Source organism: Zootoca vivipara, chromosome 9 (genome assembly GCF_965207765.1).
Source record: "Zootoca vivipara chromosome 9, rZooViv2.hap1.1, whole genome shotgun sequence".
NCBI classification, from domain to species: domain Eukaryota; kingdom Metazoa; phylum Chordata; class Lepidosauria; order Squamata; family Lacertidae; genus Zootoca; species Zootoca vivipara.
The window spans coordinates 7924442-8046337 of NC_142592.1; the positions used below are offsets into that span (position 1 = coordinate 7924442).

At 42.6% G+C, this 121896-nt stretch overlaps 1 protein-coding gene across 3 annotated transcripts; it reads left to right on the forward strand.

The window, feature by feature from the left end:
- Nucleotides 1–8086: 8086 nt before the first annotated feature.
- Nucleotides 8087–119601, forward strand: SLC2A13 (solute carrier family 2 member 13). 3 transcript variants are annotated; one of them, XM_060279394.2, is made up of 11 exons: nt 8098–9001; nt 31470–31629; nt 39820–40028; nt 59520–59628; nt 76436–76599; nt 80362–80482; nt 92523–92648; nt 105517–105638; nt 107090–107242; nt 108212–108365; nt 117053–119601. In XM_060279394.2, the coding sequence occupies exons 1-11, from the start codon at nt 8410–8412 to the stop codon at nt 117192–117194; spliced, it is 2052 nt and encodes a 683-aa protein (XP_060135377.2). In that variant the 5' UTR covers nt 8098–8409; the 3' UTR covers nt 117195–119601. The 3 variants fall into 3 exon arrangements, with proteins under 3 accessions (XP_060135378.2, XP_060135377.2, XP_060135379.2); XM_060279396.2 differs by lacking the exon at nt 117053–119601 and adding an exon at nt 110958–111100; XM_060279395.2 differs by lacking the exon at nt 117053–119601 and having other exon boundaries at nt 8087–9001; nt 108212–109336.
- Nucleotides 119602–121896: the final 2295 nt, after the last annotated feature.

Genomic DNA, 121896 nt, shown 5'->3' on the forward strand with positions numbered 1-121896 from the left:
CACTAACCAGACCTGCCTAGCTTCAGCAAGACAGTGGCATCATGTAACTTGAGACCATATTCAGGTCCAACGCATCCAGCACAACCAAGACCCCATTACAGTTGTATCCATTGATCCGGTGAAGGATGAACGGAGAAGAAAATTAAGTGAGGAATGCCTGCGTTTCTCTTTCTTTTGTGATCTACTTAAGTGACCGCAGCATGCTTGCTTGGCTAAGGCAACCTTGACTTAAATAGCCTTTGCTGACATTGGAATTGCTTCCGCAATGAGTTGTTTGTTAATTGGCTTTTGAAAAATAAAAAAATTCCTTCAGTAGCACCTTAAAGACCAACTAAGTTTATATTTTGGTATGAGCTTTCGTGTGCATGCACACTTCTTCAGATACACTCATGTGTATCTGAAGAAGTGTGCATGCACACGAAAGCTCATACCAAAATATAAACTTAGTTGGTCTTTAAGGTGCTACTGAAGGAATTTTTTTATTTTGCTTCGACTCAGACCAACACGGCCACCTACCTGTGGCTTTTGAAAGTATGTCTGCCTATTAGTCCTCCTCCTAAATAGCAACTAATTGGGGCACTAATTGTGAAGTATAAAATCATTACTGTTAGTTTAGTTTAGCAGAAACTTGAAAGCTTGCATATTTTAAAAGGAATCGTTTTTACCTGTTTAGAAACTTGTGGGATGCTGTTGCAAGAAAGTAGACTTCTCTGAGATAAGCCGTTGCTGTTATCGCATTACAGTGGCGCTCTCACTTGCCCAGTTTAAGTTCCTCCCAAACCCAGTTTAAGTTCCTCCCAAACTCTCCTCCCCATGTAAAATTGGACACAAGAACTGATTAAGAGACAGGTAACAAATCTCATAGTCAATGAGCATCATCTTCCAAGCCATCATCTTGATTTTAGAGATCGCTATCAAATCTAGTGGGTGTGTGTGTGTTTTGCTATAATTGTGCTATCTAACATGTTTCAAAAGTCTACTGGATGGAACCCAAGACCTTTTGACTTTGGGAATCAAGGGGCATTGGGATTTCTCTCTCTCAAGTCTTGGAATTTAAAGACTTTTATTAAGATATTCGCATGCATGGTTCTACATTTATCTTAATCATTGTAAGCTAATCAAATGAATGAAGATAGCCTTGATACATGTGGCTATAAGACTAATCATGGAGGATACAGCTATCAGCGACTACTAGCCATGATGGAGGCAGTGTGGCTCTGAATACCATTTGCTTGGGAATCACAAGGGAAGAATGCTGTCTTGCCCTAGTATTACTTTTGAGCTTCACATAGGTATGTGGTTGTAAAAACAGGATGCTGGACTGGTTGGGCCATTAGCCTGATCCACCAGGTTCTTCTTATGTTCTTAAACATCTACCATGATAGGTTCTGAAGTGTAGGTGGGTTCCCACGAAGCAAGGCACTGTGATAGCAGCAATAACCTTTATTGAGCTAACAGAACTATACAACAGGGGCAAAGCAACTGCTTACTGTATATACATTTCTGAAGGCCTGGGCCACTCCCACTCCCAACGTGATTGGCTATCTAAACTTCCAAGCTGCGAATCGTAACTCAGAGTTTAAGGGCCAATGGCAGTGGCTCCAATCCTGAACTGTTTTGTGATTGGATAAAGGTAAAGGTAAAGGGACCCCTGACCATTAGGTCCAGTCGTGACCAACTCTGGGGTTGCGACGCTCATCTCGCATTATTGGCCGAGGGAGCCGGCGTATAGCTTCCAGGTCATGTGGCCAGCATGACAAAGCCGCTTCTGGCAAACCAGAGCAGCACATGGAAACGCCGTTTACCTTCCCGCTGTAGCGGTTCCTATTTATCTACTTGCATTTTTGACGTGCTTTCGAACTGCTAGGTTGGCAGGAGCTGGGACCAAGCAACGGGAGCTCACCCCGCCACAGGGATTCGAACCGCTGACCTTCTGATCAGCAAGCCCTAGGCTCAGTGGTTTAACCACAGCGCCACCTGGGTCCCTTTTGTGATTGGATATCATGTATCAAATCAGAACACAGGGGCTCAGAATCCTTAGTCCGGACTCAAGCTCACGCAAACACAGACCACTGAATACATAACAGGTTCGGTCATGTATTTGCCATCTGATGCATAAGCCGTCTACTTTTTTATAAGCTCACACAATACTACACAGATAACTTACATAATCAGGAGGCAGGTGAAATGTGTATTTCTACTTAGCTGGGAATATGTCCCTGAGATCAGATCAGATCAGCTTTCTTCTAATGAAAGTGCGGGGTGTTTGAGGACCAGGACATTCGCAGGGAAGCCAAAATGCCTGTTTACAAAGCTATTGTACTACTAACCTTACTGTATGCTTGTGAAACATGGACCACTTATAAATGCCATCTCCAACTCCTTGAAAGATTCTATCAATGGTGTCTCTGAAAATTTTTACACATCATTTGGGAAGACAGGCGAACTAATTACCAGTGTACTGGAAGAAGCAAAGATCACCAGTGTTAAAGCAATGATTCTTCAACATCAACTTCGTTGGACTGGTCATGTTGTGCAGATGCCTGATTATCACCTTCCAAAGCAATTACGGTACTCTATTCCGAACTTTAAAATGGAAAGCGTAATGCTGGTGGTCAACAAAAGAGGTTTAAAGACTGTCTCAAGGGAAATCTAAAAAAATGTAGTATAAACACCAACAATTGGGAAACACTTTCCTGCGAGCGCTCCAATTGGAGAACAGCCTTTACCAAAGGTGTAATGAGCTTTGAAGACACTCAAACTCAGGACTAAAGGGAGAAATGTTCTAAGAGGAAGGCACGCTTGGCAAATCCACACTGTGATCAACTCCCGCCCAGAAACCAATGTCCCCACTGTGGAAGGACGTGTGGATCCAGAATTGGCCTCCACCGTCACTTACGGACTCATTGCTAAAACTGTGTTTATGGAAGACAATCTTACTTGGCTACGAGTGATAAGAAGAAGAAGAAGAAGAAGAAGAAGAAGAAGAAGAAGAAGAAGAAGAAGAAGAAGAAGAAGAAGAAGAAGGCCAGTGAAATCAAGAGGACTTGCTTCTGAATAAACATGCATTGGAATGGGGTGCACCGCACCGCAGAACCTGGGAATACTTGTCCCTTGCAATGTGTTCAGAAAACATTCTGAGCTGAGTGAACTGTCCTGTGTATATAAGAATCAGGGATGTAGTCGGCAAGGATGACTGTTTTGTTATTTAAAAATCCAACAAAACAAAAAGCCTTGTTCTGGCAAGAATAGGACCAGGCCTTATACTACCGGTATATATTTTTCATTTGTTAAGCCTAATGTTTTCAACCACTAGGAGGCATAGTGATCCTATCCGTAAGTAAGCTGTGTCCTGCTTTTATAATACTTTCAGAGAGTTGCGGAAATATAATTAAAAGCCTCAGGATGTAATTGCATCTTCTTCTTTTGTTTACCCCTGCCTCTGTCCCCCCCTCATTCTCTGTTGTTTCCCTTTTGTCTATTGTCATATTCTAAGTCCCTTAAATGCACTAACATTTCTAGAGTACCATCTGCACTACCTGGAGTGTCATAGCTGTGCCACATACAGAGGTGGCGCTTAGATAGATAATATGCATACTTTCTTTGGAATAAGTTCCATTGAGCTTTCTAAGATTTACATTCATACAACTGCGTTGTATTACATCCTGCTCCACGTTTTATTCCATATTATTCCATTACTATATTTTTATTGCAGAATGAAGATTTCAGAAAGTTTTTGGGAAACAAAGAGATCTATTATTTTAAAATTGCACTGACTGGCCTCTTTATTTTCCTAGCATCCTGTTTATTTTCATACTGGGGCATACAGTATATCAAACCTGCTTTCGTAAATCATCCAACTAAAAATGTCCAAAAGTGAGAGAGAATGTGAACCTGGAAGGTTTATTTAACAGAGCTGGATAAAGCAGAAGCAATTTTAAATGAAAAGACACTCAAATGAGGCTTTGCTGGGTTAATCCGTTGTTATAAAAATAAGTAGCATTTTTGCAACCCTCCTTAAAAAATGAGTTAGAAATTGTCCTCTTTCCCACTGAAAAAATCCTGCCCATGGGCAGGATTATTAGCTTCCAAGCTAATTTTTAGCTTCCAAGCTAATGAGTTAAAGAAAAAAAAGTTTGGCTACATGAGAGAAAACCAGCTAGACAGGTTCAAAACCAGTTAAGTGGAACCAATGCCATTTGACTTATATTTTATCCCAGCAATTCTCTATTCAGAAGCAAGTTTTATTGCACCCGCACGCCCTTGGTGTTAAAATGCCAGCCCATATTTTTTCTCATTTAATCTGGATTTACCCTTTCTGCGGGGGGGAAACAAAGTTTGTTTTTTTTATATAAAAAAAACTGTTGCCAACAGCCTGCTTTCTACTTGTGAATGACTTGTTTGCAGTATTAAGCCCCCATCTGGAAGCACCATAGGGATAGGAAAAGGGATAGGAAAGGGAGGAAGCAGAGGCAGGAAAGAAAGAAAGAAAGAAAGAAAGAAAGAAAGAAAGAAAGAAAGAAATTTTCTTACTGGTAAGGGAACATCCATCCACTCAGTGAATTGCATCCACAAGACTTCCATCCCGACCTTTAAAGAGTTTGGGGTTCTAAAATCTGAGGCCTAACCGTGCATCCTCACTTTTAACTTTCAGGACTCTCTTGAATACTTTTTTATGTCAACGAGCATATGCAGTTGTTTAAAACGTCCCTTAAGCATTTTAACCATCGCTTCAAACTGCTTTAAAAATGTTTTATGCTGTTGTGCACTGCCGTGGCTCTTTGTGAAAGTGTGTTATATGAATATTTTTTTATAAACAAAACAAAAATCTACTCAAAAGCAAGGGAATTGAATTCCAAGGGGTGGCGAACCTAGAGCCCTCCAGGTGTTGTTGGATTGCAACTCGGATCAGCCCCAACCAGTGTGGGCAATGTTGGAAATACTGTATCTGAAGGCCCACAAGTCTCCTATCCCTGTTCTACTGCAGTTCCTGTACTCAGGGAGATTTGCCTCAAGCTACTCAAGCGGCAAACGTGAATGGGATTGCCATTTTACAGCCTGATCCTGTTCATATTTACTCAATAGTAATTGCAGTCTTAATTTTGGTGGTTCAAGCTGCTGTCCCTAGTGTAGTTAGGTAATTTCAGACTCTGGGCTTAACAGCCTTCTGGAAGCCCTTCTTTAACATTTAACTTCACTTTGGAGCCACTATTTTACAGGAGGGATTCCAGCACATACCAGAAATTTAGGGTTGCACAGTTAATGGATCAAAGTGCTCTGTTGCATTAGCAAACAAAAGTGGCTTTTTGGGGTTAGCATAGCGAAGGGGAAATACACCGGAAAGTGTGGAATGAAAAGAATTTTTAAACAAAACAAATTACATAACCAATTACAATTTCTCCCCCTTTCCCCCTCCCATTCCTCCCTCTCCCACCCTCTAAGGACTTCCCTCAGCTCCCCTCTTTGATTTGATTGTACATATTGTTTTCCAGGGGCGTAGCCAGGATGAAAATCAGGGGGGGCAAGGGGCGGGGCCAAGGGGCGGGGGCGGGGCCACATCGGAGCAGCCCGAAATCGGGCTGCTCTGACTCCCTCCTCCCCCTCCGCGATAGAAAGGGACGAGGGGGAGCCAGGATCAGCCCGAAATCGGGCTGCTCCGACTCCCTCCTCCCCCTCCACGATCGGAAGGGACGAGGGGGAGCCAGGATCAGCCCGAAATCGGGCTGCTCCGACTCCCTCCTCCCCCTCCACAATCGGAAGGGACGAGGGGGAGCCAGGATCAGCCCGAAATCGGGCTGCTCCGATCCCCTCCTCCCCCTCTGCAATCGCTGGGGCAGGTGGAGGGAAAGCCCCAGAGCCGCGCAAAGCGGTTGCCTGGCTTTCCCTCCGCCCGCCCCACAGCCAGCCGGCTAGAAGGGACGTCTCCCTTCTCCCTTGCTGGCTGTGGGGCGGAGGGAGGGAAAGCCAGCCAAACGCTTTGCGCGGCTCTGGTGCTTTCCCGCCGCCCGCCCCACAGCCAGCCAGGGAGAAGGGAGACGGCACCGGGCGGGCAGTGGGGCAGGCTGGCCAGTGGCCCTGCTTCTAGGGGGGGCAATTGCCCCCTCCTGCCCCCCCTGCCTACGCCCATGTTGTTTTCTGCATGTTATAAAATTGTACATATCTATCATACCCAGGTGGCGCTGTGGTTAAACCACTGAGCCTAGGGCTTGCTGATCAGAAGGTCGGTGGTTCGAATCCCTATGACAGGGCGAGTTCCTGTTGCTTGGTCCCAGCTCCTGCCAACCTAGCAGTTCGAAAGCACGTCAAAATGCAAGTAGATAAATAGGAACCGCTACAGCGGGAAGGTAAACGGCGTTTCCATGTGCTGCTCTGGAAGCTATACGCCGGCTCCCTCAGTCAATAATGCAAGATGAGCGCGCAACCCCAGAGTCGGTCATGACTGGACCTAATGGTCAGGGGTCCCTTTACCTTTATCATACCTTATCTATCATACGTTCTACTAATAAATTGTGGATGTTTATCCAAAACCTGTCAAGGAGTCCAAATCCTTTTGTTGTCTTTTAAAATAATTTGTAAAAAGTTCCCATTCTTCTTTTAAGTCACGGTTGTCCTTTTCACGTAGTTTATGTCAGCTTTGCCAACCTTGCATAGCTCATCAGCATAGCTGCCAAGTTTTCCCTTTTCTCGCAAGGAAGCCTATTCAGCATAAGGGAAAATCCCTTAAAAAAAGGGATAACTTGGCAGCTATGCTCATCAGTTTTTCTTGCCACTCTTCTTTCGTTGGGATTTCCTCAGGCTTCCATCTTTGTGCTAACAAGACTCTTGCCACTGTTGTAGCGTACATGAATAAGTTCTTTATTTTCCTTGGCAGGTCTTGTCCTAAAATCCCTAACAAAAATGATTCTAACCCCCCCTCCCCCCAGCCTTCCTTTTAGGAATTATAGGTGCCGAAATCCCATGGGAACAGAAAAAACTATTTATGTATGCGACCCCGGCTGTGCAGATGTTATTGACCCAAAGATAGAAAGAAGATACAGTACAGTGGTACCTCTACTTACGAATTTAATACGTTCCAAACGCACATTTGTAAGTAGAAAAAAATTGTAAGTCGAATCCCATAGGAATGCATTGGGAGAAAAAAATTGTATCTAAACCACATCCAAGATGGTGGACGGAGCTTCATTCGTAAGTAGAAACATTTGTAAGTAGAGTTATTCGTAAGTAGAGGTACCACTGTACAAGTCTCTACCAAAGAAGAAGTTGATGGATTATGCTGAAATGGCCAAAATGACTGGAAGAATCAGAAATCAGGAAGACCAAAATTTTAACAAGAGAACGGGGAAAATTTATAACTTATCTTAAAAGACCATTGTAAACAGTTAAAAGCGTTAGTAGGATTGGAATAGCACTTGTAGTTTAATGGTGAATTTTGGACACAAAATAATTTTGGATTATTATAAAATATGCAGGAGGAAATGATTGACAATAGGGCCCACAAAGGGGAGGAGATTCGTTGGAATCTTGTTTTTAGGTTGCATGTTGGATATGTGACCTTAAAATTTAAATCTGAAAAACCAAATAAATATTATTATTTTTAAAAAAGAATGCTTCAAAATGTGCTGGCATTTGGGCCCCTCCTGCCGAGCGGGGCTCTTGATTTTTGCCCCCCCCCACTCGAGTCCTGCCGTGGCAGCAGCGGCGTCGGCCTCTGCTCAGAGTTCCAAGGGCGGGATCCCCGTGACGCGTGGGCGTACAAACGCACGCCAACCCTGCCACAGCTTTAAATGCCCCACGCGGACCTCGCCGTGGTTTTCCCCCCTGAAGGATCGAGGGCAAAGCAGGCTGGGCCATTCCCCCCTCAGCGACCACTACGCGCGTGCTCAAAATATGCCTTCCCCGCGCTTGCTCTGTGCGTGCGAGGGGGCGGCGGCGGCGACGAGAAAGGGATATTTATTTATTTTCCTGAGGGAAAGAATGTAAAAAAAAAAAATTAAATAAAAAGAGGAAAAAACGAGAGGCGGGCGGATACACACAAAACACACGCCCCTTCTCCCGCCCTTCGCCCCGCCTCATGGCCGCCTCGCTCGCTTCCTCGCTGGGCCAGTCACTGGCTGAGGTGGCAGCTCGCTCCTGGCCCCTTCCCTCCTCGCTCGAGGCCCCGGTGGGCGTGAGGCGACGACGGTGGGCAGCAAGCGAGCGGGGCTCCTTCGCCTCAGCGCGCGAGGACGACGATGATGAGAGGCGGCTGCAGCGAGGCGTCTCGGCAGCGAGTCCTGCACTGAGCTGCCTCTCGACACACGCCGGCCGGCCGACCGACCGCCATCCCGAGCGGGGCTCCTTCCTCCGGGGGCTTCTTCCCGCGCCCGCCAGCAGAGGCCGCCGAAGAGGGCTGGCGGCGCCGGCTGCCCCATGTCCCGCAAGGCCAATGTGGAATATACCCTGAAGAGCCTCAGCAACCTGATGGGGGAGAAGCGCCGACGGCAGCAGCAGCAGCAGCAGGCGCCCGCCGCCGAGGGCTCGGCTAGCCTCGGCGAGAGGAGCCTCCTGGCCGCCGCCGAGTCGTGCTCCAGCCTCCACAGCCAAGCGTCCGGCGGCGGCGGCGGCGGTGGCAGCGGCAGCGGCGGCTGCTCGGAGCTGGAGCGGGCGGCCCGGCGGCAGTTCCAGCGGGACGAGACGCCCAGCTTCGTGTACGTGGCGTCGGTCTTCTCGGCGCTGGGCGGCTTCCTCTTCGGCTACGACACGGGCGTGGTGTCCGGGGCGCTGCTGCTGCTCAAGAAGGAGCTCCACCTGGACGCCTTCTGGCAGGAGCTGCTGGTCTCCAGCACCGTGGGCGCCGCCGCCCTCTCGGCGCTGCTCGGCGGCGTCCTCAACGGGTGGTGCGGGCGGAGAGCCTGTATCCTGCTGGCCAGCGGCATCTTCACGGCCGGAGCCGCCGTGCTGGCGGCCGCGCAGGACAAGGAGACGCTGCTGGCCGGGCGCGTCGTGGTGGGGCTGGGCATAGGTAAGCGACCCTCCCCTCGGGTCCTCCTGGAAAAACTCTTGTATCATTGCTGTCATCTTTTTTTTCTTTTTCTTTTTTGCATCCTCCGCGCACCCCTTTCCCTCCAGGACTCCTTTTTGCTTTGCCGCAAAGCACCTTGTTTCAGCTCCGCTTTGGGGCATTGCAACAGACCTGCGTGCCTGTTTGTTTCCGTGGAAGTAGACTGAGGCTGCTCCGTGCAGGAATCTTGCATAGGATTGCAGCTTGCCTCTTTTAAGTCTCTCCCCCTCCCCCCAAAAGCTAGCCTCTTTTGCACATATGTTGAGTTTCCCCGGCTATTGTAACCAATGCTTTTCTTAGAGAAAAAGGTGCCAGTACTCGCCATAAAGTGGTTACAGTAAGTGCCACACTTTTAACCAGGGTTTTTCTAGAAAAAAGGTTCCTGTACTGCATACACTTGAGTATTCTTAGGGGAAAAAGCACTGTTGTAACATACAGCAAACTTTTCTTGAGAGTAGTATTGGTGGGGCTAGAGAGAACTCCTCTTCCTCAAAACGCCCCCAATTGTGTGGTGTGTGCAGTGCAGAACAGGTAACTTTATCAAACTGCTTGGGGTTTGCACCCTTGTAACCTCAGCTTTTTCCGCTTAGAGCAATGAGATGGCTCTCCCCAACCCACCTTTCATCTGTCCCCCCCAAATAATAATAATTTCTTTTTATTCATTTTGTAACAACACAACATAACCAAATAAATCTCTTGTGTCATTTTAAAATGACACAAGCCTAGTCTGGATAACTTTAGAAATTAAGACTTCAGCTCTTAATGTCTACTGCCAAGTGAACAGCCTGAGTCTAATGTAAGAAGGAAGTTGTTGACAAGATGTTAGTCATTATTATTTATCATCATTGTAATTGTCTTTTTGAAAGTAAAGCCCTATGTTTATCTGTTCTCAAAGGGAACAGTTTGTGCTGTTAAGTGGCCCTCTCTCATTGTCCTTTTGCAAGTCAGAAATTCATTTTAAAGGTGATCATTGTTGCCACTGCCAGTGGAGTTTTCTTTAGCATAGAATATTTAATGTAGGATAGCTGGCAAAATACAATTATATCATTGCTTGAAAGCGGTGCTGTATATTTTTGAAAGATGTTCAGGAGTGCTAACCTTGGCTCAAAAGATCCTGAGTTAAAATTGAGATGGTGCAACTGATGGTATTGTGGAGAGAAATGTCACATCTTTGAAAAGCCACCATTTATTTGTACAGCTGGGAAAGCAATGTGTAGCATTACTTAAGTAAGCTTAAGTACATACAGTAATGGCAAACAGATAGTCTTTACCTGTTTCATTTTTCCCCTCCTAGCATATTGAAGGGTCCTTGCTGTTTCTTATGATGCCATTGTTCAGTAATGCACAATATTTGAAAGTTGAGCTTTCCCAGAACTTGCTTTATGAATTGAGTAGCGGGACCCGCCCACGCCCCCATACCCCAGTGGAGGACAGTAGGATACCCTTCCCTCTGTTGTCCCTGGGGAGTGTTGGCCCCTCCCCCTGTATCTTCATTCCTTGGCTCCCACCCTTGGAAAAAGAATTGTCTGAGTCATGTATTATAGTCATTGGCCAGTAGATGGCGCTGTGTTGAGTTCCTTAAAATTGGCTTTTACCTGCCTCAGGTGTGACATCTGTCTAAGCAAACTGTATAAGTTCCTTCGTGTATTCGCATGTGATGTTGTGTCAAAATTTCAATGCAATCGGTCAAGCGGTTTCGGTGAAAAGTGGAGACACGCAAACATGGCCGGTTTACATTTTTTTATATATAGATAGATCCTGGAAGATAAACTTACTAAAGTCATTTAACAGAGGATAACACATAAACTACAAACATACAAACTTGCCTCAGAGTAAGTCTCATTGAATCAAGTGGGACATCTATATAGATGTGTGTAAGATTTTGCATTTAATGGCATACATTTTTGTAGAAGGAATACTTTTATGTAGAAATGGCACTTTTATTCAGTCCTTCTGGCAAGGGGTTTAGGGAAGCCTATATGATCTTCACACTCTCTTTTCCCCATAACTCTCTAAGATAGGCTTAGACTGAGAGTGTAACCGTGTGAATATAGTTTTAAACCCAGGCATCAACCCTGTACAGCTTACTATTTGTGTAGAAAAATGCTGAGGAAGAAAGCCTAGTGATAATTGGTGGTCAGATGATCAAATTATTAGCAATGGAACACATACACCTTTTCTACCTCATTTTTGAACATTTCATTTGGAATTTCGTTTAAGTAGAACACACTTATATACGGTAAGTATGTCTGGGTGTCTACTTTAGGTACTCTCAAAGGCAAGATGGCAAGAATATACTGAAAATGCATTAGCCAGAGATTCCTAAACTCTGTCAACTTCGTATTCGTCACAGTACTGTACATATTATCTTCGCATTGGCCTCTTTATTGCTGAAACCTCTTTTCTCTATCTTAAAAGTTTGTGGTTTTGTTGTGTGCTTTTGTTATTCTGCCCATATTTACCTTGTCGTCTCTTGGTACAGTATATCTTTTTTTCTGGCTGTTTGCAGTATGAAAACTTTGTCACTGATTCAGCCAATGCCTTCAGTTACATTTATTCTTAGAGATCATTCAGCACTATGCTGTTCTCTTTGTCATACATATTCTGATTTCAATCTTCCATTTGTCTTCTCTAATGTGTTCTGTTAGAATTGGATCCTGTGGGCAGAACCTGTTTCCATTTTTTTTAACCCTTTGACAATATAAATGAGAACTAAACCTTGTAATGAACAAGTACTGTACCACAAATACATGAGATCACACTTGCCTCTTTTGCCATTACATAATTGTGTACTACACTCCTTTTTAAAAAATAACTTGCTCAGTTGTGATGCATACTTCAAGCTTATTTCTTGTTGGGAGAGAGAACCAGCTAATTGAGAACCATTGTTGCATTGCTTTTCACAGTTTGCATCTGTGAAGCTGTACTGTTGCAAGCTTTTGTTATCAGAAGCATGGGGTGTGCTTTTCAAAAAGAGCAACAACTTTTTGAAAACAGATAGAGGGAGCCTCTGCTCTCAGCCATTCATTGAACAGTTACAGGAGTTTGTAGAATACTCCTTCTGAGAATTTAGTGTAATTGTATTGGCATAAGGCTGATGAATCGTGAGTAATAATTCATAATTATTCATACTGCTCAGCTGTGTCTATTTCTGGGAATTCATAATTTAGTGTGTTTACAATTTGACTCTTTGTTGTGCAAAGCTTTTGGGTACTGTAATTATTGGGACTGAAGTGCAGTTAGAGGACTGTATCTAACCCTCTGGAAAAATGGTAATTTGACAATTAGTCTTAAAAGTAAAAATGAACATTATTGTTTTTCTCTTTATATGTGCACCTACTTTTAAACTGATATAATTTACATAGACTAACTAACCTGTGTGTCAGTCTGTGTTCTGCATGTCTTGTAAAGGAAAAATAATCAAGATGATATCTCTTTTAAAAGGTTTGAGTTATCAGGTTTTGGTGTAAACATTTACGCTTTAGTGGTAGTGAAACACTGGCTTGCTGCCCTTCTTCATTTGTTCGATTCAACCAGATTTGCCCATTGAGTCATGAATAGCATAGATTTAAACAGTATTCCATTTAATTCAGTGGTCCTAGGTCACCAGATGGAACCACTTCAGTGTGAATAATGGATTTCAGCCTTAGTTGCTCAGCAAATGTATCTGATGTGGATTACCTGGTTGTAAAATGGTCTAGAAAAATAGTGAAATAGTTTAATGATGGTGTATGTGTGCTTATAGGTGTAGCCTTTAGCAGGCTTTGTTTTTTTCTGGTGGTAAGATAATTAGAACTGGAAAAAAAACTGCTTTAGGCTGCAGGGTGTCTTAAAAGTGCTTGATGCAGTATAAAATTAAGCAGGAGTGGACCTGGATTGTAGCAGGATGCGAGAGTCACTTGGAAGTCAACTGGGTTATTTGTAGAGAAAGATAATTAGTTCAATTCTTGGGTGGAATGCAACATTTCTGAAAGGCTTAATCAATTATTTTCAGGTTCTGATAAGCTGAACACAACAGCTAGTGGAAAAAACGTAATCATACCAACCAAATGAAAATAACCCAAGACTACTTCAAGTATTAGAGTAATTCCTGTGTCTGTAATTTGTTTTCAATAAAGTGTTCCTGTGACTATTCCTGTAACTAATTTGTTTTGAACTGTTTTTAATACAGAATTTAAAATTGATGTAACCCATCCTGGGACATTATGGTAAAGGGTGGGTAATTAAAAAAATACTGGTAGTAGTAGTAGCAGCAGCAAGACTTAAAGCAGAGATGAGAACCTGTAGCCCTTTAGAGGTTGTTAGACTAAGTTACCATTGGCCATGCAGGTTGGGACTGATGGGACTTGGGAATCCAATATCTGGAGTGCTTCTACGGTAGTACCATATCCCTAAATTTAAAGACCTCTTTTCTGTTCTTGAACAAAATCACAATTAACTTTCTCATTGTCAAATCGACCATCAGAGGGAGCTAAGGGGCTTAAGTAACTTCTTGAGGGCTGTAAAAAACCCCAATAAACATAGCTGAACTGTAAGTGTATGTTCAAATTAGACATAATAGGTTGGAACACTAAAGAGCAATAAGGAAAACTGACTCATCCTTTCTGTCTTCTTGAGCTATGGGGCACTAGTAGAAGTTTTCATTTCGTGTGTATTGTGACTTAATGTTTTGGACAAGGCTTCCAACTTGGTCCTTTGTTCATATTGTCTTTACTGATTTTATATTTTATCTTTCAACATTGTTTATTGTTTTGATATATAAAAACTGAGTTAAATACAGGTACTCTTAAATAGTGGTACCTTATTAAATTGTCACCACTGCTCTCAATATGAACATGGTTGGTGATACTGAATTGATGCCAAATAACTGCTATTCAGCAGGCAAAGATTAGTTGATTAGTATAAAGTGCTAGACATTATAATTCATGTTGACTGTTGTTCAGTAGAGCAGCTTTGCAATTAAGTTCACAAAACTTAATAGCCAGCACACCTGTGTCAGTGATTTTGTGGCATTCTGATGGAAAGGGGAGAAACAAAGAATCCAGCTGCCTTTGCCAATAAAAGGTTTATTGCCTTGTTGTATGGTAAAAGTTCTTATTTGCCAAAACTGAACCTTGAAGTTTGACTGCTAAATGCTTTTTTTAAAAAATGCTTTAAATTTAAAGCACATTTTCTTCCCCTCCCCCTAAGTCATGGGAACTGTAGTTTACCCCTTACAAGGCTACAATTCCTAGCACTCTTAACAAACTGCAGCATGGTCATTTACAATGCCTCTGACATTGACTGAGGGTATTCTCAGGGGTGGAGCTACCTGCCCCGGCACCCTGCGTGGCGAGCACGGGGGGGGCGTCCCTAGCACGGAGAGCATTGGGGGCACGGAGAGCATTGCCCGCGGCAGCATCGTCCCTAGTGCCATGCCACCCGTCAGGGGCACCACCCGCGCAGTGAGCATGGGGGGTGGTAGCATGGCAATATCACCTGCCCTCACGGCTGACACCTGGTGCATACCGCACCCCCCCCCCCCCGCACCCACCTTTCTCTGCCAGTGGGTATCCTCTCCTTCTCCTCTTGAAAAAACGGATTCACTCAGTGAAGCAACTGAGTGAGTTCTGGTATGTGATGGCCATCTCCAGTTAAGAATTCTGTGTGTGATATATAAAAATAATTGTAGCTATGAATGGCCCAAGATGTTACCTTCTTGAAGCATCAAGTTCAAAAGTTATAGTGAATGAGCACACTGTTTCCAATTTGATATCAATCCAAATTCAAGTTGCTTATGCTGATGTGTGAAGCCCATGCCGGACAGAAATCACTGTAAAAGTGACTTGTTTTTCTCATTATCATGTTAGACAGTCATGACTCTGTACAAGGGTATTACATATGGAGGAAGACCACTTGCTTGAAGGTGAAGGTTGCAATCCTGGGCATACGTATTTCAAACTATTGAACAAAGTAGGATTGACTTTGAGGAAATTTGCACAGGCAGGGCTCTAACACAGATCCAGGTATCACGCTGGACAAAATAGAATGAGATGGAAAGTACATACGGTACCTACGCTGGTTGACTAGTCAAATCATAAGTGTTGGTGTTGAGCTTTAAAGCCCTAAACGGCCTTGGTCCTGTATACCTGAAGGAGCATCTCCACCCCCACCATTCAGCCCGGACACTGAGATCCAGCGGCGAGGGCCTTCTGGCGGTTCCCTCATTGCGAGAAGTGAGGTTACAGGGAACCAGACAGAGGGCCTTCTCGGTAGCAGCACCCGCCCTGTGGAACACCCTTCCATCAGATGTCAAGGAAATAAGCAGCTATCCTAATTTTAAAAGACATCTGAAGGCAGCCCTGTTTAGGGAAGCTTTTAATGTTTAATGCTGTATTGTTTTAATATTCAATTGGGAGCCGCCCAGAGTGGCTGGGGAGACTCAACCAGATTGGCGGGGTATAAATAATAAATTATTAGTCATAACTAGACAACGGAAAATAGTGCAGAACTCAAGTAGTTCGAAGGCATAAAAAGGAGTAGAAAGGTGGCATCAGCAGATGTCCTGATACATGGGAGGGTATACCCTGGATTCTAGGATTTGTGAGTTGCTACTCCCTAAGCCTGGGCATGATACAGTACATGATACTACTGTATCTCATTTTTCTATTCAAAACACCACTAATTTTTAACTCTTTGTTTGGCAGATATTTATGAATAATTTTTAAGACCTAAGTTAAGACGAGCATATTTTTTATTCTGTTTCCTTTCAAGTTAGGTTGTTTTGAAACAAGCTTTATTTGTTTTTGTTTTTTAAATCTGATTTTAAAAATCCATTCCATCCACTTAGTGTGGCTAGGAGTGATTACAGTACGAGAGGTCAAACGTAAAGTGCAGCAGCTACCAAATTAATGGGGGCTATGTACTGACAGCCAGTGTCTGCAGTAAATAATGAGAGTGATGCTTATTACTAATGCATGATCAGATTTCTGTTGTTACTTGACAGTCAACCTATGTTGACTGGTGTTCTTCAGTACATCTTCTGTACAGGGACTGCTTTGTAAGACATACAAATGAAGTGTGGGTTTTCTGTTCCTCTTTGGAAGCTGCATAATGAGCATTCCAGTGTTTGAACTGCTTCTGGTTCATTAGGGAAATCAGTAGATGCACATGAATTTAAATTAAGATGTGTAAGTTATTCAAATTACTTGACTGCTGTATAACATGTTGCCCTTAGAAGGTGACAGATATTTTGAAGGTGAAAAACTTGAGCAGAATAATTGGAAATCTACAGAAATTGCAGTCCCTATTTCTGTCTGTGGGATCAATATTTGGAATGTTTAAGCATGAATGTAATGAAAATCCAGAGACTTGTTGCAAGAAGGGTGCTACTGACATAGTAGTAGAACAGTGGAGATATCCAATTTTTTCTGTTCGTAGCATGCTGGAGTTGGAGAACTCTGGACTTGAGATACTCATGTTTTGCAAGTAGAAGCACAGTAGATAGATACGCTAAATTTCCATTTCTGTCCAGCTTAGATGCTTTCTATAGTATATACAATAGAACAACTTTTATTGAAAACTAGCTGGCCCTGCCATGCGTTGCCGTGGCTAATCCCTGTGACTGCCACCACCCTGTGTCGATCCATGACGTATGCTGCCCCCTTCTCCCCCCACCCCGGGTTTTCCCTGTGATTCCCCCCAACCTGTCCCGTCCCATGACGTATCACGCCCCCTCTACCCCCCACCCCCAGGTCATCCCTGTGACTGGCCCCACCGTGTCCCGTCCCGTCCCCTCCCCCCCAACCCCTACCCAGGCAAGTTAGTACCTCCATTCTGCCTAGTCTGTAAAGGCTTTGGCCTAGTATGTAAACAGCAGCTGAGGTGCTGTTGAGAGGGAAGGTTCCATAGGTTCTATATAGGTGTAGTACCAGTGTAGCCGCCACTAGGGGGCGCTGGTTTGAAACCTGGTTCTTTTCCCAGAATGCATTTTCGTCTGAGTGGTGTGTTTTGAAACACAGGGTTTTAGGAGTTTTATGCGGCACAGGTGTGACATTTGTCTTTGAAAACGGTATGGGCTTGCGCTCATATTCGCATGCGGCATTGTGTCAAAATTTGAGCGCAATCGGTCAAGCTGTGGCTGACTCAGGGTCCTCGTTTCCCAGGAAAGGGGGAGGATGTGTCCCTCCCCCTGGGCTATGTTTTTACGCCCCCCGCGTTGTGCCTCATCCCTGTGATTCCTCCCAACCTGGCCCAACCCATGACCCTCCCCCTGTATCTCCATACCTTGGCCCCCACCCTTGGAAAAGGAACTGTCAGTTTCTGGGTTCTATTTCCCAGCAAGCACTTTAGGCTGAGTTGTGCATTCTTGAACACAGGGTTTGGGGGTTTTACCTGGTGCAGGTGTGACATCTGTCTTAGCAAACTTTATAGGAACCTTTGCACATTCGCTTTGGACGTTGTGTCAAAATTTGAGCACAATCGGTCAAGCCGTTCTGGAGAAAAGTGGACACAAACCCACATGCCCTTTTAACAGTTTTACACACACACACACACACACACACACACACACACATAGATATTTGTCTTTTTGTGTATGTGCTTGAGATAAGTAGGGGATAAGTAGAAGGGGAAGATGCAGAGTTGAGGCAATGAGGGTTGTGGTGGCTTCTCTGTCCACTTCTACTAGTCCTTTACATTTGTTTTATGATTCTGTTTGTATTTGGGGAAACCTAATACTTTTGAGATTTAACAGTGCTAAATTCAATGCTAAAACAGTTTCAGATTCTTAATGACTGCAGTAATGTCAGCTTCCAGGGAAGTCAACTTGGAAAGTGCAATTAATTAGCAAATCATTTTGGTAATATGCATTGTTTCTTTGCCTGGAAAACAGCAAGCAGATGTTTGACATGATTCATTGCACTTTGAGTATTGCTTCATGTCGGTGTATTAAATCTCTGAAATTATACACATAATCTACTTTGAGATCTGATTACAGTTCTCATTTTTTAATGACATAGTACAAGAACCCTTCCACTGGGATGCGTTTTGTTGTTCCATGGTTTCTCATTTTGTTGCATGGTGATGTGAAAAAGATAATGCAGCATTCTGTCAAGCAGCGAGCTCTTTGGCAACTGAGTGTGAAGTGACATGTGTCATTGGGAAGCTGCATTATAAGTTTGTTTTAGTTAGCCTTGAAATGGTTGGTTACCCAGACAACCAGCAGCACTTTTTCTATTCCCTTGGGCGGACTGTTGCCCAAATAGATGTAGAGCTGGTGCAGATGTAATGCTGCTGATCTCTTCACCATGGCTAAAAGATCAGGAGCAATTCATGCACTCCCTTCATTTGCTAGTGTTAATTAGGGTGTAGTAATATTCCTGTAGTGAAGGCAACCAGCATTCATTTCCTACTGATCTGATGGTGATTTTAGAGACTTGTTCCTTGCATATTCCTTATTCACATATCCAATGAAACCAGTAGAACAATAAAATTAATGTGCATCCCTGCAGCAGAGTAAAAGCCACTTAAAAAAAAGATGTTAGGTAGCAAGAAGCCACACAGTTGGAAATGCATGTTTTATTATTGCTACCTGCAAAACTGTTCATAACATCTATTAAGCTTCAAGCAGGCCAGTGTGGCGCTGACACAAACCTGAGTATTGGTATGATAGGGTACTCCTCAGGACGGCATTGGTTTTTCAGCATTTCAGTGTCTGCTTATAGACGAATGTGTTTTTGCTGGGTAATTGCTTGGAGTTTATTTACCTCTCCTAACCCAAAATGAAAAATATTTAAGTATTAACTGAGAATGTTAACCACCCATGTCATAGGATAGGACACTTGATGTATGTACTTTTACATGTTGTAGGGGCATAAGCTATATTCAGAAGCTGTGGCTAGTTTAAAAATAGATTAGACTCATAGCTGCCAAGTTTTCCCTTTTCTCGCGAGGAAGCCTATTCAGCATAAGGGGAAATCCCTGTAAAAAAGGGATAACTTGGCAGCTATGATTAGACTTCATGTATTACGATTTTGTCTTTTTCCTTTATTTGCCTTCGGTGTTCATTGCTTTTATGTTCTCTTTAATTATTGGCTTGAGGAGCAGTCATTAGACCAAGGAAGATAAAGTTAATCACTTTATTCTCCCCAATGGAAAGTGTCTGAACACTGGACAAAAATTGACTTGAGTGTGTCTCTGAATTGGAGGTTACCAGGTTTGGTTAATTAAACACTCCTGTGTTTAATTGTGTCTGAACCTGTGGAATAAGGACCTTTTTTAAAGGACTTTTTAAGGTCTGTAAAGCTGGTGTCTAAGTGAACATGCAAACTACCTTCTTAAAGTCCCTCATATTAATAAAGCTTGATAAGTAGCTGTCAGTGGAAAAAGCCTTTTGTTACTGTGACAAACCTCAAACAAACCAGGAAAGAGGGAAGGAGACATCAAGGTTTGTTCTGGCAAGACTATCACCTCCCCATGATAGAGTCTGTCACTCGGCTATGCTACCAACAGTTGCCATGATGGAAGGATCCTAGATGACACCAGTATGTCCATATTATTGTGATTTTTTAAAAAGTAGTTAAATGTGACTTGTAAATGGCCTTTGAAGGACTTGTATCCAGGAAGACAGAATATAATTAATTGTAATAAATACGCTTCTAAAAATGCTATCCTTGTTCGTTTTTGCTTTGTATAGCACTATTCCTAAACAGTTGGTTTAGTAGGTACATGATAAAAATATACCTCCTTCAAAATGTTAACTTTCTAGTGAGTTTAATGCAACATTTTTATCCAACTTTTCCCTCTCCCAATCACTTTCCATTCAATAACAATGATTCACACTCAAGCCTAGGGTGTAGTTCATGAGCACAAAATTGAAAGAAAATTATTAATGAAAGTGTCTTTTGGTCTGCAGAGAAGCAAAAAAAGAAGCTGAAGGCACTTGAAGTTTAATATTGGATAAATTCTCTTGCATCTTCAGTGTCCGATTTCCTCTAAAGTGGCTAAGTCTGTAGTGTTAAAATCTAGCTTTATATGTAGAAGGAGTCCCTTGAAGCTTTTTTCCTTTTGAATTAGCTGCGGAGATTGCATTTTGGGAAATTTCCACGCTAAAATGCAAAGCCTGAGACTGGTTCATATATGAAAGTACAGGAGTTGTCTTCCTCTGCTATTCATGGTGCTGTACTTGCTCTGCTATTCATGCTATTACCTCTGCATTCTCCCTAATTTTACAAATCAGTTTAGCATGAATGAGCCACTGTGGCATCCTGGCAAATAAATACCTTTAACTTTGGTCTCCTAACCACTTTATAACTATGCTGCAAAATTGATATTGAAACACCATGGCATACTATAAGAAAGACAGGCTACAAGAAGGTAGAGTGGAAATTCTACAAATGGTTAACTTAAGTAAAGCACTCTTAAAACCTGTGGATGAATAGGAGAGATTTCAGCATATGCTTAATCCTTCCGTTGAAATAAATCTGAAAGTGCCAAACACTAGTAGGGCACAATTCTGCCAATCACTTATTACTCTGCCACTTGGGTTGTTTTTCAGTAATCTCTCAAATTACATGCATTTGTCTTGCACGATTTCAGCCAAATGTGGTAGAAGGCAGACTGGTTAAAATGGCACAAATCAAATCCCAAGCCTCCCACAGTTTGGTCAAACTCATGTTGGTAGCTTCAAGAACACTGCCCAACCTACAGCATCTCCTACAGCATCATAATTCAAAAGCCTCAATTCTTCAGCGATCAGCCTTCTTTATGGTCCAGCTCTCACTTCCATACACCACTACTGTACTGGGAAAACCATAGTTTTAACTATACAGACCTTTGTCGGCAAGGTGATGTCTCTGCTTTTTAAGATGCTGTCTAGGTTTGTCATTGCTTTTCTCCCAAGAAGCAGGGGTCTTTTAATTTTGTGACTACTGTCACCATCTGCAGTGATCAAGGAGCCCAAGAAAGTAAAATCTCTGACTGCCTCCATTTCTTCCCCTTCTATTTGACAGGAGGTGATGGGACCAGTGGCCATGATCTTGGTTTTTTTGATGTTTAGCTTCAGACCATATTTTGCGCTCTCCTCTTTCACCCTCATTAAAAGGTTCTTTAATTCCTCCTCACTTTCTGCCATCAAGGTTGTGTCATCTGCATATCGGAGGTTGTTGATATTTCTTCCGGCAATCTTAATTCTGGCTTGGGATTCATCTAGTCCAGCCTTTCGCATGATGAATTCTGCATATAAGTTAAATAAGCAGGGAGACAATATACAACCTTGTCGTACTCCTTTCTCAATTTTGAACCAATCAGTTGTTCCATATCCAGTTCTAATTGTAGCTTCTTGTCCCACATTGAGATTTCTCAGGAGACAGATGAGGTGGTCATTTCTTTAAGAACTTGCCATAGTTTGCTGTGGTCGACATAGTCAAATGCTTTTGCGTAGTCAATGAAGCAGAAGTAGATGTTTTTTCTGGAACTCTCTAACTTTTTCCATAATCCAGCGCATGTTTGCAATTTGATCTCTGGTTCCTCTGCCCCTTCGAAATACAGCTTGCACTTCTGGGAGTTCTAGGTCCACATACTGCTTAAGCCTGCCTCGTATAATTTTAAACATAACCTTGCTAGCATGTGAAATGAGCACAATTGTGTGGTAGTTGGAGCATTCTTTGGCACTGCCCTTCTTTGGGATTGGGATGTAGACTGATCTTCTCCAATCCTCTGGCCACTGCTGAGCTTTCCAAACTTGCTGGCATATTGAGTGTAGCACCTTAACAGCAGCATCTTTTAAATTTTTAAATAGTTCAGCTGTAATATCATGACTTCCACTGGCCTTGTTATTAGCAGTGCTTTCTAAGGCCCATTTGACTTCACTCTCCAGGATGTCTGACTCAAGGTCAGCAACCACACTATCTGGGGTGTACGAGACCTCCATATCTTTCTGGTATAATACCTCTGTGTATTTTTGCCACCTCCTCTTGATGTCTTCTGCTTCTGTTAGGTCCTTACCACTTTTGTCCTTTATTATGGTAATCTTTGTATGAAAAGTTCCTTTCATATCATTAATTTTCTTCAACAGATCTCTGGTTTTTCCCATTGTATTGTTTTCCTCTGTTTCTTTGAATTGCTCATTTAAGAAGGCCCTCTTGTCTCTCCTTGCTATTTTTCGGAAATCTGCATTCAATTTCCTGTATCTTTCACTATCTCCCTCACATTTTGCTTGCCTTCTCTCCCCCACTATTTGTAAGGCCTCGTTGGACAGCCACTTTGCTTTCTTGCATTTCCTTTTCATTAGAATGGTTTTTGTTGCTGCCTCCTGTATAATGTTACGAGCCTCCATCCATAGTTCTTCAGGCACTCTGTCCACCAAATCTAAATCCTTAAACCTGTTCCTCACTTCCACGGTGTATTCATAAGGGATTTGATTTAGATTGTATTCTACTGGCCCAGTGGTTTTTCCTACTTTTTTCAGTTTAAGCTGGAATTTTGCTATAAGAAGCTGATGATCTGAGCCACAGTCGGCTCCAGCTCCAGGTCTTGTCTTTGTTGACTGTATAGAACTTCTCCATCTTTGGCTGAAGAGAATATAATCAATCTGATTCGATGCTGCCCATCTGGTGATAACTGGTTCCAGCTCCAGGTGGATCACATTTAGTCAAAACTCTCCACTATGACCTGCCCATCTTGGGTGGCCCTGCACGGCATAACTCATAGCTTCTCTGAGTTGTTCAGGCAGCTTTGCCATGACAAGTGATCCATGAAGGAGCCACTTGTGGTTACCTGGAGCAAAAAGAGCTTTTAAGCTCTCCACTTTGCTTTCTGGGCAATGTCTGCTCAGCGCACCACCTCAGCAAGGCTCGGGGATGCTCTTGTGAGACAATCTCTAGCCTTCCAGAAGTGGCACATCAAGTGGGCCTTTCCCCCCCAAGCAAGTCTGAGAACTTAAAAACCTTTTTTTAATGTGGGTAATCCAAACACGGATCAGCAGTGGTGACAACAGACAATTTTGTCTGCCTGGGCTCAACCATAACCAGCAACCTTTCCATTGATGCTGAGCTGCACAAGTGTACAGTGGTACCTCGGTTTATGAACACAATTGGTTCCGGAAGTCTGTTCATAAACTGAAGCGTTCATAAACTGAAGCGAACTTTCCCATTGAAAGTAATGGAAAGTGGATTAATCTGTTCCAGACAGTCCGCGGAGTACTTAAACTGAAGCGTTCATAAACTGAAGCAAACTTTCCCATTGAAAGTAATGGAAAATGGATTAATCCGTTCCAGACGGGTCCGCGGAGTACTTAAACTGAAGCGTTCATAAACTGAAGCATGGGTGTAATTGGTTCCGGAAGTCTGTTCATAAACTGAAGTGTTCATAAACTGAAGCGAACTTTCCCATTGAAAGTAATGGAAAATGAATTAATCCGTTCCAGATGGGTCCGCGGCGTTCATAAACCGAAAATTCATAAACCGAGGTGTTCATAAACCGAGGTTCCACTGTATTGGCAAGGCAGCTACAGCAATAGCTCGCCTCTCCAAAAGGGTATGGGAGAATGTGATGTTAATGACCAATACCAAGATGAAGGACTACCAGGCTTGCATGTTGAGCACACTGCTTTATGGGAAAGAGTCGTGGGCAACTTACATCCACCAGGAGCGATGCCTCAATGCCTTTCATATGTGGGAAATTTTTGAGCATTGCCTAGCAGAACAAACTGATCTGCTCTCCCAAGTCCACATTCCCAGCATCTTTGCACTCTGATCTCAGTGACGTTTACGCCAGCTTGGTCATGTCCACAGAATGGAAGATTTATTTATTGAATTCATATGGCAGGAACACCAAGGACATCCTCTATGGGGAGATGGCTTCAGGCACTTGGGCTTTTGGCGAACCAACTCTGTGTTACAAAGATGTCTGCGATCTTGACATGAAGGCTGGCAACATTAACCCCGCCATAAGGAAATCCCTTGCAGACAATCACAGTCCTTGTAGGCAGTTCGTGTATCCACAGCAGTGACCAGAGGAGGGATGACCGCTGGGTGGAGCACAGACAGAAGAAACACCATTGTGTATCCTTAGCAGCAAAACCGGATAGCTTCATCTGACCCTGCTGCAACAATACATGTCTCTTCCATATTGGTCTCTACAGCTGTAGCAGGTGCTGTAACTCTCCAACAGTTTGATTTTACCCCTGAAGGACACTCTTCCATTGTCTCCCAAGACAGATAGATGCCAACAACAAGGACAACAAGAGACTGAATATTACCTAAGAGCATATTTTAAATCTTTGAACCATGCTGCTTAATTTTATTTGCTTAGAAACAGGAGTCATATTTCTGTTGGGTGCAATCTTTATGGATTTGCAATTCTTCTGAAATTGGCATTAAATACTAGTGAACAAAGTGGGACTGGGTTCTGAGTAAATGGCCATAAGATTGGGCTGTAACAAGTGTTCAGAATTTTGAAGAAGCAGCAGATGGTAGTAACTGTACAAAATAGTGCTGGCTAAAATAGAATGTGATGGAAAGTAAATATCCTTGTTGAAGTACAGGACCATCCATATGGGCTCAATGGATGATCCTGCCAAGTTACACTTCCTAAATTTCTGCACCGTGATGAGTAGCTAGTCGTGGGTTCATTTGGAACCTCATAATAATAAATACAATATGCAGCTTACTCTATTTATAATGCCCACACCTAAAGTAGCTTTTATCGTGTCTGACAGATGGTCATGATTCAGTTTTATGAGATAAATGTCGACCAACATATTTATATTCAGGTTTGTTTTTTTATTTTAAAAAATACATACTATAAAAGTGGAGTTCAAATTGGTTTTAAAAGCTCTTCAAATTATTCTCCCTGTGATGTTTGGAACATTTGGATTTGTATAATATTCTCAAGAGCTCACAAGGCTTCAGGCAGGTGAAAATATGATGGCACTCACCTTAATGGTCATGTTGTAAAATCCTAAAGTAATGTAGATGTAAGCATTGATTTCCCACTTCCACTATACCATGTTGGCTCAATTTGCCATGAAAAAAGATACATATAAAGGAAAAATTCCAAATGTAATAGTTTAGACTAGTGTTGTTAATATTTTTATTTAAGACTTACAACCCTTATTTTCCTAAAAGTAATGTAAGGGAGCTAGCATCTAAAACAATGCAACATGGGAAAAAATACAAAAGTTTAAGCAGCGAGATAAAACAGAACAGATAAAAGCAGCAGAAGGAAACAAAATGTGTGATTACTACCAGTAGCATAAAACCATCTCAGCCAGCCAAAAACCAGCCAAAATGTCAAAAGGGAGATGATGAAAGGTAATGGGCACATGGCTTGGAAAGCTATTGCACCCAAAGTAAACACTTAGAAGGATTAAATCACTTGTTCCTTATGGTGATATTCAATTATTTTTTATTCAGGGTAGACCCATTGAAATGAATGAACATTACTAAGTTAGGTCCATTAATCTCAATGGGTCTACTCTGACTAAAATTTAGTCACTGCCACCAGGACCTCCGTACACACTGCCCAGGCTAGTGCCATAGGGAGGTCACTTCGGTGTTGCTATCACAGCAGTTAGACTTCACCCCCAGAGGTGAAGTCTATTGTATTTTGAGACAGATGGATACTAACAATGTGATAGGGAAGCAGGCAGGCCACACTCAACTTCTAACAACTGGTGAAAGCAGTTCTTATGCCAGTTTTAATGGTGGCTTTTTTGTGCAGAAGGTACTATAGTATATTTTGTTGAATCTACACACACACACACACCCTGCCACCTCTGCGTTTCTACTGCATCTATTAACACTCCTTCCAGATCCTGAAATTGAACAGTAAAAACTCTTATCTCAAACTGTCATGCAGGTGATGGAAAAATCAGAAGTGTTAATAGACCTTTCTGCCCAGCAGCTAGCAAAAAGCCTGAGGATTTATTCATCCCATGTGACTTAGAACTGAGAGTTTGCTAACCAGCAGGTGAAAGAGATGAGGCAGCACATACTCAAATTAAATATTTGTTTAAAAGGTAGAACTTCATTAGTTACCAGCAAGAGCAAGTTGGAGAACTTGATGCGCTCTGAACAGCTAAAGGTAATCTTTTATAACCAGTGTAGCTGGGAGGGCTGAGCTGAAGTGTAGCCTATTAATTTTGGGGAGAAATTGAGGTTTTCAATGGGTGCACTGTTTCCTGAAAACCCCCTTTAGTGTAGTTCCTTTATATTTTTATATGTTTACAGGGATTGTTTCCTCCTCTGTGTTGTTGCTGTTCCTAGTGCCACTTTCCTCTGGCTTTTGAATGATCCTAGCCACTCAAAAATAGTAAAGGGTAAAGGACCCCTGGGCGGTTAAGTCCAGTCAAAGGCGACTACGGGTTTGCCGCACTCATCTCGCTTTCAGACCAAGAGAGCTGGTGTTTGTCCACAGACAGCTTTCTGGCTCATGTGGCCAGCATGACTAAACCACTTCTGGTGCAATGGGACACCATGACTGAAGCCAGAGTACACAGAAACACTGTTTACCTTCCCACTGCAGCGGTACCTATTTATCTACTTGCACTGGTGTGCTTTCAAACTGCCTTGGTCAGTTGGCAGGAGTGCAATGGGAGCTCACCCCATTGCGGGGATTCAAATTGCCAACCTTTCAATCAGCAAGCCCAAGCGGCTCAATGGTTTAGATCACAGTGCCACCTGCACCCCTTTTTAATACTATTCAAAATAGTATAATAAATGTGGCATTTAATGCTGTGTCACCAGTCAGATTTTGTTAATGGCAAAGTCACAAAACTAAATCTGAGGGGTGATTGGCTGGTCATATCCTAAAATATTTAGCTGCGCAATAACATAACACTGCACTTATATTGTTTACATTTTAAAGATTTGTCTACCATCCTTCCAGTTGCCTAATCTGACTTGAATTTTTCTTGAATTATACCACTAATTTAATTTATGAAACAAGTCGTTTCAAAGTAGATAATCTTGCATGGAGTGTTTTTGACCCTACATCAGTGGCTGTTATATTCATAGCTTCTTCCTTTATACTAATGCTTATGTACTTGCCCAGAGCAACTGCATTTATTTAGCCTAACAAAAGCTTATTGGAAAATGCCAAGGTGTAATTTAAACACCCCCTTTTGGAACACGGGGATAATTAACTATCTTTTGTTAGGAATGTCCTGTATTATCTAAATATAGTTCACATAAATTAATGTGCACTGCTTGATATGACATCAATTGATTCAGTTAATGTGTATAAGAAACAGCACTACTTTGAAGTGTCCTGCCTCTTATCTTCACAGCCACATCTGGAACATGAGTTGGTGGATGTGTTCTTTAACTCATTAAGTGTAAGCCCTGTTCTTGATATGACACATATTTTGTTATTTTCACTATTGGATGCTGTGTGTTGTTTAAGTAATCTTGTTATCTTTATCATGTTGAAATGTTGGGGTTTTGTATATTAGTATATTTGCTATAAGGGACGCAGGTGGCACAGTGGTCTAAAAATAAACCACTGAGCCTAGGGCTTGCCAATCAGAAGGTCGGTGGTTCGAATCCCCACAATGGAGTGAGCTCCTTTTGTTTGGTCCCAGCTCCTGCCCACCTAGCAGTTCGAAAGCACGTCAAAGTGCAAGTAGATAAATAGGTACCGCTCTGGCGGGAAGGTAAACGTTTCCGTGCGCTGCTCTGGTTCGCAAGAAGCGGCTTAGTCATGCTGGCCACATGACCCGGAAGCTGTCTGTGGACAAACGCTTGCTCCCTCGGCCTATAAAGCGAGATGAGCACCACAACCCCAGAGTCGTCTGTGACTAGACCTAACGGTCAGGGGTACCTTTACCTTTATATTTGCTATTGTTTTTTGCGCTATGTCATTATGAAATGTTTTTTTGTGGTGCTTGTTTGAAATGTATTCATGTTTTATTAGTTGTAAGCCACTTGGAGCATGATTTTTGTGTGTGTGGAAAAGTGGCATACAAATAAAATGCATAAATGAATGATTATACAACCAAGTTTTTGTATTTCTCTTGTAAGAAATGGATCATCTTAGGACATACGATATCAGAAGCTTGCTAACATTAGCAAATATTAAAGGTTGCCAACTGATTTACTTCATGTTAATGCCTGTCATTTCTGGTAGATTTCTGAAGCATGTCACAGGTCTCTTCATTCTGAACATGAACCCAAGTTTTCCGTATTGTATTATTTTGTCTAAAAGTTAATAAAAGGCTTTGGGGGTGCAGCCCCATCAAATACTTTATGGAGGGGGACACAGTGGGACCTTGGCCCCTGGGAGTTGGCTCTTAGGAGTATAGCTAAGCAGCCATATTTTCTTGGTTGTTCATTAACGTGTACATCACTTAAAAACTAGTATCCACTACAAATTCTTTCTCTAGAATGAAATATTTTGCCATGCCGCAAACATTTCACAATGAGAATGATAGACTTTGAAAAGCAGTATGTAATGTTAACAAGTTGAATTAGCTGGAGGATCTTAAAGGGGGAAAATAGACATTAAAATGTTCAATGCTGCCACCGTTCCTCCTACCTTGTAATGTGTAATGTAAACATTGTATAATGTGTGAATCACCATCTGCCATCCCTTTGATTTGTGGCTGGCAGGGAGAAGCCAAGTCTTAGAAAGAAGACAGAGAAAAACTATATAGAAAGACAATGCAGATTATGCACATTTTGTAATGTTTAGTTTGGCTCTAACCATAGTTGTGTCCATAAGCATTAACTTGCACCCCTTCATCCCATATCAGTTTAACATGGAGGTGGGGCAGGGTTGGCAGAAGAAAGGTTTCAGCAACTTTGTTGTGTGGAACTGAAAACCATAACCAGCTCTTTTGTATCTTTCAATTTATCCTATCTCGTAATTTCCTGTAATTGGTGGTTTAGGCCATCTGTTTGGCTAGCATAATACCATGTACAATATGCTGCTGGCAGGTATCTGTTGAACGGTGGCCACAAATTGGAGAAGCTGATATGAGTAGCCTGGGCTCATCTATCACAAAGCATTTGAAGATGAAAAGGATTTCGCCTTGGTTGTAACATGTACAAATGGCTGCTGGGAGAGTTTCTGCTGCATGTTTCCAGTTTGTCCCTTGCAGAGTCCTGCAAGCTCAGTACACAGTGTTCTTCAACCATGGCTGCCCAGATGTAGTCCCATCATCTTCGGCTATAGCTTAGGGATGATGAGAGTTGTACACAACAACATCTGGGTACCCAAGGTTGAAGAACATAGCATGGCAGTTCAGCTTATTGAGGCTGCTCAAAAGAAAGCTTTTTTTGTTTGTACATTACTGTCTTTAAAAATCTTAGTATTCTTAGGTTCAAGATATTTGTCCTGCAACAAAATCCGTGCCAAGACAGCCAAACTGAGAACCAAGAGTAGGGAAGGGCATAATTCATATAAAAGACAGCTTGTCCCACAGAGGCTGCCCGGCGCTCAACTCACTTGGAATTACATTATTTTTGCAAGCTCGGTGTAGATAAAGTATGGGCCAGCTGCAATTCAGTGGGTCACTGGACTTCTTAGCATTTTTTAAAAATAATAATAATAATATTTTTTATTAACTCTTAGACTCCATTTCTGCAAAAGTTAGTTCAGGCACAGAGATCTGCTCTATGGTCTTCCCTGTGAAGACAAAGACAAAGTGTATCTGATAAAAAATAAAAAAATTCCTTCCAGCAGCACCTTAGAGACCAGCTAAATTTGTCATTGGTATGAGCTTTCGTGTGCTTGCACACTTCTTCAAATACACTAAAACAGAAGTCACCAGATGCTTATATATAGTGAGAGGGTGGGGAGGGGTATTACTCCCTCCTTGTGGTGGGAGGGGTGATTGACTGACTGATAGCTGTTGACGACTGTTAACAACTGCAATTGGTCTTACAGGAAAAAGCAAGGGGTGAGATGGCTAAAGATAGCTTTACCATGTATAATGAGATAAGAATCCAATGTCTTTATTCAGACCTGGTCTCTCCATGGTTTTAAGCTTGGTAATAAGTTGCAGTTCAGCAACTTCTCTTTCCAGTCTATTTATGGAATTCTTTTGTAATAAGACAGCTACTTTGAGATCTTGTATAGTATGTCCTGGGAGATTGAAGTGTTCTTCTACTGGTTTCTCTGTCTTGTGATTCCTGGTGTCAGATTTATGTCCATTTATCCTTTGGCGTAGGGTTTGGCCTGTTTGTCCAATCTAGAGAGCTGAAGGGCACTGTTGGCATTTGATGGCATACACGATGTTAGAAGATGAGCAATTAAATAATCCTGAGATGGTATGTTGGATGTTGTTGGGGCCAGTAATGGTGTTGTCTGGGTGTATGTGGCAGCAAAGTTATTCTGGCTTTGGTTTCGAAAAGGGGTTGGTTTCTAGCATATGACTTGATGCAGGTGAATTGGCAGAACAAGTAAGTTTTTGATGGATATAAGATTATAATACAGTGGTATCTCAGGTTACGAACACGATCCGTTCCGGGATGCAGTTCGTAACCCGAAATGGTTGTAACCCGAAGCGTCATTTTGCGCATGCGCAAGGCGCAATTTCTGCGATTTCCGCGCTTTGCGCATGTGCAAACCGCGCGCTGCAGTGAAAATACTTCCGGGTTTGCGGAGTTCGTAACCTGAGGTGTTCGTAACCCGAGGTACGACTGTATTCTTAACTCTCTAAGCACTTAGACTAATCTCTAAGTATGAGGTGTGCTTTGAGACATGAGTTGGAAAAAACACAACATAAAAAATACAGCCACAAAAAAACAGCTTACTTTTTTCTTAGGAAGTTGTAGCAATTTGATTAGATGCCTGTTACTGAAATCTATTTTAATAAAGTGCTTTGTGGGCCTGCTGGTAATTTAGTTAATGTCAATGGGAATACACCAGTATAAGGGAGTCATAATGTAGGGTTGATATTGGGCTGAGATATGTTTAGGTGCCAGATGATATATGCCCTGTTCTATTAGGCTTTAATTGCCTTTGATTATTTTTTAATGGTTACAGATATCCCTTAATGGATTGCTTACAACTCATTCCTTTTTTAGTTGGCTATCTTGTTTGCTTCTGTTCTTTTGTATTATGTCATGAAATGCGGGATATAAATCCCTCCAAACATATAAATAGTCATCACTGTGTCCTACAAGTTCAGCTTCTGTTTGCTTATCTATTGACAATCTCTTTTATCTTATTATTTTCAACTTGCAGTGCAATTCTCTATGCTGTATTCACGATCAAATGATTTCTCCTCCATTTGGAACTCTTATCTTTCAGATGCACTGTAAACATGCTATACAGTATTTATATAGCATATACTTTCGTGTGATTACTTATTTGAAAAGTAGAACGTTTCCTCCTGTTTATGATTGAGTGTTATGATTGTAGATAACACATGCCAATGATAAAATAATATTGTAGTTTTTATTTGTAAACAGGTTCCTACTGAATTTTAACTACTTTCTTCCAGGTATTGCTTCTATGACAGTCCCAGTATACATTGCAGAAGTTGCTCCACCTCATCTAAGAGGCAGATTAGTTACTATAAACACACTCTTCATCACAGGAGGACAGTTCTTTGCAAGCGTTATAGATGGAGCCTTCAGTTACCTTCCAAAGGATGGATGGAGGTTAGTGTAATTTTTTTGTTTGTTATTGAAAGTAAAGTTAGAGCTGCACTTCCATTTAGATTCATATGCTCTGTGTGTGAAACGTGTGTGTAGTACACACAAATATTTATTTGTATACACACATGATATAGATACATTTTTGCTGGCAATGTTTTTTGTACTCTTTAGTGCAAAAAATTAATTACGCTTTCTAAATCACAATAAGGAGCAGCAATAATAATAATAATACTAGGTGACAAAGAAACCATCCAAATGTGTTATATTTTACAGATTACATTTTTAATTTAAAACCAATGATTTTAGATGCAAATCTAAATGATTTAAATGTAGACTTTGTTTTTGCACACTTGGAATCTTCCTTTTTGTGGTTTTAAGTTGGTGCCCTCAGAATGTTAATTGGCTTTGAATAATGGCAGCAAATCCATCTGAAATTTACTAATGGATTGAATTAAGGAGATACAGATTTTATCTTTCAACATTGTAATTTGCAGGGTGGCAAGATCTATAGCAAATGCATGCTAGCTTTCTTGGAGACCCATGGCTTCAATTCTATGGCCCTCAGTACCATATTGTCACAGTGGCCGGAGTGGGCTACTTCAGAGTAACGACGCTACGCAGCTCTGCATTTTATTCTTTTATTGGTGCTGCGTATTTACAGTGCTGAAGTCATTGCTATTTACACGGAGTGATGTGGTCAGTCGGTTCCAGAACCTCCGAATGGCTTTTGGCGCGTCTTTCTCCAACACAAAAGCTTTGGCAGACCCATCCTCTTTCCCCTCCTCTTTCTGCGTAATTCCGGAGTTGGGGGGATGGGTCTCCCCCCTTATTCGCCCCTTCCTGTCCCACCTGGGACCCTGGCTCCTCTACCTTGCCTGAGCCTCGGACACGACTTCCTGCTTCCCCATTGGAATCGGAACTCTCTCTGCTTTCCCCTGTGCTCGGGGATGGGCTTGAACTCAGGAGGGGAGGGACTTCGCGATATCCCCTGTCCCTCACATCCACCCCCCTCCCAAGCTCTCCTTCACCCCTCCCCAGGTCCCCCCCAGGTGTCGGTGACGACTGGAAGCCTAAGAACTCAGTGCTTTCCGAGCCCGTTGGTGTGAACACCTCCCCCCAGTCCTGCGAGCCCCCCCCTTCCGCCTGGGAGGACGGGAATCCCAAAAAGTCCGTGGCGTCAGAGCTGGTAGGGGTGAAAATGTTCTGCCAATCTGTTCCTTCCTCTGACTGGGTGGATCTCGGTGACACCCATACCTCATCCTCCGGTTCCTCAAACTCCGCTTCCCAGCGCCATGGTGAACTGCTCTCCCGTGCTTCCTCCCCCTCCCCCTCCCTTTCCATGTGCCAGGGCTTGGGTCTATGGGGAAAGAGGGCGTGAAATTCTTCTACCAGGAATTCCTCCTGTATCTGAGTGGCTGGGACCCATTCATTCTGTGACGGTGGAGCATCCTCCCATGCCATGAGGTACTCCAGGCCCCCCACCCCTCTCCGTGAATCAAGGATGGCCGTGGCCTCATTGAGTTGCTCCCTGCCTTCCCTCTCCCCCCCTCCCTCGGGGGTTTGTTCGCTGCCTCGGAGCCTGCTGCTTTCCCTGTATGGCGACAGCAGCGATCTATGAAACACTGGGTGCACCCTCATGTCCTCTGGCAGTGCCAGCCTGTATGCCACCGGGTTGACCTGTTGCGTGACCGTGAAGGGGCCCAACCTTCTGGGCGCCAGCTTTTTGCACCTCCCTCTGATGGGAAGGCCCTCCGAGGACAACCAAACTTTGTCCCCCACCCTAATGACCTCCCCCGGTCGCCTGTGGCGATCTGCCCCCTTCTTGTACGCTTCCTTGGCTCTCTCCAAGTGTTCTCTGAGCTGCTGGTGCACCGTCTCCAGTTCCTCTGCCCAATCCTCAGCCTGTGGGCCCTCCTCCTCCCCCTCCCTCTCTGGGAAAGATCTGAGGTCGCGCCCGTAATTGGCCTTAAAGGGCGACACCCCTGTGGAGACGTGCACCGCATTGTTGTAGGCAAATTCTGCCAGTGGCAGGCGATCCACCCAGTCCGTTTGCCGCTGGCTGACGTAGCATCTCAGGTACTGCTGCAGAATGGCGTTGACCCTCTCCGCCTGTCCATTGGTCTGCGGGTGTCTAGCCGTCGACAAGCTGACCTCCACCTGCAGGAGGTTCATGAGCCGCCGCCAGAACCTGGAAACAAATTGGCGGCCACGATCCGAAATAACCCTTAAAGGTAATCCATGCAGTCTGAATACGTGGTCCACAAACAGTTTGGCTGTCTCTTCTGCAGAGACCGCCCTGGCACACGGTATAAAGTGGCACATTTTGGACATGAGGTCCACCACCACCAACACTGCGGTCTTGCCCCTGGAAGAAGGCAGATCTGTGATGAAGTCCATGGACACCACTTCCCACGGCCTGTGTGGCATGGCTAAGGGCTCCAGCAATCCCGGTGGCGCTGCTCTGACCACCTTTGCCCGCTGGCAGGTGTCACAGCCCCGTACATAGTCTCAAACATCTTCCCGCACCCCTGGCCACCAGAAGTGTCTCATGACTAGGTGAGCGGTTTTGTCCCTCCCAAAATGACCCGCCGTTGGGTTGTCGTGCATCTGCTTGAGGACCGCACGTCTAAGCTGGGTGGTGGGCAGGTACAGTGCACCCTTGTAGAAAAGCAGCCCCCTGCGTTCTGCAAAGTCTTTTGCGTGCTCCCCCCCCTCTCAGTTCTCTGAAGATGCGGGTGGCAAACTCATCCGCTGCCGTCAGTGCTGTGAGTTCTGCCTCGCTCACCACTGCTGCTCCGCAGGACCATGCTGACGGGGGGAAAATGTGCCTGGGTGCCGGTGGCGCCTCCTCCTCCATGTACTCTGGCTTGCGGGAGAGGGCATCCGCCCTGACATTCTGTTCTCCCGGGATGTAGTGTATGGAGAAGTTGAAGTTCGAGAAGAACTCTGCCCACCGTATCTGCCGCTGGTTGAGCACCCTGGCAGTTCTCCAGAACTCCAGGTTCTTGTGGTCTGTGCACACCTGGATGGGGTGCTTGGCGCCCACCAGGAAGTGTCTCCAGTGCTGGAACGCAGCGTGGATCGCAAGAAGTTCCCGATCAAACACCGTGTAGTTTCGCTCTGGCTGGGTCAACTTCCTGGAGAAGAAGGCACAGGGTCTCCACTCTCTGTTGGCGTCCAGTTGCAACAGAATGGCGCCCACAACTTTATCAGAAGCATCTGTCTCCACGCGTAGGGGCGCATCCTGAACCACGTGGAACAGGTTCTGGTCTGAGGTGAACACCCTCTTGAGGCTTTCGAACGCTGCTTGCGCCTCTGGTGTCCACCTGAACTTCTGCTTGCCTCTCAGGCAGTCAGTGATGGGAGCCGTAACGCGAGAGAAGTTCTTGATGAACTTCCTGTAGAAGTTGGCGAAGCCTAGTAGGCGTTGGGCATCTTTGCGCGTCCTGGGGCTGTGCCAGTCCAGGATGGCCTGCACCTTGTCCTTGTCCATCGCCAGCCCCTTGTCTGACAGCTTGTAGCCCAGGAAGTCCACCTCCTTGGTGTGAAACTTGCACTTCTCCAGCTTCACATACAGGTGGTTCTCCTTCAGGCGCTGCAACACCTCCCTGACATCTTTCACATGCTGCACTGGGTCATCGGAATAGATAAGGATGTCATCCAGGAAGACCAAGCATTTCCTGAAGAGGAGGGACCCCAGGACGTGGTGCATGAAGGCCTGGAAGCATGCTGAGCCCCCTTGCAACCCGAAGGGCATCACCAGATATTCAAAAGAGCCCAGAGGCGTGAACATCGTGGTTTTCCATTCATCGCCTTCCCGGATCCTGATCAAGTTGTACGCCCCCCTCAGGTCTAGCTTGGTGAAAATCTTGCCCCTGCGTGCCGCTGTCAGGAGATCATCCACTCTGGGCATGGGGAAGGCCACTGGCTCTGTCACTGAATTCAGCCGTCTAAAATCCACCACAAGACGGCGCTGTTGCGTGTCTTTCTTGTCCACCCAGAAGACCGGGCTGCCCCCTGCTGCCTTGCTTTCTCTGATGAACCCCCGCTTGAGGTTCTTGTCGATGAAAGCGCGCAGATCCTCCAGTTCCTGGTCTGACATGGCGTACAGCTTGGCTGGGGGTATAGTTGCCCCTGGCACCAGGTTGATCTGGCAGTCAAAAGGCCTGTGTGGGGGTAGGTGGTCGGACTCCGCTTCGCTGAAGACCTCCTGCAGGTCCCAGTACGGCTTGGGTATCGCCTCACCCCCTTTGATGTGCATGGTGGCCACCGTGGCTATCGGAGGCCCCTCCCCTGGTTGGTGCTGCATGCAATGTTCCAGGCAAAAGTCCGATCCAAAAGTGATGCATCTCTGGTGCCAACTGATGGAGGGGTCGTGGCGCGCCAGCCAGCTCATGCCCAAGACGATGGGGGGGTCTGAGATGGTGGTGACGTTGAATGCCAGTGTCTCTGAGTGTCTTCCCACCGTCATTCTCATGGGGGGGGTTTGATGGGTGATGGCCCCTCCCAGCAACTCTCTGCCGTCAATGGTTGCCACGTGCAGAGGAAAATCCAGCTGCAGAAGCTGGATCTGGTGCTGTTCTGCAAAGTTCCTCGAGAAGAAGTTCGCTGACGCCCCACTGTCAATTAGGGCGAGGACCGTCAGGGGATAGCCATTTGGGAGCGTGAGCGTCACTTCTAGAACCACTCCTGCTCTGGGAGGGGTGGGCTGGCTCTGCTCCTCTCTGTGCGGGTGGGTGGGCTGGGGCTGTTGTCTGCTGACTGTGCCTGGCTGCTGCCCCTTGTCTCCTGCAGCCAGGCTTTCCCGTTTCCCTGCTGTGGTGCTGCGTCAGTGGGGGAGGGCACAACCGTTCCCGCCTTTCCTTGCCACTCCCTGCGATGTGGGCAGTCTCTGACGAGATGCTGGGGGGAGTTGCAGAGAAAGCAATTCCCACCCCTTCCCTCCTTGCGTCTTGGCGCCGCTGGGGTTTGAAAAGCCCGCGCGCGCGCGCTATCAATCTGCATGGGTTCCTGGTCCTGGCTGGCCCCAGGCGTGGCTTGAAAGGGTTGTTGGGGGAGTGGCTTCTCCTGCGACCGTGGGAACCAAGCCCGCTTTGCGCGCGTTGCTTGCTTGTCGCTCCACTGGGATTCCTGTCTCACCCCCACCGCCAGAGCCGCTTTGCTCAGCTGATCCATATTACTGGGCTTTGGACCTCTCGAGAGCTCATCCTTCACCTCCTCATGCAACCCCAAGTAGAACGCCGCTTGCATTGGGGGTGACTCTAGTTCCCACCCCAATCTGTGCACCAGCATGGTGAATTTCGCCCAATACGCGCGAACTGTCATATTTCCTTGGCGTAAATTATGAAGTTCCTCCTTAGTCTGGTCCATATGACTATCGGACGAATACATCGTTTTCAAACCTTCTAGAAATAGTTTGACATTCTTCATGCAAGGATTCTTTGTTGCGATTAACGGTCTTAGCCACTCCCTGGCTGCCCCGGTAAGGTGCTCCACAATAAACGCTACCCTGTGCTCATCATCAGGGAACTCATCGTGGTGCAGCTCAAGAGCATACACAATCTCAGTCTCAAAGCCCTGATATTCCCTCGGGTCTCCATTGAACTTGCTTACTAGGGTCCCGGCTCTCCTTCCTGGCAGCACTTGGACTTGGGGTGCCCCTCCCGCCTTGTTTTTCTCTGCATCCAGCTTGTTTTGGAGGTCTACCGCCACCGCCCTTAATTCCTGCTCTCTTTCCTGTAGCGCTCTCACCTGTTCCGCAAGTTGTAGCCGGTCGTCCTGGACCTTCTTAGCCTCTTCTTTAGCTGCCTTCAATTCCCCCTGCGCCTGCAGCGACATCTGCTGCAGTTCTTGCTGGGCTTGCTCCGCGATCTGCCGCCATCTCTCCGCCTCTGACACGCTCATCCCGGCAACTCCAAAGTAGCCCAAAAAAGGATTCGGAGGTTGCTGTCACAGTGGCCGGAGTGGGCTACTTCAGAGTACTGACGCTACGCAGCTCTGCATTTTATTCTTTTATTGGTGCTGCGTATTTACAGTGCTGAAGTCATTGCTATTTACACGGAGTGATGTGGTCAGTCGGTTCCAGAACCTCCGAATGGCTTTTGGCGCGTCTTTCTCCAACACAAAAGCTTTGGCAGACCCATCCTCTTTCCCCTCCTCTTTCTGCGTAATTCCGGAGTTGGGGGGATGGGTCTCCCCCCCTTATTCGCCCCTTCCTGTCCCACCTGGGACCCTGGCTCCTCTACCTTGCCTGAGCCTCGGACACGACTTCCTGCTTCCCCATTGGAATCGGAACTCTCTCTGCTTTCCCCTGTGCTCGGGGATGGGCTTGAACTCAGGAGGGGAGGGACTTCGCGATATCCCCTGTCCCTCACACATATCATGTAAAGTCTTGATTCTTCTGTTACCCAGAGAACTAATTTTAAGAATCCCCAAAGCTAAAAAATAATAATAATAAAAATTGCTTGGTTTTGAATCGACCATCTTCTGTCTGTGATCTAGAAAAATCATTAAATGTAGCAATAGCCACCAACTTGGATGGCTTCAAAAGACTGGTAGACAAATTCATGGAGGATAGGGCTATCAGTAGCTACTAGTCGCGATGACTGTGTTCTACCTCTGCATGTCTCTGTGAATGCCCAGTGCTTGGAATCACAAACGGGAAGAGCCCTGTTTCACTTAGCTCCTGCTTGCAGGCTTCCCTCGGACATTTGGTTGACCACTCTGTGAGGTGGTCCTACAGGGTACTTACCGGTAAGTATTTTTAAATGGTATAGTTTCATGCCTGTTTAGTTAGTGAAGAGAACCTGTTTGTACTTTAAGGATGCATTATAGAACCCTGGGTAATAGCCAAATAACTCACCATAAGATATCCTCTTGCATGGTTTGTGTATTTTTTAAACAGAACTGTAATAAAAACAATACTTGAATTATCAGGGGAAGGGAGTTCCTTTTTATAGAAAATTGCAATAGTGTGCTTGAATTGATTTAAGAGTGAATGAGTTGGTAGGTGTGGATTTCAGAATCAATTTTTTCCGCTTGCCATTACAATAAATTCTGTCATAATAGTGAAAGGAACAAATATTGCACGTTAGTAACATTAAAGTGAAACATTTACTTAAAGTAAAACTTACTTGCGTGTTAGTAAAAACATTTAAAATATAATAAAATGAACCATTTGTTAGAAGTTATTGCAACCTGAAAGTCAGTAAATATCTTGAAAAATAGAATGGCCAACTTTTGGAATGCTAATTACCAAGATAAAATTGAACCATAAAATAATAATAATAATAATAATAATAATAATAATAATAATAATAATATATACCCCGCCCATCTGGCTGAGTTTCCCCAGCCACTTTGGGCGGCTTCCAACAAAATATTAAAATACAATGGTCTGTTAAACATTAAAAGCTTCCCTAAAACATGCTGCTGGTGTTTGCGTACTATAGTAATCCATAGGATTTTAATTAAACCTTAAAGTATCTGAACATTTTTGCTATTCAAAAAGTAACACACTTATCAATGTCATTTTAGCAGGAACAGCAGCTTAACTTATCAAGGGACAAAAGTGAAATGGGATTTTTCTCCCCCAGAATGAAGTAGTTTTATTTTTGATGCCAAGAAAACCGACAGTACAAGAATGCTTCCACCCCAATGTGGAACAGTTTGGAAAAATAGTTAATGGTTCAGTATGTAAGGCATTGTCAATTAATGTTGTTTACAATGCGTCAAGCTCTGTCTGACAAACATGACAACTGTGATTGTCTTCTATATTAGATCTATAATGGAAGAGAATAATATGTCAGCTGTCATGCCACTGTAGTTGTGGGCTTTTAGTTGGCCTGGGTTGCATTTGTTCAGCCTTTTTTGCTGTTTTATACATGTAAATAATTGTAGTTCTCAATCTAATATAGGTTAACTTTGGGCTAAGTTTATGTTATCTAAAAGTAATTGAAATAACTGATTTGCAAACAGCAGTTAAAATTATGTCTGCAGGGAACATCTGAAAACCTGTTCAAGAGTTCTTGGAATCGTCTGATATGGAAATCTCAGGATAAAAACAATGTTACCTCCATCTGCTTATTTCGAGAAATACTGAGTGTATTCAGAAAGCAGCTTAAAGCCTTGCTGTTCTGTATGGAGAGCATCTTGATAAATTTGCATTAAAAATGTTTTTTTTATTTCCCCCAGATATATGTTGGGCCTCTCGGCAGTTCCAGCTGTAATACAGTTTTTTGGCTTCCTCTTTCTTCCTGAAAGCCCCCGTTGGCTTATTCAAAAAGGACAGACTCAAAAGGCGCGAAGAATCCTGTCTCTGATGCGGGGTAACCAAACAATAGATGAAGAATATGATAGCATCAAGAATAACATAGAAGAGGAAGAAAAAGAAGTTGGTGCCGGTAAGGCTGAATTTCTGTTTTCTTTGTACATTTATGAATGAGTGACAATCAGGCTGTGACAGTGTAACAGCATTTTAGGTTAGTTTGAAATAGATTTGATATTATTATTATTATTAAAATTTGTATAGCACCTGCAGGTGTCAGGGCAGTTCTCAACTTAAAATCACAATATAAAATCACAATATACATAATAACAATAAACACAAGAAGACCCAATAATTTGCAACCCATGGTTTCAAGCAATCCTAATTAGTTCTAACCATACTCCTAGTGAAAATAAGATTAAACTAAGCTTTATGCTTTATACAGCCTTGATCCTACATCGAATTCTATTAGTATTTTCAGAAGAAATTAATACAGTATGTTAATATCAGACTTGGTTCCATACTTTAACATAATGAAATTATAATTGTTTTAAGAATTGCTAATGAGTTTCAAGGATTCAGTTAAACAGGGGAAGCCAATATAATAATCAGCCATATATACTTTTTCAAACAAATTAATAATTTTAAGGCTAATTTTCCTTCCGTTCTCAATTGACTGGGTGTATATATTGTAATTGTCACAACTTAATTATATAATTGCTTGTCAGGAATAATTCACTAGTGCACCCTAGCTCTGATATCCTTCAATTGCGATATTAAAACTTGGGATTCTACAGTGACCTTTCAGTTTGTTGCCTCCCTTTATTCACAGAGGGTTTTGGTGTGTGAGGTTCCCAGTATGGTTACAAAGAAATAAAGGCTGGCAAATTCCAACTAGCATATTGAATTCTCGCGAGTTGCTTCTGTTAGCTTTTGGGTCATGCAAATTATGGTATACTTTCCTTATACAGCCACTTCTGTGCATTTATTATAACCAAACTGGAATGAGACTTCAGTCATAGGGAACATGTTCGTGAACGGCAGAAACTTTTCAATCCATGCTACTAGTGTATGGTGATGTTGGAACTTCCCCATTTATACCAGTCTCTATTAGAGTTTATTTAACAGGATTAAGTTTTTTAATCTGTTAAAAATTATATAAACACGGACTGGCAACGTACAGTACATCTCCGGTAGCAGGGAAATGCAAGAGGCGGATTTATATTTTAGATGCTTCTTCAGAGAGAAGGTGGGTTGGTCTGTTGTTGTTATCAAATGAGCCTTGCCAACTAGGGGGAATGTCCACTGATACTCCTGCAGATGATCCCAGTGGCTGATCTGGGATAGAAGGGTTAATGTGGTCTCTGAGGTAGCTTGGACCTAAATGGTCCAGGGCTTTGTAATTCAATACAGGGACCTTGAACTTGGCTTTGTAGTAGATGGGCAGCCAGTGCAGATTCTTCAACAATGCTTTCATATGTTGTCAGCCAGATGCCCCCATGACCAATCTGGCTGCTGCATTCTGCACCAGCTGGCCACCCACGTGGAGGCATTGCAGTAATCCAGCCTTGAGGTTAACAACACATGGGCTGTATCCCTGTAAGGAGGATGCTGTGAAGCAGTCCAAGTGGAGCGGGCAGTGAGTTAATCTTTTCCACCCCAAGCCTTCATTACTTAGTCCCAAGATAATGGCACAGAATGAAAAACTTGAATACAGTCTGTAGTTTGACTGCTGTTTCTACCACAGCAGTTCCCAGTGCTGCGAAAAGGGGGTGAAATCTGCAAAAACAGCCTATCTCTTCTATAGCCTGTGTTTACAGATCCCCTTGCAAGTGTTTCAGTTTCTTTGGATTGTGGCTGTTATCTAGGCTGAGATCCAGAAAGCTCCCACACAACTAGTTCTGCATGCCAAGAGGTTTTGGCTTCTGTTTTTGTGAATTGAAACCACTTCTGAAACCATGTGGACTTTTAAGAGCTGTTTGTGTTAAGTCTCTGGGGTCTGTACCTAAAAAAAAAAAATCCTCTGGGCTTGCCCAAACTGTGCTGCTTAATGTTGCTGTTTGGCGTCTAGCCCATGATGATTTTTCCATGGAGAGATGTGGGTCTGACATAAGAATGTTAAACTGAATCATAGGTTAAGTTGTTTTTTTTAATGCATCTACTCACTTGCAGTTCTGCACACTAAATATGTAACATAATATTATGTGCTGGGGTAATGGCTTTTTCTTGGATCAGACTTTATTCTAAAAATGGAAATAAAATGAAATTACTGTGATTCAAGGGATTCAATGTTTGTTGAGAATATTACCAATTTTTGTTTTTCTCATTGATGGTAAAATGGGGTTTATTAAAAATGACACAATAAGTTCCTTCTTGTACTGTACCCAAATAATGGTTTAGGAAAAATACCTTTTTCTTAAAGTGAATTTTGCTTTGGTGAAGAAGCTCTTGACACTGATATGAGAGGATATAAGAGGATTTCCCTCTTTTACCTTTCAAGATACAAAACAGATTCTGAAACACTGACCTGTTATTTATAGCGTGTGGATATAAACAGATTAATGTATAATTCTTATTTCCTGTAAAAACAGATATTAGCAGGATAAGTCTGGTCTCAAATTTGTGCAGCCCTGACTTCTCAAACTTTGATTTATCAATATTTTTCTTCCTCATGAGACTTTGGAAAGTCATGATGAAGCGTTTCAGATAAGTTCCTCCCTCCTTAAAAACTCAGAAGATTTTAACATTTCAGAATTAGCAGTTTTAGTGAGCTTTGAATGCAGTGATATTCGGTGAACTTGTTTGTGTTCATTCTATTATGACTTTGGCTTTGAGGTCAAGCAGTGTGGTCAACACTGCATTAGAGGGGTTCTATTTTTAGGATTTCCTCTTCCCTAACATGAAGCTGGGATAGGCAGCACATGAACCTTAGTACTACTACAAATTTCATTATGCAGGGGTGGAGATTTCTTGAATTTACATCACAGTCTGAAATACAAATGTCACAGTGGCCGGATGGGACTACTTCAGAGTAACGACTCTACACCGCTCTGCATTTTATCTTTTTATTGGTGCTGCGTATTTACAGTGCTAAAGGTAGAGCTATTTACAGAGACACATCTTTTCAGCTTGAATCAGTACCTCCGAATGGCGTTTGGCGCGTCTTTCGCCAGCATAACAACTTGGGGAGACCCATCCTCTTTCCCCTACGCTTTTTGCGCAATTCCGGAGTTGGGGGGATGGGTCTGCCCCCCTTTCTTCCTCCTTCCTGTCCCACCTGGGACGATGGCTCCTCTACCCTGCTAGAGCCTTGGACACCACTTCCTGTTTCCCCACTTGAGCTGGAGCTTTCCCTGCTTTCAGCCGGGCTCTGGGCTGGGCTGGAACTCAGGAGGGGAGGGACTTCGCGATAGCCCCTGTCCCTCACATCCACCCCCCTCCCAAGCCCCCCTTCTCCCCTCCCGAGAGGCTGCACGGGTGTCGGCGACGACTGAAAGCCTAAAAACTCCGTGCTGTCCGAGCCGGTTGGTGTGAATACCTCCCCCCAGTCCCATTGGCTCCCTCCTTCCTCCTGGGAAGACTGAAATCCCAAAAAGTCCGTGGCCTCAGAGCTGGTGGGGGTGAAAATCTGCTGCCAGTCCACCTCTTCCTCTGACCGGGTGGACCGCGGAGACGCCCACACCTCTTCCTCCGGGTCCTCAAACTCCGCTTCCCATCTCCATGGCGAACTGCTCTCTGCAACCTCCTCCCCTTCTCCCTCCCCCTCCCTTTCCATGTGCCAGGGTTTGGGCCTGTGTGGGAAGAGGGCGTGGAATTCTTCCACCAAGAATTCTTCCCGTATCTGAGTGGCTGGGACCCATTCATTCTGGGATGGCGGGGCATCCTCCCATGCCATGAGGTACTCCAGGCCCCCCACCCCCCTTCGTGAATCAAGGATGGCCGTTGCTTCATTGAGTGGCTCCCTGCCTCCTCTCTCCCCCCCTCCCTCGGGGGGCTGTTCGCTGCCTCGGAACCTGCTACTTTCCCTGTACGGCGACAGCAGCGATCTATGAAACACTGGGTGCACCCTCATGTCCTCTGGCAGTGCCAGCCTGAATGCCACCGGGTTTACCTGTTGCGTGACTGTAAAGGGGCCCAGCCGTCTGGGTGCCAGCTTTTTGCACCTCCCTCTGGTGGGAAGGCCCTCCGAGGACAACCAAACCTTGTCCCCCACCCTGATGACCTCCCCTTGTCGCCTGTGGCGATCTGCCCCCTTCTTGTACGCTTCCTTGGCTCTCTCTAAGTGTTCTCTGAGCTGCTGGTGCACCGTCTCCAGTTCCTCTGCCCAATCCTCTGCCTGTGGGCCCTCCTCCTCCTCCTCCCCCTCCCTCTCCGGGAAAGATCTGAGGTCGCGCCCGTAGTTGGCCTTAAAGGGCGACACCCCTGTGGAGACGTGCACCGCATTGTTGTAGGCAAATTCTGCTAGTGGCAGGCGATCCACCCAGTCCGTTTGCCTCTGGCTGACGTAGCATCTCAGGTACTGCTGCAGAATGGCGTTGACCCTCTCCGCCTGTCCATTGGTCTGCGGGTGCCGAGCTGTCGACAAGCTGACCTCCACCTGCAGGAGGTTCATGAGCCGCCTCCAGAACCTGGAAACAAATTGGCGGCCTCGATCCGAAATAACTCTCAAAGGTAATCCATGCAGTCTGAATACGTGGTCAACAAACAGTTTGGCCGTCTCTTCTGCAGAGACCGCCCTGGCACACGGTATAAAATGGCACATTTTGGACATGAGGTCCACCACCACCAACACTGCGGTCTTGCCCCTGGACGACGGCAGGTCGGTGATGAAGTCCATGGACACTACTTCCCACGGCCTGTGCGGTGTGGCTAATGGCTCCAGCAACCCTGCTGGTGGTGCTCTGACCACCTTTGCTCGCTGGCAGGCGTCACAGCCCCTTACATAGTCCCGAACATCTTCCCGCACCCCTGGCCACCAGAAGTGTCTCATGACTAGGTGAGTGGTTTTGTCCCTTCCAAAATGACCCGCCGTCGGGTTGTCGTGCATCTGCTTGAGGACCTTACCTCTGAGCTGGTTGGTGGGCAGGTACAGGGCTCCCCTGTAAAAAAGGAGCCCCCCACGTTCTGCAAAGTCCTTTGCCTGCTCCCTCCCCCCTCGCAGCTCTCTGAAGATGCGGGTGGCAAACTCATCTGCTGCCGTCAGTGCTGTGAGTTCTGCCTCGCTCACCACTGCTGCTCCGCAGGACCATGCTGATGGGGGGAAAATGTGTCGGGGTGCCGGTGGCAACTCCTCCTCCATGTACTCCGGCTTGCGGGAGAGGGCATCCGCCCTGACGTTCTGCTCCCCCGGTATGTAGTGGATGGAGAAGTTGAAGTGCGAGAAGAACTCTGCCCACCGTATCTGCTGCTGGTTGAGCACCCTGGCTGTTCTCCAGAACTCCAGGTTCTTGTGGTCCGTGCACACCTGAATGGGGTGCTTGGCGCCCACCAGGAAATGTCTCCAGTGTTTAAACGCAGAATGGATCGCGAGAAGTTCCTTATCAAACACCGTGTAGTTGCGTTCTGGCTGTGTCAGCTTTCTAGAGAAAAAGGCACAGGGTCTCCACTCTCTGTTGGCATCCAGTTGCAACAGGATCGCTCCCAAAGCTCTGTCTGAAGCATCGGTCTCAACGTGGAACAGGTTCTGGTCTGAAGCGAACACCCTCTTGAGGCTTTCGAACGCTGCTTGCGCCTCCTGTGTCCACCTGAACTTCTGCTTGCCTCTCAGGCAGTCAGTGATGGGAGCCGTTACCCGCGAGAAGTTCTTGATGAACTTCCTGTAGAAGTTGGCGAAGCCTAGTAGGCGTTGGGCATCTTTGCGCGTCCTGGGGCTGTGCCAGTCCAGGATGGCCTGCACCTTGTCCTTGTCCATCGCTAGCCCCTTGTCTGACAGTTTGTAGCCCAGGAAGTCCACCTCTTTGGTGTGAAACTTACACTTCTCCAGCTTCACATACAGGTGGTGCTCCTTCAGGCGCTGCAACACCTCCCTGACATCCTTCACATGCTGCTCCGGGTCATTGGAGTAAATAAGGATGTCATGCAGGAAGACCAGGCCTTTCTTGAAGAGGAGTGACCCCAGGACGTGGTGCATGAAGGCCTGGAAGCATGCTGAGCCCCCTTGCAAACCGAAGGGCATCACCAGATATTCAAAAGAGCCCAGAGGCGTGAACATCGTGGTCTTCCATTCATCGCCTTCCCGGATCCTGATCAAGTTGTACGCCCCCCTCAGGTCGAGCTTGGTGAAGATCTTGCCCCTGCGTGCCGCTGTCAGCAGATCGTCCACTCTGGGCATTGGGAAAGCCACCGGTTCTGTCATGTTGTTCAGGCGCCTGAAATCCACCACCAGACGGCGCTGTTGCGTGTCTTTCTTGTCCACCCAGAAGACCGGGCTGCCCCCTGCTGCCTTGCTTTCTCTGATGAACCCCCTCTTGAGGTTCTTGTCTATAAACGCACGCAGATCCTCCAGCTCCTGATCTGACATGGAGTACAGCTTGGCTGGGGGTAGCGTGGCCCCCGGCACCAGATTGATCTGGCAGTCAAACGACCTGTGCGGGGGCAGGTGGTTGGATTCTGCTTCACTGAAGACCTCCTGCATGTCCCAGTACGGCTTGGGTATCGCCTCACCCCCCTTGACGTGCATGGTGGCCACCGTGGCTATTGGAGGCCCCTCCCCTGGTTGGTGCTGCATGCAATGTTCCAGACAAAAGTCCGATCCAAACGTGATGCATCTCTGGTGCCAACTGATGGAGGGGTCATGGCGCGCCAGCCAGCTCATGCCCAAGACGATGGGGGGGGGGTCTGAGATGGTGGTGACGTTGAATGCCAGTGTCTCTGAGTGTCGCCCCACCGTCATTCTCATGGGGGGGGGTCTGGTGGGTGATGGCCCCTCCCAGCAACTCCCTGCCATCAATGGTGGAGACGTGCAGGGGGAAATCCAGCTGCAGAAGTTGGATCTGGTGCGCTTCTGCAAAGTTTCTTGAAAAGAAGTTGGCCGACGCCCCCGAATCGATTAACGCGAGGACCGTCAGGGGATACCCATTAGGGAGCGTTAGCGTCACTTCTAGAACCACCCCTGCTCTGGGGGGGGGTGGGCTGGCGCTGTTCCTCGCTGTGCGGGTGGGTGGGTTGGGGCTGTTGTTTGCCGATTGCGCCTGGCTGCTGCCCCTTGTCTCCTGCAGCCAGGCTGTCTCGTTTCCCTGCTGTGGTGCTGCGTCAGTGGGGGAGGGCACAACCGTTCCCGCCTTTCCTTGCCATTCCCTGCGATGTGGGCAGTCTCTGACGAGATGCTGAGGGGAGTTGCAGAGAAAGCAATTCCCGCCTCTTCCCTCCTTGCGTCTTGGCGCCGCTGGGGTTTGAAAAGCCCGCGCGCGCGCGCTATCAATTTGCATGGGTTCCTGGTCTTGGCTGGCCCCTGGCATGGCGTGAGATGGCTGTTGGGGGAGTGGCTTCTCCTGCGACCGTGGGAACCAAGCCCGCTTTGCGCGCGTTGCTTGCTTGTCGTTCCACCGGGATTCCTGTCTCACCCCCACCGCCAGAGCCGCTTTGCTCAGCTGATCCATATTACTGGGCTTTGGACCTCTCGAGAGCTCATCTTTCACATCCTCATTCAACCCCAGGTAGAACGCCGCTTCCATCGGAGGCGAGTGCAGTTCCCACCCCAGTCTGTGCACCAGCATGGTGAATCTTGACCAATATTCGCGAACTGTCATTGTTCTTTGTCGTAAATTATGCAGTTCCTCTTTGGTCTGGTCCATATGGCTATCAGACGCATACATGGTTTTTAAAGCCTCTAAAAATAGTTTGACATTCTTCATGCAAGGATTTTTTGTCGCGATTAACGGTCTAAGCCACTCCCTGGCTGCCCCGGTAAGGTGTTCCACAATAAACGCTACTCTGTGCCCATCATCAGGGAACTCATCATGGTGCAGCTCAAGAGCATACACGATCTCAGTCTCAAAGCCATGATATTCCCTCGGGTCTCCATTGAACTTGCTTACTAGGGTCCCTGCTCTCCTTCCTGGCAGCACTTGGAGTTGGGCTCCCCCTCCTCCCTTGTTTTTCTCTGCATCCAACTTGTTTTGGAGGTCCACGGCTACCGCCCTTAACTGCTGCTCTTTCTCCTGAAGTGCTCTCACCTGTTCAGCAAGGTTGTGCCTGTCCTCTTTGACTTTCTCCGTTTCTTGCTTAGCCGCCTTTAATTCCCCCTGTGCCTGCAACGCCAGTTGCTGCAGGTCCTGCTGGGCTTTCTCCGCGATCTGCCGCCATTTCTCCGCTTCTGGCGCGCTCATCCCGGCAACTCCAAAGTAGCCCAAAAAAAGATTCGGAGGTAGCTGTCACAGTGGCCGGATGGGACTACTTCAGAGTAACGACTCTACACCGCTCTGCATTTTATCTTTTTATTGGTGCTGCGTATTTACAGTGCTAAAGGTAGAGCTATTTACAGAGACACATCTTTTCAGCTTGAATCAGTACCTCCGAATGGCGTTTGGCGCGTCTTTCGCCAGCATAACAACTTGGGGAGACCCATCCTCTTTCCCCTACGCTTTTTGCGCAATTCCGGAGTTGGGGGGATGGGTCTGCCCCCCTTTCTTCCTCCTTCCTGTCCCACCTGGGACGATGGCTCCTCTACCCTGCTAGAGCCTTGGACACCACTTCCTGTTTCCCCACTTGAGCTGGAGCTTTCCCTGCTTTCAGCCGGGCTCTGGGCTGGGCTGGAACTCAGGAGGGGAGGGACTTCGCGATAGCCCCTGTCCCTCACAACAAACAATATCAACATTGTGCTATTTTTGCATCAACAAGATTGCTTATAAAGAATGGAACTAAATAGAGCTCAAGGTCTATTCTGTTCGAGTGGTTTTCTGTGACTTCAGTGATTATTGGATTATTCTCTTGCATATCAGCATTTTTTAAATAAGAGTGAACAAGCAGTTCTAAGAGGGAGCTCTGAAGTGTTAACGTTTTGTTAAAACTAAATTAGATCTGTTAGACGCAAGAATAAAATGACAGTTTATGGCAGATTCTAAACAAGTGAATAGCTACGGAAATGCCTTTATAGAACATCTTTATTCACATTTTATTTCAAAAGTGCTGCACTTCATAGTATTTAGCTTCCGTTGCTATGATGATGGAAAACAGTTTTCCCAGTAGCTTGTAGCATTTGTAAATGCAGAGCAAGAAAATGTTTGGATATAGCTACATACCAACAGCCTTGAAAAAGAGTACAAACAGATGTATTAAACTGAAGTTACAATTTTGGCAATACTGTACCTTATTTCTAGAAGTATGAACACAGAAAAGGTTAAAGTTTGGCATTTGCCACACATTGATATTTTTGAATTGTTATTAAAAAAAAAGACAAACTGAAATCATTATGACTCTACCAACCAAATGGCATGGACTTTCACTTTGTATCTCATTGGAAAACACTATTTTGCTGCCACCCACTGCTTTTAGACACCTGTTATACACCGATCATGCATGTATATTCAGTATATACTGTATGTCTATTGCTCACGTATGTATTTTGTTCAAAGGGACTAATTTTCAAATAAAGGTGCATAGGATTCAAGCCTTAGCCTTCAAGTAAGTAACCTTTCTTAGTATCCTATAACAGGCTGAAGAGAAGAAAGCATTAAGCCCCAGGCAGCTGAGGGTTTGTACCAGTCTACTGCTGCAAGTACTGGCCACAACATGAGGGTAGCATGCCCCCATGGTCCTGCTTTTCTGATAGTTTGGTTCTTTAAGTACTCTTAAAAACATGCTTTTCCTACATACCTTGGCGGTTTCTACTTCAGCTGGCTGTCCCCTTTCCTTATTTTGCCATTCAGCATTTCATTATCCGCCTTAGAAGGAGCAATTTACCCTTGTTTGTTTCAGAGCCCGTTCTGTTTTATTTTGTGCCTTTATATCCTTCCTGGCTTCCGTTGAACTCCAGGCAGCATATATAGAACTCCTGGGGAGTTTCTAAGCCAGTCCAGGCCTATGTAGTTTCAGCAGAGTTAACGTATTGTATGCCATGCCCTGGGATCTGGAACCCTGATGCTACATAAAAACAATGCTCAAGTTGGTTACTAGTTCCCAGTTCCTTATTTGCTTACAAGTTCAAAAGAAGGGAAATTCAGCCATCCCTGAACCCCCAAATAGCATTTGGAATACCCCATATAGTATATTTCCCTGATGGGGGACTCCCACCTTCAAGTTGTTTTTGGTCTAAATTATTTTGCTTATGAAATGCTCAAAAGAAATTAAATAAGCAACTGGTTGTGCCTACCCCACAACATGAATCATACACTCATCCATCTGGGGGCGTGTCCCTTGTGAGCTGTCGTCGGATCCTGCCTAGCCCAGAGCTTCCTGCAGGCACATAGCACATTCAGCTGCATCTCACATACCAACAATAGCCAAAATATGTAAAGAAGAAGAAGATACGCTTTGGGCAACAAACAACAAATAATGCATCCACCCACCCACAAAATAAAGTATAATGATATTGATGATCGTATTAATTGTTCCTAATTATTTTATGTAGATTGATGGAAGATTAAATATGAGGATATACAAATCTAATTGAAAGGAAAATGGGGTCTAGCATATATATTTTATTCCTGATAAACATTGAAAAGGGAATATTGATGAGTTGTTGACCTTTATTACAGTGCTTTGTAATAAGAATTACAGAGAACATACAACTCCCGAGTTTCATCATCATCATCACTATTGTCATTCTTAATAGCTGGACTGTGCTGGTAAGATGATATTATTAATGTTGATTAAAAGATACAGCAGCCTTTGCTTTGGAAAAGTAGCATGCCAGGAAGAAATAGGTCATTTCCTGTAAAATCGTGTGGTTTTCTTCCTTCATTCCGCGTTTCCCACACCTTTTGTGGTTACATCTGTACTGGGGAACCACATGGGTTTGGCAGGTAGTTTTGTTACTTTTCTTGCAGTCTTATGCTTGAGTGTCACACTCTAGTGGCAAAAAGTATGTGCATTTTGCCTCTTTTGAGATGGTAACGCATAGAAGAGCATGGTAGATCAGGCCAGTGTGCCCATCTATTCCAGCATCATCTTCTCCCAGTGGCCAGCCAGCCAGATGCCTCTAGGAAACCCTCAAGCAGAATTTGAGCACCAGAGCATACTTACCTCCTGAGGTTTCCAGCAACTGGTATTCAGAAGCATTGCCACCAACAACGGTGGAGGCAGAGCACTGCCATCATGGCTGTTAGCCATCAATAACCCATTCTTCCACAAATTTGTCTAATCCTCTTTTTACAGTCATCTAGGTTGGTGCCCATTACTGCTTCCTGTGAGAGCAAGTTCCATAGTTTTAACTAATATTGTTTTTGACAGCAGTGATTGTAGCACAACGCAAAGCAATAATACATGTAGATGGTGTGACTTGTACTGGTGTTCAGAGTGGTTTACCATGAACAGTGGTTTGAAAGCAGCCTATGAATTAGGAGCTGGGGGCACTGTCATACAGTGGTTCTGCTCCTTCCTCCTGGGTCGTGTTCAGAAAGTGGTGGTGGGGAATGAGTGTTCAGACCCCTGGGCTCTCACTTGTGGGGTGCCTCAGGGTTCTGTCCTCTCCCCCATGCTTTTTAACATCTACATGCAGCCGTTGGGAGAGATCATCAGGGGGTTTGGGCTGGGTGTTCATCAGTATGCGGATGATACCCAGCTCTATCTCTCTTTCAAATCAGAACCAGTGAAGGTGGTGAAGGTCCTGTGTGAGTGCCTGGAGGCGGTTGGAGGATGGATGGCAGCTAACAGATTGAGGTTGAATCCTGACAAGACAGAAGTACTGTTTGTGGGGGACAGGAAGCGGGCAGGTGTGGAGGACTCCCTGGTCCTGAATGGGGTAACTGTGCCCCTGAAGGACCAGGTGCGCAGCCTGGGAGTCATTTTGGACTCACAGCAGTCCATGGAGGCGCAGGTCAATTCTATGTCCAGGGCAGCTGTCTATCAGCTCCATCTGGTATGGAGGCTGAGACCTACCTGCCTGCAGACTGTCTCACCAGAGTTGTGCATGCTCTAGTTATCTCCCGCTTGGACTACTGCAATGCGCTCTACGTGGGGCTACCTTTGAAGGTGACCCGGAAACTACAACTAATCCAGAATGCGGCAGCTGGACTGGTGACTGGGAGCGGCCGCCAAGACCACATAACACCGGTCTTGAAATATCTACATTGGCTCCCAGTACGTTTCCGAGCACAATTCAAAGTGTTGGTGCTGACCTTTAAAGCCCTAAATGGCCTCGGTCCAGTATATCTAAAGGAGCATCTCCACCCCCATCTTTCTGCCCGGACACTGAGGTCCAGTGCCGAGGGCCTTCTGGCGGTTCCCTCATTGCGAGAAGCCAAGTTGCAGGGAACCAGGCAGAGGGCCTTCTCGGTAGGGTCGCCCGCCCTGTGGAACGCCCTCCCATCAGATGTCAAAGAGAAAAACAGCTACCAGATTTTTAGAAGACATCTGAAGGCAGCCCTGTTTAGGGAGGCTTTTAATCTTTAATCAATTATTTTATTCTTCTGTTGGAAGCCGTCCAGGGTGGCTGGGGAAACCCAGCCAGATGGGCGGGGTATAAATAATAAATTATTATTATTATTATTATTATTATTATTATTATTATTACAGTAATAGGCAGCAACAACAACAACATCATCACCATCATCATCACCACCACCACCACCAGTGCCGTCTTAAGCGCCCCTGTCGCCATAGTGCGCCGGATCTCTCCGGCGCCCTTCCGCCCCGTTTCCCGGCGCGGTGGGCGGGGCGCTGCTGCGCGGTGGGCGGGCGGGCACAGCCTGACCTCTCCGGCGCCCTCCCGTCCCGTTTCCCAGTGCGGCGGGCAGGTGGGCGCCGCGCGCAACTGCGCAGCGGACCGGCGAACCGACCGGCCAGCGGGCGGGCGCAGCTCGCGGCGCCCTCCTGGCGGCCGGCGCCATGGTGCCCTGCGCCACCGGGGGTCTACGACGAGCCAGCCCTGACCACCACCACCTTTCCAAACAGGGCTGAATGAGGCTGTTACTTCTAAGCCGCTTGGCAATTCCCCTCTGTTGGAGGACAGAGCTTATACATGCTATGTAGCCTGTCCGGTTTCCCCAAACCTAGCCTGGTACTTTAGGTGCAGTGAATGATGCTAATCTGCTATCATTGTTGAAGTAAGATTCAACTGTCTGTCCAGACCGTTTTTGAATGTGGATTAGCGAAGGAATGCCAGTCTGTCCTTCACCGCTAACAGCAAAATATTTGGGGCCAGCCCTGCTTCTAAAACATGTTTTTGTGGTTTTTCAGAGCTTGGTTTCAGCTGTGGGGAAGCTGAAGTATACTCTCTGCATCAGTGAGATTGCTTCTGAGTTCATCATCGTCCAACCTTCTGTAGAATCCTTTTCGATGTATCCTAGCAACAAGAATGGCAATATGCACAAAGGCCATTAGGGACCCTCACTTTAAAAAAAAATCTACAAATTTAAGATGATAACTTGAAGTCTAAAGCATGTCTACTAAAGGATTTTCTAATTCTATTCACTTTATTCAGAATAGTAGGAACTACAAAACATTATACAACAAATATAACCCTTGGAAAGATTAATCAGTATATCAGACTTAGTGGCTTAAAATCTTTATTCTTATGACTACATGTTTCACAAATGAATGTCTGGTTAATTGTGTTTGCTTGAGTTCTTTAATGATAATCTGAAAAATAAAATTTCCACCTGGCACCAGTCATCTAGATTAAATATTTAACAAACTGTTTGGACACTGAGCAATAGGAATCCCTGGAGTCCTAAAGAACTGCTGTTTCCCCCTTTAGTGTATGTTTGTTGCTTCAGCTCTGTTGTCTGGTAGTCCTTGGAATCTCTGTGGTTTGCTCTTCCTTTTTTCCAAGCAACCAGAATGCAATTTTCCTGTGGGGAGTTTGAGGTCAGGTACACCTTAGAAAGTATTTTCTGCAGATAAAAGGTAAAGGTAAAGGACCCCTGACAGTTAAGTCCAGTCGCGAACGAGTCTGGGGTTGCGGCGCTCATCTCGCTTTACTGGCCGAGGGAGCTGACGTTTGTCTGCAGACAGTTTTTCTGGGTCATGTGGCCAGCATGACTAAGCTGCTTCTGGCGAAACCAGAATACTGCTGCACAATAAGTGCAGAATCTCAGACCCAAATGTAAAATGTAAAAGGTTAACACTTAACAAAGAATCATAGAATTGTAGAGTTGGAAAAGACCCTGAGGTTCATCTAGTCCAAAGGTTTATCTAGTCTGCAGCAGACACTCATTAAAAATTCACTTACAGTACAACACATTATATGTCTACTCAGAAGTCGATTTCTTTGTGTTTAATGGGGTAAGAGGTTATAGCAGGCATCCCCAAACTGCGGCCCTCCAGATGTTTTGGCCTACAACTCCCATGATCCCTAGCTAACAGGACCAGTGGTTGGGGAAGATGGGAACTGTAGTCCAAAACATCTGGAGGGCCGAAGTTTGGGGATGCCTGGGTTACAGGATAGCAGCCTAAGCTTTGTTTAAGGGTTGGGGTTTTTTTTTTTTGAGGGAGGATGGTTCCTGTTGCTTTTACAGCTGTAACTTCACAGTCAAGGTCAATGGGACATAGCTGTCTTCCTATGGTAAGCATGGGGTCGGCATGGGGAGGGGGAACTAGTTGTTTTTTTAAAAGATCATTGTCATACTTCGTTCTCCCCACCAGCCACTTTCGGTTTGTATTATTTAGCTCTTGTTACAGAACTTGTTTCCTCCATATTTAACTTCATTGTTTGTAGGGATGAAGTATGGTGCATGGCTCTCATTCTGCTAAGAAAACAAGGAAAGGGGCCTTTATTCAATCATCCATTTTTTTCTGGGAAGTGTGGCTTGACGTTCTGATTTTAATCCTGAGAAGAAATGGTTACAGTGACATTTCTAGACTTTATAATATGATAGAATATTTTGACATAATTGAAGGTGTTCCATTCCTTTGAAAATAGCCATGCCCTGTACCTGTGAGAAGTTAACAAAACACCTGGGTAATTTAAACTATGCTGGTAAGTAGAACAATACTCTATTCCAACAGAAATAATTAAATCAGAGCAGGATGACCTTGGCACCATGTTATTTTCCTGTTGATTTCTTAAGTATCCCAGGAAAACCTGGAATAAAGAAATAAGCTCTGGAACCTCTACTGGAAGATGCATAGTCTTTGTACAGTTGTAATAAAGTGAGCAAACAAACTTCTGTCTCAAACAATTAAACTCTATTGAATAGCATAATAGCAAAATTCTGGAGAAATAATTAGTTATGCATGTTATTTTGATTTGAAAAACTTTTATAGAGGTTTATAAACCACAGACATAATTTTAAAATGACAAATCAAATAAATAAGCACTTTAATGTTCTTGGTTAGGAAAACATATCATGGGAATAAAAACTTCTCATCTGCAGTTGCTGATGTGTTTTGGAATTGTGCAGTGCTTTCGTCCATTAATGAGAACTTCATTGGATTTTATTTAGTGATAAATTGGCTTCGAGAATGGTAACATGATTCTGCCTAGGTAGAATAAAATTGTGGTTCTGAAGTAAATTGCTGGCATTGGTAAAATGGGCTAAAAGGCTGCATTTGGTTTTCACGTAGAGCTGTTTGGAGTCAAAGCTTCAGAGTGAACTTTCTTGTACAGGCAATTCTCAACTTACACTGGGGTTACATTTCAGGGATAGTGCATAAACTCAAAATCGTGTATAGTCAAAGCACATGGGATTCAGTGGTGGGTGGGATTGCCAAAGTCTTTTTTTCCTGGATGCCTGCCCCCTATTTATTTATTTATTTAATCTATCTATCTATCTATCTATCTATCTATCTATCTATCTATCTATCTATCTAGTGCATAAAGCTGAATGTGCACAAGTTAAATAAACATAAGTTGTCAGTTATCTGTATCCTAAAGCCTTGGTAGGAAAACCCCCCAATACTTTTAAGATAGCACTGCATGACCATAAACCATGCATCTTGTTCTGAACTGCTGTACTTGACTGTTTTGTCTCCTTGCTTTTAAATTGGTGGTACCTTTTGAAGGAGAGAAATCAGGCTCTATGTTTTACACAAATGAATTTATTAAGCCAACAGTAAGTGTCTTTAAAAAGGGACGCGGGTGGCGCTGTGGTCTAAGCCACAGAGCCTAGGGCTTGCCAATCAGAAGGTCAGCAGTTCGAATCCCCACAACGGGGTGAGCTCCCGTTGTTCAGTCCCAGCTCCTGCCCACCTAGCAGTTCGAAAGCACATCAAAGTGCAAGTAGATAAATAGGTATAGTACTGCTCCTGTGGGAAGGTAAACAATGTTTCCGTGTGCTGCTCTGGTTTGCCAGAAGCGGCTTAGTTATGCTGGCCAAATAATAATAATAATAATAATAATAATAATAATAATAATAATAATAATAATATATTTATACCTCACCCATCTGGCTGGGTTTCCCCAGCCACTCTGGGCGGCTTCCAACAGAAAAAAATGAAATAAAATAATCTATTAAACATTAAAAGCCTCCCTAAACAAGGCTGCCTTCAGATGTCTTCTAAAAATCTGGTAGCTGTTTTTCTCTTTGACATCTGATGGGAGGGCGTTCCACAGGGCGGGTGCCACCACCGAGAAGGCCCTCTGCCTGGTTCCCTGCAACTTGGCTTCTCGCAATGAGGGAACCGCCAGAAGGCCCTTGGCGCTGGACCTCAGTGTCCGGGCAGAACGATGGGGGTGGAGACGCTCCTTCAGGTATACTGGACTGAGGCCATTAAAGGGTTTAAAGGTCAGGACCAACACTTTGAACTGTGCTCGGAAACGTACATGACCTGCAAGCTGTCTGCGGACAAATGCCGGCTCCCTTGGCCTATAGAGCAAGATGAGTGCGCAACCCCAGTGTCGTCTGCGACTGGACCTAACAGTCCTTTACCTTTACCTAAGGGTCTTACAGCTGTTTACTAACAATTAAATTTATACCGTACATTATTTATAATGGAAAGGTTTGGTCTCCTGAATTAAAGGATAGTTGTGGTCTAATCTTTTTTTTAAGTGAGCAGATTGGAGCTCCTTAAAAGGCACAATTGAGAGATCTAAATTTGAGGCTGATGAGTTAGGTTTTTGTGTTACCTTTCGTCCAAATGCAGCAGTTAACTGTCTTTTAATATAACAGTGAATTAACCTTATTGGGTAGTGAATGAACACTGAGAAGCAAATAGGAAAAATCATATCTAAGGTTGCGTATAATTTATTCCCTATAAATATTGATTTTGAGCTGTACTTCATGGACAGTGTTGTCTGAATGCCATGCATTTAATCTCTTGTGAATATATTGACCTAGGAGTCACCGTACTGAAGACGGTTGAGCTACCTCAGCTGCTTTTATTTCTCTTGGTGAATTCTCCAGCCCTCACTATGTATAATTAAGACATGCTAAAAATGGTTTTCTATATGAATCCAAACAGATAATACAAGAAAAGAGAGTGCATAGGGAAGGTCCTAGAGGAGCAATAAGTTTGAAGAAACAATAGCTGCTTCGTTTACCAACAAGCAATGCAGGGGGGTGAAGACATCTCTTATATCTTATTGATTGGAAAAGAACTGACTGATATTCTGTCATTTAGTATACTAAGCACTCATCCTGCTGTATATGGTAATGATGTGTGTACCACTGCATCTATTCAGGTTTAGAGTTTTTGAGAAACTTAATGACTTCTCACAGCTGTCCATGGAGGCGCAGGTGAATTCTGTGTCCGGGGCAGCTGTTTATCAGCTCCATCTGGTATGCAAGCTGAGACCCTATCTGCCCATGGACTGTCTCGCCAGAATGGTGCATTCTCTAGTTATCTCTTTCTTGGACTACTGCAATGCCCTCTACCTTTGAAGGTGACCCGGAAACTACAACTAATCCAGAATATGGCAGCTAGACTGGTGACTGGGAGCGGCTGCCGAGACACATAACACCGGTCTTGAAAGACCTACATAGGATCCCAGTACGTTTCCGAGCACAATTCAAAGTGTTGGTGCTGACCTTTAAAGCCCTAAACAGCCTTGGTCCAGTATACCTGAAGGAACGCCTCCACCCCCATCGTTCGGCCCAGACACTGAGGTCCAGCACCGAGGGCCTTCTGGCGGTTCCCTCGCTGTGAGAAGCCAAGGTACAGGGAACCAGGCAGAGGGCCTTCTCGGTAGTGGCACCCGCCCTGTTGAAGGCCCCCCCCCACCAGATGTCAAAGAGGAAAACAGCTACCAGACTTTTAGAAGACATCTGAAGGCAGCCCTGTTTAGGGAAGCTTTTAATGTTTAACAGACTATTGTATTTTAGTATTTTGTTGGAAGCCGCCCAAGTGGCTGGGGAAACCCAGCCAGATGGGCGGGGTATAAACAATAAATTATTATTATTATTAATTATTGAGACGGAATATTATCAGTACTTGTTTTTATGTCTGTATTGTTGCAGTACAGTGGTGCCTCGACTTACAAATTTAATCCGTTCCGAAGGCACCTTCGTAGGTCGAAAAATTCGTAAGTTGAAAAGCGCCATTGGAAACGGAAAAATTTGTAAGTCGAAGCAACCCCATCTAAAAATTCGTAAGTCGAAAAAACCCTATCTAAAACCGCCGCCGTTTCCGTTCGGATGTCGAGAAATTCGTAAGCCTGCGGCCCCATTAGCCCCATTCGTAAGTCGAAAAATTGGGTTGTCGAGTCGTTCGTAAGTCGAGGTACCACTGTAGATACTTTTAATTACCATGTTTTATATATGTGGGGAATAGTGCCATAATTTAAAATTTTAGAACAATGCATAATTTTAAAGAGCAATATCTGAATTATAAAGCCTGCCGTGAGTATGCAATGGCTATAGTATTTTATTTTTATGGATTTTAGTTGCATTGCTAATCTTAAAATAAGGACATTTTAAAGGGGAATTGCATAGAAAAATAACCTTGGTGCTTCTTGTTTTTTATATAGATTTCAGCAGCAATTGTATAATTAACCAACTTCCATTTTCCCTGCTGGTATTGTATATCATGGGGTCTCCCAAACTAGGTTGTCCAGCTGTTTTGGGGCTATAATTTCCATAATCCCTGACCACTGGTCCTGCTAGCTATGAATGATGGGAATTGTAGACCTAAGACTGGGAAACCCTGGTATAGTGTATCCCTTCTTTCAAGTCCTGCAGTATTTATTAAACTAAAGTTCCTGGAAAATTATTAATTAAAATTCTTATCCTTAGACCAGTATATGAACAATTATTGTAGATATATATGAAATTAATTAATTTTGTAAGCCATTTGTGATGTGGATTTGATAGCACTATCATTTTCGGCTTTCTGCTTCCCTGAAATACTCACTTTTATATATCATTTGTCTTCCAGAGGCTTGAAACATTTTATTTCATTGATTTTAAAGTCCCAGCATGACAACAGTCTTAAAACCACTTGATCTGTGGTCAATTATTCATCTGCTATATATAATAAAGAACGTATGAAATAAATAGCATGCGAAAAAGTTCAAAATATGGCTTGTGGTTGGTTGCCATAATGAGAAATACTGATTGAGGTAATGAATTTCATTTTTCTTTTCTTTTTCAAGCTGGACCTGTGATATGCAGAATGCTGACCTATCCTCCAACTCGAAGAGAGTTAATAGTTGGTTGTGGTCTACAAATGTTCCAGCAACTGGCAGGTATTAACACAGTCATGTATGTATCACTTTTTCAACTTTGGGTTTTTTTATTTATTTAAAAAACATGTTTCATTTGGTACAACAGAAAACAGACAAAAAACTTTCAGTGACATGTATATTTTTCAGATAGTATAGAGGGCGAGGGGTGACCAGTAGAGAAAATGTCAGGAAGCCCCCCCCCCAATGGAAATAGTATAAAGGTGATTTATAAATTGACTAACTCCACTTGTAAGAAACTCTCCATTTTTTGCGATGAAGCATGGGATGCAGTGCAGGAAATCTTGTCATATTAATTTGAGATGTTTGGAGATACTGTTGTAATTGTTACCCAACAATGGCAACTGCTTACGTTTATATATACATTCACATCACATGTAATAATGTTTTGTAAATTTAATTATCACTTTTCTACTGTTTACATTGCTCCGTAGATTCCTATGATTTTATGTTTTTCATATCCCTGGGGATCTTCTCCTTTGATTTAGGTGTGTGCTTTTCAAATGTTGCATGAAGATGCATTGTCAACTGCATTTTGACTAATGCTCAAGGTAACAGAGCAGATTTTTCTGCAGTGCACCTATTTAAGCATGCTTCCCTACGAGGCGTAACAAAATCCACAAAGTATAGGACTGGCATCAAATTACTTTGAAAATGTGGTGTGTGCATATGTTAAATGAGAAAATATCTGATGTTCCTAAAGAAAAAACACAGTTGGAGTAGGTCCAAATCTTTTTTCTTTCTTTCTTTTTGAAGTATATTGAAACCCTGTAAGATTTATGGTACTCATTAGCTGACTTTGCTTATCCTAAACTTACAGATGTGCTTAGATCAGAAACACCTTACCAAGCAGTAGTTTTTGCAGACTCTGAATGGAACAGATCTAGTTGACAATGAGGAAGTAGAGAAGGGCAGAAGTTACTGCAAAAAAAGTCTTAAATTCTAAAATGCATTACAGCAGCTCTGGTATGGATTTATTAAGTAAATCTTTAGGCACCAAGTACTGTATTAGAAACACACAATTTAGTGTAAATTGATTTCCCCTCAGTTTGTTTTTTGGTGTTTGAGACACACGCACACACACACACACACACACACACACACACACACACACACACGTGTGTATGTTAGGGGACCTACACTGTGAAATGCTTTGATACTGTAGATTGAAAACCTGTCACCTTGCTAGATATGAATCATAGTATATGACAGCAGACTGCTTGGTAACCTTCAACACATTCTGTGACCTATACATTTTAATGGCTTGCTAACGTAAAGATGTAGCACTGTGCACATTTAGCCTTCTGCCATATCTTTTGCAGTTGACTGTATTTTAATTGAGAAGACCATGGTAGCAGAGTGAACCATTGCTTTTGCATGGTGGGTAGGGAGGTAAATGTACTTAACAATGTTTTTCCATGTGCAAATGTTGAAGAAACTGGTCTCATTATATTTACTACATGTATAGTACAGAAGAGTCATAGTTCAGTGGTGGAGAATCTTCCATATAGAAGATCACATATAGAAGATCACAGGCTGGGAAAGTTTCCTTTTTGGAAACCTTGTACACCCAGCTGCCAGTCAGTTTGGCAGTGCTGAGCTAATTGACCAATGGTCTCCTCCTGGATAAGCATTTTTATAACAGTGACCTGTAATCTGATACAAAGGAGGAACCTAAGCAAATTCAGGTACTAATTCTTTCATGCTATTATGTAATATGAAGTTACATAACAACCAGCTGGAATAGCAGCTGATGGAGACAGTTCTGATAGAAGAGGAGCCAAATGGCATTTGGACCCAGCTGAGCTGATAAAGGAGGACTAGCTGTTTCTCTTCTGTCAGTTGCAACCAAGTGGAAGATTCAGAGAGCCCGATATTACTGCACCCTAAATCCTAATTGAACTTTGACTCCATTAGTTTGCCTGCAGAACTTTTACGATCTTCAACATTTATTATTGCTCATTTTATGCCTGCTGATTGTCACTGGTGTGGTGAACCTGTGTTGAGAACTTGGGACTGGGCTAACACCCTTGAATGTAGCTCCATAACCCTCCCTAATATCCCTGTACAAAGAAGGGTCACAGCCTAGGCGTCTTACTGATATGGTGTAGCAGTCAGAGTAACACCAGAAATGTCAAGGTTTAAGGTTCCACTTGATAGATGACATGGGGCCAATAATTCTGTCAAATGAAGGTGTTGTGCTCCTTGGAAGAAGGGCAGGACAGCTCCACCCCACTCCAATCTCACTGACAGATGCAGTGATTTTTATGTGGATGGGCATCATGTAAGCTTATATTTGCAGCCTGGCTGGTAGCATTACTACGTGAACAAAGTCTTAAATAAGTTTAAAAACAAACAAACAGGAGAATGCCATAGGCACAATCTAGTCGATTTTGGGAAGGGTATTGAAGATAGGAAACTCCTGACTTACAGGACAGCAATTGTCATTCAATGGTGGAGTCATTTAGAAATGTTTTATTGGTATTGTAGACTTGCATCCTCATAATGTGACACTTGATCATGGGGATTCAGTGATAGAAAGTATAATTGAAAACTGTAAATCAGAGTGAGGATATTTAAATGTCAAATGACTAGGAGATTAAATGACCTGCTGATAAACTCTAACAAAATGATGTTGCATGAAATCATACAAAATGAGTAGAAATTAGTAGAAATGTTGTACTTATAACCCTAAGAAACTGATAAGTCTTAAATATGAAAACTATCAGTTATTTTAATGATTACATTTCAGACAATATTTTTGTGGCTGTGAGATCCTGTGTAAGAATGCAGTAGTATTGCAGACTTAATAATTTTGCTTTGAGAGAAATGTATCTTGCTGGCGTCTTTGTATTCTTCTCTGTTCCTATTTTTAAGCCATTTGTGTGAGTCTTTCACAGTCCAGCCATTTCTCCTCCTTGATCTTGCCAGGAAGTCATAGTACTATTTGATTTCAGCCTGTTGCCTTGGTAATAACTGTAATGTCACAAATTCAGCATTATAACTTCACTGCACGATCAAAAAGCTGTGAGTGTGCTATGTGGGAGAGAGCCCAAAGGCTTTGTTGTAATACACAGCTTTGATAATTAGTAAAACTGAGAGAGAACGACTTGTTTTTTTTCAAACATAGCAGCCTGCCACATTTGAGGTGCTGAAATTCATCTCCATTAAAAAAAAGTAACGTTCAGTCAATCAGTTTCCCTTTCACAATATTCCTATGCATCCTTCCCACTATTCATCAGATATTTGTTGATGTTTGGAAAAATACATAGCCAACATTATCTGTTGCAAGAGCAAGGTATGGAAGGTAAAGGTAAAGGGACCCTTGACCATTAGGTCCAGTCACGGATGACTCTGGGGTTGCGGTGCTCATCTCGCTTTCCTGGCCGAGGGAGCAGGCGTACAGCTTCCGGGTCATGTGGCCAGCATGACTAAGCCGCTTCTGGCGAACCAGAGCAGTGCACGGAAACGCCGTTTACCTTCCCGCCAGAGCGGTACCTATTTATCTACTTGCACTTTGACGTGCTTTCGAACTGCTAGGTTGGCAGGAGTATGGAAGGTAGGTATGTTTAAAAACCTCATCTAGTCACTTTAGTCTTCTGTATTTAAATGCACACTTGATGATGTAAGCCAAATTCATAAATTTGTTAATGGAGTTGTGCAGGAGGTTTCTTGGGCTCATTTCTTGTATGTTTTGAAAAATACTGATCAATCAGGATGTTTCCTGAATTGTTCATCTTGGAATTGGAGCTATAAATACTGACTTTATACAACCCATTTTTCCTTTTAAAAGGGGGGAGGGGAGGAAGAACACGATTTGCCTTGAGGTGAAATCTTTTGAAAGATGGTCAGTGTGAAATTTGACGGTGGTTGGCAGGAATTGAACGCAACCCTTGTGTAATATGCTGCTAAAGTTATTACAGCAAATGGCACCATGTCTTGCACTTTGTGGATTTTAGTCACCGTTATTTTGAGAGCGTCAAAACAGGTTCTGCTGGTGAGAGACTGACATATCTAGGTAACCAAACTCAGTTGGACTTTAACAAGAAACAATCTCACACCAAGATTAAGTGAGTGGGCATGACTTGATGAAAAAGAGTCGCACCTGTGACATGCTTTCCTCCCCCAGGTGGTCTTTTGAAAATAAGGTCTTTTATCTTTTGACTGAGGTGTACTTTCCAATAGGAGGGTAACTCCTTTTTATATTTTATAAAATGCATAGGCAGTTAGCAGAAGAGACTTGCTATATCAGTTGGTCCAAATATGTTCCAGTTTATTTTAATGCACATTGTGGTTTAGTCCACAACTATTTGTTTACATGTTTGACGACTGTGACAACCCACAGTTGGGCTTTTTGTTTAACTGAACATTCTCACTGCTAAGACTCTCCAGTATTTCTCTACGACGACAATAGCAAAATGAAAGGGATATAGGGTTCATTCAAAAATTTGACTAAAATATGATAGAGGATAGCGCCCCTTGTGGTATTTTGTGTTCTTAATACTTCAACAAAATGTTGCTTTCATCATTTCTTTATTCTCCCCACCCCTCGGTGCAGTATATAAGCTGGCTAACACCATTTGAAGAGTATTAAAGTTTAGCTAGAAATGACAAAAAATATTATTCTTGCACAAGAAACTAAATTCCCTATCCAGCTTGGGAACTGCGCATCTTTCTAATCTACCCCTGAAAGGCATCTTACCTATCAATTCTCCTCCTGAACCAGAAGTAGGAAGAGCTCTCTTTACATATCTCTTACATGTGATCTGATAGCTTATGAATAGTCTCTGAGAAGGTACCTGCTTGAATAGCAAGGTATAGAGAGTCTGGGGAGGAAGGAATATCGCTCCTCTATGCCAACTCTGCCCCAGCTTCTGCCAACCTAGCAGTTCAAAAGCATATCAGTGCAAGTAGATTAGTGGCATTTCCGTGCGCTCTGGCACTCGTCATGGTCCTCCATGTGCCAGTTGCGGTTTAGTCATGCTGGCCACATGACCCAGAAAGCTGTGGACAAACGCCGGCTCCCCTCGGCCTTAAAAGTGAAATGAGCACCGCACCCCATAGTCTCCTTTGACGGGACTTAACCGCCCAGGGGTCCTTTACTTTTACTAGCAAATCTATGACCTTAGTGGTTCTTGGAGAAGGGAGGATTATTGCCAATGCAGCAAGTTGCCTGCTTGGTTGTTGCAGGTGATGCTAACAATAAACCATGTAGCAGTTTTCATGTGCATGCATTCCTCAAAAGTCTAGGTAGCATGTTAATTTATATATCTTTAGCAACAGTAGCCTGGTGAAGAGGAACGTCTATAAATTCTGCTGCTCTTGAGGTTTGCCTTCTTTGGAAATCTTAAAACCATGGGCTCCTGGAGGTTGTGTTTTGATATGTCCCTTGTATCAAGGACATAAGCATGTTGCCGATGTGGGAGTTCTAGATGCGTTCACTACTTGCCCTACCAGTAGCTTTGAAAATGACTCCTGCTGTTCAGCATTCATTACTTCTTACCATTTACCCTGTAACAAATTTATATGTGGAGTTCCTTTCCCCCCATTTAGAAAACACATACACAGACAGAGAAATGCATTATGAGATGTGATGCGTGTAATATGCCTGGGAGTGGAGTGTGGCTTATTAGTAAAATAGGACAGTTCTCTTGGGAAATATGCTCTCATTTTGAATCATTTCACCCTCCTCTTGCTGTGTTGACTTCATCTTAAATATGTCCATTATAGTAGAATGTGTGAGTGACACACACATAATTGGAAAATGTATCAAATATATTTTGATTTGAAGTAGTCTTGTAAAAGCCGACTGAATTGTTTAAAAACATAAGTAGGTTTGGACTACTACATTTTCAGAGGTGAACACTTTTTTGCAGAACATCTTTGTATGTTCCTTTTTTCCTATGGAATTAATTAAGTTTAGAGATCTAACCATTCTCTCATGTGAGAAAAATAATCTGATAAGGAAGCTGTAGCTCAGAGGTAGGAATAACTGTTATGTTTTGCCTGACTTAAATATATAAAAATTAAATATATTGCAGTGATTAACAAAAACAGAGATATTAAATTCTTATAGCAACTGTTCTCTTTATCTTTTAAAAAACTATAGGTCAAGCAAAACTGTCTAGAATTTTCTCTTTGGGCAGCATCTCATTCAAAGAGTCTGAAATAAAAAACACATTTTATAGTGCTGTGCTCTACATGTAAACTACATGTAAACATATTAAATCGAATAGTTTACTTCCAAGTAAGTGGAATAAGATTACAGTCTCAGTCACTTTCTGCAGGATCTAATAGTTGTGGGGATCTTTAGGTTGACCCTGAACATTGGTCATGTTTGCTAGGACTCCCCCCCTTCTTTCCAGCACTTGGATCCCTTTGTGTAACTTCCAGAATACACAGTCTTAGATGATGGACACCTTTGAGCCCATGATTGAGATGGTTTTGATTAACATAAAGGCAATAATGAAATAACTGAGTTCTTAAACATTCCTTAATTATATTTAGTGATAAAGTCAGAGTTGCCACAAAGAGCAGCACATTTATTAATCCTTATTTGCATTGCAACAATTATTTAAAATATTGTCTTTTGCAAATCCAAATATTTAGTTCATAACCTGATTTGATGGAATCATGGCAAGGTTTATTTGTATTGGATTATATTGTATTATATTTTAAGGTATATTTCACTTTTGTGATTAGAATTTCTCCACACTCATAACGTTGAAAAACTTCTAATGAAAGCCAGAAAACTGCTGCATTCACATGAAGTTCCAGCGTTTTTAATGAAAGTTTGATATTGATTGGATCCCAATGGGATTTGTTGAAATGATGAAATTTTTCAGCTCTCTGAAATGTGCCACGGATGATATGCTGATCTCCTTGAAGTGTGTGTGTTGTCTATATTTAAGGTTTATTGTTTATTCCTTTGGCAGTACCTCCTGAATCACATTCTATTGTGTCTGGGTCTGCTTCAGCAAAGATGATTGAGGGATTGCAGCCTGGGGGCAGTGGAATATATCTCAGAATGTTGTGTCGATAGTCTCATCTTTCTATACAGTAGCCTTTTTCACATACTGTACTTTTATTCTTCATGATAGAACAGTGGAGCTGTGACCACTTGGATTTAATATGTAATTATGCCTAGTTACATACACGGAGTCCAGCATGACAATCCAACGACCTCTTGCTTGTTGTCACTAATTTAACCAGTGTTGTTTATTGGTTGTGTGTATTCTAAGCATCCATGCACCCAAGAGGGTGAATGAGTGTGCAGAAAGCATATGCATACTTGAGGCAGTGTGATTAAAGTTAATCTGGCCGTGTCTTTATGGCTTCTTCTGTGTTTGCCTCTTGGATTTGTAATATTTTTGGTATAGAGCCAGTTAGTTTAATGATTTAATTTAAGAGCTCATTTCTGTCCAGGAGTCTTTAAAATGTGCTGCAAAATATGCAGATTGGGGTCTAGTGCTTAAATGCAGAGTTGAGAAATACATGTTCAGAAAGTGCAACAAAATGGACTGGATTCACTGGCAGGGTTTGAATAAACGTCCACAACTTTATTCCAGTAACAGATATTTTAGAGAAATGATAAAGGAACTTACTTTTATATAAGAAAAGCAGGATACAATAAATAAAGCTAAATACTGTAACTCAGCAGAGGGGGAGTTGAGGGAAGTCCTGAGGAGGGGAGGGAGAAAAATTGTATATAACATGATGATTGAGATCTGTATTTTTCTCCTATATAATAAAGTCCAAGTTGTCCCTGCGTCCAAGCTGTCCCGTGTGTCCCTGGGTCACTGCGCATGTCCCCCAGGCACACAGGGATTGGACGGAGAGACAGGACGCACACGCTCTCTCTCTCTCTCTCCCCCCCACCTCTGCCTCCCATTTCCCTGCGGCCGCCAACTGCCGTTCCCAGCCCGACAGCCTTTGGGACTTGGAGCGGAGTGGCGGGGGCAAAGGAAGATGTGTTATTGGGGGGAGTTGAGAAGCAAGGAAACCGTAGCGCCGCTCGGAGGAGGAAATGCCTTTGAAACCCCGGCTCCCCTGGGCTTAGGCAGCCCCAGCCTCCGCTGAAGCCCGATCCTGCATGAAACAGGTGGCCTCTAAGGGAAATCCACGAATTAAAGTCCAGACAGGAGGCAGATCTCGGCTCTAACATCATCCGTTGCTGTGCCTGCTTGGATTTTTGTGTGTGCGTGTTTTCATGTCCGACCATTTATTGCTGTAAAACAAAGATATAGAACGGGATGCCTTCATTTTCCTTTCCTCTCCCTCTCCCTCCATCCCCGAGGGTGTTTACTTTTCTTTTTTCCTCCACAATAGGAGAGGGGGAAAGAGGAACGCTCCAGGAAGTGAAGCACCCCCCCCCTTACAGGTTGGGGACACGCAATGGTTAAACAAACATTTAAAAACAGTATGCCACTTTTTCAATAACTAACATTGAGGCAGAGTCGCCTCTGAAATTCTGTAGGACAAACATTTTTAAAAAAGTACCGAGGAGCACTCTAGGTGTCCACCAGTCCTTTAATCTTCTTGAGGGTGGACATGGAAAGGCTTTTGCGCTTTCTACTCGCTCCTGCCCCTCCCGCAGCCCAGCCTCCCCTGGAGAATGAGAGAGGGAGAGAGAGAGACAGAGCGATCGCGGACTGTGAGCAGCAGGAGGAGGAGGAGCGGCTGCAGCAGCTTGGCTGCACCAGGCAGCTCATGGAAAGGCTTTTCTGCTTTCTACATGCTCCTGGCTCCTGCCCCTCCCGCAGACCAGCCTCCCCTGGAGAATGAGAGAGAGAGGGCGGGGACTGAGGGAAGGGACAAATTTGTTGATCTTCCACTGGGTAAGCCAGATCTGCCACAAGCCTACCACTGTGCCTGGGAGACTTATGGGAGGACAGAATTCACAAAATGTAAAATGCCATTAACAGCATTTATATATGGTCAAACTATCTCTCTGCTTTCTGGAACAACATGTCCCTGTTGTGTCCTTCAGGGAGATACTGGGAATGTCTTTTTTAAAATGTGTTCTGCAGATTTCAAACTTGGGGCAATACCTTGATTTTAGTAAATGGACACAACATATCAGTACACTGCTTCTCTTCCATCCCTCCACTCACAGTAAATGGGGACAATAAAAGTTTCAGAACAGGCTTGAGTTTCAACCAGATCCGTTATGAGTGTCAGTTTACCAACAGTCCCTTGCTTCAGAAACCAATACAGATCAGGAGATTGCAGAGTAAATGAATTTACATGTATTTTAGACACAGAAAATATTTCCCAATGTGCAAGTAGGTGGTGGTGGGGGAGGCAAGCAGAGCTGCTTTGAGAAAGTAAAGATGCTATTTATGCTGCAGCATTGCAGACACTATTGCACTGACCTGAGTAGGCTTCTTTTCAATGATTCTCATTGTCGGTTGTCGGGCAGCAACGCCTCTGAGCGTGTGCAGAGTGCCCGCACTTTTCTAGCGCCCGTTTACCTAACGGGCTGAATGACACTAGTTTGTTATAAAATTCAATAAATATTCTGAGAGAGAGAGAGATGTTCAGAAAGATAAGTTCAGAAAAACACACACATGAATAAATATAGTGGGCAAAATCTGAAATTCCTGTCATATCATTTCCCCCCAGTAGGAAGGAAGCCTCATTTATTTCAACAGAGCTACTTCTGAGTAAAGCATACCAGTTGTGTTTTATTCTGCAAAGACAGCACATTGAATGAATGTAATGATAATGAGGAAAGTGCTCTAACAAGCATACCCCAGTATCCTCCTCCATCCAGCTTCTCTTGCTTTTTTTGCAGCTCTGGGAGGGACCCTTCCCAAATCACAGGTGAGGGCGCCCACATTCCTTCCTCTTAACGCTTAGCAACAGTGATTAAGCAATGGTCATTTGCACTTGTGCTGCCTGAGTGCTGAATCATAACGGCTACATCTGCATGTTGTGTGCTAACTTTCTTCAGAAATGTCTGGTCAACCTTTTTTTTAAAAAAAAGAAAGAAAGATAAGAATCTGGGGCCTGTGCTGGCCTTGCCTTGGCACCACTAGAATCCTAACCCTTCTACCCATCTGTCTGTAGACCTGCCTCAATTCTGTTACTCCATTTCCCTTCCAGTTCTTCAAATCCCTTAATAGTTCGTGATTTTTCACATTCTGTATTGCAAAAGATAGCAATAAGGTGACAACCCTAGATTTGACTTACTTTTAAACCTTTTCCAGACCATATTCAGTTCAGATTTTCCCTAAACAATTTATGTTGGTGTAAAGAATGAACATTTACACATTCTCTTTGAAGAGAGACTACTGAAGGTTGGGATGGCTATCGGCCATCCTGTTCCTTGCCTTGATAACCCTTCCTTTTAAGTGAGAGGGAACCACAGGCTGGCCAGCACATGCTTTCAAAGCCCTCATATCTCTGAACAGCCTCCTCACCTAAGGAAGGGACATTTTGGAACGCTATAAGGTATAGATTGCATTGTCAGAAATAGAGGGAATGATGCTACTTCAAGATGTGTATACAAGGAAGCATCCTGAGACAATCAACAAGGCTGTGGATGTTGGCTGTTCTTGATCATAGCTTCCAAAAGTCAAATTCTGGGATTTGTAGCTGCCAGACATTTTCTTTGTAGGTTCCCATGATCACTGAATAATATGCCAAAACAGATGGAGCAGAAGCAAACATTTTAAGTTTGTGTGTATCAGGAGCGGATGCTGCCAAATTAGTACTCAGATGGCATACACACTAAGATTACTATGCAGTTAACTACCAGGGCCTAAATATTCCCATAATTTTTGGTACATTTTGTGGGGATGGGGCAAAAATACCCCCAAGATTGGATTAATATTTGGTGTGGGTGTGGTAAAATCAAATAACCCTGCCAGGAAGGTGTAGGTTTAAGATTTTTCAAGCAAAAAAATGTTACAACACTTCAAGCAGCTCCACTTGCCCTTAGCATCTAGCAGTCACCCCCACCTAAACATTCATCCATTTTAGGAAAATTAGTACAGTCAAACCTGTACTAAAGTGCAAGCCTGGGCAGGGTATATGGAGGTCCTGGGCTGCCCAGATGACAAAATCCCCCCTCTTTTGGCCTCGTTGATGTGGTCCAAAGGAAAGCACAGCAATATGTTTGGCACCAGCTGGGCAGCAGGAGTTGCCAGAAGGAGGCATGCAAGGTGCCATCCAACTATTTTAGGGACTCCACTCTGGATTTGTGTAGAATTTCTTCTCCTGAATTGTGTAGAGTTTTCCTTCTGCTATATGGGCTACCTTCCCAGGTTATGTAATATGTAGAAAATAATGACATTAACCTTCACTGCCCAATGGATAGCTTCACCTTCTTCCTCATATGTAGTGAGTGGTAGATAATATCCAAGGACCAAAGGAATAGCCATATGTAACCTGATTTGCAGGTGGTGTGTGCCTAAGTAAATGCATAAAAACGTTTAACTTGCACTAGGGTCTAGATTGTTGCTGCTGATGACAAAACAGTCTCTAGGCAACCATGCTGAATAAATTCATGGTTCAGATGCTCTTTAATAATGTATATGAGTAACATGAAAAATTGGGGTCAAGTCTGGTGTAGGTCAGGAATCACCTCTTGGCCCCGCTGAACATACAGTACTTAGTAAATGCATTGTACACAGCCCACTGCAGTGATATTTACTCAGGACCATGGGAGCACTCTACACTATACCGTAAGCATACTGAAGCTTTAGTAACTGTTAGTTTCACAGCTTAGTTTTGTAATGATTGTCACTGTGGGTTAAGGTTATTTCTTATATCAACTCCTGATTCGTAGTTGGATTGTTTTAATTACTAGTGTGCCCCTACCCTGAAATATTTGGATAGAGAGTGGGTTCTAAATATTTTAATAAATAATATTGAGAACATATGCATAAAAACTATTCAGAACTAACAACTCTGCCTGTTGCATCAAAGGTTGCTTTAAAATTTAAGATTGGTGGGCACCTAAAGATCTGCACTTATATTCTTTATATATAATTAGTCTATTATAATATAGCAATGTTTGATTAAGAAAAGAAAACCAGAATTCCCAGGAATTGTCTGGTTTTAGGCTGGCGGCTCTTACTGATGTTAATTAAGCAGTCCTAAAGGTTTAGATGTGTTTCTTTTAAAAAGTTAAATTATGCAAGGTAAATATTACTGATGTAGCATATTTAATTAAAAGTTGAAAAAGGAGAAAATAATGAGATGGTTTCTGTGTGTGAACTTAAACTTGAAGTGTTCCTAGAATTTTAAATACCTTCACCATGCTATTCAAGAATAATTTGGTTCAAGAGAATGATTTCATTAGGGGATAAAGCTCTGTATGCAAAGAAGGCTGTGTGTTAATGCATTTTCATAATGTTGAGGAATTGTGCAATCTTTTCTATTTTTTACTTGTAAATTATAGCCTATGTCATAATAGTGAGGGATGTTGGCAGGGGGGAGGGGGACGTAGAATGTGTAATTTACCATGGCTTGATATATCTACCAGTCCAAAAGCTAGACAAGAGCTTTGCTATATACCTTAAATAAGAACAGGAAACGTCTAATTCTGCCCATTTACAACTTAGTCCAGTACTGATCCACCTAATGACCAAACTATATAATGACCCTATCTACACAGTTTTAGTTTAGCTGCACTATGACAATTGAGTAGTAAACAAAACAAAATATGCATGGCATGACCTACTCTCCCTTCTGTCACTAGCAGGCAGCTGGCTGAAATGGGGAGCCTTTCATTGGCGAACGTTTTCCCTGTGTATTAGAACCCAGATTGTTCAGGGTTCTAAAACTCATGAAAAGGGCTTCAGTGTATGTCTTCTGCACTGGGTACTTGGGGTTCTAGTAGAAGACAGGTGAATATAACGGCCCCATTTGCACATGACATTAAACCCAAAGCATGGCTTCTTCAGAATGAGGAGGCAGGTGCTTTGCTCCCCCCAGGTTCTTTTAATTTGACATGTCAGTAACTCCAAGGAGTGGATAATTCTAGCTTTCAAAAGTATGTTTGAGTTGAATACTACAGGTAGTTTGCCCACAAACAACAGCATACATTGTGTTGACTAGCTTATCATTGAAAATAGCACAGGGGCTTTCTAGCACTCCCAACGTTTTCATATTGGGGATGTGTGTTCTGAACATGAAAATATCATCCATTATATTTTACAGTGCCTCTGGTGCTGAATAAGAATCATTCAAAGTGGCTTTTTTGTACAATTTTCCTTTTTGGAGAGATCTGGTGTCTTTATTCTAGATGTATTGCCTCTAGTATCCTATTGTCATAAATTAATTTTCAAATGTGGATTTTATTTGTCTTAGTCCATTACAATGTATATCATCATCATCATCATCATCATCATCATCATCATCATCATATGTTTGTTCATACCTCGCCTATTTCTCTTATGGGACTCAAGGCGGCATACAGATTAAAAACAAGAACCTCTAAAAATATATAAAATCAGTAATTAAAATACAATTGATAGAATTAAAACTATATACAGTACATATATAAAATCTGTTTAAAAACATACCAGTGACTACAATAAAAACAGCAGGGCACCAGCTCTTTAATTGAAAGCAATCAGTTCCCAAAAGCCTGTGGCAACAAGAAAATACTCATCTGCCAGTAGGACAGCAAGAAGGAAGCCAGTCTAGCTTCTTTAGTGAAGGAGTTCCCAGAAGTCTGGGAGCAGACCACAGATAAGGCTGTCTGTCTCCCATGTCCCCACCAAGAGTTTCTGGATATTGTGAATGTTCTGTTCAGGATTCAAGCATAACCATACCAATCTAGCAGTAGAAATGCACAGGTATGTCCTGTTGTCTTGCCTGTTTCTTTATTGAGTGCGGACATGTTTCTTGCTTTTTCCTTTTTTATGTCCTTGTTGTCTTATTTGTATTGTGGGAAATGCACCATTGACAGTTTGTTTAGTTGCATTATAAAATTTCCAGTAATAATAATAACAATTTCTCACCAAAGTTGACTGTGATTTTTTTTCTTTGCTAACTGATAGCAATAAATACGTGGCCTGCTGCGTTGCCCTCTTTTGCTATTGTCACTAAGAAATTAGGATAAGGTTTATAGGAGAGATGTCTATTTACTGTGCAGCAGATTGCCTTAGCTGATAAAATGGTGGTGTTTCAATCAGTACTGGTGATTAACACATGGTAGTGACATAATCTTGGGTTGTTTTCAGACTTCCTATTTGTTCAAACAAATCAGAATGAATGTTCAACAGAGTTTGTGGGGAGGTTAGACAAGGTTAGATTGAGCATCCATTCTGGTTGCAGGGAGGTTATAGAACGTTGTGTCAAGTAATGGTTATCCCACACTTTCTAGCATATTTTCCTGTCACTCTCCTTCAGCAAAATGTTCAATTTTGGTGGAAAGGGGGTTTGCTACACAAGAGCACCAATTCAGCTTTAGTTGCACAACCTGGATTTGTTGGTGTGCAATTGAATTCCACCTGAACATAACTCTTAAATTGGTTTAATGTTTCATATTATTGTGTTTGTTTGTTTGTTTGTTTGTTTGTTGTAACATATAAAATTTACCTTTTCACTCCTGTAAATGCATTTTAAAGGTCCTCCTTTCAGCCTTTGTCTAATTTGCCTGTATACTTTAGTCTTGTCTTTTGCCCTAGTTCCAGTGTGCCTCATGTTCCTGAATTGTGTTCTTAGCCTAGAATACTTAATCTGTTCATTCCATCATGCGAAAGCATGGTTGCTTGTGCAACCATACAAAGTTGATACTTATAGGTGAGAGAGTGTCTCAAAAGCACCACTTCCTCAGAAAGTATACTACTGTTTATTGTGAGGGCTCCCTCTGGTGGCCTATGCTACCAACTGAGAAATATAAGGTACTCATGGAGCCGTGGCTTCTCCACTAGAATCGTTTTCAATTTAAAAGTTGGAGCATCTGAGAGGACTTCTATCAAGAAAAGTTTTTTTTTAAGTGTCCTTAGTTGAGCAGGTAGCTGCTGTCCGGCTGCCAACCAGGCTTGAAAATGAAGTTTAAGCAGTTAGACTTTTGTCATAGTCAGGAGCTGATAGTGATTTATTTCAGAGATAATTATGGGACGCGGGTGGCACTGTGGTCTAAACCACAGAGCCTAGGGCTTGCTGATCAGAAGGTCGGCGGTTCGAATCCCTGCGACAGTGTGAGCTCCCATTGCTCAGTCCCAGCTCCTGCCCACCTAGCAGTTCGAAAGCATGTCAAAGTGCAAGTAGATAAATAGGTACCACTCCGGCAGGAAGGTAAATGGCATTTCCGTGCGCTGCTCTGGTTCGCCAGAAGTGGCTTAGTCATGTGGGCCATATGACCCGGAAGCTGTCTGCGGACAAACGCCAGCTCCCTCGGCCAGTAAAGCGCTGCAACCCAGAGTCATCCACGACTGGACTTAACCAGTCGGGTTCCTTTACCTTTAATTATGGCTTAGCATTATGTGCACAAGGCTGGAGTGCCCATATTTCCCTTTCCTGCTGCTCTGGTGTAGCTGCAAATAGATTGGAAGCTCTTGTTTCTGCTTTCAGGCAACTCTGGTTAGTCTTGCACTGGCTTGTTTTTTAAACTAGGGATGCGGGAGCTGTGGCCCTCCATATGTTGCCATGCTGAAGGAAGTTCAAATCCAATAATAGCTGGAGGCCACAGACTTTCCCCATCCCTGTTTTAAACTATAGGTAAGATTAACCACTGCTTTTCTGAGTTCAGATATAAGGAATAATTCTGGTTATCTTGAAACAAATGCAAACCCTGCCAATCTGTTCATGGCTGCATCAGGGAAGGAGAGAGCATATGAGATAGGGGCGAATTCACTATGGTTTGAGATTGTGTCCAAACAATAGAGACCCTTTCTTGTAAATATGAGGCTTAATGGAAGCTTTGTCACAGTTTTCTTGTGGAAAGCACAGATAAATCGAATCTGCAATCAGACCCCTGCCCTGAAAGCAGGAGGAGAAGGGCTAATGTAATAATAAGAAAAAAACATGAGCAGAAAGGAAGAATTGGCTCTGAGAGGCTTTGAAAGTAACAGCATCCTTTGGTATTTTATGTGATGGTAAAATAGAAATGATTTGCTGATTCCATAATATTTCAGCTATAGCAGAACAAAAGATCACAACCATTACATTTCTTTGGGTCATAAAATCTTTGTGTGTTGATGGGATGGCATTTCATAAAAATGAGGTGCGGACTTAAAATGAAAGCTGGACTTGCAGCATTTTGTTTGATGGTGACTTCATCAAAACTTGAAAGATTTTGCAATCTATGCCCTTGTAAACTGTTTTTGTTTATTACTATGGAATGTATTTTTATGTTTTTATATTGTAAACTGCCCTGTGATTCCCTGATGAATGGCAGTATAGAAATTATAATTCAACTTACAGGAGTGGAGAATATCAATTAAGAGTTTTTAATTCTTAAGTTTATTATGAATTAAAACCCTTAATTGGTGTCACATTCTCCATGGCAACATTCCATCCCTTTCTCATGTTCTTGTGTAGGAATATTTCTCCAGTGGTGTCCCCAACTGGCCTCAAAACAACAAGGATTTGTGAGTGTCAGGAGAAAAGTGTTCCTAGGACACATGTGTTTGAAATTTCAGAGCCTTTCAAGGGACAAGTTTCTGGAGTCTTCCAAGTCAAGCTGCCCAGCAAAGCACAGTGCCTGTTCAGTTCCTTAGTGCCATTGTAAAAGAAAACATAATTGCCCAAATTAAGAAACCTCATACAGTACTGTCCATAATGAAAACCCATATATGAAATCATTTTATCATTGACCAAATCAGTGGCAATGCTTTTTAATTCTGTTTTATTTAACTTTTCAGGTATTACAGTGCCACCATTATGCAGATGTCCGGTGTTCAAGATGACCGGCTTGCAATTTGGCTTGCTGCAGTGACAGCATTCACTAATTTCATTTTCACTCTTGTTGGAGTCTGGCTTGTTGAGAAAGTGGGCCGGCGAAAACTCACCCTCGGAAGCCTAGCAGGTACAACTTTGTGTTAGTTCTCTTCATTATTGTGTGACATGTTGTTTCAGGCCAAGATGGACTGCGTATAAGAAAGTTTATTGAGACAGGGAAATGCAGTAATGATGGCAGAAGATTGCTCTTAAAGCTTCTTAAATTAACAAGCCAAGTTGGTGTCTGTAGGTTTGGCAGGCCTAGGTTTAGTTGCTTGATCAGGTGTGGCATATTTGGGGTTCTTTTGGATGTGTTGCCTCTCTGCAGGTTTAGAATGAAAGGTATTAAGCATATATGCCCCCATACAGTGGCGTAGTAATAGGAGGGGGCAGCAGGCTGGACGGGGCTGACCACCTCCGACGGCCACTGCCATGGAGGAGAAGCCCTGACGCAAGTGAGACTGCCACACTCGGCGGCTTGCTCGTGGGGTTTGCCACGTTGCCGCGTCACATGTCTCTCGTGCGCGCATGTGCTGCGTGCCGTGTGCATCGTGACACGCAACGCATGCGCGCGACAGACATCCCGCCCCCTGGCGGGGTGCCTTCGCATTTGCTGCCCCCATAAGCATATGAGCAATCAAATTATAGAATTGTAGAGTTGGAAGGGACACCAAGTGTCTTCTAGCCTAGGAGTTTAAACTACAGTGGTACCTTGGTTTATTAACTTAATCCGTTCTGGAAGTCCGTTCTTAAACCAAAGGGTTCTTAAACCAAGGCGTGCTTTCCCATAGCAGCGGGGGACTCAATTTACAAATGGAACACACTCAACAGGAAGCGGAACATGTTCTGCTTCCAAGGCAAAGTTCACAAACCAAAACACCTACTCCCGGGTTTGCAGCGTTCTTAATCCAAGTTGTTCATAAACTAAGCTGTTCTTAAACCAAGGTACCACTGTAGATCATACAACTGCTTAAAAACCTCGAAGGAAGGAGAGTCCACCTGGAACTCCCTCCTGGGAGTCTGTCCCACTGTCAAACATCTTTACTGCCTGAATGTTTTTCCTGATGTCTAACAGGAATCTCCTTTCTTATAACTTGGATCCATTGCTTCAGTTCCTTGCCTCAGGAGCAGGAATAGCAACTAGTAACAAGTACCCTGTTTCTCATATTTTAAGACATACCCATAAAATAAGCCATAGCAGGATTTTTAAGCATTCAAGGAATATAAGCCATACCCCGAAAATAAGACATAGTGATAGGCGCAGCAGCAATGCTGGCCGCGGCAGGAGGAGGAGGAAAAAAAATAAGACATCCCTTGAAAATAAGTCACAGTGTGTTTTTTTGAGGAAAAAATAAATATAAGACGTGTCTTATAATATGAGAAACACGGTAGTTATGAATTGAAGACCTGGGATAGCCCAGTTGTTAGAGAATGATACTCTTAATTTCAGGTTTGTGGGTTTGCGCCCCACATTAGGCAAAATAATCCTGCATCTTGGACTAGATGACCCTTGTGGTCACTTCCAACTCTACAGTTCTATGCTTCTATAAGTAACAATGTAGAATGGTAAGACTTCATAATAGCTAATTGTCACAGACGCGGTAGTGGCTACTCTAGAGTAACGACTCCTCCAGGCGTTGTCTTTTCATTCTTTTATTTAGTGCTGATTATTTACAGTGCAGAACAGTACTATGTACATGTTGTCAGTTAGGGGTCAGAACCTCCGAATGGAGATTCGCGCGTTTTCCTCCAGCAAAGAAGTCTAGGGATACTGAATCTCCGCCCCCGTCGTTTCCTTCTCAGTTCCGGGGTCGGTGGGACTGGTCTTCTTCCTTTGCCTCCCACTTCCCTTCCCACACTGGGCATGGGCTCCGCTACCTTGCCTGAGCCTCGGTCACCACTTCCTGAATCTCCGCTGGATATCTCTCCCTCCCCACTAGCACTCCCGCTGGGTGATGAGCTGCTGCTTAAGATGGGAGGGACCTGCCTATAAGTTCTGTCCCTCACACTAATCTTGATAACAGTGTTGCACAGTAAAATAATGTAACTCTCAGTCTTCTGTGCAAATTCTTAAGAGTTTCTAAATTAATTTCCCCATGTAAATAGTTTTTATCCAGCCTGGTTTACATTGATAAGTGAACTAGCTATGGTGTGTTCATCTTTATTTAGTGTTCACTGTTGTATACCTAGACCTGGTTCACACAATGTGGTAAACCAAAGAAAGGTAGACTTCCCTAGAGCATGTGAAAGGGCAGGCACCCAGAGAAGAGCTCACAGCCTTGGCTTTGCTCGTGTGTCTGCACTGCAATTTGTGGGTAAGCTCTCTCCTCAGCCCTGAGCTGTAGCCAAGAACAAACCTTGGCTACAGCTTGTGATTCGTGAGGTGATAGTTTACTTGTGGAACCCAGTTTGGATGACACACTAAGCCAAATGTTGGCCTGGTTCTGCATAGTGCAGCAGTAAAAGGGAGGAAGGAGGAAGGAAGAGGCTGTGAGCAGCTCCCCACGGCCTGCACATCTACATGCTCTTGGTAAGCCATAGGTTTGCATGACATAAGCCAAAATAAATAAATACCAAATATAGCTTCATTTAATTAGCTTTCTGCTTTTGATTTGGTTGTGCTTTCTATGTTGAAATTCCAACAGATACCCTGTTCTAGTTTCCCTAAACCACTGTAAGAGATAGTAATATAAAGCATTTTGAAAATAGTAATTTTCAGTAACAATGAGTAAGTAGCTTTTCTCAACCGGTGACTGTTGTCAATTTCCAATTACAGTACTTTTTTGAAACCCTATAGTAATTCAAGCATTTTTTAAAATAAAGAAGTCAGTTTGCTGTTTTTCTGAAAACAGGGGTGTTGAAATTCCATCCTATTTAAACCTGTGGAGTAAGTTCTGCTGACAGATTTCAGTGAATGCATCTTATTATAGAGACTGGATTTCAGACTGAATGTAGCAGAATTTTCAAGTGCTTCAACACGTTTCAGAGATGAGAAGGAAGGGTCATTGCCTGCCTGATCTAAATTTTCAATGTTGCTGAGAGACAGAACTATCTTTTCCCTCAAAGTGAAAGCAAGTGAGCTTTAAGAAGATTTCATTCATGATTTAAAAAATCCGTAACATTTTTAACCATTTATGAACACCTGCTACTTGGCTGGTTCTGACGAAGTGTTGTGTTCTCAATTTCAAGGAAGACCTGCAGAGGGCCTCATTTGTCTCTTATTTGGGGAGGCTTGAAGTTACAGGTAGTGTAGGACTTTGCAGTCATCAGGTTCCAACCTCCTTTCTTATATTGTAAGGATAAATTATTTCTTGCCTGGTCTACACAACATCTTTTTTCTTGTTTATAGATGCCATAGAATGAATTTGGGCCTTCAGGAATGCAAATCTCTGAAGAAATGTTGTCCTGTTAATGCTATTTGCCATGTTTTCCTCAGATAAACAGAATTCTCCATTCAGTATTTCTTAACAAAAGGACTATTTAAAGACCTGTTTACTTCAGCCTCAGGTGTTATAAAGCAGATTAGATTGACAGATGCTAGAACTGGATGCTATTGTGACATTCACCTTTTTGTAGATATAATTCTATCTGAGCATGTGGATGTGAGGAATTTTGAATCAAAGTACCGGTAGCAACTCGGTCCCATGTTCCTGGCCATTCTGTGTTATGTGATGTTCTTGAGCATTGCATATGCCAAGGAGTTAAATGCCTAATATAAATACTACATTGCAACGGACAAAGTCAACTCAACATTGTTAAATTGAACAAAATAGCAGTTTTCTGCTAAAGAAGCACATTTGTGTTAGTAAAATTCTGTTCTGAACTAAAGTGTTTTGTTTCTTTCTTGTAGGCACTACTGTTGCACTTCTTATTTTAGCTTCGGGATTTTTGTTGTCAGCTCAGGTTTCACCACAAGTCACTCTTAATCCCGAAGGCCCTTCAGGTCAAAATTCTACCTGCACAAAATACAGGTAAGTTGCTGTGATTTCCTCATAAAAACCTCTGATGAGAATCCAATTTGTTTTTCTAGTGCACACTTTTATTGGCTGAGGATTTTGTGTTCAAAACACATTAGGCATATTTCTGTTCCTTCCTTCATAGGGTTTGTACCTTTGCAGTTGAGGTGTGCCAATGAGCAATGTTAGTGGCTCATTGTATTTTGATTGCTATTAATTATATATCAGCAAAAGATGTACTGACCTCTTTGGTAGTTGCCTGTCTGCAGTAAAAACATTGAAAGAACTCAACTTGTGCAGAACTTACTCCTGTAGAGAATTCCTAAGTTGGTCCAGATTGCTTTCCTAGGGTTCAGGAAACTTAGTCTATTATTTAGGCCAGAGTGGGGGCCCTTCAGCCTTCCGTTTTTATTTTATTTTTTATTCCATCTTCTATTAGGCCCAAGTGGTCAGGAACGATGGGGAGTTGTAGTCTACAACATCTGGAGGGCCACACATTCCCCATTCCTGATTTAGGCAAACACTTTGGCTTAGATCCAAAGAGCCTTTGGCACAAGACAGGGCAAGGCATCCTTACTCACAAGACTCATGCCCTGCAAGATCACCAAGCATGGACATGCTCTCTGGGTTGGGGAGGATGCATCTTTCCCAGCGACAGGAGTGCCACTGGGTCCTGGGCGACCAGGCTGTGCCCTCCCCCCATCACCCCATGAGATGTCCATTGTTGTCCTTGTCTCCCTGGGAGGAAAGAAGGAAGATGGGAGTCCTGGTTCCCCAGCCAGGGCAGCTGCCTCCTTCCCCCAGTATTAACCCGCCCCCCCATGCCATCTCCTTTCCCCCCTCATCTGTCTCAGCCTGGTTCTCCACTTCTGAGTCCGACGATGCCTCAGGATTCATGACAGGGTAGTTTCTATATAGTGCAGTTTGTGCAAACTGCTACAGCACAATTGCTTGATGAGACTTTAGTTCTGTCAGCATTTTATGTTTTTGCTCAACGATCTTCTGTGGTCCCACTGTTGGTATATAAAGCCCTTAATAGCTTCGGACCAGGTTACTTAAGGGACCCCCCCATGCTCCATGTATGCCTATTTGATCACTTTGTTTGGGAGAACTTGCACTTTTACGATTTCCACATAATATTTGGTCCACATTTGTGAGAAGTTGTTCCTTCAATGTTCTCTGCTCCTTCTCACTACATTGTTTTAGATGCTTGCTGCAAACTTTTCTTATCCAGATGTCAAAGAGAAAAACAACTACCAGACTTTTAGAGGACATATGAAGGCAACCCTGTTTAGGGAAGCTTTTAATGTTTAATAAATTATTGTATTTTAATATTTCTGTTGGAAGCCACCCAGAGTGGCTGGGGAAACCCAGCCAGATGGGTGGGGCATAAATAATAAATAATAAATTATTATTAGTTTTAAAGTGTTGTTGGTTGTTTATATTTGTTTTTAATTATGATGGTTTTTAATATAGGCAGTGACTGATTTGCGTGAGGGTTATATTCTAGACCTCCACCCCTTTCTGTGACATTTATGGATTACATCCAAGTTTGGCGTGGTCTGTGCATGTGAGATCGTGCACATAAGATTCATCTGAAATGGTCACGGCCTGTTTTTGTTTGTATGTAGGTTTAGAAAATTCTTTTGAGTGGTTTACAAATATTCTAAATGAATAAGCATTTCTTTGTGAAGAGAAGTTTTCAGAGCCACAAAGGAAGAGGGCAGTATTATATTTTAAACTAAACATATTCATGGAAATATAATGATTTTTTTTCTCTTCCTGTATGAAAGACTGACTGAATTGCATTTGGCAATACAGGAGGCATAGATGGGAAAAAAGTAAATTAAAGGAATGCTTGTAGAAACTGATCTGAACTGGAGCTTATGTCTCACACAGCTGATTCTTGCAATATTGCCAGCTCTCCTCTAAGGGATACATTGCTTGGATGAAAGCATGATATCATACTGAAACTCAGCTTACGTTTACAGTGAATCTGCCACCTATAAGCATATTGGAAACTAATAGCAGATGCCTGGAGTGTTGGAGATGAAGGAGCTGTACAGAGTTACTACTATATAACACTGACTTGCTATTTCACAAGTAATACCTGAAAAGGTGAATTTTAACGAGTTCAGTTTGTGGGTGCAGACAATTGCTGAAGTAGGGGACAGTGATACCATTATATTCATGGAGCATCTGATGTGATATTTCTCCTCCTTGTTAGGTTTTACAGCTGCCAAAAGCTCTGGGTATCGCCCTGCAATTACAGCTGACCATGTCTGTCTAATTTATAATTGCTGGAAATTAAGTCAAATGGGAACGGTAATTCCCATCTGCATACAAACTGCCCAAGAAATGTGGTTCCACATATAGCCTTTATAAACAAACTTCTGTCACAAAAGTTTCTCTGATGCCAGTGTAGCATAGTTTTCTCATTTGTGTGTTGATTGACCCTATCTCTCTTCACCCAGTATATGATTTCTTTGCTATTACTAGAACAAGATTGAAGACAGAACTAACTCCAAATGATAAGAACGGAATTGCTTTCACAACTTAGGGAAAGCAATTTTAATGCACAAATCTCTCTTCGTTGTAGGATGTTTGAAGGGCAAATAGCGTACTGCAGAGAAATGTGTTAGAGATGTAACTTAATATGGGAACTCCTCAATTTAAAACCTAGTTCACATAAAATGAAAAACAGGTTCTGGTTCTGGTACAAATTAGTGGAGAAATGGAACCTGAGATTGTAGTTTATTGGTGGCATTGTGGAAATTACACCAGGGTAGAGAACATGTGACTCTTCAGATGTTTTGGACTACAATTCCCATCATGCCTGACCGTGCTGGGTAGGCTTATGGGAGCTGTACCCCAAACATCTGGAAGACTTTACATTGGCTACTCCTGCATTACATCATCTAGCAATGGGTGAGGTACACTTTCAGTCTAACAAATGAAGTTGTGAGCATGAGAGAAACAGTTAACGGTACTCATATCATATTCAAGTGCACTGGATGAAATTAAGGTTGGATTGTGCTATTAGATTCTAATAGGTACGTTAAAATACTTGACTTTTGTGTTTCTTTCACTGCTGTGGATTGGCATGAATACATTTAAAGCAATTTCATTAGACGTTCAGATTGTGGATTATATCTGATTGTGCTGGAGTGCCGTAAATTGCTTTGGGTGTCCACTGCCTAGGGGTGGAAAATATGTTTACATTCCTGACTGCCTGTCTCAAAAAGAAAAAAGAAAAGAAAAGAAATTATAGAGCTAGAAAAGGGCAGAAGGGGTTGGGCAGTCATCCAGAATGACAAAGGGGTAGAGCACTATCCCTGTGATGAAGTGTAAAAGCATTAGTAGCTCTTTTCTTCAGAAAAGAACAATGTGTATTGTTGACAGAATTGGGTGGAACACTTCTTACTCTCATTGTAACTGTTAAATTGCATTCTGCACTGGCAGTCCTTTTATTTCGGTCTTTATTAAGTAAAAGAATACCCAGTTACTTTATTGATACAATCAAAGATAACCAGAATATCTACCTCGTATTAGACTATAGTACAAACTCTGCAATTACTTTCAGGGGTGGGGGCAGTGGGTTTAAAATATTTTTTTAAAAATCAATTATACTAAGTAACAAAAAATCCCAAACTTTTAAACTTCTAAGGTGTCACATACTATCTTGCATATTTGTAATAGTTCTCAATTAATTTAAGGGCAATAGAATAAGCCTATTACCTTAATTATTATGGAAATATTTGTGAATCTCTTATTCCACACTGTAATACTTTAATGGTTTGAAAATTAATCATAATTTGATAAAAGTCTAGGCAACCCTTTTTTTCCAAAATAACTTTTACAAGTTCAGTTTTCTTTCTTGCTAGATACCCATTTAATTTTTTTAGCCATCCACTGTCTTAACAGAAACAATGGAGATCTTAAATGCTTGTCTTGCTACATGAAACTCTTTTAAGAGTATTATGGTAATATTCCAAATAGAGTGAAGCCTTGTGTAATAATAAACATTGTTCCCTTTTTACATAATTGATACATCTTTTCCATTACTACACGTGAACTTTCAATTTTGAGCAAGGGCTGTTAGAGGAGCAGAAATGTACTTTATTGAACCTGCTTTTTAAGGTACAAGGGTGCCCTAAGAAATAGTAGATTAGCCCTAAGAAGCAGGGTGGGGGAAACAAATTGACTTAAAAAGAATTTTTTTAAAGCAAGCAGCACATGAGCTCACCTATGAGACATGACAGCGGATTCTAGTTGTGTTAATTTACCATTTACTGCTCAGTTTTGCAGCCTTTGTGGATCAGTGTAAAAATGCAAACTTCTCTATAGATATTTGTGTGTGTGTGTGTGTGTGTGTGTGTGTGTTCAACAAAATACAAATCCATATGTTCTGTTTTGTGTAACTTAGATGCAGACATTAAATGGGGAAGCATTCCTATATGCATTTTCCTCCAGACAAACTTATTCTAGAGCCAGTTGTCTGTAGAGTTCATGTGAGGCAAAGATGGCAATCTGTTGCCCCAGCACACACAGTTAATGGAGATCACCAATGAATGAGTCATCATCACAGAATTAACTTTGCAAATTAGTCATACCAATCTTCACTTCTGACTGAAATGAAACTTTCAGTATAATAGATGCACGGTGTGTCGAAACAGCACATGGTTTGCTGCTACAAAATTTAGTGATAGCCACCAGCTTGGATGATTTTGATTCGGTCAATAGGCCTACCTACTAGCCACAATAGTTGTGTCCTATGTCCACAGTTGGGGGGACGCGGATGGCGCTGTGGGTTAAACCACAGAGCCTAGGGCTTGCCAATCAGAAGGTCGGCGGTTCGAATCCCCGCGACGGGGTGAGCTGCTGTTGCTCGGTCCCAGCTCCTGCCAACCTAGCAGTTCAAAAGCACGTCAGAGTGCAAGTAGATAAATAGGTACCACTACAGCGGGAAGGTAAATGGCGTTTCCGTGTGCTGCTCTGGTTCGCCAGAAGCGGCTTTGTCATGCTGGCCACATGACCTGGAAAATGTACCAATAACGCGAGATGAGCACGCAACCCCAGAGTCGGTCACAACTGGACCTAATGGTCAGGGGTCCCTTTACCTTTACCTATGTCCACAGTTGGAGGCAGTATGCCTCTGAATACGTTGCTAGGAATTACAGGTATGGAGTGTACCCTTGCCCTTTTGGATTTCTTGTAGGCATCTGATTGGCAAATAGGTTGTTGGACCAAATGAACACTTGACTTTACTGAGCAGAGGTTTTCTTACATTCTTTAATGTAGCAACCAGCAGATGCTCCATTAAAAAACTGGTCTGTATTCAATTGGTCTGCTCATCCATGGTCTAATCTATACCAGCATTTAAGTGGCCTGCTATTTTAAAAGCCACACTTTACTCCAGTTAGTCCCCTTTAAAACACTTGTATGTTTTCCCCAATATAAAATACAAGCCCCATGTAGCTGAAAAACTGAAGTTATGGTGGTTTCCATGAAACGCTCAGAAGAATCGAATCCTAAAATGAAGCACATGTGCCTGTTGCAACCATTTTCCACTGCTCCAATCAAAATGTAATTAAAATTCTACTGGAAAGCTCATGCTGTAGAGCTGAAGAATGACCTTATAATAAATCCTGAAATTGGCTAAGCAATAAAAGCTGTTCCCGGGTACTATCATTTAACCTTTCTTTAGCATGTTTCTCTCTCTATTAAATCTCCTAATTTAATTTAAAACCCTGGAGGGTAGCATCTCTCAACACAAAGAGTCCAGACATCTGTCATGTTAGTAATAAAATATGAAATTTATTTTTAGGTCAGTCTCAACATGAAGAAAGGAGTATTTTATTTTATTTTAGTATGTAATAGAATGTTGACATTTTGCAATGCCACACTTACCGGTAATTTTTGATAGGTTAGCTGTCTCAGGTTAGGCAGGCAGCGAATGGATGATGGTGGTTGGTTGGTTGGTTTATACCCTTCCTTTTTCTGACATAGACTTAAGGTGGCTTACAGATAAAATAAGAACAGGGGGGAATTTAATTAAATAATAATAATTGGTAGGCGTCCCTACCAAGTGTGCCTGTGTGGGTGGTGGGCCTCCCCCAAAGATCTCAAAACCCAAGCAGGGCTTGTATGAGGGAATATAGACTTTCGGATAGTTTGGACCTAAGCCATATAACCAGCACGTTGAATTGTGTCTGGAAAAGGACTGCTAGTCAGTGGAGTTCTTAGATAGGAAGGGAGTCATCTGCTCAACAGTCTGGCTGCAGCTCTTTGAGCCAGTTGAAGTTTCTGAACACTTTTCAAAGGCAGCCCTGACACAGAGAGTATTTAAGAGTATTAGATGAGGTTTGCTTAACATCACCAATGTGCATAGGAAAACAAAAGGTTTAAAATAAGTAGTATAGGGGGGGGGCACTGAACTTGAGATCTTTTAGATAGAGGACACTAAGCAGTAATAGTAACACTTTCCTCAAAAATTAGTGTCAAATCACACATCTGTGATTATTTTATGTAATCTTGACATAATAGAACAAACATAAGGAAAATATCGAAAAATTTAGGGCGCTAGCAGCCCTACCAAGGGAAAGGTTTGTATGAGAAATTATAGTGCTTCCCTTACTAAAGAATGAATTGCAACATCGGGAATCCTGCAATTCAGTGGGAGAGGATTTTTCCATATATCTTTAAATTCTGATGCCTTTTCTATTTAAACCCACCACGCACAAGTAATAAGATTCCAGTTTCAATACTATATATATGTTGTTCCATTTAAAATTCCCAGAACAGTATAATTCATCATCAGAAACACATAATACGGTAAATAAAACAAAAATCCCCCCCAAATATTTATCCCTGTTGATATCTGTCTTTGAATGACATTGACTTTATGTGCGGTTGTTTTAAACTGCTTTTATATTTATACAGTAATTATTTTATAAAATTATTTTTATATTCGGTTTTCTACAACTTTTTAATATATCTAACTGGGTTTTTTATGTCCTTACATTACAAATTGCTCTGGGATGCCTCATGGGAAGCTATTCATAAAAGAAATAAATTATCATATAAAACACAACAGATAAAAAGCAATCTCTGAAAGCAATAAAATACAACTAACACTTAAGAACAAAGCAAAACAGAAATCTAGGAGCAGCAAAAATGAACAATGTGATACATTCAAACTAGGGAAGGAAATCGATGTAGTGCTACGGCGATTTCTGTGTTAACATTTCTACTTGCCTTACGGAAGTTGGATGTGGAATTTGGAATGGGGAACGGAGCAGAGCAGGGATGGGAAACCTATGGCTCTGCGGATGCTGCTGGATTACAACTCCCAACAGGAACAGTGTTCAAGGATGATGGAGCTTGAGGGCCGCAGGTTCCCTGTCCCTGGAAGAGCTTTCTTTAAGGGTACTCTTAACTGGAACACTGAAAAGGAGCACCCCACACAGCAACATTTTGTTCCACTTCCCCCTTGTATTGTATAGTAAAGATGCAGCACAATACAGCATCCTATTATTAACACAAGGGACGCTTCATATGTAACATATGAGCAGTATTTGACATGCACAAGATACACATTTTATTTAGACGCTCGGCTAAACCTGATATCAAACCCGAATATAAGGAGTAAGGAGATTTTTATACAAAGTGGATCCCTTTCTTTTTCAGACTGGGCTCTGTGGGCTGCACATTGTGTGCTGGTTTGTCTTTTTAATTATCTCAAGCCCCTTTTTCTTCCTTGGCATTTGGAGTGGGGGGCTGTTTCTGCAGGCGGCACTCCCAGCAGTGGTTTTGCTGGGCTCAGAAGGTAAAAGACCTTGTGATATTGGTTCCAGGTTGTGGTAGGAAGGCGCATGAAGCTACCACCTTGCAGAAGCTAAGGAGGTCTCAGTGTGGTCACCTGGGAACCACATGGATGCTACCTTGGGTTCCATGATGGAGGAAAGGCAGAATATAAATGTACTTTTTTTTAAAAAAAATACATTTTTCAAAGGCCACTTTCAGTTTTGCAATGCAGTTTGCAACTAGGTACATGGGAAATAGCCCTTGAATAGATCGGCTGTGTAGCATTTCGGTACTAGTTTCGCTAGACAGCAAAAGAATGTGAGCTATAGCTGTGACAATTTCCCTCTCTGTAAAGGACAAAGCTAAGCCTGATTTCTATGTAGCAGACTAACAGTTTGGTTTTTCACCTTGCTTTCCTCCATAACAACAGCCATGTCGGGGATTGTTACCCCCGCCCTTGTATAAGCACACAGAATATTTAGTGTTTAAGGAAGAGTATATTTCATTTACTTAATAGAACTTAATCAAGCATTCCGGAAAAGAAGATATCTGAGATTAATAGCATACAGAACTTTATACATTACAAACCTAAAATATTTGTTGATGGATTGCTGAGAAACCCTTACCGGTAATTACCTGAATCAGTAAGTATACAATTGGGCAGCAAGCAAAAGATGATAGAAAATGAGAGGGTGGTAGAAGATGTTCAAAGAAAGGCATGTTTATACCCAGTTATTAGTTACCAAAGAAAAACTGCTCCATTCCACAATATATCCAACTTAATGAAAGGTTGATAAACACACTTCTGCAACAATCTTGATTAAGCAAGAGAATTGTGGCAATGTTTAATAGAACTACATCAAATACCAACAATTGCTTTTTTTTAAAAGGCATGTATTAAAAAACCCTTCCAGGGCATAGACATATTATCAAAATCTAAATTATACAAAAGTGTGTTTGGCTCAACATCTAAGGGTACTAAAAGTATCAATGTATCAAGGGTACTAAAAGTATCAATAACATTTGGTGTAAATATAACCTGTTTAATTAATGTATAAAGGTGGGTTGAATAAATCAGGCCAATCCAACGTTTTCTTTTGGTACCAGGGGACAGGCGTATTGTTCCTAATAGGGCAGGTGGAATAGCAGTTAGCTTCAAGGCTGTATGCTGTGCAGTTCTAGCCTGTCTCTGAAGTACATTACAAGAATAGAAATATGTATTTTATTCCCATTTTAACAGATCTAATTGTGCTGCATTGGGGTACAGAAAATTAGCTATAGGGCCTGTCTCTGGCACAGTTGTATTCTCAAACTCTGCTTCCAACTCCACCCCCCCAGGTTTCTCTCCTCCTCTGGACTTCTCAAGAGAAGCAAAACAGCTGATGCATAGATGTAATTAGGGATAATAAAGCATGTAATTTTTTATTTTATTTTTTTAAAAAGTGTCCCCGGATTCATAGCCTAGGATCCAGTTTAAAGTGGCCAAGCAGAAGCTCACAGGAGAGCCTGAAGGCAAGAACCCTCCCCACCATTTACTTAGGAAATAGTTGCAGTCATTGAACAAGAGGGCAGATTCTTTCCCTTGCCACACCATACATAATTAAACCTTTATTGTCCTCTCTGTTGGGTTCTTGTCTTTTTTTCTAATGGAAAAAGCTTCAAACCTTTTAACCTTTTCTCATATAGAAAGTGCTCCCAACCCCCCTAGATAATTTTGCTTGCCTTTTTCTGCAGCGTTTGTTTCTCCATTATTATCTAACACAATATTCTATATGAGGTCAGATCATGTATTTACATATGGACATTATTACATTGGCCATTTTTATTTTTATGATCATTCAGTCCTTCTCCTAATAATCCCCAGAATGGAAATTTGCCATGTTCGCTGATTAAACATAATGAGTTGACATTTTTCATTGAGTTATTTGCAGTGATTCCATGCTCCTTTTCCTGACTGGTTACTGTCAGTTTGCATATATACTGATAGGGTAAAATATCCTAGATTCAGAATTTATCATTTCATACCTGCACATATTTTTCTCTTCTGTTGCCCTTTCCCAATTTGGAAAGGTTCCTTTGGAATCTTGTCTGCTGGTTGTTGTTTTTTTTACCATTCTGAATCATACACAAGTAATACACAAATATGGGTGCTTACCTGCTCACCTCAAGCTTCAGATATTTCTAAAATAAATAGCATCCATGCCAATAAAGATCCTTGGGAACTTGAATACTTACCTCTTTCCATTGTAATAGTCTATTGATTCTTACCTTCCAACCTCCTGTTCTTTGAACACTCAGGGCTGTGGTCTAAACCACTGAGCCTCTTGGGCTTGCCAATTGGAAGGTCGGCGGTTTGAATCCCCACAATGGGGTGAGCTGCCATTGCTTTGTCCCAGCTCCTGCCAACCTAGCAGTTCAAAAGCATGCCAATGCAAGTAGATAATTGCCTTTTTTCAATGTTGATTTTACAAGGCTACCTTCTGATCATCCAGTACAGAAATATGTAAGAAGTGATGAACATTTTCACATTTGAGTTCCTAAGGACCTCTCAGGTAGGAAAGTAGTGACGTCCTCTGCCAGCTGTGCAGGGCTTGAAAGGCCTCCCTGGCCCAGCAGTGAACGGCCACTGGGCCACAACTGGCACCCCTTGTGAAAGCTGAGCAATATATTCCACTAGATTCCTCCCATTAACATTATTTTCCCAATAACGTATTTATATGGTTAAACTTACTGAAAATGTTGACAATAACTGGACATACCAGCAATACCTCATTTCCTTTATAGTGGGGTATGATGCCACCATTGCCTTTGGTTTTAAAAGATATACTTTAAAACTGTAATATTAAACTGTTCCTTTTTAGTGGCTTGTAGTCAGTTGTGCACAGTTTATTTCAAGGGATGAGGTCTGTTTAAATATTAATCTTCTTATTTATTTATCTGGCTCAACTATTAATCTTGCACGGGATAATAACCAAAAACAAGGTGAAAGAAAAGGAGCTGGTCTCCATGGGGTGGTAACATCATTTCCCCCACTGATACTGGATGACTGCATATGACCAATTTTAGTATATGTGCTGCCGAAGCGAGCACAGGATGACTGCATATTACACGCACTTGCAAAGAACAGCCCTCACCTTTTTACAGACTCAAACCCTCAAATAAATAGGGACAGAAAAGTCACAATTGCTAACAGTACTTGGAATCTATCCCTTTCTGGAAAGTAGTAAGCATACTCAATTGATTAGTAGCTTTGAAGTTTATTTTTGTCAGACCTGTGTAAAACCTAGTAAGTGTTGTTGCTGTTTGGTGTAAGATGTGTGTTTGGTTTTATTGTTCATCTGAAGTTAGGGATGTATATAAGAGTGTGTTTGTGTAGAGATGTGCACAAACACACAAAATATATGCTATTTTGACTGATGATCAACCCTGCCTTAATTATTGTTGCTAAAACTTAATTTCCAATGCAATAGTGTCTTAATTCCTTCCTGTCTGCAATTGGTAATTATAGGGATATTTTTAATCTGTCTGCTTATTGGGAGGAAATTTTCACCGCTGTCCAACGATGACTTATCCATCAAATTGGGCTTTTCTGTCTCTCCAGATCCAGAATTGGCCAGCCCTCCTCAGACCACTTTATAACAGCTACATGGGGGCCACCCACCTGTCAGTTGCTTGATGTCATGATATCAGGCACAGGAAAGATGGTTGTGGTTCACCCAAAATTCCAGAGGTTCACCACCACTAGTTTAAACCATAGTTAAAAATGAACTATTAACGTGAACAAGCAGTGTGCTGATGTACACTTCCCAAGCAAAACACAAGTTGGAGACAAACCATTAAACTTAGATTATTAGCACGATTTTTATTGCTAGTCCAGCTTCATCAGAATTTAGCAACAATATTCATGATCCAGCTGACGTTTCCCCTATCCGTCTGCTTCTATTTCAAAGGGAAGCTTGCAGCATGCTTAATTATGGAATTAAAACCATGGGAAAATCTGTACTACTTAATTTTGATGGGATTTTATTCTGTGTGTTCAGCTTATTTACCTTTTATTTTCAGCAATTGTGCAGATGTTCTCTGTGCAGCAAAACTTTCTCAGTTTTAATGTTAGCAAGAGTTACCAAAAGTTGTTGATATCCAAGGTACAAACTTACCCTATGGACCAGTCTGATTGCTTCCATTGGCTAATTGATGTTTTGCTATGAAAAAGGTTGGGCTTATTCTTGTGATTTTTCATTTCTTTCAGTTACTGTAATGGGTGCATGCTGGATCCAATTTGTGGCTTTTGCTACAAACTAAACAAGTCAAGTGTTGTGGAGTCCTCCTGTGTCCCTGTTAATAGGACGTCTACAATGGAAGCAGCCTGGGGCAGGTAAGTTGCTTTTGTATTGCTTAATTTCACATTAAAAGGACCTTAATATCCTTTTATAAGAAGTGCCACTGTTACACTTGTCTTCAAACTGGTATTTTGTCATTATAATAATAATGTGCACCAGAGGTTTCCTCTTGTCAAAAACCCTCTCATTTTGCTTCCATTTTCCCCCTTTCTCAGAAAATAAAAACGCTGTAGGATGGAATCATTTAAAATGCTGACTTAAAGGTCACACCACACTTTCTTTTTGAACATCAATGGCAAAGACAAAAACAAACCTTAACGACCCTTGTGCCAAGACCCAATGCTGACTCTGGCAGTGGAGGGACTTAGTGCACATCAAATTGATGAGGTGACAAGAAGCGAAAATAATTAAAGATGACACAACGTTGCAACAGTAAATATTTTACCATGCACCCTGATCTCTGAGCAGCTTTCAGGGGTTCCAGCAATTACCTTGGTTTTTGGTTTCTGGAGACCTTTCTGTGATCAAAGGTTTATTTTGCACATATGTTCAGGCTTAGCATAAGATGGAAGACTCACAGCTGTATCACTCAAACAGATTACATTCTCCTATTAGGTGTTTTTGGGGGTGGGGGTACCAAACCCATAGCTTTATTTTCTCCTAAAGAGCAAGCCAAGCATCTGCATCTTTCCAGCCCAGACTCTCCTTTGCCAGTCCCTTTTGTTCACTTTCACCCCATGACACTTCCATGACATCACATCCAGCCAGAAGAGGGAGAGGAAAGACATGTCCCCATCTAGAAGGTTGCCCAATCATTAGCTCCTATGGCAACAGAGTACCTGTACTAATCAATCACTTTAATTATGCAGAGGCCCATTGTTGTTTGACAAAGAAGTGACAGTAATGATACCTTGAGACAAAGTTTAACCGAAACATAATTCAGGATGAAGTATTTCACTACTTTGGCTGGCATCCACTAGAATATATTTCTGTGTCTGGTAAAATTTTCTAAAATATGTTGTGCTATTGGCTACCCCCTTCCAGTTAATATGGAGGTGGCTGGCAAGGAATTTGAACTATCTCTGTCCTTAAGTACAGTTTCTAACTCTAAAAACTAATTCTGAATTTGGAAACTATATAAGGGAAGTATCCTATTTGACTCCAGTATGGTTAACTGGGTTTGTAATTGGTGACTTCCTGTCAACAAGTAATCCTTGCAAATTCTGAACACCCTTAAATGCTCTTTTGCAGAAATTAAGAGGTGAGCCCATTTCCTTCTGTCGTATAAACTGAACAAAATACTTTTAAAGAGTTTTCTGTTGTACAGACTTGTTCGTGAGCCATTTTATTCCTATTTTTTATTCCCAGATAGAGGGGCATAGGAAGTGATAGTAGGGAGAAAGGCCAAAGGAAATAGATAGTGGTAAATTCAATAACATGCTATTCACTGAATTTCAGGGAGCCAAAAGGCAGCCAGTGTGTGCATTCACAAAGTAGCCATCTCTGATGCTACCTAATGCGCCATATCCCTTCACTAAACTTGTGATTTATAGTTCACACACACACACACACACACAGCTTTTCATTTAGATACCTCTTGAAAAGCAAACACCAACTCATAACAATGTGAAAGATTACATACTATTTTGTGACATCCATGTCCCATTGACCTGCTGAAATTTCACTGCTTTCAGTATTTCCATGCAATGCATCAAACTGCACAGCTGTCAGAATGACTGACTTAAACTGTGCTTGGGAGGGTGGAATTATCACTGGGGTTCATACAAATATAGTCACAGTTGTCAGAAGTGATGGACTGTTTGTTAATGAGTGCCAGACTCTTTTCACACTATTAGTGCTTTTTTAAAATATGTGCACATCAGTGTTTATGAAAGTTCCTAATTTGGTGCCAGTAGAAGTTCAGTCATACATCAATTGCATCAATACCTCTTAGTTTTAGGGGGATTTAAGAATATGGCCCCTCTCAATATGTATTGTTGCATGCCATCCCAATCTCCGAGCGGTTCAAGATTCCAGGCTTTCCAGGTGCTTATTTACCCAGGGTTCGGTTTCCTTGGCATGAGGGACAGCGGAGACCGTGGTGTCTTAATGGTATATGGTTTATTTACACATAAATGTAACCTGAGCCTATGATGGAGGAGCTCACAGCATTAACACCGCAGAAGGTCTTGCTTCTCCCATAGCCACAGTCTTTGATTCAAGCAGAAATCAAGCATGGCTCTCACTCTCAGGCTTCTGCCTGCAGACTGCTTCCAGTCCAGCTCAAACACACACTACACTGTTGTCTTTTTCACTACCATAGAAGTGAGGGAAAGGGCCCACCTATTTGCCCTTTGGCACAGTGCAACTTCTTTTCTTATACTAATGACCAATACGGCCAATGGGATCCTCCATTAGGTTTTAACCCTTGGCTGGATCCAGGCATTAGAAAGGGCTTAGGCATCATAACAACCTAACCCCCACCCTAACACAGAACAGTATTCTCTTTAGTCTTCCACTTCTCCCCCCCCCCTTTCCTCAAAAGACAAAGATATTGAAGAATTGTAACCATTCAAAAAAGTTGAGATATTTTTGGTCATTTTCATAAGTCTAATTTTCCTGAGATACATTAAATAATCCACTTTAATGAAAGGGTAATTTTTTAAGATTGGATCTACTAATTGTATTGGTAACATAACTTCAATGCAGTTAAGACTGGCTAGTTTAATAATGTATAGGTCAGTCAGGTTAGCAAAATGGTATTTGTATAATGTGCTATAAGAATGCATGAAATTTATATTTAGTACTCAAAGCTGCACCAATGAATTGCACTATCTTTTGAAAGTATCATGAAGGATTAGAACACAATCATGCTGTTAGTTCATTCATGTGGGAAGAACCTAGTTCTGTCATCTGGAAGCTTCACAATTCACCTTCCAACTCTAAAACAGTTGAAATGTTTCAAGACAAAAATCAACGTCAAGTGTGATTAATGTAATCATTGTTCTTCTGCCAAACATGTCTCTGTGTTCTTCTATTCTTGTGCTGTTGATTACAGCTGTTATAATTGTACTTAATGATGGCTAATGACTGAAATAGCGTTTAGAATAATAGGACATTAAAGCAAGGCTATACACTGTACACATCTTTCTGTTAAGAAGACCTTTCACAATGGTGAGAGAGCATGAAAGACCAGCTAAATACTGTTGCTTGCATGCAAAAGTTGCTTTCTTTCAATCCAATGAAGAGCGAGCCTTGTAACATAAGGAAAAGGGAATATCACTTGGGAAGAAGAATACAACAAATTGAAAAGAAAACCCAACTTGGTTTACTCTGTAGGGACTATCAAAGTCATGTTTGAAATTGATGGCATTGGAGGACAAGCTTACATCAGGACATTAGAAACACTTTAGCTTTAAGTCCCATTAAACCTGGGTGAATGCGAAAAGCTTCTTGGACACCTAATTAATCATTGTAGTATTCTTGGGAGGTGTTATTCACTACTGAATAGCTTGTTTTCTAATCCCCAATTTTGATCTGCTTAAGAACCAGTTTGCCAAGTATATCGCTGGGTGGTTGCAATGTTTTCAAGGGTACCCTTCTCTATCAAAAAGTGCAGGTGTTATAAGAACAGGAGGGTGGATGTGTTCAGAATGCAGACAGTATATTTAATGTCCACCCCGCTTAGTGTCTTTGGCTATGCTGTGACGTTCTGGGGTGTTAGATGTTCATGAGCATTTTCTGCATTGCTGTCAGGATGATTGGTGATAGAAATTCTGAAGGCCATAGAGCACAGCTCCTGGTGTTGCGACTCTAGGCTAACTTTTCTGGTTTGTATACAGTAGCAAATGCCTTGTTTGGGCGAAACTGATTAAAATGACACCACTGTGCCCTCAACTGCAGTTCAGTTGCCTAGTCACTTGCTTAGTGTCATAATAAATTGCATGAAAGCTGGAGAGGAGTGGAAGGAGTGCTGAGGACAGACAGCACACATTTCGTGGTGAAATTCAGGATTACTTAACAAAATATACACAATGCACTGTTAAATTACACAGTGGCCCAGTTGCACATCATGGTAAACCATAGAATTTTGTGTTCCCCTACCCCTAGAGCAAACCACGATCCCTGCCTTATTTCTGCATCTAACCAGGGAGTTACAGTTTGTTTATCTACAAACCAACCATACTCGGTTAGTCAAGAGGCAAACCTTGTCTGAACATAATTGGGTTTTTTTTTAACACGGCAAACCATGATCCTTGGTTTGAATGTAATACTAAGCTAGGGATTGTGATTTTTGCTACTGCTGGGGGAGCAGTGAAGCAAGAGCCATCTGTGTGCTCACAGTAAACCATTAGCTATAGTTTGGCTCTGTTCACCTATCACAGTAATGCCTGTGGGAAGTAGGTTGGCCACTGTGAACAGGATTAGGTGTCCTTCGAGACACACAAAAGTAACAACATATTTTCCTTTTGCAGCTGGTTACTTATGTGCATTTAATAGCTTACTGGCCCACTTTCTAGAGCTGCTAAACTTACAAATGAGTTGCTGATCATAATGAAAGAATAGAGCCCTTGATGAAATTTACACGAGCAGCATAATGTGTAAGGTGAATACTTGTACAATTAAGTCTCCATGACTTTGGTTCACACAACAAACACACACCCATGTTCTCGGACTTCCCGTTCATAAAGTTGAGAATCTAAGTATTGCCATGCTGAGTCAAGACTAAGATCCATCTAGTTGTCATTGTTTCAAGAAGCGGACAGCTGGTTATCAGAGGCAGGGTATTGACATAATTATCCCTCACAATTTTAATCTATTTTAAAAGTAGATAAGGACTATGCCCTAAATAGTCTCTCTCAATTTTGTAAGCTTAAAAGCGCTGTGAGGAGAAAACTTTAAAAAACATGATAGCAGCTTCCTCCTTTTAATAATGCTCAGTGCCATATTTTTACTCTACTGTTGCTCTGGCACTTGTTGCTGCTTCCTCCTGGATAAGTCACAAGAGAAGATACGAAGAGGCCTTCCTATCTAGTCCAATATCCTGCTCCCATAGTTGTCAGATGCCTATGGGAAACCCACAAACAAGACACAAGGGCAGTAGCCCTCTCCTCCTGTTGTTACCAAATGATTGGCATCTGACCCTGGAAAGAGTTTATCGCCGTTGACGGCCTTATATTTCATTAATCTAGCTAAAGCCATCTAAATTGGTGACCATCAGTGAAAAATGGGGACTTGATACACATGGTCTTGCACTAGCTGTTCAGGAATGCATAAACTACAGTCAAACCTCAGTTTTCAAACAGCTCAGTTGCCGAACATTTCAGCTCTCGGACACCAAAAACCCGGAAGTAAATGCTCCGGTTTTCAAACGTTTTTTCGGAACCTGAACGTCTGACGCGGCTTCTGCTTGAGTGCAAGAAGCTCTTGCAACCAATCGGAAGCTGCGCCTCGGTTGTCAAACGGTCTTCTGGAATGGTTTACATCTGGCAACCAAGGTTTGACTGTATTGAAAGCTAAGGACAACATGAGCATCCTGCCCACGGTTCTTAAAAGCAAGAATAGTAATGACACCCAATAAATCTGTGAACATGGGGGGAACAAGGGGACTGCTTTTGCGCACATCTCTGCAAAGTAGTTTGAGCGTAGCCAAATGCAGTCTAAATTAATGGTGGGGGATTTCATATGTTCTGTGAGGAATTATTTTCTTTTGTCTCTCCTGAATCTCATCTGTCCTCAGTCAATTCTGTTAGGCGGCCCAGAGTTCTGTGCTGTACAAAACAGAGTAGAATGTGTCTGTAGCTACTCTGCATAATTTCATAATGCTCCCATGGTCCTTCTTAGGATCAAGTTAGATGTTACTTTAGTTGTGTGCTTAGCAACCACATCAGGGCATTTCCTTTTTAATGAATACTTAGTTGCAGAGGGCTCCAGTTGTCATTGGGAACACATGATATAAGGGACAAAAGTTTAGCTATATTTTTTGACAAAAATCACACACACAATTAACCCCTTTAAAAAAGAGAGTGACTCTAATTGGCGCCAATGGGAGGTTTTCTTCATAAGGCTTTTCTCATTCATTAGAAGCACAGCTGGGGATGGAACAGTTAAACATCACTGGATATATTCTGAAGTATAAAGAATATATATTGTGCTATATTTATTAATTTATTGTGGCAGTTCCACATACAGACACACCCTTTGCATGATGCCTGTGGAAAGTACAAGATGAGCAATATGTATAAATCTATTTTAACTACAAGACTGTTATGCTTCCACTTTCCCAGTAATTTTGAGGGAAATGTTGTTATCTAGCCTTACTATTTTATAGTCCACACAAATCTTGGCATGTTCTTGTTTACCACTCTTTAGCACTGACTCAGATAATTTTTCTGCAAATTATTTTGCCATAATTTTTCTCCTTTTATGCTTGCATTGCCATTAATCTGAGTTAATTGTTGGAAGAGTGTCTAAATAATTGATATACGCAAAAACTAAATAAAACTCATGATGTTGTGGCAACTCATGCAGTGTTGGGTTAGGGCAGGCATCCCCAAACTTCGGCCCTCCAGATGTTTTGGACTACAATTCCCATCTTCCCCGACCACTGGTCCTGTTAGCTAGGGATCATGGAAGTTGTAGGCCAAAACATCTGGAGGGCCGCAGTTTGGGGATGCCTGGGTTAGGGCATCTAAGCAAAGAGGCCAAAATAACCACACTTTCACAGTACTTCCATAGCAGCAGTTGTGAGCATGCTCTCTGTTCATTTGCATGTGGTGATGTTATGCACAGAATGCACTTTTCACAGAATTCACTGTTGTCTCCATCCAAATCACCTTCATCAGGCTGTGTCCTAGTGGAGGAAGTGTTCCTGGCTAATGGCTGCTTAATGCGTTCTTCCTCGGCTCAAAATATTCCTTCCAAAACTGCTTTTTATATAGGGCAGGTGACGGGTGAAGAGACCGGGACCACAGCTCTTCCCCCTGTCCCCTAGTTCCCAAAGGCATAGTGATTCTGAGCTGGAAATAAATGACCATGTGAAGAAAGGTCTGAGCAGCATCTCCCAAACCATACTTCCTCTACTTAAAGCAGCTTGGCAAGGCCAGGTCTTACATTTAAAAAACAAGAACATTGGTGTAAAGAATAATGGAAAAGGATGTTACACAGTGGTAGAGCAACTGTTTTGCATGCAAAAAGTCCCAGGTTCAACCGTCCCAGGTTCCATCTGCTCTTTCTCCTGGTACGGCTGGGATAGATCCCTGCCTGAAATCCTGGAGAGCTGCCGACAGTCAGTGTAAGACAGCCCTGAACTAGTTAGACCAATGATGTGACTCGATTTCCTATGTTCCTGTGGAACACATGTGTAATGTGTCATTTCAGCTTCAACCTTCATCAGTGGCCTAGATCTTTTCCTGTGCTCTGTGTTGAAGATACCGTCCCAGAAGGCGCATATCCGCTAGACTTTGGCTATAGTTACAAGTTTAGAGCTCTGTCTATACTGAACATGAACTTGAACTAGTACCTGACATATGCAAGGGTCATTGTGGCTGGCTGTTAACCAGAAGGTTGGTGTTTCAAGCCCAGGGCCATCTTAAGTGCCCCTGGCGCCATGGAGCGATGGATCCCTCCGGCGCCCCCCGCCCCGTTTCCCAGCGCAGTGGGCGGGCGCAGCGCGGCTGCCACAGGTGCTGCTGTGCGGCACCGCGGCAGGCGGGCAGGCACAGCGCGGTTGTCGAACCGGCAGACCGGGCGGGCGCAGTTCACGGCGCCCTCCTGGTGGGCCGGCGCTGTGGTGCCCTGCGCCACCGGGGGTCTACCTAGAGCCAGCCCTGTTCAAGCCCACCCAGAGATAGCTGTGGGCAGGATTCCTGCATTGCAGCGGGTTCAACTAGATGATCCTTCAAACTTAAAATTATTTGATTCTGTACACATCAGAAATTTATGCTGCTTTCTCTCCATGCCAAGGCTGCTCCTATACCTCATATTTAGAAAACATTTTGTGGGTATGCCATGTTCCCTGTCAGTGAAGAGCAAGTTGAAGAGTGTCTGTCTCTCTCCTCCACCTCCCCATGATTACTTTGAATAGCTATTCTGGAAAGCGACTGCACTAGCCCTTTAATAATGCATGCCTTGGGCTCCTTGGAATTCCTGCTTGCTTTTGCAATAGCAACAAAGGTGATTTAAAACCAGCTGGCATTCTGTTTATACCTCTCCAGAGGTTTGCTGAAAAAATAGGTCTGAGGCAGAGGGAGAAGAATTCCTAGAGCTCTCAACTTGCCAACACTAATGAGCATGCTCAGAAGCAACAAGCTCTGGGTATGGCTAAAGAAGCTATGGGAATTGGAGAGGCTAATTAAATGTGACAGTTGGGAAAACAAGCTGTCACACATATTGGCTTTCTGATCCTGTGTGACAAGGAAAGTGGGGAGTTGGTGGAACCAAAGTCAACAAAGCAATTGGAAAATGTATCATCCAGGGAACACCTGACTCCAGTTTGAGCTAAGAGAATCTTTGGCCATGGCTTTTCAGTTGCTGAAGGAAAGGCTTTGAATCCCATCAGCCCTGACTCAGCTGGAAGAACAGAAGTAAGAGCCAAACTCAGTGGAATACTTAAGATCTCAAGAAGCAGCAAAAGCCTGAGATTGCTTTGACTATGCAAGGACGTTTTTTGTGGGAACTGTTCTTTGGACATACGCAATGTGACATCATCTAAATCATCCATTAGAGGTTGATGGATTGATCCAACAGGGTGTCCATATTTGTCTCATATAATAAGGTACAGGGCCACATGCTATGTAGCAGGGGGTTAACCCTTTCTCCTGTGCCATATTTCAAAAGTAATCCACTCACCCTGGAGTTGCTGTTTGTTGTATTAGGCTGCTCCCATGGCGGGTTTTTTTTATTAAAAAAGAAAAGAAAAGAATCACTAGTATCAGCAGATAACCACCATCTAATCTAATTTGGCCTAAATCACCTGCTGCAATATGCACAAGTATCTGAGGCTGGTGAAGAAAGGAATCCTTAAATGAGGTGAGAAGTTGTAATTCCATTTATGTGCCCTATTTTTCTTCCTATCTGGTAGAATAACTGAGCATCTTTGCCCATTCACCATTCTTTCCAGAAATACCACCTCGTACACATTGGGAGAGTGAAGGCTAAGGTTTCCTAACAGTATAAATAGCATGTTCAGTTATTTGCCTTTAAAAGAAATTAAAGGCATGAGCGCCTATCATGAATCTCTCAGGTTCGTGTCTCTTTTGTCATCCTAGTTTGTGTTTCAGGGCAGTGTGGCCATTAATGGAGTGACGAAGGGAAGATTTTTGGCATTTCCAGCAAGGCTGGGAGGAATGAGTAAGGAGCTTCATTTCCTACTGCCTTCCATGCAGTATTTTGAAGTGCTCCGGTTGAGTGAATAGGTCTCTCATCTTCACTTTCACTCCTGCCCTGCAGCTCAGCTAGAAATCGTAACTTTATCTGCACTTCTCCTAAGTCAGGGCAGGAGAATTTTTTGGCCCTCCTGTATGTTATTTACCTACAACTGACATAATCACTGACCACTGACCATGCTGACTGGGGCTGATAGAAGTTGTAAGGCCACAGGTTGTCCACAGGAAGACCCCTGCTATCTTCAGATGAAGATGTAAATGGAGAACATCCTGAGTGCTATACTGTAAAGACGGGAGTTATTTCTGCCCAGGGTTATGAGTCTCTGCATGCCTGTATACGGAAACCCATTTGTAGAGTTTCACCATCCTTCAGCATGCCCAAGAATCAAGTCCCCAGATAGAGAGGTGAGGCTATGTAGACAGGGGAGGCTTGATTCTTGACTTGCAGTCTGGGACATGACCAAACCCTGCTGATTCTCCCGGTTCCTAGGATCCTTTTTGTGTTAAAGGCAGAAGACTGCTCTCCAGCCTTGTTCCTGCAGCAGAGATTTCAAAGAAAATGCAGTGTGGCTCCCAAGTGCAGAGCATATACAGATGTACTGCATTCCTTATGACAGGGGTAGGCAACCTAAAGCAGGGGTCGGTTAACTGGCCCATTAGCCACCCCCGAAACAAGCCGCCTGCTTGGCGAGTCCCCACCCGCTGCGATAAACCAGCACAGCGCAGCATGGGGACTCACTTCCGCGGTGCTGGAAATCGCATCTGCGCCGATGCCGGAAATCGCGGCTGCGCATGGACGATCCAGCCCACAGAGGGTTCTCCGCTGGAGTATACCGGCCCAGGCGAGGTAGACCTTGCCAACCCCTGACTTATGAGACCTCAAGATGTGCATGCGCTCTTGCTTTGCATATTCTGCCTGTTACAAGGATGGGCGTTTTGATAATTACAAATGTAAGCTACTGAGCAGACAGCTTCATACCGCCTAACAGGGATACAAGATGACAAACCAACTAGCATCTTTATTATTTACTGCGTTCCTAAGAAAACATTGGACTTCACTTTAGTGGGCAGCTGCAGTACTGCCTGAAAGGAATCTACTAAGCCAATTACAGTATTGTTTGCTTCAAGACACTTCAAACATGGATAATTAGCCACTATTCATCACTGTGCACCTGCTCAAAAAATACTAACGGCAATACTAAAAGGAGCTGATGTGATGTGAAGCTGTTATCCTATTGTCCGTAATTTAAACTGACGTAAATGCAAGAATCTGGCCATACAAGGTGGGTCAGAGAAAGAATTAGATGTGTTGAATCCACTTGTTTAGTAGGGGAGAAACTCACAGCGCATGTGCGCCGTGCTGCTCTTCAATGCAAAGACAAAAATTGCCTCCATCACCCTTAATTACTAGCAATAATGGGCGAATATATAAAAATTTTACCATGTAAGGCTTATCCCAAAGGCTCTCATGGTTACTGGAGTCAGCCATCACACTTCATACAAAACAAGCAGATGAAATGAGAAAGAAGAGATTGTGTTTGCAGCTGATACGATCTTTACAATATGTGTTTAAGCCTACATGAGATTTTATTTATTTATTTTCTATAAGGGACTGCCAGATGTAAACATTTTAAAGTTCAAGGTGGCTAATGGTATGAAAAATACCAAATGCAGACAAAGCAGTCAAAAATTAAAGCCAAACTGATGGGGGGGAAACTAGACTGTGAAGGGGAACAGTTTAGGATTTGTAATGGACACCTGCTTGCATTCAAAGCATGCTCTCTCCCTGTGGCTTTCAAATCTGATTTGAAACCATTTCCCAATCCCAGTTCTCACTTCCCCCCTCCCTCCATGTGATAATGGATCTGCATATGCAGTTGCATAGAGCTATAGGAACAGCCATGTGTGAAGTGGAACTACCTAGGCAAGTACTGTACTTATCAGCTGGCATCTCCTGTGGTTGGTAGTCTCTGAACAAAGGAAATGGGACCTATTTATTTTGACTGCACACTTGCAGTCAGAATTCAGTTAATTTTTTTACATTCTACAGCATTCTGGTTTTTACGTGCTTCAGAAATGTTTTTATCCTTTCTCCGTGTGAGAAGCTTGATGATCATGGCATTCCGCCTTCTGGGCACTTACGCCTTCTGTAGCATGGGGAAACACTTCCATAACTGTGTGTAGAATCTTACTCCAGGGTCCTAAAGGAACAGTGTGCTTGTGTGTTTCACTTGCAGAAAAGGTTCAAGGCAGTTCTGAGCTTCAAAAGAATCTCAGAAGAGCAGCAAAACAACAAGAGTCTTGCGGCATCTAACAAACTAATTATACAGCATAAGCCAGGGGTAGGCAACCTAAGGCCCGGGGGCTGGATGCGGCCCAATCGCCTTCTCAATCTGGCTCATGGACGGTCTGGGAATCAGCATGTTTTCAGTAGAATGTGTCCTTTTATTTAAAATGCATCTCTGGGGCATAGGAATTCGTTAATTTTTTTCCCTTCAAAATATAATCCGCCCCCCCACATGGTCTGAGGGATGGTGGACCAGCCCATGGCTGAAAAAGGTTGCTGAACCCTGGCATAAGCTTTTGTGGGCAAGTGGGCTTGACTGCTCAATGGCACCAGTTAGTTACTGAGCTAAGTTCACGATACTGGTGGAGACGGGCAATGCCCTATACAACTTGGGCCCAGCATATCTAAAATGCCACCTCATCCTTTGTATACCTGAGAGGGCCTCCTGCAGATACCATCTCATCAGGAGGCTCTTTCCATATGGTGTTGGAATCGTGCCTTTAATGTGGCGGCACCTACCCTTGAGAACTCCCTCCCATAACATCACACACAAATGTCATCTCTGTTTTCTTTTCAGCAGCTGTTGAAGACCTTATGAGTGGATATATTTACCCCACCCTGTTCTGTATCTGTCTGGATCTGAAACTGGCTTTCTGTATATTTTTATGGCTATGTTTTTATTGTAATGGCTTCGGGATGTTTCACGAGCAACTGTCCCTAAGTAAAATAAATGAATGAAATTATTTGTTAGCCTTTTAGGTGCCACAAGACTTGGATGGCATTGTTTTGTTATGGGTGGGGGGTTTTTTGGGGGGGAGGGGTGCTGTGGGAGACTGACACAGCTACCCCTTTGGAGATCAGAAGAGCAGCAATATTTGTCCACCTTATCCACTGAGACAGGAAAATAAGCAACACTTCTGAAATACACAGGGCATCAATTTGTGTCAAGTATTAGGAAGTTTCTGTCTATAGGAATAATTCAGCGATGGAATAAGCTGCCTGCAGTATTATGGAACTGTCTTCTTCTAGAGACTTTGCATGCATGCAGTGATCTGCTTTTAGCCAGAAGGTACTGTGTTTCTTTGGTCTGAGTCTGCCTGCTGTAACTTTATGATTCTTACTCTTTTTTTGTAGGCGCTCACTTTATCCTTAAGCCTTTGTGTTGCTCTTTGCTTATAGATGTTGGTTTTCATCTTTAAACCTTTGTTTTATATGGTGGCTATCTTGCAGATGTTCAAATGAGACCAGACTCAAAACTGAAGAGACATATTGGGCATATAACTTCTGCCCTACACCATACTCTTGGACAGCGCTTGTGGGACTTATTTTATACCTGGTTTTCTTTGCGCCAGGTAAACAGATTTGGTGTGTTTAGTTTTCATGTGAAATAAATTGGACCTGTGGAGCTGTTATATTCCAGGAAAAGTTCTAGGACTGATACAAGTCTTAGACATATTTGTGTGCCTGCCTCCCTTCGAGGAGAAAATGATGAGTGAACTGCCTCTCTTGCCTTTATTTGAACACACTGTCTCCTTGGGCCACCTGATTGAAAACCTCTGACAAGAGTGGGCAGGGAGATACTGCTTTCAAATAACTGATATAACCCAGTTCACTCACTCATTACTTCCCTCCACCCAGCCCCAAGAAAGACGTCTGTGTGAGAGCCTGAGGCTCATATGGGATCAAGAACTCTCCTGGAATGTAACAACTCAATAGATTGACCTTTGCAATAATTAATATTGTCTTGCTACTCAGCCTTTGTTTTACTATACCTTTTTAATTTTTCCACATTTTTTTCCAGTGTTACAGGAATTTCTCCCCCCTTTCCAGTTCCCTTAATGTTGCTGTTCACTTCCTTGATTTTAAATAGCAATGAAAAATCAAAGGAGGGGGATTAAGGCTACCTTCTCCTGCCATTTCTGCATATTGTTACCACATTCCATACCTCATTCCTTTACTTAAAATAATCTCTCAAAGGCCCACGTATCTCTTTGCTTTTCTTGGTGTCCTTGCCTGTTTCAATATCCTTCATATATCCTTCTTGCTAAAACTATCAGTTCCATGTGCCAAGTGGCAGTGAGTTAGTCCGTTTTAGCATTGTAGGAGCAAGCATTTAACTACAGTGGTGCCTTGGTTTACGAACTTAATCCGTTCCAGAAGTCCGTTCTTAAACCAAGCGGTTCTTAAACCAAGGTGTGCTTTCCCATAGCAGCGGGGGACTCAATTTATAAATGGAACACACTCAACAGGAAGCGGAACATGTTCTGCTTCCAAGGCAAAGTTCACAAACCGAAACACCTACTCCCGGGTTTGCAGCATTCTTAATCCAAGTTGTTCATAAACTAAGCAGTGTTCTTAAACCAAGGTACCACTGTACTTAAATAATTCTATGCAAATGACGATTTTCTGAACTACAGAAATATGTACAATAAAGAGTCATCTTTCTAAGCCATAGGAATACATACAATAATGGTTGGAATCCCTCCATCTATGCATCTATAAAAACAGGTTGACTTCCGCCTTCCTCTTCCGAAAGTATCCCTTCATTAGATCCACAGTTAGGTATTCTTCAATCTCTATTCCCTTCTGTCACTCCCAACAGATACTAGTGTGTACTGAATAATATCCCCCACAAATAGAAGATTTAGATCTCTGAGATTTTTCCTCATATGGTGGCTTTCTACTGAAGTAAAATATTACTGTTCCAACAATCTGTTTGTACCACATCCCTTTTTTGAAGATCATTTAGTATTTGATGTGAATGTTTATTAAAATTTGTTTTGTGGCATGTTTCTTTTAAAAGGAATGGGACCAATGCCATGGACAGTAAATTCTGAAATATACCCCCTTTGGGCTAGAAGTACAGGAAATGCCTGTTCTTCCGGCGTGAACTGGATTTTCAACGTCCTAGTGTCACTTACATTTCTGCACACAGCTGAATATCTGACATACTATGGTAAGAAGTGTATCCTGTCTTAAAGGGTACCAAGATAATTGCGTTTAAGATCCTTGGAATTTTAGCTTTTCACCAGCTAAGGTCTTGATGGGCAGTTTAGCTTTCCTTTTTAAAGGCCTCTAGAAAACTTGTGTATATATTCTCTTTTCAAGACTTTGTGTTGCTGAGTTCTGTTTCTAAACAGTGTTTCCCAAAGCTGTAATAGTGCTTTCGGTGGGTTGTGAGTAGTTAAACTTCCAAGTAGTAGATGTTTTCCATTTTTAAATCATTTTAAGAACAGGGTGTGTTGCCAAGCCACCCATCACTGAGTCAACCAGGGCCAGTTTCAGGGTTGAGAGATGCCACATGCTCTCTGTTGGTTCCCCAACAGTTGTGCTTGTACCCATAAATCCTAGCTCTCCCAAAATGTAATTCTTGGCTGTGTGACATTGTGGTGACCAAAACCCATGGTGGCATGGAACAGTGAAAAGTTTGGGACATTGCACTTTAGGAAAGCTAAGGTGGCATCCAAGGCCTGGCGTGGAGGCTCAGCAGTTACCACCATTGACAGGGCAGCCTTCCCAGCTTCACCGTGATGCCAGGACATGTCTGGGGACACATTCCTGAGTGCAGGCAGCTGCTTGTAATCTAGCTGATAGCTTTGCCCTTTCCCCAAAAACCCATATTATTGAGTTCCTCCAGTCTCTCTCTGTGGTAACTTGCATTCTTTAGCAAGTCACTTTACAAAAGAAATTTTAAATGAGATTTGAGTGTTATTGGGACGCCATCATAGTTTTGCAAAAATTAAACGTTTGGAATCTTGGCCAATATAATTATTTGAATGCATATTAAAATAATTATTTGTTTCTGAAACCTTCATTTTAACTATATAGTAGATCTTTTATTGTTGTGACCTTGTATTTTGTTTTAGAGGTAAGCTTTACATTAACTCTGTGTCTGGGGGGTTGGGTTTGTTTGTTTGTATTACAGGAGCATTCTTTCTTTATGCGGGATTTGCTTTTGTGGGACTCATTTTCCTCTACGGCTGCCTTCCTGAGACGAAAGGGAAAAAACTGGAGGAAATTGAAGGCTTATTTGAGAACTCCCTGTGTACATGTGGCATTTCAGATTCAGATGATGGGAGGTATATTGAATATATCCGGGTGAAGGGAAGTAATTATCATCTTTCTGACAATGATGCTTCTGATGTGGAATGATTTTCAGCTGCTGGCGCATTTAATCAAGCCGGGGTGTTGTTGTTTTTGGCAGGGGTGGTGGTGGTGGTGGTGAAGGAGCTGTTCTCGATGACCTCCCTGCCCTGCTTCTGGTCTGGTTCTCCTTTCTACTGTCTTATCTAGCTTCACTTTCCTGTTCCAAACCATGTCGTTTGAGATGAATACAGCAAAGCAGGACATTGATCTTTCAATTAGTCAAAAAGGGACAATTGTGAGGGGGAGGGAATTATTCTGGGAGGATATAAACATTCCAGGTGGGTGTATGTTTGAGGCCCTAGAAATGACGATACCAAACTCAATTGATGATATACCATGCATTTTTGTCCCACTTGGAAAAAAAACAAGTGAAAAAGAACAGCTAGTCAGAAACCAGATGAATCATTAAAGTACAGTTACCTGGCAACCGAGGGTTGATACAAAAGTGCTCAGCCTCTTACAAAACAAGCAGGAGAGAGAGAAATCGGCTGCCTGCTGTGGAAATTGTAATTTAATATTATTACTTCTTTCAAAAGTAGATTAATTTGTATGCAAGGAGAAGGCAAGGTGTTGCAGCTCTTTGGGCTGCTTCCTTCCTTCCTTCCTTTGGGCATGCCTCTCTTTGTAATAACTTGCCATTGTTTTCCCCTTATTCTGCCCTCCCCAAAGGATGGAAAGCACAATTGGAGCAACTAGTGCTCCTCTCTAATCCACCCCCACCCCGATCAAACAAACAGGCAGGACCTGTGCACAGGAAACTTTCCATTAACTTGGTTGAGCACCTTTTATTGAATGAAACTTGCTCATGGATAAACACTACAGAAGACTCTTGGCCATTGGAGAGAGCATGGTTGGTAATATAGTTCTGGATTAAGTACTGTGTGGAACCTTCACTTCCAGCTAAACACAGAAAAGTAAAAACGAAAGGGCTCTAGTACAGAAATGAGTGTGAAGCACTCTATAAACATTCTGAAGCCTACATCGGGAGTGGGGGTCCTTAGCCCTCGGGATGCTGTTGAACATAAATTCCCATCAGCCCCAGCCAGCATGGCCAGTGGTCAGAAATGGTGGTAGTTGTAGTCCCAACAACTCCTGGAAGGCCGCAATGTTCTCCTACCCCCTCCTGCATATAATTGTATGCCTAAGGAAAAGGTGGTTCTGCAGAAGAACAGGAAGTTAAAAGCACATGCCTAGGTTAGCAACTGCACTAATCAAAGAGTTAATGCTGCCATCAAATTTCTGCTATGTCGACTGAGTGTCTCCTCTTATTCCCCCGGCCCCTTCTGATTCTGCTTCCCTTGGATAGCATTTGTCTCAAGAGGTTTTTGGGATTTAAACAAAACCAGTTAAGGGGATAATATTCTAGACCCCGATCAGTAGTTTATACAGTGGTACCTCTACTTACGAATTTAATGTGTTCCGAACGCACATTTGTAAGTCGAATCCCATAGGAATGCATTGGGAGAAAAAATTTGTAAGTCGAAGCAACCCTATCTAAAAATTCATAAGTAGAAAAAATCCTATCTAAACCGCATCCAAGATGGCGGACGGAGCTCCATTCGTAAGTAGAAACATTCGTAAGTAGAGTTATTCGTAAGTAGAGGTACCACTGTAGCCTCTTCCAAGTTGCATTTAAGGCATATGCATCCTCCTTTGTGGCTGGGAGAAAGGAAATAAGATTTTTTCTTCAAAGATACTATTAAAAGGCAAATTAATCATTCATTTTTAGGTGCTGCTTGTAAAACCCACATTTGAAAAGCTGTTTGGGAGGTTTGGCATGAGAGTGACCCCAAAGAGGACTTACATTCCCACTGGCTCTTTCTGCTAAACATCCATGTGCCCTTTTAACCTTTTGACGTTTCAGGCAGGGAACTGAAGGAAAGGAAGCGCTGCCTTTCTCAAGGCTCCGATGTGTAGAGCTTCACCTTTTCAAGCTAGCTGCTCTCTTTCCAGAACAATACCGCATTTTCAACAGCCACCGTTCAACTTTGAAATGTATGGCTCCATCAAACGAACAGAGTTGCCTTAAAATGGGTTTGATCTGCATCGCCTTTTAAAAATGGGCAAATAAACTAAACCGGTCTGCTTTTATGATGAAACTGGTTTCTGCCTGCCCCTTAAACATTCTCTTGGAATTGGTTGCTATGACCAATAAAGTCCAATGATAATGAAGTCTGTGCCAAAATTCTGCCTTTAATAGGGCCAGTCCTTAAATATGCCTTCACTGGTTTTCCTGCCTAAAGCCTTAATTGAGGGGAAATGTGTGTAAGGTAAGCCCAGGAGGAGATTTCAAATTGATATCAGAAATTTGCAGGGTTGGGGCTTAAAGCCACATAGGATATGGGTGTTTAATTGGGGATCTATTCGTCTTCTGTGGCTCTGGTTATCTGCTTTGTGACAATAAAAATTGCTCATTGTTCTCCCAATCAGATCAAAAGACAATTGCTCTAGACAGAATCTTGTCACAAGCCCATGTGTTGAGCATGGTAGTGTTCCCATTTATATTAACTTTCTTATTTTTCCAGACTGCGCTGAAGTCTTTATCAACGGAAAAGCATTAGCCAGCATTTTGGTTCTTTGACATTCTCTCAAATGATGTTCAGCCACCCGCCATCCTCATCTCTTTTTCTGAAACATATTTTATCTTCTTAGGGAGTATATTTTTTTAAAGCCAGGCCTGACATTTCCCCCCTCTCTTTACCTGCTAGAGGCTGAAAGCAGTATATTTGAGCTCACTAACAAGAGCACAAAATCCACAGCCACCTTTTTTCCATTGCTTTATTTTCCCTTCTGGACATGCTGGCATCAGTCTTCCTTTTGATGTTGCTTTATGCTGTAATAATGCCTTAGTCACAGTACCAAGAATTACTTATAAAAACAATGAATTGAATGTTACTTGAAAAAGTCCTACAAAATTGGGGGTTTTATTTTTGGAATCTGTGAATGTTTATAATCAAAGAGTAAAGGAAAAATGTTTCTATTTTACAGCATATTTTTGTTTATATTTTACATCTTAACTTTGTCAGAAAAGCCTAGTTTTAATATTCGAGATACAGCTATTTAATTACAATAGATGATATGTAGTTTAGCCCTACTCAAGAGTAGACCCATTGAAATCGGTGGATGACTACTGTTGAATGTTCTCCAATGTAGCAGGTCAATCTCTACTACTGGGACTTTTATTTTTAACAGAACACGGACAACATACCTAAGCACAGCACTTTTATTCAAACTTTCTAATGCCCACATGTTTCTCTAGGTCTGTTTGATTCAGATCTATTGTGCTTCAGGTCAGTTAGTAGTTTGAGATATGGTATATTTGAGAAATCTTAAAATACCTCTTCTAAGAACTCATCTTAGCCTAGCAAAAGCAATCAGCAAGTGGATGGAGGCTTCCAGTCCAAGGATCAGGTCCTTTGGGCACAAAAAAATTGCAGTGCAGGATTGGAGTGGTGGCATCTGTCTACACCTAGGGTTGTGTGTGCAATGGACCATACCAGTTTGGGTCCAAGGGAGCACACTTGATAGGGCAGATTATTGGTACTGTCAGAGCTCAATATGCTCACCATCCTATGGCTCTAATTACCTGCTTTGGGACAATAACACTTATTTGTTGCTTGTCTGATCAGAAGGTGATTGCTCTGAATAGATGTTTGTCACAAACCATGCAGCCCACTCTGGGATTTATCTAAAATAGCACACCATTGTTACAAACACACCTTTTGAAAATAATGATAATTCAGGATTGTTGGTTAATTCTGTCTCTCCCTCCCCCGCCCCGGTTTATCCATATCTTCTATTTTGTTCAATATTCAGATAGATTTTGATTTGTCTCATAGTATGATAGAATGGTGGACCCAGGTGGTGCTGTGGTTAAACCACTGAGCCTAAGGCTTGCTGATCAGAAGGTCGGCGGTTCAAATCCCTGTGACGGGGTGAGCTCTCGTTGCTTGGTCCCAGCTCCTGCCAAGCTAGCAGTTCGAAAGCACGTCAAAATGCAAGTAGATAAATAGGAAACGCTACAGCGGGAAGGTAAACGGCGTTTCCATGTGCTGCTCTGGTTTGCCAGAAGTGGCTTTGTCATGCTGGCCACATGACCTGGAAGCTATACGCCGGCTCCCTCGGCTAATAATGCGAGATGAGCGCGCAACCCCAGAGTCGGTCACGACTGGACCTAATGGTCAGGGGTCCCTTTACCTCCTGCAATACAGGAATATTTTACCCAACATTTTACCTGAGATTAAGAGTCTCATGCTCTACTGATTTAGCTAAGTAGAAAATATTCATTTATTTTCTGTTATACATTCTCTTCCCCCCCTTAAGTTATTAAACATGAGTAAATAGGGTGAGTTCGTAAAGGTAAAGGTACCCCTGACTGTTAGGTCCAGTCGCGAACGGCTCTGGGGTTGCGGTGCTCATCTCGCTTTACTGGCCAAGGGAGCCAGCGTACAGGAACTTAATAAAAACAGGTAGCCTTGCCTGTTATATGTGCGCCAAACTTAATTTCCATAACTTTTATTGTCCTTTGAATTATAGTGAAAGCACTGCTACAAGCAAAATGAGAGCAGGAGATCATGTAGAATTTATTTTGAAGGAAGCTCACATTATAAATGGAAAGTCAATATGTTTTTAATGTCTAAGACCACTGAGGAAAATGCCAAGGAAACAGCTTATGATTGATGCCCACCATTAGTAACAAGGAGGTGTTGTCGTTGAGAATTCTATAAAGATTAAAGAACACCAAGCAGGTTTGAAATGTATTCAGTAAATATACCAAAATAGTAGACTCTGTCCCATTCAACATAGAAGACTTTGTACAAGGATGCATGCCATCTCAGACACAGAGCAGCTCGCCTATATAGGACAAAAAAGAGGGATCTCAAAGCAGGCATTGGGAAAGAGTTGCCAACTTAGTGCCACTAGGAGCCAGTTCATCCTCCAGTACCTCCTATGGTGGCCTCAGAAATCCACAAGGCACCAGAAACTGTTGGCTGTTTCTGCTCTGTTCCTGTTTGCACTGGCTCAGCCCCTCCTATAGTGACCATGCCCCTTTAAACATGGTCTTTTAAACATGCCCATGTTTCATTGGATGCCTGGACAACCCACTCTCCCATCTGTTCGGAACAGAAATAATGTAGAAATTCTTTGCGAGTGAGTGCAGTAGCAACTGATGCAGATGCCTTTCTCACCATTGAATGCCCTCACCGTTTTCTGGTGCCATGTCTCAGAGATGTGGCATCCATTATGCCATGTCCCCACGGTAGCCATTTGTCCCTGCTGCCCATGGCACCTTCTCAAAACTCCAAGAATGTCCACTGGCCCCGAAAGCTTGGTGGCTCCTGGTTGAGAAATTTGCAGACTGCATATAGCCAACATACATACCAAGCAATGAGTCAGCATTGGGCACCAAGAAGAACTGAGTTGGCTTAAAGTAGGGGTAGCATCACATTTCAGAATTGGATGGATTCAGAAGAGTGCGCCCATTTAAAAATAAACAAAGGAACAGCGGAAGCCCATTCCCTACTTCCAATTTCCCTCTCCCTTTCTGAAATATACCTATTGAGAGATCATTTCAAGGCGTGCCAAAGGGCCAGCTTTAACTTCCCAGTGTCTCTAAGCAACATAATGTAGCAGATGAGCATGCTTCTGGATCTGTGAGTTTTCATTTTGGACTTCTTCTCAGCTCACTCCATTCAGATTGGAGGAATTAAAATTAATTCTCAGCAGACGTAGAGGGGGGACGATGAGTGTCCATTGTGTCACCAGTAATCACGGGGACCTAAAAGCTGGACTGTCCACCACCCCCGGCTTAGAAAGGCTAGACTTGTTTTTGAGCTAGGTCCAGGGCAACAAGTTATGTTCACCCAGTACTAGCTCAAAACGAGTGATTCAAAAGTTACTGCAACTTTGGTTGCATTCTATAGATCGGAGCCCATGGATGTTTTTGTACATCTTCCGTTTGACTTGATGGACCTTCATAGGAGAAGCTCCCAGTGGATTGTGCCCAGGTGTGTTTCCCAGTAGTCCTTAAAACTTCTAGAAACGTGAGAGAAGCTGCAGTGAAATCAGTATTTGAAAAATTAATGTGAAGATCAATTATCTGAGTTGCACTTTAATCAGTTGATTTGTGCGTTTTTCTTTCTTTTGCCTCTTTTCTGGCCAGAAGCATCAGGCCAGAAGCAGTGAGGCTACAATATGTGTTTTATGGGTTTTTTATTATTACGACGTGTGTTATTGCGGGTAACTTTGACAGCTTAAATGTAGCTACTGATGACAAAATAATGCTGAATTATTCTTCGGATTTAAACAAGTCACTTTTTTCTTGCAAAATTGTTGTTTTCTATAAATAGCCTTGTGTACAGCTACCATTTGGAGTAACCTAGAATGGTTTCAGTTGGGGCAGTGTTTTCAAGGTAAGAAGTCAGCAAAGTATATTCTTCTCAGTGAAAAATGGCTCCAGTACTGGAGAGTAAATTATTTAAAGGTAATTACATAGATTTAAAAATAAGAAAAATATTGGGAAGTTATTTATTTTGTGTATTTTCATATAGAGAAAGGTTTTTAATGTGCCAATAATCATCACTGTGGTGTTTTGTAACAAAGTGCTAATGTTGTTCCAAGTACTGTATATGAAAATATTTTAGCCAACAGATTTGTTAGTACAATATGAAAACATATTTCCTAATCTGACTTGCATCTCTTGGAATCAAAGCATTAAAATTAGTGTAAGAAACTAGTTTCTATAAATTTTTGTATGTAATAAATATAAACTATATTACATTCAGGAACCGGGCATGTGTAACTATAAAGCTTTACATATAAATATATAATGTTGGAGTACATATATTCTTTGGGGGTTTTTCCAAATGGATGTTGACATTTTATTTTATTTTATTGTAACATACCAAAGAAGGGAAGTAGATGTTTTCTACTTCAAGGGTCCCATGGATTGACATAAAAGAGAGAAAAAATCTGTATTCGAGCCTCTGTCCTGCAACATGTTTAAGTACATAATTGGTACTGTATTGTTTATTGTTTGTTTTTTAAAGTTCCCTGCACTTAGAAAGCTAGATGTCAGGGATTTTCCTTTTATGGAAGAAAAATTAGTTATGCGTTTGTCTTACCTCCCCTGCTGCAGAATATTTAGTCATATTTCTCCCCTATCTCTCCACCAATCCGCCACCCAAGTCTGAAGTGGCATTGTCCAAAAGCAGTTATGTCTCATTTACATGCATCTGTTTTCACATGCAGGTGATTTTTAGGCAAACACCATTGAATCAGTCATCCCTCCTCCCTCCACATTTAACATACGCCTTTTTGTTGCTCAACCAACCAAGCCTATAATGTGTAAAAAGTGGTGTAAATTTTATGGCAATGTAGTGCTACACAGTTGAATGTTTTTATGTTCAAATTACCCTACTGAAAGTTCAGTGTCTCTCTACATAAGAATAAATATCTTTATTAAAGAATTGTCTGACAGTTGTAAATGAACAAAAATAAAGGTGAGGCACTTGATTACAAAATCTTTCTTGTGGTTTTATTTGTACTTGACAGAGTTTTAAAGAACATTGTCAAGAAACTGCTGTGAGAGAACCTAATAAGGAATTGTGTGCATATGTTTTGCAAAATGACACCTACCTCTCCTAAGGGGTAGTAAAATTCATAGAAAGTTAAACTCCTGAAGTCTTGCTGAATGATGTAGCACAAAGGTTCTAATTCCAATATGATGTCAACCAGTCTCAGATTTTGGCATTGGCCTTCATTCAGCAAGCTTTAAACTGTCATACCCAGGAAAATGGTGGTGTGGGCTCCTTGAATTGTAAACTTTCCTTCAGTGAACTCCCTTAACTTTAGAGCCCAAGGTAACTTTGCAATGGTCTGAAACTAACTTTTTATCTGCTCCAAAACAACCCCCAAAAAGAGACCCCTTTTCACGTGAAAAGGTCACTTTTGAAGCACTTTTTGATTTTATGGCAATTTAAACTGATAAATGTCAAGATGCATCATAAAATCCATAGTGATCTATGTACCATTTGGTCATTTGTTAACTTTGACCTATTAAAGGCTGCCTTTTGTGTCAAAAGTTAACGCTATACTTTGATTAAAACCACCCACAAATTGTGACTGTGAAAAGCAAAATACACTGCTTTTTAAGGCAGCTGGTATAGAATTCAAATGTCTATTTTTATTTATTTTTTTAACAATCGCCTTAGCTAGGAAGACTTCTCTACTTAGACACCCACCTAGACCTGGCAGCAAAACTTTAAAAATGCAAATGGGTATCTGAGCCTACAGCTATGCATGCTAATTTGGACAAGAAATGGCATTTCTCATATAATCCTCAGATCTTTACCCAGAAGGCAGCAAGTTTTAATGTCGTCATATGGTAAAACATTAGGCCTCCCCCTTGTTTCTCAAGGCATACTGTAGGTCAGCTGTTTTTGGACTACAACTCCCATCATCCCTAGCTAACAGGACACTAACACTGTGAGCACAATTGGAACTAAAATACATATGTGAAAACTGCATGAAGATATTGCTGAGGAGCGATCCTCCTTAAAAGCGTCAAGATCCAAAGGCTGAGGGTTTGGCCATGACGGTGATTTTTATTTTGATCTAGGAGGTCCTGCCATGCAGACTGCTTTTCAAGCTACCCTCAGTTTCAGCAAGGTTTGCCATGCAGCATGAGGAGGTTCTGCACGAAGAACTTGAGACCCAAAGCTTTCTGGGTGTGCGGAAAGTGGATCCCGCCCTCAACTTAAAGATAATAATTGCCCGTCCTGCTGATCCAGTCTAAACACAGTAGACTTGATGATTTTGCATCTTCCCTGAATACCACCGATGCAAGATGACAGCGAAACCTTTTTTCTGCGTGCGCGCAAGTACTGCTTCCCCTCCTGCTATTCCCTGGTGCTTTGACGCAATCCTGCCTAATGAACTTGTCGGGGAGAGGTGGGGAGGGGGGTGTTGTGTGCTGTGTAGTGGCATCAAAGCAAAGTCACAAGTCAGCGGCACCTGCTGCTTGCTTATTACTTGGAAAAGAGAGTCGTCGGAGATAACATAAAAGTAGCCGCAATGGAGTAAGCAATTTTCTTATGAGCTAGAGAGGAAGATGGCTTATGCCCCCTGCCTGATAGCTTTTAAATAAAACTTCCCTGTAGGGTCAGAAATCATTACTACGTATCTGATTCATTGGGGAAATGTGAAAGCTTTAGATCTGGAGATGGAGGGCCCGAACGAGATTCCAAAGAATGATTGTCTCCCAACGATTCTGCTCCACTGGCTTCATTCTTAACAGCAAGGTTTTTAAATTTTTGCTATTTACATATGCTTATGGTGAGCAAGCAGGCATCTCGGCAGAATGCAGCTGCTGCCACAAAATTCAGATTAATCTGGATAAGGGGATGCAGAGTCAGGAGACTCAGGTATCCTAGGAAACAGCAACTGGAATTGCCGTTGCCTTCATATAGGCTCTGAAATTGGCGTCTCCTTTTGGATGGGGGAGCATCTATAACATATGAGTGAAGTGGGTTGGTGACTTCGGTGCCACATACGGCGTGGTCACAGACGCCAGATTCCATGTGACAATCAGCCTTTTTTTCTCTTCAGTGTGCATCACTGGCGAGAACATTGATCAAAGGTGACCTTATGAGGTCTACCCTTCTGACAGTGTTCATAGGGCTACTTCGCATATTATCCAACATGAGCATATTTATGTAGCAGAGACACACTACTAATCACAGTTCCTTGGAATATGGAAATGTGCAGAGGGCCGCCTTCTTGGTAGTGGCGCCTGGCCCATGGAACGCCTTCCCATCAGATATGCAGGAAATAAACAACTCTCTGACTTTTAGAAGACACCTGAAGGCAGTCCTGTAGAGGGAAGTTTTTAATGTTTGACATCTTACTGTGTTTGATGTTTTAATTTTCTGGAGGCTGTCCAGGGTGGCGGGGGCAGTCCAGTCAGATGGGCGGCATATAAATGAATTATTGTTATTATTAATATTAATATTACTAGCCAGTGTAATATATACAACTTCAAACTGCTTCCTAGTGAACAAAAGTAGTATTTAAATATGGAACAACATAACCGAGCACTGCTTGCTTTTACTCATATGGTGTCTTGCATACATTTTGAAATAATTGTTGTATAAATAGCATTGTCAACGGCATAGCAAAAATCCCTACCCCAAGCAATTTCCAATCTTGGTCTGCAATCCTAAATGCACTTACTAGGGAGAATGCCTCATAGAACTCAGGAGGACTTACTCCTGAGTAAACATGCTTAGGATTGCACTGCCTGTGTGCGAAAGAACCACAAAAGGCTATGCTAAAACCCTTCATAAGATTGCTCACCCTCTATATGAGCAGATTGATTTTTGAAGGTAACACTGATGGCACCACTTTATGGAACGTTACTGGGGAAGAATAACTATTAAAGGTTGGATGTTGATTCTGGACCATGTGGCCATATTTGCTTGGCAGTACTATTAATTCTGTTGGAACTGACCACTTTTTGGCAAAGGTTTGAAGGCCCTTTTTGAGGTGACGGATGCAGCTGACAAAGGAGCCTGTGTGGAATGCAGCCTGGAAATCAAATCCTCTTGCAAGCAAATTGAGTTTTGGAAATGGTTATTTAGTTAGATAGCTTCCTGCTGGAGAATCAGTGTCTGTATCTGCACAACTGGACCTTGCCCTTTCCAAATGCATTAGATTTCATAGTGAGATATCAAAATCCCAAAGGAGCAGAAAATACTATTTATGTATGCAACCACAGCTGTGCAGATGTTATTGGCCCAGAGTTGGAAAGAGGACAAAGCCCCGACGGGAGAAGAATAGCAGATTAAGTTGATGGATTGTGCCAAAATGGCAAAAAATGACCGGAAGAGTCAGAAATCAGGAATAGGGAAAATTTACCTTAAAAACTATTGTTTACCTTAAAAACCATTGCAAACAGTTAAAATCGTTAGTAGGATTGGACTAACCCTTGTAGTTTAATGGTGAATTTTGGATATAATGGAGATGTAAAAGATTTGGATTATTATGAAAGATGCAGGAGGAAATGATTAATAATAGGACCCACAAAGGGGAGGAGGGAAGTCCTGGAGAATATTTGGAATCTTCTCTTTATGTTGTATGTTAGATATTTGAATGTAAAATTCTAATTTGAAAAACGAAATAATTAAAAAAAAATCATAGTGAGATATAAGCAGCTGAAGAATGATGAAAAGAGTTTTTCAATTAAAACCATGCAGTACAGAATTCAGAGAACAGATACAAACAGCACAAACAAGCCTAGGACCACAGGTTTCTAAAAGGAAACATTTATTCTTCGTGAAGTATCCTTATGCTGGGCCAAACAGCTGTTGCCCTGCATATGGAATTTCCATGCTTGGTCATGGTGCCTAGTTGATAAATTCATTTCTATGACAAGAAAGCCAGCTTGGGAGGTATGCTCCTCTACATTAAGAAACTTGCTCTGGCTCCTGGTAACCATGACTACAATAGTAGAGCCAAAATGCAAATGAGATCATGTGATTAGGATTTCCTTGAGCCTTAGCCTTGCCCATATATAACCAGCTTGATAGTTTAGCGCTGACAAAAGTAGGAGCATGCATACACACACACACGCACACACACATATATATGAGATAACATATGGTCAATGAAGATGCGTGATCTCCTATCAGAAATCAGCTGCACTAATTAGATCTATGCTTGTGAAAGGTTTCTCATGTGAAAGTTACTCTGGGGTGAGCTTGTCTTCCAGCCTTTAAATCCCACAAGGGTGAGACAAATACAGCGTAGAATATTTACTAATCTTCAGTCCATGGGGCCTTTTGAAATTGGATTTCGAATGATTTACACATTAGGTTTTCAAGTTCTTTTAGCATGCACTTCAACAAAGTGAAAAGATCTAAGTACCGTAGGTAGCAATTGATGCACCATAGATTATATTAAAATACATTATAAAGTATAGGTAGTGTGATTTATAAGGGCATGTTCTATGTGCCTTCCTTCAACCAAGTGAGACGTTCAATGGAAATGTTCTTTTGGGACTGAGAGCCTGTCAGGGAACCTGTTAACTGTTTTGCAGTCATGCACTGAAAACCAGCTGTATCTTTAAGGGGGTGCATTCCTAAATATTTTCCATGATAAACTGCCAAAGCACTCTTGAAATGACTTAGCTATGTGGGGACTGTGCCCTGATGAAAATGTGTTTTGATTTGTGTAGAGGCTGAGAAGAGAATGGATGGGCAACAGCGGTGAATCCATGTTGCAGTGCCCCGAGGTGAATTCAGAGACTGTACAAACATACACAACCAATAGATCTAAAAAGGCTTTTCCTCTTCCTGTATGTTTTATGCAGCTTCAGCTAGTGCTACCATAGAATACCTTGTATTCTGTAACATTTGCATGGCAGGTAGAGAATACACAGGCACAGCATCTCACGTTGCACTTACAGGATGGGAAACACTTCATTTTCTGGTTCTTGGTTATCATTCAGCACCCAAAGGCACAGTGACCTTAAGAAATGCTAGCTTAGAATATCTTTGCTCCCATACTGTGCATTTGGACCGGAAAACCCCACCTTTTCCTTGCAGCACTCCAGCCAAACAAGTATTCCAACAAGGAACTTGAATCCTTTAAGGCTGCTGGTTGCTCAGACGAGAAAGGCAGTGCAAACCACTCCTTAGTTTTGTATTTGAAGAGATGGCTTTGTCCATGTAAGCTCAGCATTAGTCTGTGATATTTTAATGTATTTTGATGTGTGTCGGAAGCCGCCCAGAGTGGCGGGGGAGACCCAGCCAGATGGGCGGGGTATAAATAATAATAATATATTATTATTATTATTATTATTATTATTATTATTATTATTATTATTGCAAATTGGTAAGAACAAAAATGTTGCACGTTTATTAGTAAAAGGAAAGACTTTCAGCTCACAACTTTTGGAAACAATATTATTAACTTCAGTAATTAGAGTTATCACATGCATCCCAGTTTATATATAATATATACACTCTTCTGATGTATAATTGATACTCTTCTTTTTGCTTGCATTGCTGAAATGTGCTTATTGAATTGATTCTTAATACATAAAAGTTGAGTGCAAGGCAGTTTAGTTACCAGGACTGATGAGATTGGTAAGCCCAGAATGGACATTTAAAGCTTGCCTGCAGAAGATGGAAAGGACCAAATAAAGAAAATAATCTTGTGTCTTTGTTCTGGATTCTTTCTCTGCCAGCAGGTTGCTGTAGATTCTAAAAGAAGCTCTTTCAGTTTTCAGTCATGTAGGAATTATAGCACCCTGGAATGTCCTGCAGTAGAAACTCCTAGCAATCCCTACTTGGCCAACGTCTACTGGTTTGTGTGTTGCCTGTCAAGGAAAATTGTTGTTATTGTTGTTGTTTAATGTGTGGATCTGCTTCTGGTGCTTTAAAACATGGTTTGAATGCCAGA

What these genes read in the sequence shown, in the direction of transcription:
- SLC2A13 (XM_060279394.2), top strand. Translation starts at nt 8,410, where the DNA reads ATGTCCCGCAAGGCCAATGTGGAATATACCCTGAAGAGCCTCAGCAAC. An exon ending in GCAGGTATTAACACAGTCAT is followed by an intron (nt 59,629 to 76,435) that starts GTATGTATCACT and finishes TTAACTTTTCAG; the next exon opens with GTATTACAGTGCCACCATTA. An exon ending in TCTACCTGCACAAAATACAG is followed by an intron (nt 80,483 to 92,522) that starts GTAAGTTGCTGT and finishes CATTTCTTTCAG; the next exon opens with TTACTGTAATGGGTGCATGC.